The sequence below is a fragment of the Oncorhynchus mykiss genome, chromosome 9, assembly GCF_013265735.2.
Source record: "Oncorhynchus mykiss isolate Arlee chromosome 9, USDA_OmykA_1.1, whole genome shotgun sequence".
Classification (NCBI taxonomy): Eukaryota; Metazoa; Chordata; class Actinopteri; order Salmoniformes; family Salmonidae; genus Oncorhynchus; species Oncorhynchus mykiss.
The window spans coordinates 47103978-47248156 of NC_048573.1; the positions used below are offsets into that span (position 1 = coordinate 47103978).

Here is a 144179-nt window from a genome sequence, read left to right on the forward strand (position 1 = left end):
TTGTGATAGGCTAATGTTGTTTTCCCATTAATTGCATTATGGCATTTACATTGGCGCATATCCTACTGTCTTGTGCACATTGCTGCGCTTAGGTGAATACAGTTTAACATTTTAAACTAAAGTCTGATCTGTTTGGAATAGGCTATTTCTTTCACGACAAGCGGACTAATTGAATATATCAACTTTTCTACTCTGGGAGATAGTAACGTTAGACTGTAATAGGCTACTGATTTTGCTGTTCGTTACTCATCTAGTTGGCTGAGGAAAAGTAAAATGTCGACAATTCTAACATCTTCAAAGTGCTCATGATAATTTGCTAAGGACCGTTTAAATAAAGGTTATAAATGAAATATATTTTTTAAATCGTTCCAACCTCCACTTGCATGTTCTGTTAATATGAATTACCATAATCTAAATGTGATTTGTCATTCTGAGCACCGTGGGTGGACGTCCTAATCAGGTTATGCATCCAATGCACATGGGTCCGGTAAATGTTTCAAAATGTCCAGTAAATTAAAATGCTGATCAAATGTCGGGCGCCACATTTTCCAAATGGAAACCCTTTCATGCACACACCCTTTAAAACGGTCTTATAGATACACTGCAAAAAATATGAGATATTTATCAAGGAACGGTCTCTTTTGTCTGGTTAGAAAACCACGAGACAAATGTCTTGCTGCTAGGCTTTAGGTGGAATTTTAGCCATATTGCTCATACCTATCCAGTCCTTTCAGATCTATACAAGTGCCTAGGGGTTGTTAATGAATGTTCCAATGTTACCTTGATACACTCACTACCAGAAGGAAGGAGGGAATGAGTGGAGGGGGAGAGCAGAGGAAGGAGTCCACTCTCCTTCCTTTTTATAGAGGCAGTCTGAAGAAGCAGTGGAAGGAGAGGAGTAATGATATAGAGGCAGTCTGAAGAAGCAGAGGAAGGAGGAGAGGAGTAATGATATAGAGGCAGTCTGAAGAAGCAGAGGAAGGAGGAGAGGAGTAATGATAGAGGCAGTCTGAAGAAGCAGAGGAAGGAGGAGAGGAGTAATGATATAGAGGCAGTCTGAAGAAGCAGGGGAAGGAGGAGAGGAGTAATGATATAGAGGCAGTCTGAAGAAGCAGAGGAAGGATGAGAGGAGTAATGATATAGAGGCAGTCTGAAGAAGCAGAGGAAGGAGGAGAGGAGTAATGATATAGAGGCAGTTTGAAGAAGCAGAGGAAGGAGGAGAGGAGTAATGATATAGAGGCAGTTTGAAGAAGCAGAGGAAGGAGGAGAGGAGTAATGATAGAGGCAGTCTAAAGAAGCAGAGGAAGGAGGAGAGTAATGATATAGAGGCAGTCTGAAGCAGAGGAAGGATGAGAGGAGTAATGATAGAGGCAGTCTGAAAAAGCAGAGGCAGTCTGAAGAAGCAGAGGAAGGACGAGTAATGATAGAGGCAGTCTGAAGAAGCAGAGGAAAGAGGAGAGGAGTAATGATATAGAGGCAGTATGAAGAAGCAGAGGACGGAGGAGAGGAGTAATGATATAGAGGCAGTTTGAAGAAGCAGAGGAAGGAGGAGAGGAGTAATGATAGAGGCAGTGAAGAAGCAGAGGAAGGAGAAGAGTAATGATAGAGGCAGTCTGAAGAAGCAGAGGAAGGAGGAAAGGAGGAATGATATAGAGGCAGTCTGAAGAAGCAGAGGAAGGAGAAGAGGACTAATGATATAGAGGCACATTAAAGAAGCAGAGGAAGGAGGAAAAGAGTAATGATATAGAGGCAGTTTGAAGAAGCAGAGGAAGGAGGAGAGTAATGATAGAGGCAGTCTGAAGAAGCAGAGGAAGGATGAGAGGAGTAATGATATAGAGGCAGTTTGAAGAAGCAGAGGAAGGAGGAGAGGAGTAATGATATAGAGGCAGTCTGAAGAAGCAGAGGAAGGAGGAGTAATGATAGAGGCAGTCTGAAAAAGCAGAGGAAGGAGGAGTAATGATAGAGGCAGTCTGAAGAAGCAGAGGAAGGAGGAGTAATGATAGAGGCAGTCTGAAGAAGCAGAGGAAGGAGGAGAGGAGTAATGATAGAGGCAGTGAAGAAGCAGAGGAAGGAGGAGAGGAGCAATGATAGAGGCAGTTTGAAGAAGCAGAGGAAGGAGGAGAGGAGTAATGATATAGAGGCAGTTTGAAGAAGCAGAGGAAGGAGGAGAGGAGTAATGATAGAGGCAGTCTGAAGAAGCAGAGGAAGGAGGAGAGGAGTAATGATAGAGGCAGTCTGAAGAAGCAGAGGAAGGATGAGAGGAGTAATGATAGAGGCAGTCTGAAAAAGCAGAGGCAGTCTGAAGAAGCAGAGGAAGGACGAGTAATGATAGAGGCAGTCTGAAGAAGCAGAGGAAAGAGGAGAGGAGTAATGACATAGAGGCAGTTTGAAGAAGCAGAGGAAGGAGGAGAGGAGTAATGATATAGAGGCAGTCTGAAGAAGCAGAGGAAGGAGGAGTAATGATATAGAGGCAGTCTGAAGCAGAGGAAGGAGAAGAGTAATGATATAGAGGCAGTTTGAAGAAGCAGAGGAAGGAGGAGAGGAGTAATGATAGAGGCAGTGAAGAAGCAGAGGAAGGAGAAGAGTAATGATAGAGGCAGTTTGAAGAAGCAGAGGAAGGAGGAAAGGAGTAATGATATAGAGGCAGTCTGAAGAAGCAGAGGAAGGAGGAGTAATGATAGAGGCAGTCTGAAGAAGCAAAGGAAGGAGGAGAGGAGTAATGATATAGAGGCACATTAAAGAAGCAGAGGAAGGAGGAAAAGAGTAATGATATAGAGGCAGTTTGAAGAAGCAGAGGAAGGAGGAGAGTAATGATAGAGGCAGTCTGAAGAAGCAGAGGAAGGAGGAGTAATGATAGAGGCAGTCTGAAGAAGCAGAGGCAGTTTGAAGAAGCAGAGGAAGGAGGAGAGGAGTAATGATATAGAGGCAGTCTGAAGAAGCAGAGGAAGGAGGAGTAATGATAGAGGCAGTCTGAAAAAGCAGAGGAAGGAGGAGTAATGATAGAGGCAGTGAAGAAGCAGAGGAAGGAGGAGAGGAGCAATGATATAGAGGCAGTCTGAAGAAGCAGAGGAAGGAGGAGAGGAGTAATGATAGAGGCAGTGAAGAAGCAGAGGAAGGAGGAGAGGAGCAATGATATAGAGGCAGTCTGAAGAAGCAGAGGAAGGAGGAGAGGAGTAATGATAGAGGCAGTCTGAAGAAGCAGAGGAAGGAGGAGAGGAGTAATGATATAGAGGCAGTTTGAAGAAGCAGAGGAAGGAGGAGAGTAATGATAGAGGCAGTCTGAAGAAGCAGAGGAAGGAGGAGTAATGATAGAGGCAGTCTGAAGAAGCAGAGGCAGTTTGAAGAAGCAGAGGAAGGAGGAGAGGAGTAATGATATAGAGGCAGTCTGAAGAAGCAGAGGAAGGAGGAGTAATGATAGAGGCAGTCTGAAAAAGCAGAGGAAGGAGGAGTAATGATAGAGGCAGTGAAGAAGCAGAGGAAGGAGGAGAGGAGCAATGATATAGAGGCAGTCTGAAGAAGCAGAGGAAGGAGGAGAGGAGTAATGATAGAGGCAGTGAAGAAGCAGAGGAAGGAGGAGAGGAGCAATGATATAGAGGCAGTCTGAAGAAGCAGAGGAAGGAGGAGAGGAGTAATGATAGAGGCAGTCTGAAGAAGCAGAGGAAGGAGGAGAGGAGTAATGATATAGAGGCAGTCTGAAGAAGCAGAGGAAGGAGGAGAGGAGTAATGATAGAGAGAGTGAAGAAGCAGAGGAAGGAGGAGAGGAGTAATGATATAGAGGCAGTCTGAAGAAGCAGAGGAAGGAGGAGAGGAGTAATGATAGAGGCAGTCTGAAGAAGCAGAGGAAGGAGGAGAGGAGTAATGATAGAGGCAGTCTAAAGAAGCAGAGGAAGGAGGAGAGTAATGATATAGAGGCAGTCTGAAGCAGAGGAAGGATGAGAGGAGTAATGATAGAGGCAGTCTGAAAAAGCAGAGGCAGTCTGAAGAAGCAGAGGAAGGACGAGTAATGATAGAGGCAGTCTGAAGAAGCAGAGGAAAGAGGAGAGGAGTAATGATATAGAGGCAGTTTGAAGAAGCAGAGGACGGAGGAGAGGAGTAATGATATAGAGGCAGTTTGAAGAAGCAGAGGAAGGAGGAGAGGACTAATGATATAGAGGCAGTCTGAAGAAGCAGAGGAAGGAGGAGTAATGATAGAGGCAGTCTGAAGAAGCAGAGGAAGGAGGAGTAATGATAGAGGCAGTCTGAAGAAGCAGAGGAAAGAGGAGAGGAGTAATGATATAGAGGCAGTTTGAAGAAGCAGAGGACGGAGGAGAGGAGTAATGATATAGAGGCAGTTTGAAGAAGCAGAGGAAGGAGGAGAGGAGTAATGATATAGAGGCAGTCTGAAGAAGCAGAGGAAGGAGGAGTAATGATAGAGGCAGTCTGAAGAAGCAGAGGAAGGAGAAGAGTAATGATATAGAGGCAGTTTGAAGAAGCAGAGGAAGGAGGAGAGGAGTAATGATAGAGGCAGTGAAGAAGCCGAGGAAGGAGAAGAGTAATGATAGAGGCAGTCTGAAGAAGCAGAGGAAGGAGGAAAGGAGTAATGATATAGAGGCAGTCTGAAGAAGCAGAGGAAGGAGGAGTAATGATAGAGGCAGTCTGAAGAAGCAGAGGAAGGAGGAGTAATGATAGAGGCAGTCTGAAGAAGCAGAGGAAGGAGGAGAGGAGTAATGATATAGAGGCACATTAAAGAAGCAGAGGAAGGAGGAAAAGAGTAATGATATAGAGGCAGTTTGAAGAAGCAGAGGAAGGAGGAGAGTAATGATAGAGGCAGTCTGAAGAAGCAGAGGAAGGAGGAGTAATGATAGAGGCAGTCTGAAGAAGCAGAGGAAGGATGAGAGGAGTAATGATAGAGGCAGTCTAAAGAAGCAGAGGAAGGAGGAGAGTAATGATATAGAGGCAGTCTGAAGCAGAGGAAGGATGAGAGGAGTAATGATAGAGGCAGTCTGAAGAAGCAGAGGAAGGAGGAGAGTAATGATATAGAGGCAGTCTGAAGCAGAGGAAGGATGAGAGGAGTAATGATAGAGGCAGTCTAAAAAAGCAGAGGCAGTCTGAAGAAGCAGAGGAAGGAGGAGTAATGATAGAGGCAGTCTGAAGAAGCAGAGGAAAGAGGAGAGGAGTAATGATATAGAGGCAGTCTGAAGAAGCAGAGGACGGAGGAGAGGAGTAATGATATAGAGGCAGTTTGAAAAAGCAGAGGAAGGAGGAGTAATGATAGAGGCAGTCTGAAGAAGCAGAGGAAGGAGGAGAGGAGTAATGATATAGAGGCAGTTTGAAGAAGCAGAGAAAGGAGGAGAGGAGTAATGATATAGAGGCAGTCTGAAGAAGCAGAGGACGGAGGAGAGGAGTAATGATATACAGGCAGTTTGAAGAAGCAGAGGAAGGAGGAGAGGAGTAATGATATAGAGGCAGTCTGAAGAAGCAGAGGAAGGAGGAGTAATGATAGAGGCAGTGAAGAAGCAGAGGAAGGAGAAGAGTAATGATAGAGGCAGTCTGAAGAAGCAGAGGAAGGAGGAGAGGAGTAATGATAGAGGCAGTCTGAAAAAGCAGAGGAAGGAGGAGAGGAGTAATGATATAGAGGCAGTTTAAAGAAGCAGAGGAAGGAGGAGAGGAGTAATGATAGAGGCAGTGAAGAAGCAGAGGAAGGAGGAGAGGAGTAATAATAGAGGCAGTGAAGAAGCAGAGGAAGGAGGAGAGGAGTAATGATATAGAGGCAGTGAATAAGCAGAGGAAGGAGGAGAGGAGTAATGATAGAGGCAGTCTAAAGAAGCAGAGGAAGGAGAGTAATGATATAGAGGCAGTCTGAAGAAGCAGAGGAAGGAGGAGAGGAGTAATGATAGAGGCAGTCTGAAGCAGAGGAAGGATGAGAGGAGTAATGATATAGAGGCAGTTTGAAGAAGCAGAGGAAGGAGGAGAGGAGTAATGATATAGAGGCAGTCTGAAGAAGCAGAGGAAGGAGCAGTAATGATAGAGGCAGTCTGAAGAAGCAGAGGAAGGAGGAGAGGAGTAATGATATAGAGGCAGTTTGAAGAAGCAGAGGAAGGAGGAGAGGAGTAATGATATAGCGGCAGTCTGAAGAAGCAGAGGAAGGAGGAGTAATGATAGAGGCAGTCTGAAAAAGCAGAGGAAGGAGGAGTAATGATAGAGGCAGTCTGAAGAAGCAGAGGCAGTCTGAAGAAGCAGAGGAAGGAGGAGAGGAGTAATGATAGAGGCAGTGAAGAAGCAGAGGAAGGAGGAGAGGAGTAATGATATAGAGGCAGTCTGAAAAAGCAGAGGCAGTCTGAAGAAGCAGAGGAAGGAGGAGTAATGATAGAGGCAGTCTGAAGAAGCAGAGGCAGTCTGAAGAAGCAGAGGAAGGAGGAGAGGAGTAATGATAGAGGCAGTGAAGAAGCAGAGGAAGGAGGAGAGGAGTAATGATATAGAGGCATCTTGAAGAAGCAGAGGAAGGAGCAGTAATGATAGAGGCAGTCTGAAGAAGCAGAGGAAGGAGGAGTAATGATAGAGGCAGTCTGAAGAAGCAGAGGAAGGAGGAGTAATGATAGAGGCAGTCTGAAGAAGCAGAGGAAGGAGAAGAGTAATGATAGAGGCAGTCTGAAGAAGCAGAGGAAGGAGGAGAGGAGTAATGATATAGAGGCAGTTTGAAGAAGCAGAGGAAGGAGGAGAGGAGTAATGATAGAGAGTGAAGAAGCAGAGGAAGGAGGAGAGGAGTAATGATATAGAGGCAGTCTGAAGAAGCAGAGGAAGGAGGAGAGGAGTAATGATAGAGGCAGTCTAAAGAAGCAGAGGAAGGAGGAGAGTAATGATATAGAGGCAGTTTGAAGAAGCAGAGGAAGGAGGAGTAATGATAGAGGCAGTCTGAAGAAGCAGAGGAAAGAGGAGAGGAGTAATGATAGAGGCAATTTGAAGAAGCAGAGAAAGGAGGAGAGGAGTAATGATATAGAGGCAGTCTGAAGAAGCAGAGGACGGAGGAGGAGTAATGATATAGAGGCAGTTTGAAGAAGCAGAGGAAGGAGGAGAGGAGTAATGATAGAGGCAGTTTGAAGAAGCAGAGGAAGGAGGAGTAATGATAGAGGCAGTCTGAAGAAGCAGAGGAAGGAGGAGAGGAGTAATGATATAGAGGCAGTTTGAAGAAGCAGAGAAAGGAGGAGAGGAGTAATGATATAGAGGCAGTTTGAAGAAGCAGAGGAAGGAGGAGAGGAGTAATGATATAGAGGCAGTCTGAAGAAGCAGAGGAAGGAGGAGTAATGATAGAGGCAGTCTGAAAAAGCAGAGGAAGGAGGAGTAATGATAGAGGCAGTCTGAAGAAGCAGAGGCAGGAGGAGAGGAGTAATGATATAGAGGCAGTCTGAAGAAGCAGAGGACGGAGAGGAGTAATGATAGAGGCAGTTTGAAGAAGCAGAGGAAGGAGGAGAGGAGTAATGATAGAGGCAGTCTGAAGCAGAGGAAGGATGAGAGGAGTAATGATATAGAGGCAGTTTGAAGAAGCAGAGGAAGGAGGAGAGGAGTAATGATATAGAGGCAGTCTGAAGAAGCAGAGGAAGGAGCAGTAATGATAGAGGCAGTCTGAAAAAGCAGAGGAAGGAGGAGTAATGATAGAGGCATTCTGAAGAAGCAGAGGAAGGAGGAGTAATGATAGAGGCAGTCTGAAGAAGCAGAGGAAGGAGGAGAGGAGTAATGATATAGAGGCAGTTTGAAGAAGCAGAGAAAGGAGGAGAGGAGTAATGATATAGAGGCAGTTTGAAGAAGCAGAGGAAGGAGGAGAGGAGTAATGATATAGCGGCAGTCTGAAGAAGCAGAGGAAGGAGGAGTAATGATAGAGGCAGTCTGAAAAAGCAGAGGAAGGAGGAGTAATGATAGAGGCAGTCTGAAGAAGCAGAGGAAGGAGGAGTAATGATAGAGGCAGTCTGAAGAAGCAGAGGAAGGAGGAGAGGAGTAATGATAGAGGCAGTGAAGAAGCAGAGGAAGGAGGAGAGGAGTAATGATATAGAGGCAGTCTGAAAAAGCAGAGGCAGTCTGAAGAAGCAGAGGAAGGAGGAGAGGAGTAATGATAGAGGCAGTGAAGAAGCAGAGGAAGGAGGAGAGGAGTAATGATAGAGGCATCTTGAAGAAGCAGAGGAAGGAGCAGTAATGATAGAGGCAGTCTGAAAAAGCAGAGGAAGGAGGAGTAATGATAGAGGCAGTCTGAAGAAGCAGAGGAAGGAGGAGTAATGATAGAGGCAGTCTGAAGAAGCAGAGGAAGGAGAAGAGTAATGATAGAGGCAGTCTGAAGAAGCAGAGGAAGGAGGAGAGGAGTAATGATATAGAGGCAGTTTGAAGAAGCAGAGGAAGGAGGAGAGGAGTAATGATATAGAGGCAGTCTGAAGAAGCAGAGGAAGGAGGAGAGTAATGATATAGAGGCAGTTTGAAGAAGCAGAGGCAGTCTGAAGAAGCAGAGGAAGGAGGAGTAATGATAGAGGCAGTCTGAAGAAGCAGAGGAAGGAGGAGAGGAGTAATGATATAGAGGCAGTTTGAAGAAGCAGAGAAAGGAGGAGAGGAGTAATGATATAGAGGCAGTTTGAAGAAGCAGAGGAAGGAGGAGAGGAGTAATGATATAGAGGCAGTCTGAAGAAGCAGAGGAAGGAGGAGTAATGATAGAGGCAGTCTGAAAAAGCAGAGGAAGGAGGAGTAATGATAGAGGCAGTCTGAAGAAGCAGAGGCAGGAGGAGAGGAGTAATGATATAGAGGCAGTCTGAAGAAGCAGAGGACGGAGAGGAGTAATGATATAGAGGCAGTTTGAAGAAGCAGAGGAAGGAGGAGTAATGATAGAGGCAGTCTGAAGAAGCAGAGGCAGTCTGAAGAAGCAGAGGAAGGAGGAGAGGAGTAATGATAGAGGCAGTCTGAAGAAGCAGAGGAAGGAGGAGAGGAGTAATGATATAGAGGCAGTCTGAAGAAGCAGAGGACGGAGAGGAGTAATGATAGAGGCAGTCTGAAAAAGCAGAGGAAGGAGGAGTAATGATAGAGGCAGTCTGAAGAAGCAGAGGCAGTCTGAAGAAGCAGAGGAAGGAGGAGAGGAGTAATGATAGAGGCAGTCTGAAGAAGCAGAGGAAGGAGAGGAGTAATGATATAGAGGCAGTCTGAAAAAGCAGAGGAAGGAGGAGTAATGATAGAGGCAGTCTGAAGAAGCAGAGGCAGTCTGAAGAAGCAGAGGAAGGAGGAGTAATGATAGAGGCAGTCTGAAGAAGCAGTGGAAGGAGGAAAAGAGTAACGATATAGAGGCAGTCTGAAGAAGCAGAGGAAGGAGGAGAGTAACGATATAGAGGCAGTCTGAAGAAGCAGTGGAAGGAGGAAAAGAGTAACGATATAGAGGCAGTCTGAAGAAGCAGTGGAAGGAGGAAAAGAGTAACGATATAGAGGCAGTCTGAAGAAGCAGTGGAAGGAGGAAAAGAGTAACGATATAGAGGCAGTCTGAAGAAGCAGTGGAAGGAGGAAAAGAGTAACGATAGAGGCAGTCTGAAGAAGCAGTGGAAGGAGGAAAAGAGTAACGATATAGAGGCAGTCTGAAGAAGCAGTGGAAGGAGGAAAAGAGTAACGATATAGAGGCAGTCTGAAGAAGCAGTGGAAGGAGGAAAAGAGCAACGATATAGAGGCAGTCTGAAGAAGCAGTGGAAGGAGGAAAAGAGTAACGATATAGAGGCAGTCTGAAGAAGCAGTGGAAGGATGAGGGAAGGAAATGGAGTGATGGTGCAGAAAATGAGGATTAAGCGTGTGTGTGTGTGTGTTAGTTGGCAAGGAAACAGACAGTCTGTGTTCCTGCTTCACCACCTGGGCAGAGAAGACTGGCAAGACATCAGACATGGCCGTGCCTGCCTGGCACACTGCTGCCCTGGGGCTGGAACCCCTCCCCCATACCCAGCACAGCTCACCATAGGATAGCACAGCCCAGCTACAGTATAGTCAAGCCCTTTCTTCTAACAAATTACCTTTACTAAAGGCAACCCTAGTAAATGCACAGGAAACCCTAGTTCAAAACAGGATAACACAGGTGCTCATGTACTTGCACACGCACACACTTATTGGCTACAACCCACCACACTTGTTCATTCACAATCCTGTACACTGAAATTAACAATGCATACATGCATCAGTAGGGTATCTCACTAAGAAACAAACAAATAGGTCTAGGAATAATGTTTTATTTTCTACAATTGCATGGTCAGTTTGTAATGTGCAATTGCATTAAGAACATGTTTGTACTGTACACATTGATGGAGCAAACCAAAACAAGTTATAGTAGAAAGGAGTCCACAGGGAAAGTAGTAATGATTGAATGTACGGAAAGATGGGCTCCGAGCCAACACTCTTCTCTCCACCCCCAATCGTTGTGTGTGTGTGTGTGTGTGTGTGTGTGTGTGTGTGTGTGTGTGTGTGTGTGTGTGTGTGTCAGTGTGTCAGTCCTGGTCGGAGAGCTCCAGGTCTTCCACCAAGTCCTCGTCTCCCTCTGCCAACTCTTTCAGAGCAATGCTAGACAGCTGTTTGGGTGACTTCGAGGCTTTAGCCCCCTCTTCTTCTTCATCATCATCATCACCACCACCACCATCATCATCATCTATAGACAGGAGAAAGAAGAGCATGAAAGAGGGATTCATTTAAAAGGGGCACTCTGGGATTCAAACAATGCCAAAGTCTAAAAATCTGGGCCTATGTCCCAATCCCTGATTACCCCTTAAGTAGGAGTGATCACTGTCTGGAACACCAAGTTAGAATTATTTTTGTTTTTCATACTGATGTTATACGATAACTTAAAACATGTAGAAAACAAAATCACACCACAAGACAATATCAGGCAGCAATGTATGTAAATAGCTTGTTCTGAAATGTGATTGGGATTAGTTCTGCCCCTGCAGGTTCCCTTTAGATGGAGTGAACAATATGTTGGAAGCTCCCCTCAGTTCAATTGGAAGGCTAGGTGGCGCCATCACCATTTTGATTACACCCCATCAAATTCCTTACAGATCTGTCAACACAAGTGTTAGGAGGCTGGAGATCAATTCTGGACCAGGCCTGTACGTGTCCTCTAATACTCACACTAGTGTGCAGACCCAAACCAAACCGTACTCCGCTGACTTGCATGTTCCATTTTCACATGAGCCTTTCCGTCACAGTTCCAGAAACTACAGTGGATGTGTAACCAGGCCAGTCCAGTCCAGCTTGGTTCAGCTCAGTAGTGTGGAAAGCACATCTTTGTCCTGCTCTGTGAGAGAGAAGCCAGTCCACAAACCTGAAGCACCATCATGGTCTTCCCCCACCCCCTCATCGTCGCTCAGGTCAGACAGCTCTTGAAGAAGATCAGCATCATCGTCATCCTCCTCGTCAGAGCCTCCCTTTTTGTCTGGCAAGAAGAAAGAGAAATCCAATATCAAGTAACAGTTACTACTCCTCATTAGCTTTGACTTGGTTTTATTCAGATCGGGGTTTCCGTATGGAAAATGTGCTGCCGGATATTTGACCGACAACATTTCATTTACCGGACAGTATAGAAATTTACCGGATATGCACTGGGCGCATAACCTGATTAGGGGTTCCACCCACGGTGATCAGAATGACAGAAATCACATTTAGAATATGGTTATTCATATTAACAGAACATGCAAGTTGAGGATTCAATGATGTGCGGTCCTTCTTAACGAATTTGGCTGTGCACTTTGAACATGTTAGAATAACTGTCCACATTTACTTTTCCTCAGCCAACAAGACGAGTAACAAAACAGCAAAATCACTAGTCTTTGTCAATCTACTAGAAAAGTTTAGGCTACCTATTCTATTGGTCAGTTTGTCGAGAAAGAAATAGTCTATTCCAAACCGACTCTGGGACAGCTGTGGGACGATAAGATGAAAATTCATACAACCAGTACATGTAAAATAAAAACAAAAAATGCCATGAATCTGATGCAACAGATCAGAACGTTTAGCAATTCTTTTTTAAATAAACTATTATTTATTCACATTATAAGAGCAGAAATGAACGTAAGGTAGTAGACTACACACAAATGTTCGTTCCATAACGCAATTAGCGGGAAAACACCATTGCCAAACGGGCAATGCACAAGCGAACGGCTTCATGTGACAGATGAAAATATCAGTTTAGAAAGACCGAAGATCTAATAGGCTATTTTGAAGCAATGTAAGACATGCCTCATAATATGCATTAAAACATTCAGGTTTCAAACAATTAAGTAGGTTTTCAAAATGCATACTGCCTCCAGCTCATTACAATGTGGTGTGATGCGCTGATGAAGCCTGCCTTCCCCTGCCATTTGATGCCGCATTCAAAACATCTGGGAACTTGAAGGCCTTCCGGGTGGCTCAGCTGATCCAGGTTCGATCCCGGGCTGTGTCGCAGCCGGCCGTGACCGGGAGACCCATGAGGCGGCGTCCGGGTTAGGGGAGGGTTTGGCAGGTTGGGATGTCCTTGTCCCATCGCACTCTAGCGACGCCTATGGCGGACCGGGCGCATGCACGCAGACACAGTCGCCAGTTGGACGGTGATTCCTCCGACAAATTGGTGCGGCTGGCTTCTGGGTTAAGCGATAGGTGCGGCTTGGCAGGGTCGTGTTTCGGAGGACGTATGGCTCTCGACCTTAGCCTTTCCCAAGTTCCTACAGGAGTTGCAACGATGGGACAAGACTAACTACAAATTGGATATCAAGAAATTGGGGAGAAAAAGGGGCACTTACGACTTCAGTGCATTCAACTGAAAAAATAAATAAAAATAGCAGCGACTGGAGACGGTCATCCAATTCGGGAACTGTCTTTTTTCCCAGTTGTCTTGAAAGCACCACAAGATGCTGCAGCAGCTCTTGTGCTGTCTGTTCGACTCAAAGGATCAATATCTGTATGCTGTACGCCAGAGATCATCAACTAGATTCAGCCGCAGGCCAATTTTTTCTTGAGCAGATGGTTTGGGGGCCAGAACATAATTACAAATCATTTGTAGATGGAAAATTGACCTCAAGATGGCCAAACAGATAAGAGTATAATGTTTGCCTAAAACAATCATTTCAAACGCTGCTTACATTTGTAGACGATCTTGTTTCTCTCTATGTGTGGGAATAATTGGGAGCAGATTTCTTAAAATCACTTGGAGCTGATTTCCCAGTGTTCTAAGTCTATTATGTCAAACAATAAAATATATATATATATATATATATATATATATATATATATATATATATATATATATATATATTTAAATGTGCTCCTTGGGGGCAAAACTACCCGCCAGTTGGGGAACCCTGCTCTACGGGTGTGATAAATAAGATACATCATGAATATACTGTACATATGCGCCAATATAATTAAACAAAATTATGTAAATCAACCAATAAGTATGACCAGTCAAATGCATTTCCATTGACTGGCATTTCCATCCATGAATAGGCAAAAAAACAATTTTGCAACGGGAGGTAGTTTCACGAGCCAATGTTAACTAGTGTTAACACAATGACTGGAAGTTAATCGTATCTACTAGCATGCTGGCAGTTACCATAGACTTCCAGAAATTGCGCTCTAACGCTAGTTAGCAGCTTCCTTCAAACTACATAAAAAAATTGTATCCACAAGTTCAACTTAGTCTGCGGAAGTAGATAAAGGGCTTCAATGCCAAAATCCTGAAGTATCCTTTTAATTAAGAATCTCAGATTATGAGTCCTGATTCATTATCAGTTTTCATTTTGGATCATAATTAATACGTTTACATGAACAGAGGAGACCTGATCCTAGATCAGGCTCGCGTACTATGAGATGCTTTATGAATATGGGCCCAGAAATGTACACATGCAGGCAGGTAGGTAGCATCTAACCACCTTGGAATTGCCTATTACCTGCATGGTGATGGAGCTGAGAATGCATTACTCATGACAGTTTACCACAGCCAATTTCACACATCTTACACTCAGTTGCTGCCTAAATATATAAAATGGAGATAGCAGGCAGGCTTCACTTCAGACAGCTACAAATTCCTTCTGTAAAATAGGTGAGTCTGTCTTGTGTGTGTGTGTGACAGAGGCCACTGCAGAGTGGTCCCTTAGCTTTAAAGTAGGGTTTGATAAGATGTTGGTAGCCAGGAGGAGAGGCAGACACTTCAATTGCCACACTCCCAACACTTACTACTAAGAGCATATTGACCACACACACACCGATACACAGTGAGCTACCTAGAATGACCAATCAAAATGTATTTATTGGTATTTCCATCAATGAATAGGCAAAAAAAAATACTTTCTTCTCCTGGACAATTAGCCGGCGGAAATAGTATATCGGCTTTTCTGTTTATTTTTTTATTGTCCAAAAGCCAGCCAACCGACTGACCCACCCACCACCGGTCTGGGGTTGAGGTCGAAAATATACAGGTTAGGAAAAGTAATAATTCCACGCGAAAGCATTTGAAAATAAACAAAACTAAATTCATGGGACCTGCGCCATTGCTGATTCTACAGGATAAGGGTTGAAAATGTGACCAGCAGTTGGAAAATCAAGAAATAAAGCGGATGTAGATCATTTGAAAAATGTTTAAATGAATAGAATGACAGGAAAATAGTTACGCTATGTGTTTGTTGAGTAGTTAGCTGAACTTCACTACGATTGCAGTTATTTTTTTCACTTTGATGGCAAACTTTCCGTACTGCTAACATTCACTTCCAGTCATTTTCGCTTGCATTGCTGGTACAATGGTTTAGAATTCTTGGGATATTAGAATCCTAATCTTAACCTGTATATTTTTGACCTAGACTGGGGTTGTGAGGGACAGCAGGATCTACATGCCTGTCTGCCCCCAAATGACCTGAAGGACTTGACACCCCACAATAACAACTAGACACATTCATAGAAACCAGTCTTCTCCTCCTCTCACACTTTCCTCCTCTTCATCTCCACCACTGGGGAATCTCAGCTGACTCCAACCAACCACAGTTTGGTAAGCTGCCCAAAGGTTGGAAGGTTGTCAAGGGCTGGAGGGTGGGTTGGTTGGTTTGTGTGTGCGGAGGACATGCGGGGGCAGCCAGTTAAGCCCTGGGAGCTGGAGGGAAGCGGAGGGGGGAGTAGGGGGAGTACTGGGGAGCGGCCACCTCTGGCTGTTCCGGTGAGCTGGTTTGAATTAGGAACCCCCACCGGGATCCAAGCCTGTGCTTCCTGAGAGAGAGAGAGAGAGAGCGCGCAAGGGGACGTGCCGCCGGGGCGAGGTGGGCCCGCGGCTTGCCGGCAGCTGCCCGCCCATTTGCGGAAACTCTCCCTACAATGAGGACCAGATGAAAAGAAAATCCCCTACCGCCCCCTCACTCTCTCCTTCCGACCTCTAAGGTTGTCCAACTGTAAAGCTGTAAAAGAGGACTCCTGCCCTGCCCGTGTCCTGTGGATGACCCAGAGCAGAGGGCCAGACACACAGGGCTTAAAGGAAGACAGGAGTGACAGCTGCACTCAGCTGAGAGTGAGAAAGGGAGAGAGAAATCTAGAAGGATAGAGGAGAGAGAGAAATATAGGAGAAAGAAATATAGGAGAGAGAGATAAGTAAACTGCAACTAATTGGATAGAGCATGTCTTGCTGGGAGGGCAGCATGGCTACATTGAGGTCAGTTGTACATTCCCTCAGAATGAGCCATTGATTGGATCAGGATTCACGAACATCGACTTCAATACTGCTTACACTCAGAGTAGAGAAGTAACGTACTATCTCAAAAGAGCGAGCCCAAAAATTCACCCCGGAAGGGATGAGGAGCTGTATCCTTGCCATATAAGCGCTTAATTGTGTCCTACAGTGTGTGTGTGTTAGAGAGTGTGCTTCTGTGCTGTTGGCCAACAGTCTGTAGATCAGGGTTCCCTAACTGGTGGTTTTATGTGGTACCCAAGTTTTCTGAGCGATCAAAAAAAATGTAAACTTTTTTTTATTTTGTATTATTTATTGTTGGACATAAGACTGTAAAAAACCACCAGGAAATCAGCTCCAAGTTACTTGAATATAAAACAATCTGTTCCTAAGTATTCCCACACAAGATTGTATACAAATATAAGGATGGTTTGAAATGATTTGGTTTTAAGTCAAAATGTATATATGTTAGGGCTTATTGCGGTTAATTTGCAGTATAAACATTATTTGTAATTATGTTCCTGCACATGGACCATCCGCTCAATAAAAATAAAAATCCCATGGCTGAATCTAGTTGACGATGCCTGCTGTAGATGGACTCTGTGCAACTCAATGCAGCCTCCTAATGGCCAAGACATGCATAGGACCCTCAAGCATGCGCATCATCAGGTGAGAGACACTACTGGGAGTCTTTACTGGCCAACTCTAACAGGAAATGTAGTGAGACAATTTGGCAACAGGAAACCAAAATGAGTGTTTCTTACTGGACAGGTCCAAGTCATCCCTCTTGGTTTTGAAATGTTATCCTTCCAATTGGTATGTAATGAACAGGACCCAGCTGTGTATGTAAATGGGGTTACCTTTGACTTTGAGTCCTCCGTCGTCATCGGAGTCGCTGTCGGACTCAAAGAGATCCTTGAACTCCTTCTTGTCCACAGCCTTCTTCTCCTGAATTTTCCTGCGTTTGATCTCAGGGAGGTCCAAGTCTTCCATCTTAAATGAGAGAGGAAATGTCAATATGCAGCTCCACTGCAAAATGTAGTGACATGGAAAACTTATTGTCAAAAGAGGTGATTTGGGACCACATGACAATGAGACCATTGCTCAAGATCCAGATGATGCAGCAAAGTCGCTTACAAAACACTTTAAACATTTAGGCCATATTTACTTCCTAAAAACCACTGGAAACTGGGAACCGCCCCCATTGAAAACAAATAAAAAGGGTCAAATTCTTCAAAAATGTTTGCATACAACCTTGAACATTTCCACCAATTTCCCACTGATATCAATGCATTATCTTACTCAAACCTTCAAGTTACATGTATCGTTTGTAAAAAAAATAGGATGGGGACGTTTGTTGAATTTGGATGAAAGTCCTGAAAATACTTTTATCTTAAAACAGTTGGTATGTAGGTGTGTGTGTGTCTGATAGTTACCCTCTCCTTCCCAGAGATCTCCAGCTGGATCTCCTTCTCCCTTAGCTTCTTCCACTGGCTGAAGTACCTGGTGAGGGGCGTCCCCTCCTCCTCAGTCTGCTTCTCCCACTTCGCCTGCACACACACACACACACACACACACGTTACATAGCCACTCTGTATTTGTTGGGGCTGGGAATTGCTAGGGACCTCACGATACTTAGATGCCGATATGATGTATTGTGATTCGCACAATTCTATATGTATTGCGATCCGATATTGCAATTTGATATTCCATGCATATTGATCACTATAGGTCAGCTGCAGAGAGAGCATGAGAAAACACGGTTTGATCAGTCAGGGACATGCTTAAAACATGTTGACTCACTATTTAAAAAGATGTCAAACAAGCTATAGGATGAAAAATACAGGCTTTTAGGTGCAGGCACAGCAGACTAGCGCTAGCTAACACTACCTAGAAGAAACCCCACTCCTCACCCTTTTTTAATCGATACTTGGGAGTTCAAGTATCAATATAATAAGGGAAGACGGGTTTTGAGCTACTACTGACGAGACGGATCTCAGTTTATTCCTTTCCGAGGCGTATCGACATTGATTTCATCTAAAATGTCTGGGTATTGTGGTGTACTTTCACTTCAATTTATACTGAACAAAAATATAAAAACGTAACATGTAAAGTGTTGATCCCATGTTTCATGAAGTGAAATACAAGATCCCAGAAATGTTCTATATGCACAGAAAGCTTATTTCTCCCCAAATCTTTTTATTTTTTTATTTCACCTTTATTTAACCAGGTAGGCAAGTTGAGAACAAGTTCTCATTTACAACTGAGACCTGGCCAAGACAAAGCAAAGCAGTTCGACACATACTCCATGTGTAACTCGGTGTCGTTGTAATTATAAACATACAGTCAATAATACAGTAGAAACAAGTCTATATACGATGTGAGCAAATGAGGTGAGATAAGGGAGGTAAAGGCAAAAAAAAGGCCACGGTTGCAAAGTAAATACAATATAGCAAGTAAAACACTGGAATGGTAGATTTGCAGTGGAAGAATGTGCAAAGTAGAAATAAAAAATAATGGGGTGCAAAGGAGCAAAATAAATAAATACAGTAGGGAAAGAGTTAGTTGTTTGGGCTAAATTATAGGTGGAAATTGTTGTGCACAAATTTGTTAGTGAGCATTTCTCCTTTGGCAAGATAATCCATCCACCTGACAGGTGTGGCATATCAACAAGCTGATTAAACAGCATGATCATTACACAGGTGCAGCTTGTGCTGGTGACAATAAAAGGCCACTAAAACACAGTTGTGTCACAACACAATGCCACAGATGTCTCAAGTTTAAGGATTGTGCTGTTGGCAAGCCGACTACAGGAATGTCCATCAGAACTGATTCCAGAGAATTTAATGTTAATTTCCGATAAGCCGCCTCCAACGTCGTTTTAGAGAATTTGACCGGCCTCACAACCACATGTAACCACGCCCGCCCAGGACTTCCACATACGGCTTCTTCACCTGCAAGATCGTCTGAGACCAGCTGATGAAACTGTGGGTTTGCACAATCGAAGAATTCCTGCACAAACTGTCAGAAATTGCCTCAGGGAAGCTCGCCTGCGTGCTCGTCATCCTCACCAGGGTCTTGACCTAATTGCAGTTCGGCAAATGCCGAATGGCATGCTGGAGAAGTGTGCTCTTCATGGATGAATCCCAGTTTTAACTGTACCGGGCAGATGTCAGACAGCGTGTATGGCTCTGTGTGGGCGAGCGGTTTGCTGATGTCAACGTTAGGAACAGAGTGCCCCATGGTGGCAGTGGGGTTATAGTATGGGCAGGCATAAGCTAAGGACAATGAACACAATTGCATTTTATGTATGGAAATTTTAACGCATAGAGATACCGGGATGAGATCCCGAGGCCCATAGTCGTGCCATTCATCCGCCGCCATCACCTCATGTTTCAGCATGATAATGTACGGTCCAACAGCCTGATCAACTCTATGCGAAGGATGTGTCGTGCTGCATGAGGCAAATGGTGGTCAGAGCGACAGAGAGCGAGAAGAGAAGCTGAAAGAGGAGACTGGAGAATCTACGCCAGCCCTTCCCCTAAAGGTCTTTGCGGATGGTATTGATCAGGCCAAATAGGATTATCTGATCTCCAAATCCAATAGAGCGTATAGACCGCAGCTTCCTTCGTCGGTTAGCTAAACCTATTTACGACAATTTGCAGTGGCGGTTATTAGGCTGGGCCCCAGCTCAAAGAGGAGAGGACAGGACGTGAACAGAAAGACCCAGTGCTTTTGTAAACACTTCAAACCCAGACAAAACAATGCTATGGGATTAGGGTTGAGTATTTGGCACAGCTGTTCCCTCACACCTAGTCTACCTACTCTAGATGATGGCAAAAACCTTTCACTCAAAACTGTACAAAAAAAGAAAAAAGCAAAAAAAAGCATAGGCCTACCAAGAAAAAACGATCTTCAGGCTTCAGTTGAGGACCATTGAAATGTGATCTGTGTTTGGGTGTCTGGGGCCCACTGCAGCCGGAACAGGGGCTGGCCTCTACCCCGGCAAGCATGGGGACGGATGCCATGGCGAAAGGCTCCTCTGGGCTGGGAGCCGTGGCGACAGGCGCTGCCTCCGGTGCCACGCTGTCCGTCTCTCAGTCTCTGGCAGAGTGCGTACACATACACACACTTCTCCCAGGCTAAATTACACACAGCGACATCCCCTCTTTCATTTCACTCAAATCTTTAGCATGTGTGCAAGGCACACCAGCCAGGATCAGAGGCGCAACGCAGCCTGGGAAGGGTGTGTGCTTGGTGGGGCAAGGTGGAGTGCATACGGTGAGAGGAAAACTCACACAGGAATAGGCATTTCCGCCCCACACACACCTCCAATAATGTCCCCTCATTAAGTCTGTGAGGCTGGTTCAAACCTATAAAGGAGGGTCTAATGACCACAGCGCTGTCCTTTAACTAGCGTCACAGTGTTCACCTAGGGATGTCTTCTCCCGCATCCCTCCCTCTACCTCGGCTTCCTACTCAGGTTTCACTGCAGCAGCCGCTAAGTGTGTGTAGCCTAGGCTCTTATCTCCCCACTGTCTGTGTGTGTAAACGACACAGCCAGATGAGAGGCCAGGGGGTTAAGGGTCAGGGGGCACATGATGGTTAAACGCTCTAGGCTGGTGGAGACCTTCACAGGCACTTCCTACGGGAGCTCGCCCAGGATTGGCGTATGCATGTGTTTTTTTGGAAGGGGGTGTACAGGGGGTTAAGAGGAGGTGGGACTGCTCCAGGCAGCTCCCCAGCAGACCGGTGTGTGTGTGTAAAAAACAATAAGTTGGAATCCAACAACCAACGCAACTCAATAATCAACTGTTGATGAACCATCACATAATTGAAGAAGTTCAGCTTGCTGGCTGCTGAAAATCTAAATTTAATCATGAAACCTTATGTACGTACTGGGTGAATGTCTATATATTTGAGGAAGCAGAGGCACTGATGGGAAAGAGGTGTGTGTGTGTGTGTGCACGCCCGCGAGCACATTGAAGAGGTGAAATGAGGGCTCTGGAACAGCAGCCCAGAAGACCGGGCACAGACAGGCTCAGTTGCTCACGGGCAGGCACACACACACACAGTCAAACTCACCACGGCGGCCGCGTCGGCCACTCCAAAGGCGGCCCTCTGTCTCCGGGCTGTGATGTGGCCGCTGTTCTCCTGTACCTTCTCCAGCAGCTGGCGGATCTGCTTGCAGTAATTGGCCACTTTGCATTCCTTCAGGAACGCTTTCAGCTGTGGAGCAGCAGAGGAGGTAGAAAGGAGGGGGGGGAGAGTGAAAAGCGGTATATAATCACCTAGGCTGGTGCTTTTCTTTCCCCTCTGGACCGTCACTACTTTATGCCCAGCACGTGTGTTTGTTTGTGTGTGTGGCAACAGTAAAAACTGGAGTAGAAGAGGAAAAGTCATGCGTTGTTTGCTTTGTTGAGGGCAGACTATTGCTTCCTTGGTCTTTCGGCATAGCTTGTAGAGGAGCTCGCCTCCCACCCACCCACTGCTGGCTGTCTCTGACAGGAAGTGGGCTCAGTGGTTGGTCACAGGGCCGTAAAAACAACGGCAAGCCGGTGGAACCATTAAAGGTCAGCACAGACACACTTTACTCTTCAACCCCCTCTGTCTCGCCCTCTTTTTCCATCTGGCCTACTCACTATAAGACCAAGTCAAGTTTCTTGCCGCCTCATGTTTGCTGTAGAGAAAGGCTAGCAGCTAAGATTCTTTTTTATTTTTTTACTTGATAGTCAACAACACCTAAAAATGTTTGAGTTAGTATGTTGAATAGCTGACCATTTACCAAATGTGTAGAATAAAATGTCCACATACTGATGTCCGAAAATCTGAATCAGTCGCTGATCAGGAGAAGAAAATCAAAACGTGTTTTTGCTTCCAGGGCCAGTTGACTATCCCTGGCTTAGGGTATGGACATTATGCCATTGCATCAACTGGTGAAGTGGTTCTATTAGCTGACTAGGGGTGGAGAGAAGAGGAGAAGGAGCTGGTATTACCTGGATGATGGTGGGCAGGGCCAGCTCTGGGAAGCCGATGGAGCAGGCCTGAGAGTGGAAGTACTCCAGGATCAGGTCATACACCTGCTCTATCAGCCCATCCTGAAACAACACAAAAGTATACAAATCAGAAAAGAAAAACCGAAGGGACCACACACACAAATGTGATACTCATATTAACATTCAAGAGGCTTGTTGGGATAAAGGAGGGGAGTTGATCTGTGAGAAGACATGTGCAAACATCGAGCTAGATTACAGGGACACCTCAGCGCACTAACGCCACACCTCAGGTTAAGTCTCAAACACACACTTTACAGATCGCAGCTATTTATGTGAGTACAGCCGTCAGTACAGACTGGATTTACCTGACGGATCCGATTATCTCTAAGCGGTCACCTGCGGTCTGCCACCTGATGCTGCATTCCCCATGGCTCTGTGCTAACCCCAGTGGATACTCCACTGGCCACACACCCACACTTAACCCCCTAAACGATTTGGCATGGGTCCGCCAACACGGCAGCAATAACATGGAATGCTACAGAAGCAAAGCAAAAAAAGGATATGAGACCCATTTCAGTTCTATTATAGTACTAATTTCTGTACTGTAGGTCACATACAGCCTACTGTAGTCAGACACTCTACTTGGTCAGACAGGTGTTAATTTAGCCATATCTGGCAGTAGCAAGGGTGAGTCACCAGGCACCGACTTCACGGTAGAAGCAATTGGTGGAGCCGGTGGCATTGGTTGCCCCTGGCAACAGCACCGAAAGCCAGTCCTGACCAGCGGAGTGCAAGGGATAATCCCAGAGGGCCGTGTGGCAATCCTCTTGGCTTGGTCAGAGCCCCTTACGTCGGATTTTGCCCGCTGCCCTCAATCCCCTTATGCACACACGGTGGGTAACACTGTGTGTCAGGGAGGAGTGAAACCACATTAACTAGTAGGGCCTAGACATGGAGTTGATCGGCTGTTCTTGTTGCCACGCGTTAGAATGCCATCGTTATTCTATTACAGTGACACAGACAACAGGTTGAGTAGTGCGCCGTAATCTAATCTGGCATGTTTCCAAATACATTTGTTTTATTTGAGGGAGGGTGGAATTAAGGGGAATTGCATAATGGCCGTAATACTAAATAAATTCTTACTGATTAGGCAAGGTAGCCGTCAAGACAGCAAAGATGTGAAACTAAATGTGCTGATGCAGGACAACAAGACACACTTTCACAGCTCTCCTGCAGATTGATCTTTGGAGGACATGCTACTTTCAACCTGTAGACTTAGGCCCCTCCTACAATAGTCATCCTAAGCTAGTCACACATGTTCTCTAAACCCCCAAAATAGCTAGGGCTAAGAAATTTTCATGACCTCTCTGACCTCCAGCAATTCTTGTACTAAAGGTGCCAAGCCACACCATTGTAGGCGCTTCCACAATCTCGGCAACCATTGGAAAACAGGTGCATCGCCATTAAGCTTTCCAAAACCAGTCACAGAAATAACCCTGTTAAAGGAGAGGTGCACAGACAATACACATGTCTAATTAGTGGTAGCCTAACCGAAGTCTTCATTGAGATGATTAAAGTATCAAGACGTAAAGTGGCATGAGAAGATACTAAATTGACCACTAGGTGCTTGAGGACACAACTAGACTTACCTGTTAAAAACTAACAATACCATATAAATCTCGTAATAGAATTCAAAAGGTATTGACCCTATCACTTTCCGTACATGTTTGCCCATGGAAGAAGTGGTCAGAACGTTAATTTCTGTACCATTTCCCTACCATAAAGCATCCATGTCTTCATCACTGGAAAATATGTTGAATTTGACATCATTTAAAAGCGTAAAACAGTTGTCAATTCTTATTACCTGAAAAAGTTTTTTTTTAAATATAAAAATGTAATTTAAATGTAATGTAAAACTGTTCTTGAAAACAGAGTGGGTGTCATTTCAATCATAGACATAAAATTAATAGAAGTGACCCATGCATTCAGACCACTGAAATGTTGATGGTACACCATTTCAATTTAAATGTTTACTTTTAATTAGTACCACAAAGGGTCCACCCACCGCAAAACATCAATTTAAAATGGTCATGTCTGTTCTATTATCTATATTTCTATGATTTCAATAGGTTTCATATGGAGTCTTGACAGTATCATTTAAAACAGATATTCCCATTCAAGCCAACATTCTCTGATGTGTGGACCTTCAACCAACTTTGTGGTACCACGCTGAAATAGAAAATATATTATTCCCATTTATCAGCCAAAACATGACACCCACCCTGTATTCAAGAGCACCGATGTAGGGTACAACACAAAAGCCTTAGATGATGTAAAACAGGTTAAGCTACAACATACAGTGCATTCAGAAAGTATTCAGACCCCTTGACCTTTTCCACATTTTGCTACGTTACAGCCTTATTCTAAAATTGATTAAATTGTATTTTTTTCTCCCTCAATCTAAATGTTTTTTGTACATTTTTACTTGCGTAAATCTCACATTTAGGTAAGTATTCAGCTCCTTTACTCAGTACTTTGTTGAAGAACCTTTGGCAGCGATTACAGCCTCGAGTATTCTTGGGTATGACACTACAAAGCTTGGCACGCCTGAATTTGGGGAGTTTCTCCTCTTCTCTGCAGATCCTCTCAATCTCTGTCAGTTTGGATGTGGAGCTTCGCTGCACAGTTGCTTTCAGGTCCCTGGTACAGGTTTTCATCAAGGATCTCTCTGTGCTTTGCTCCGTTCATCTCTCCCTCGATCCTGACTAGTCTCCCAGTCCCTGCCGCTGAAAAACAATTCCACAGCAGGATGCTGCCACCACCATGCTTCTCCAAACGTGATGCTTGGCATTCAGGCCAAAGAGTTCAATCTTGGTTTGATCAGACCAGAGAACCTTGTTTCTCATGGTCAGAGTCCTTTAGGTGCCTTTTGGCAAACTCCAAGCAGGCTGTCATGTGCCTTTTACTGAAGAGTGGCTTCTGTCTGGCCACTCTACCATAAAGGCCTGATTGGTGACATGCTGCAGAGATGGTTGTCCTTCTGAAAGGTTCTCCCATCTCCACAGAGGAACCCTTGAGCTCTGTCAGAGTGACCATCGGGTTCTTGGTCACCTCCCTGACCAAGGCCCTTCTCCCCCGATTTCTCAGTTTGGCAGGGTGGCCAGCTCTAGGAAGAGTCTTGGTGGTTCCCAACTTCTTCCATTTAAGAATGATGAAGGCCACTGTTCTTGGGGACCTTCAATGCTGCAGAAAAATGTTGGTACCCTTACCCAGATCTGTGCCTCAACACAATCCTTTCTCGGAGCTCTACGGACAATTATTTTAACCTCATGGCTTGGTTTTTGCTCTGACATGCACTGTCAACTGTGGGACCTTACATAGACAGGTGTGCGTCTTTCCAAATCATGTCCAGTCAATTAAATTTACAACAGGTGGACTCCAATCAAGTTGTCGAAACATCTCAAGGATGATCAATGGAAATAGGATGCACCAGAGCTCAATTTTGAGACTTATAACAAAGAGTCTGAGTACTTAAGTAAATAAGGTATCTTTTTTTATTTTAATAAATGTGCAACAATTTCTAAAAAACTGTTTTTCGCTTTGTCATTATGGGGTATTGTGTGTAGATTCGAGGAAGAAAGATGTAATCCATTTCAGAGTAATGATGTAAAGTAACAAAATGTGGAGGGCAAGGGGTCTGAATACTTTCCGAATGCACTGTATTTGAAATTAATATTTTTTCATTTAAACGTTTTTAGATAATTGACATTCAAGGTTAACCTTTCGCGTGTAGGGGGCAGTATTTTTGTTTTTGGCTAAAAAACATACCCATTTGAAACTGCCTATTTCTCAGCCCAGAACCTAGAATATGCATATAATTAGATCAGTCAGATTAGGATAGAAAACTCTAAAGTTTCCAAAACGGTAAAAATATTGCCTGTGAGTATAACAGAACTGATATTGCAGGCGAAAACCTGAGGAAAATCCAATCAGAAAGTTCCTCTTATTTTGAAACCTCTCTGTTCCTATGCATGCCTATCCTCCATTTAAAGAGATATCAAACCATATTCATTTATCTATGGCTTCCCCAAGGTGTCAACAGTCTTTAGACATAGTTTCAGGCTTTTATTTTGAAAAATGAGCGTGAAAGATCACATTGCGTAAGTGGATAGGTGGGGGCTCTCAGAGTAAAGCGGCCATTGTTTCTCCCGGTGTTATTGAAAAACCTACACACCCGGTTGATATATTATCCAATATATATTTTAAAAACAACCTGAGGATTGATTATAAAAAAAATTGACATGTTTCTGTGGACATTCTGGATATTATTTGGAATTTTCGTCTGTGTTGTGGTGACCGCTCTTTCCTGTGGATTTCTGAATATAACGCGACAAACAAACAGAGGTATTTTGGGTATAAAAATAATATTTATGGAACAAGAAGATTATCAAAGCATTAAGACCTAGCTACTTAATGCTTAGTGTACATAATGTTTTGTTATGCTATTGATAAACTTACACAAACGCTTGGATTGCTTTCGCTGTAAAGCATCATTTCAAAATCTGAGACGACAGGTGGATTAACAAAAGGCTAAGCTGTGTTTTGCAATATTGCACTTGTGATTCCATGAATATGAATATTTTTTTGTCATATTATTTGACTGTGGCGCTATGCTATTCAGCGGTTGCTGACGGAAATGTTCCCGCTAACGGGATGGGTAGCGTCAAGAAGTTAAAAAATACCATTTATATAAATTCTCTAGAAATATTCAAATAGTTTGACAACGCTGTTAGTAACCTTTTAAAATGATAATCACAACCGATGATCTTTTCCAGTGATAAAGACCATGCATGTCTCATGGTATGGTGGGGTATGTAAAACGGGTCAACTTTTAGCACCTTAATCTCATGAATGTTTGGGCATTCAGGTCCAAAAAGTAACTTTCTGAGCAGTTGTAGAAATGAGTAAATATGTAAGGTTTTGTTCAAATCAAAAGAGGTGCTGTCAAAAAGTGATTGAATTCAAATGGATTTACCCAGTTCTAAGGCTACTCCTGCCGCAAATAATACATGCTAACTAAGCTAGCAGTACTCCCCCCAGTCTAAGTCTTCTCCTATGGCAGACAAGCCTAGTTAGCTGGCATGCTAAGCTAGCAGTACTCACCCTGTAGGCCTTCTCCTGCATGTTGGTGTTGCTGAGCTTCAGGATAACATCAAATTTGATGGGCTTCACACTCATCCGGCCAGGCTTCTTGTTGAAGTCCACCTGATGGATGATCTAAACAACAAGCAATGAACACAAAATTAGTGCGTTCAGAAATCATGCAACATTTGCAAAGACATGACACAGATTACACAACGTGAAAACAGAACAGCGACAGTGCCCTCAAACAAAGCCAGACCTCCACATCATTTGGTTATCATTCCATGGCTTGTCTCATGGAAAAATCACTCAGACTCCTGACAATAGACAGATATGGCCAAAGTAAAGCTTAAAAAGGCATAGTATGTAAGTGTATATTTGTGTTTTTACCTATATTTTGTACATCTCACTGTGCGTGTTTAGGTGCGATAGATAGGCCTAGCCCTGTATATCATCTTGTGTTTTTACGTATTGCTGTGTGTGTGAGGTCGTTGGTACCAGGCGAGTGGAGCGCTCTTGGCCCAGTCTGTCTGTACAAACATCGGATGTGGTGGCGGTCTGCGGGGGAGCCAGGGGGGAAGTGGGAAGGCATGGGTCAACCCTGATACAGAGGGAGCCACTGGAGCAGGAAGCACCAAATCATATATACCACCCCCCTTGGAGAGACGCACGCACACACACGCACGAGTATGTGTGGTGTGCATGGACGTGTGTGTGTGTGTGTGTGTGTGTGTGTGTGTGTAGTCTGTGTTATTGTATATGGTGTGTGCGCGCATCTTAGTGAGTGTTGACCTCCTGCAGTAAGCTTCAGCGGGGGGGTCACCATGATGGTCTGGAGTGCGTACACGTGTGTGTAGTCTGACCAGAGCGATAAAGACATGGCTGTGGTTTACGCTCTGCTCCTAAAGCGCTCTGCAGACCACATCGTTTCTGCCTATGGCGCAGCCGTCCACCCACAGCAGACACAAACACACACGGAGGAGCATAACGTGGTTGGGTCTGCTGCTCCAATTAAAACCGTAGCAGCGAGCACCTCAGCCTCGCTTTTCTCTAATGAGGGGAACAGTAAAAGAGAAGACAGGAAATGGAGTGTGTCACAAATAAACACTGTGTGCTGCTAGGGGGTCTTGGAGTGAGTGTGTGTGTGCTGGGGTGGGGGGGTGAACGGCTGCGCTATAGGCAGAAAGGATGTGGTCTGCAGAGAGCTTTAGGAGCAGAGCGTAAACCACAGCCATGTCTTCATCGCTCTGGTCAAACCGTCCACACAACACGGTGACCACTCCCACAAGGCCAAGCGGTCGCTTCCATACTGCCGTTCTCACGCTAGCTTACCACTAGTGGTGCACGAGTCCCGGATATTTTGACTCTTGCTCGACTCCCAAAACAAGCTGAAACGGATGCGCGCACACACAAACACACCACCTCATTATAAAAGACTACATTTGCATTCTAGAGGATTGACAAGAGCTTGACGCTGCCCATTTGCCTATAAAAAGCCTACTTTGTTTGAATGTAGAAGGAATATTTCCGCTGTGTGCAGCCTTGACGGATCCCATGGGATGATGCGGCACACTCCACGCTGATAAGCCTATTCTTTGCCATGTTATAGCCCTATTCGGACGGGTATTACTAGAGACGTTGGTTGTCAATATTATCCAGGCATGTGTTATTCCAGAGGATGAGTCACATAGGATTCGTTTTTCTAAAACGGTCTCCTGTAATTCCACATTTTTTCCAAATTGAATCGCCTCTTATGTAGGCCTCATAATAGGCCACACACTGATAACTTGTGCTTGCCTGCCAAATGTATAGGGCTCCCCATAATATTTAAATTGATGAAGTGCGATCACAATCATTATTTTAGAGATCCATCCATGGTAGAAGTCCTTCCTAATAACAATGCCCCACATCCTGCCGATTTGAGCTGCTGAACCGTACTTTGCACTTGGCTATTTATGGATGAGAAAGTAAACTTGCCATTTTTCTAAAAGTTCAGCAGTGTGCGTTTGGTCTTCGGTCTGTTGCTTGTAGAACTGCTCAGCCTACACTGACTACCTCTGCTTTAGTGAACTAGTGCGAGACATTGCGAAATACAGCATTGCAATAGCTTAGGTCTTTCGATTACCGATGCAAAGGTCTGACGGTCTGACGGATGGCCGACATGCCTTGCTGTGCCCCTCCAGCTCTTGCTAGCTGGCTCTTTCTTTGTTGAGAAAGATGCAAGAGTGTATCCTCGAAGTAGACTACGAAATTCCGTTTACTCCGTTGCAAAAATACTGAATCTTAGGAGTCGATTCCTAGTGGGATCGAAGCTTGACACAGAAATGGGAGTCAACGGGCAAGGAATCTATTATTTTGGAGTTGACTCCCCAGCATAGGAGGCTAACACCCACTGACTGACAGACAGCGGATTTTTGGATTCGATTCTAGAGATCAGGGGTTGGAACCTGTTCAGAGAACAGAACCAAAACCTTTTTCAAAGCTAGTTAGGAATACTATAGTTACCACATTTCACATTGGATTTATTAACTACAAAAAAAGATAAGACGTGTTTTTAATTCTGGTGTCACTCTGCACACACAAGCTTGTTAGCTAGCTAGCTTCTTTGGTCCAATGTTAAGTCAACTATGAAGTTCAAAAACATTCAAAGTTACTCCATAGAAGCAGCTCCTCTACTAGGTATAATTCTGTGGGCCTAATTCAGATAATGCATGTCATCACAAGATGCCCAACACGTCAAGCCAAGCCTCCTCCACCCGCTCTCGTGCCAGACACTTGTCTTGCCATCATGCATGTAAACAACTCACTGAGCTATAACAAGTGCTCTCACGGGGCTACTTAGCTGGCTAGATGGGGGTGGCGCAAAGGGAATTTGACCCAGTCCCTGACAAACGGACAACCTGAACATCACATAGCGTATCACTACTTTGTAAACGGCCAGGTTTGAGTTTGAGGAACACCTTTTGAGTTTGAGGAACACCTTTTGCAAAGAGCAAATATAACGCACCAGTTTTCACAGGCTTCACTAAAGGGCTGTAACGTTACCAGAGTTGAACCTTTGCAGCACGGCACTTGCTGGCCATGGCTTGCCATATAAAATCAGTCAGGGGCATTCAGTTACAGTTTGATTGAACGTTAAAATGGGCAAAACGAGTGACCAAAGCGTGGTATGATAGTCAGTGCCAGGTGCACCGGTTCCAGCATCTTAGAAACGGACGGTCTTCAGAAATGACAGTGTCTAGGGTTTACCGAGAAGGACGCGACAAAGAAAAACATCCAGTCAGCGGCAGTCCTGTGGGAGAAAACAGCTTGTTGATGAGAGGTCAAAGGAGAATGGCAAGAATCACGCAAGCTAACAGGCGGGCCCACAAACAGGCAAATAAGAGCACAGTCCACGTCGATCTCTGAGCATCGATCCTCGTCACGGATGGGCTATTGCAGCAGACGACCACACCGGGTTCCACTCCCATCAGCTAAAAACAAGAGGAAACGGCTCCAGTGGGCACGCAGTCACCAACACTGGACAACTGAGGAGTGGAAAAACATTGCCTGAAACATGACAGTGAGTTCAGTTCACTTGAGAGGCCTGGTCAGTCCCCAGACCTCAACCCTATAGAGCATCTTCGGGATGAGATGGAATGGGCTGTTCGCAGCGCGAACGTACCATTCAATTGCCGGCTAATGGAAACTCTGACAAACACGCACACCACACGCACCAAACTGAAAACGTTGACAGTTTGGGACCTGCCCTAATAACAAAGGTGTCTAACATTTGACATTTACATTGTAGTCATTTAGCAGACGCTCTTCTCCAGAGCGAGTTACAGCTACTACATTCATCTAAAGATAGCTAGGTGAGACAACCACGTATCACATAGTAAGTCCACTTTCCCTCAATAAAGAAGCTATCAGCAAAGTCTGCTAGTAGGAAGAGACTAGTGCAGGGGTTAAGGTTGATGTCACAAACCACTCACATTTACTTCCACCCCCTCATCTTTCAGAAACTACTTTGTGTTTAGCTGTTGAGACCTACAGACTGTTTTCCACTGACACCTTACAAAATATTACAATGGAAACCACATTGTGTTTCCATTGGGTCTGTCGCCCAATGCTGTCCTCTCACCGTATTGCTCACATCTATTTAACCTTTTCTGATCTAGGCCACACAAGTGCTTACAGCAGGGGTGGCCAACCCTCATCCTAGTGAGCTACTGAGAATGCCCCTTTGTAAGTTAACATACCGGACTCAGCTGATCAAGGTCCTGGTTAGCGATGAACTAGTTCAGGCCTCTCCAACCTTGCAGGGTAGCCTAGTGGTTAGAGCGTTGGACTAGTAACCGGAAGGTTGCAAGTTCAAACCCCCGAGCTCCCTGAACAGGCAGTTAACCCACTGTTCCTAGGCAGTCATTGAAATAAGAATTTGTTCTTAACTGACTTGCCTAGTTAAATAAAGAAAAAAGGGAAAAAAAATGTAGGTTTTCACTCCAACCCCAGGTGTAACTAACCCTGTTCAGCTCATCAACCAGCTGATTATTAGAATCAGGTGTGCTAGATTAGGGTTGGAGTGAAAACCTACAGGACAGTAGCTCTCCAGGAACAGGAGTGGAGAGCCCTGAACTAGTTGAGCTACAGTAGGGTGTGGAGCCAAATCCTGCAGGATCCCTGTTCACAAAGAGTCAAATAGCAGGATCTATGATCAGGTCTTGCTGTCTTATTCATTATCAAGTAAAAAAAAGAAGACCTAACTGATCCCAGATCAGAACACTTTGTAAATATTGGCCCATGAGGGTTTGCTCTGGGAGGAGATGAGCACCTCTGGCAGGGGGTAAGGGGTCTTACCTCCAGTAGGAAGGGCAGAACGGGCACAAAGGTGTGGGTGCTGCCAGAGAGGAGGGTGAGGGCTCGCACACAGTGGATCCTCAAAGGGTAGTAGCGGGAAGTGGGTACCAACCTGCACAGTAAGACAGATAGAGAGTCACAACAACGGTCAACACTACCACCTGCTGGTGAAAGTGTGAAGTTAAACTTTTTGGTGCAGTTTCACAGAGAGATTAAGCCTAGTTGTGGACCAAATCTCCCCCCCCTTCAATATATATTCTCCATTGAGCATGCTTTTTAGTCTAGGCTTAGTCTGTGTCCGTTGTTATGTTATGTGATTGTATTTCAATTAAAAGACGGATAACCAATAGAAAATCTGCAGACCATAGGCTGGTCATATCATGCTAACTAGACATTCTACCCTAACAGAGGGTATACATACTAAATCACGTGTCATTGTTGATCTATACAACAACTAGGTGAAAAACAGATGGTTTATGTTAAACTTTCAGAAAAGAGATGCAGTATTCTCCTTCCCCATAGATCTGTGTGATATCCTGGTTGTGTGTTCTACAGTAGCAGAGCCCATGAAACAGTATGATCCCAAGTTAAGCCCATAGGTCTGTGTGCGTGTACCCACTTGATGGTGCCCACTATGACCTGGCACAGTGGGTAGATGAGGGGCTGCAGGACGTCGCTGGGGTGCAGGGTGCTGAGCACACGACACCACAGGTACAGGCAGTGGACAAACTGCCAGTTATACACCGACTGGTATGTCTCCTGCAGGGACCAAAAACACACACACCTTAAAGTACATCACATTTAACATCAGCACTGATCTACATGCAATTGCTGGTTGTTTCTAAATGATTACTGGGATACAGTTAGATGAGCAATGGTCTTGACCGGGTATTCCCAAACTGGGGTTCCCCAGGGCTACATTGCTGTCGGGGGTACGCCAAATAAAAATGTGATTCAAATTATTTTTTAAATGCATTTTTTTATTCACATTTTCAAACGGGGCTATACATTTAGGTGAGTTTTTCCCCCCTCGCCTGAGTAGCCTCGTTTCACTGCCAAAAATACAATGAAACCATCTAGTGTTCAGCGAAATAACAACAATATCAAATACAGGTAGCCTAGTTAAATAATTAACATTCAATCACATTAACTGTCATGCTCTCGCAGTAAACCTTCCCTCTTGCGCAGACATTTAGAAACATGACAATATGAAAAATAAGCCACAGGAGTTTTTTGAGCGAGAATAAAGACTACTTTCGAGTAGTAAGACATGTATTAAAGCAACAGATACCATTAATAAGAAGGGGCTAGAAATGTTTTATATGGTGAGCTACAGAGTGACTAAGACAGGCAAGCCCCATACTACTGTAGAGGACTTAATTCTTCCTGCTGCCGCAGATGATACGGCTGGGACAATGCTGGGGGAAAAAGGCAAAAAAAAAACTATAGACAATGCCTTCTTCAAACAACACTGTTTCACAATGCATCACTGACATGGCAGGAGATGTTTTGAAACAATTACTGCTTCGCATACAAGCCAGTGCGTCACAGCTGGATGAGTCAACAGACATGGCAGGCCTGGCACAGCTCCGAGTATATGGCCGTTATATTTATGGGGGTCAATAAACCTCTTGGGTAGAGGGCAGTATTTTGAAGTTTGGATGACAAACATGCCCAAAGTAAACTGCCTGTTACTCAGGCCCAGAAGCTAGGATATGTAAAACACTCTTAAGTTTCTAAATCTGTTAAAATAATGTCTGAGTATAACAGAACTGATATGGCAGGCGAAAACCAGGGGACAATCCATCCAGGAAGTGGATTTTTTTTGCGATTGAATGTCTGTTATGGGTTAGGGCCCAGATTGCAGTTCCTATGGCTTCCACTAGATGTCAACAGTCTTAGACATGCTTTCAGGCTTGTATTTTGAAAAACGAGGAGTAAAAACACCTTTTGGTCAGAGGACAAAGGATGAATGCAGAGCTGCTTTGCAGACAACCTGAGGATTAATTATAAACATTGTTTGACATGTTTCAACAAACTTTACTGGTACTATTGGGATGTATTCGTCTGCATGTTTTGACCACCCCAGTGGATTACTGAACAAAACACGCCAAGAAAACTGAGGTTTTGGGACATAAAGAGGGACTTTATTGAACAAAACAAACATTTATTGTGTAACAGGGAGTCTTGTTAGTTCAACCATATGAAGATCAAAGAGAATAATTTTATCGCTATTTCTGACTTTTGTAACTCCTCTACTTGGCTGGAAAATGTTTGTATGCTTTTGTAAGCGGGGCACTGTCCTCGGATAATTGCATGGTATGCTCTAGCCGTAAAGCCTTTTTGAAATCTGACACAGCGGCTGGATTAACAAGAAGTTCATCTTTCAAACCGATGTTTAACACTTGTATAGTATATTTTATGAATGTTTAATATGAGTATTTCTGTATTTTCAATTTGGTGCTCTGCAATTTCACCAGATGTTGGCCATCCAGTGCCTGCCCATAAGAAGTTAAGGAAGACATCCTCTTCTGAAAACCAGGACAACATGAGAAAATATTTTTAAAGTACTGGATAGCTTTGTGACATGAAATGGACTTTGGTGGTCAAGATGTGTTGGTATCTGTACTGATGGCGCAAAAAGCCATGATAGGGGGACATAGTGGAGTGGTAACGCACGTGCAATCAGTTGCTCCCAGTACACTGCAACATCCACCGAGAGGCTCTTGCTGCCAAGGGAATGCATGACAGCTTGAAAGACGTATTGGACACTACAGTGAAAATGGTTAACTTTGTTAAAGCAAGGCCCCTGAACTCTCGTGTATTTTCTGCACTATACAAGCGACCATGTAAGACTTTTACAACATAAGGGCAAAGTATAGACACGTTTTTTGGAATTGTGAGACGAGCTTAAAGTTCTTTAATTTTCACTTGTCTGAGTCTGACCCCTTGCACGATGACGAGTTTCTCACACGACTGGCCTATCTGGGTGATGTTTTTTCCCGCCTTAATGATCTGAATCTAGGATTACAGGGACTCTCCGCAACTATATTCAACGTGTGGGGTGGGACAAATTTGAGGGTATGATTAATAAGAAGTTGGAGCTCTTTTCGGTCTGCATTAACCTCTTGAATCTAGGGGGCAGTATTTTCATTTTTGGAAAAATAACGTCCCCAAAGTAAACGGCTATTTTGTCAGGACAAGATGCTAGAATATGCATATAATTGACAGCTTAGGATAGAAAATACTAAAGTTGCCAAAACTGTAAAAATATTGTCTGTGAGTATAACAGAAATGATATTACAGGCGAAAGCCTGAGAAAAATCCAAACAGGAAGGGACTCTTATTTAGAAGGCTCTGCGTTCCTATGCGTCCCTATTGAGCAGTGAATGAGAAATCAACCAGATTCCTTTTTCTATGGCTTCCCTAATGTGTGTGTCACAATACATAGTTTCAGGCTTTTATTTTGAAAAATGAGCCTGAACGTCAACATTGCGTCAGTGGTCAGCTGAAGTCTCTCAGAGTGTTTTGTGCGTAAAGGACAAATGCGGCCATTGTTTCTCTCTATCCTACTAAGAAGCCACCAGTCCCAGTTGATATATTATTGAATAGATATTTGAAAAACACCTTGAGGATTGATTATAAACAACGATTGCCACGTTTGTCGATATTATGGCGCTAATTTGGAATATTTTTCGTTGTAGTGACCGCAATTTCCGGTCGATTTCTCAGCCAAACGTGAAGAACAAACGGAGCTATTTCGCCTACAAAAATAATATTTTTGGAAAAAAGGAACATTTGCTATCTAACTGGGAGTCTCGTGAGGGAAAACATCTGAAGCTCATCAAAGGTAAACAATTTAATTTGATTTCTGATTTGTGACCAGGTTGCCTGCTGCTAGCTAGTAATAATGCTATGCTAGGCTATCGATAAACCCCAAATACTTGTCTTGCTTTGGCTGTAAAGCATATTTAGAAAATCTGAGATGACAGGGTGATTAACAAAAGGCTAAGCTGTGTTTCAATATATGTGACAAACTCACACTCATTCTATTGTTTAATAAAAGTATCATAGTGTGTGTGTGTGTGTGTGGTAGGCTTACAGTGATGGCAAAAAACATTTGAGAGTGCGCTGGTATGCAGCTGGAGGTTGAATGTTTGAAGGGATACGGGACTAGAAAAAAAGTTTGGGAACCACTGAGATAGACCAATATTGAAACACTTAGCTCCGATGTTAGAATATCACAGGCCAGTATAAAAACCTTTATAGGTCACATTATTCCTTCTATTATCATCATCATCATTAGCAGTACTTCCTGGTGTCCTACAACATAATTGCCTTATCCTCATTTTCAACATCCAGGGCCCGAAATTCCCCAGGCATCTCAGAGTGCTGATCTAGGATCAGATTCGCCTTTTAAAACATTATAAAGGGGGCACGTGATGCTAGATCAGCCCTTCTACTTGGAGACACTTAGTGATTTCAGGTGCTAGTGTATGAATGGATGTGCGACTAACTGCTAACCTTCTTCTTCATGGTCATGGCGTTCCTCAGGTGGATGGCCAGCTGGCGGATGTAGATGAAGCCGTGCTGGTAGGAGGCCTGTGTGTCCAGCGAGTACATCTCCGTCAGCGTCCGCTGCATGAAGTTGATCATAGGCAAAACGGTGGGCGACGTGAACTTGCAATTCTGCACGTACGAGATGTACATTTGCTGAGGAAAGAAAATTAGGTTAAAGGGTGTCCGAGTTCAGTTAAAAATATATTTTTTTAAATGTTCATTTTGGGGAGTTCCAACAGTTGTGCAGGCAACTTTACACCTTTCACTTTGTACTGCTATGTGCCACCTTTCAGGAATTTTTATGTGCAGACACTTGCCACTAACTGGGAAGCGATATTTGTTTAGCACTTTTAATGCAGATGTGGAGACATACACCTTACTTACTCACTCCTGGCGGGTATTAACTACCGTGGGTCAAATGAATGAAGCATTTTTCACCCACGATGGTCTCACCTCCCCAGAGGATGGAACAGAGAGACATAGAGAACATACCTTGAGGATGGGGTTGAGGTTGGTGTCTTGCTTCTGTCTGCAGATCTTGTTGAGGGCCAGGAAAGCCAGCACGCGGCTCGTCTCCTCCCCGGTGCTCCACTGCTTGATCAGTTGCTAGGGGGAAAAAAGGTGAGAGGTGGACTGTGAGAGCTAGCGTTGGGAATGGAGGACCCAGGTCCCAATAGCAAGGCTACCAGTCCAGAGCATAGTGTCGCTGTCGGAAGTCTTGCATCGTTAAAAGCTTTTTAGGAAATGACAGACAGTCATATTTGACCATTTATGAAAATACAATTATGAAATGTCAGTGCTACTACTTTCAATGAACGTAATAAAAAAAACTATACGGGGACAAAATGGAGTTACACGGTTCTAACAGTGGTAATAGGCCATTTCCTAGGAAGGGATCCTCCAGTGCCGCACAACACTGTTTATATATTCAGCCGATATTAATGTGGTTTCTCTCTGCAGGGTTATCATCCTTTGAACTAAATCAAAACGGCTTAACATTACAAAAACATTATTTGCCTAATTCCCCCGATGATCATCATGCAGTTTGGTCAGCCTACATATAGGTGTTGCTGTGGTAACTGGAAGTCACCTTGAGCAGGTGGCGACACTGTTTGGGGTTACACAGGTAGTAGGGAACCAGCTGGTTGGCGTGCCTCAGAACTGCACTGATGACGGTGGCCTCTGTGAGACATGACAAGAGCTGTGAACGGAGGAGGAGAGTTAAAGTTCCATTTATTTGCTGTTGTAAGTAAATTAAATGGATCTTCGATAAGAGTAAAAATGGTAGAAACATTTTAAAAACACTAGGGTACATCCAACACAAATACTGTATGCAGGAAAAGGGAAAGGTAACAGTGACAATTCAGACAAGAGGGGAGAGGGAGGATGAAATAAATAGCGGGACAAACCTGAACGATCCCACTGAGATACATCCTGATGTCCACCTGGTACTTCTGCCACTTAGGACTGGAAGATGGAAGCACTGGCCTGAAGATGAGAAAATGAGAGAGGAAAGCCCGAAATGGATAAATGGATTAGAGGTTGACCGATTAATCGGAATGGACGATTAATTAGGGCCGATTTCAAGTTTTCATAATCGGAAATGGGTATTTTTGGGCGCCGATTTTGCGGTTTTTAAATATATACCTTTATTTAATTAGGCAAGTCCATTAAGAACACATTCTTACTTTCAACGACGGTGGGTTAACTGCCTTGTTCAGGGGCAGAACGACAGATTTTCACCGTGTCAGCTCGGGGGATCCAATCTTGCAAACTTAGTTAACTAGTCCAACGCTATAACCACCTGCCTCTCGTTGCACTCCACAAGGAGACTGACTGCCTGTTACGCGAATGCAGTAGAAGCCAAGGTAAGTTGCTAGCTAGCATTAAACTTATCTTATAAAAAACTATCAATCAATCATAATCACTAGTTAACTACACATGGTTGATGAGATTACTGGTTTATCTAGCGTGTCCTGCGTTGCATATAATCGATGCAACGCTGGGGGATGATTTAACAAAAGCGCATTTGCGCAAAAAGAACAATCGTTGGACGACTGTACTTAACCATAAACACCAATGCCTTTCTTAAAATCAATACTCAGAAGTATATATTTTTAAACCTGCATATTTAGCTAAAAGAAATCCAGGTTAGCAGGCAATATTAACCAGGTGAAATTGTGTCACTTTTCTTGAATTCATTGCACACAGAGTCAGGGTTTATGCAACAGTTTGGCCAGCCTGGCTCATTGCGAACTACTTTGCCAGAATTTTACGTAATTATGACGTAACATTGAACGGTTCTGTATTTAACTGAAATAATACATGTTTTGTTTTCGAAATGATTGTGTCCGGATTTAACCATATTAAATTACCAAAGGCTCGTATTTCTGTGTTACTATGTTATAATTAAGTCTATGATTTGTTAGAGCAGTCTGACTGAGCGATGGTAGGCAGCAGCAGGCTCGTAAGCATTCATTCAAACAGCACTTTTGTCCGTTTTGCCAGCAGCTCTTCGCAAGCACAGCGCTGTTTGACTTCAAGCCTATCAGCCAAATGGCTGGTGTAACCGATGTGAAATGGCTAGCTAGTTAGCGGGGTTCAACCGTCACTCGCGCTGAGACTTGGAGTAGTTATTCCCCTTGCTCTGCAAGGGCCGCGGCTTTTGTGGAGCGATGGGTAACGCTGCTTCAAGTGTGGCTGTTGTCGATGTGTGCCTGGTTCGAGCCCAGGTAGGGGCGAGGAGAGGGACGGAAGTTATACTGTTACACTGGCAATACTATAGTGCCTACAAGAACATCCAATAGTCAAAGGTATATGAAATACAAATGGTAGAGAGAAATAGTCCTATAATTCCTATAATAACTACAACCTAAAACCTCTTACCTTGGAATATTGAAGTCTCATGTTAAAAGGAACCACCAACATTCATATGTTTCATATGTTCTCAGCAAGGAACTCAAACATTAGCTTTTTTACAAGGTACATATAGTACTTCTACTCCAACACTTTGTTTTTGCATTATTTAAACCAAATTGAACATGTTTCTTTATTTATTTGAGGCTAAATGGATTTTTATTGATGTATTATATTAAGTTAAAATAAGTGTTCATTCAGTATTGTTGTAATTGTCATTATTACAAATAATTGTTAAAAAAAAATATATATATATATATATATTATTCTTTTTTTTTTAATAAATCGGCCGTTTAATCGGTATCAGCGTTGAAAAATCATAATCGGTCTACCTCTAAAATGGATACACCTAAAACAAATTAAATCACTTTGGCACAAATAATAAAATACATTGGCTCGTTGGTTAATCAGGTTAGCAATTTTTCTACTCAAAACTAAGCATCAGGGAAATGGTTAAAGCTTATGTAAAGAAGAAAGGTCTCCATTTATTACTTCTTCTGGTCTTTATCTGGCTTTAGGTTGAGCATCCTCTGCAGAGCCACGTACACGTCTCGGATACAGAACAGGACCAAGGCGTTGAACACTATTGGAAAACACACACACACCAAATTATATCATCGTCCTTGGGGCTAAAGTATGTTGACACTACTAAATACACACTCATGGAGGGTATGATCCCTACCTGAACTGTCGGCCACTTTGTATCGACACGGATCTCCCCCTTCTCCTTTGGTGGTCGCCACGGCAGCCTTGAAGGCCTGTGTGATCTCTCTGAAGAGGCGAGGTGTAGGCTCATCCTGAAGACAAAAGGATGGGAGGCAAGAAAATATACAAGAATGAAGGGCAAAAGCACTGGTATTGTGGTACAGTAGAAACAAAAGCCTCTTGACCTCATATAATAATATGTTTTTCCTTTCTAATTAATGCTGCCTGGTAGGCATAGTTTTTTAATCACGACACTCATGGGATGGTAGTTAACCCAGAGGTTTGAGAGGTGGAAGATGGGACAAAGCCCTATTCTATTTGCAGAGACAAAATATGCATAAAATGTTGGTTATTGAAAAGGGCCATTATGCAACCGGCATCCCGGCGTAGTCTGTTTATAATGACTACACCCAAAGTCTGGTAGAGGAAAAAGGTTGAGGTCTATGCTCGGTGGATAGTCTGTAGGTAAGTCTAACCTTGATTGCGGCTTGCCACTCGTCAACCATTTTCTCTGTGACTTTGATGGCCTCTGCGGTCTTCTTGGATTTCTTGGTGGACTCTCCTTGTTCCTCATCATCATCAGAACTGGCCTCCTACAGTCACACATAACCTTAAAGTTAACATTCTGAAAAATGTAAATGGCATTATAGAGACAAAGAAAACATGCTAAGGAATATAAATTAACGAATACATGTTGAGTGTAAAATCCGCATCCCCTCAAATTGGACAGTTACAAGTGTAAAATTAGATGTTCCTCTCTAATGCTGCTGGTTTAGTCAAGCATAGGCTACCCTTTTAGATCAGGAATCTCACTCTATAGTCACTCTATACATCATTTGATTTACGGTTTCAGATCATTAAACATTTGTCAAAATCAAAGCCCTGGTACCTCCAGTTGTTTGGGCAGCGTGTGGTACTTCCGCTCTTCCTCATCCTCGGAGCTGTCGGTGTCGTCAAAGTTGAGCAGGGTCTGGTCGTTCTTCTGCAAAAACTTATAGAACTCTGGATCTTTACTTTTTAGCCTTGATAGCGAGTCTTTGTGCTGAGAAGCCTTGCCTTTCTTTTTGTCATCACCCCTGCAAGACAGGACATACTCATTTATTAAATAACATTCGACCAGGTGACCTGGGAGGACATTTGTATTTTTAGGGTATACTAAAAGTATCTGGGGCAGACACTGACTGAAGAAGTGAGAGACACTTACTTGTCTTGAGCTGCGGATTGCCCTGCTTTCTTCTTCGATTTCTGTCCATTCCGGGTAGGAGTGTCATCCTCAGAATCAGTCTCACCTGCCGAGTCAAAGCCAGATATCAGGAACTCGTCCACACTGAGGTCCTCCAACTTCCTGCAACATAGAAACAATAAACAGCCAATTTAGCAAACATTAAGATATTTAAATTACAAAGTCAAATATCAGTTACTTAGCTATATTTAAACAAGCTAGCGAGTTTTATCAGATACGTTACAAGTCTCTCTGCAGTGACAATGATGGCGAGTAAAGTTAGTTTAGTTGGCTAAATTAGCTAGTTAGTTGGATCCGTTTAACAGTACATTTCAATAAACCATGCCAAAACAAACTTGAAAACTGAACAGGGGAAGTAACATGTTACTCACTCACTCACTCACTCACTCACTCACTCACTCACTCACTCACTCACTCAACTAACTTGGTTAGCGAGCATGCCAACCATTTCTAACCAAGCTAACTATTAGCAAAGGCTAACGATTATTTAAAGTGCGCTATCAACTCCACTTGTAACATTCCAAGGCAAATAAACAACGACACAAAACACTAGACATGTACAATATACAAAGAAACTCGCTACATTGTTATTTCATAGAAAAAATGTGTTCAGTACCCATATTTCACTGTGAGCAATTTACCTTTTGCTTTTCTGTTTTCCTGCCATGCTGGATCAAAAATGTGACTACCAATTATTTTCCCACAATGCAATGGTGTTAGGCTGAAGGGGCGTTCCAGATCTCCTTTTTTTTAATGTCGCGAGGCACACCAGCGTCAAAATTGCTCGAGACAGATAGTTTGATGACCATACACGCAAGATTAATTTACCTGTGACCTGAAGAGTTTGTGGAAAAGAAAGACAGTTCTGGTGGGCAGGAGATGCTGGTGCAAACACTGATCGTCACAGCGGAGCTCTGTGTGACTCCGATGAGTCTCGCACACATGTACAGGTGGCAAGGTGGACACGCTCCTGTTGAAAAGACAATGGCGCGATATGTAATTTTGGGATACAACATATGTGTGGTCTACCCTGAGTACAAGATCAAATGGTAACAGAGGTGGTTTGGTGACCACACTTGGGTTATTATTATACCTTGCATCAGTTGCCTGCTTTGACCTGGAGAGTTGTATTGACTGCTCCCCTAGTCGATACATTTATATTTCTTCAAGGTGGGCCGATTTAAGTACTGTCCCTTGTATGTGAATTTCAGTTTGGAGTCCCGTAGGTGAAATCTGGGCATGCCACGGTGACCATTTAATTGGGCCGATGTAAATTGTAAGTCGTCTTGTGTGGTGGAAACTGTCGTGGTGTCAGGAGGCTCGGATGTATTAATATTCAGGTATAGTTTAGCAGGTTTATGCGCTCCTCTGGCATGAGATCCGGGTTTGCAACCCACTGGTCGTTCACATTGTTTGTATCGTATGAATGTGGTTCTTGAAGCATTAAATGATTCCCCAGTCATTGTGAGATTGATAATCTGCGTATGGTGACAACAAAACGACCTCGAACGCCACCATTCTGACGCATGTAATGTGACGTTACAACTAAAATGTGTTAGCAAATCCAGTAGATTTTGCAGAGGTTGTTCATCAAAATATATTTTGTATTCAGTTTCTCAATCGTTATCATGAGCAATAGCACAACATGTATCAGTTTACTTTGTGTTTTTTTTTGTAAAAATATAAATACGGGTTTAAAATGCACATAGCTAACGTTAACTAGTTTCCCCTTTCAGGCTAAGTAACATTACTTTTCGGTGTCATTTGTGTGTGCAGCGGTATACTGTAACCTTCTAGATAAAACGCATTGTTTTGATGCGACATGGGATGTTGAAGTGATCATTAACAATTCAAGAATGATAAATTGAATCTCTTACATGCTGCACTTTTTGGACTACACCATAGTGTTGGGTTAGCGAGTAACTGCAAAAGGTTACAAATAGAAATACATTTGTGCTGTCCTTGCGACACAGACGACAGCTGGTGAGTCTTGATTGCAAGCTAACTATCTGAATCCCAACATCGCCATGTAATTTGTCAAGGCGGCCGGTGTCTGGCTAGCTAGGTAAGAAGATAGCTATTGCAACAATATCGATGCTAGTTATGCTTTAGCCACAGATGAAAGGAGAAACCTTTAGCTAGCCATCTGGAAGACTGTAGTCTAGTTTCTTTAATGTTAATCTCGTGGGAAACCAGACTCGTTTCTGTTGGAACGTGATCTTGACAAATCGGATCGGACGTCCTGATTGCGTCACTGGTCTATCGAAGTTCTTGTCTGTCTAGACCAGTGGTGTTCAAAGTTGGGGTCGCGGGGGAAGTGCAGTGGGGTCAGCGAAACAAAAAATAGTACATCTTATTTTATGGGACAATATACAAACGTTTTTGAGAAAGATGAATTCGAAAAATACAATTTTATTGAGTCATTTGTTTTGTTTTAATTTTGTTAAGAGCTAAGTGTAATGAATTGAATCAAGTCATATCAAATTGTATTTGTCACGTGCTTCGAATACAACAGGTGTGTGTAGACCTTACAGTGAAATGTTTACTTACAGGCTCCAACCAATAGTGCAAAAAGGTATTAGGTGAACAATAGGTAAGTAAATAAATAAAACAACAGTAAAAAGACAGTGGAAAGTAACAGTAGCGATGCTATATTCCGACACCGGTTAGTCAGGCTGATTGAGGTGCATGTAGAAATGATTAAAGTGACTATGCATATATGATGAACAGAGAGTTTCAGTAGCGTAATAGAGGGGTTGGTGAGACACTGCAGATAGCCCGGTAGTACATCTTGGTCGGCACTGGTTGGTCTGGCCAATTGAAATAGTATGTACATTTTTTTTTTTTTTTTTACCTTTATTTAGCTAGGCAAGTCAGTTAAGAACAAATTCTTATTTTCAATGACGGCCTAGGAACAGTTGAGGGCAGAACGACAGATTTGTATCTTGTCAGCTCTGGGATTCAAACTTGCAACCTTTCGGTTACAAGTCCAACGCTCTAACCACTAGGCTACCCTGCCGCCCCAATGAATGTAAAGTTAAAGTGACTATGCATATATGATAAACAGAGAGTTGCAGCAGCGTAAAAGGGGTTGGGGGGCCACAATGCAAATAGTCCGGGGTAGCCATTTGATTACCTGTTCAGGAGTCTTATTGCTTGGGGGTAAAAACTGTTGAGAAGCCTTTTGGTCCTAGACTTGGCACTCTGGTACCACTTGCCATGCGGTAGTAGAGAGAACAGTCTGTGGCAATTTTTAGGGCCTTCCTCTGACACCGCCTGGTGTAGAGGTCCTGGATGGTAGGCACCTTAGCCCCAGTGATGTACTGGGCCGTACGCACAACCCTCTGTAGTGCCTTGTGGTCAGAGGCCGAGTAATTGCCGTACCAGGCAGTGATGCAACCGGTCAGGATGGTTATTAGATGGTTGGAAAGGTTTATGGTTATTAGATTTGGGGTAGGGTGGGGTCGCAATAAATTCTTGCTGAAAAAATGCTGTATACAGAAATTCTTCCGGAAAAGACTGGGTCCCCACTGAAAAAGTTTCAATACCACTGGACTTGATAGAGGAGGATCATTTGCTGGAGGTTATGTTTTGTGATAATGTTATGTGCCTTCTTGAGTGGCCAGAAGGTCCACAGTAGCCTCCCAGTGAGCAAAATATATTAAAAAGACTTCTAAAAGTCGTCTTTTATAGACGTTTCAAGTTGTATTAGTCATACACATGGTATACTCAACCAACAAATTGCTTACTTGCAGGTTCCTTCTCAACAATCCAACAACAATTATAAATAATAAAAGATAAGAATACGGACATAAAATGGCTCAGTAGAATAGAATAAACATTTTAGTATAATACAGGAAGGCACAATTTATAGTCCAATATTTACATGTGTTTTGGGGATATGTATTTTCCAGATGTTGAAAATGTGTATTTTACAGACGTTGAAATTTCATATTTTGTTGGTCATTGTTTCTATGGCCAAATTTCAACCGTACATACATTCACTTATCTCTACATGTCAATGAAGAAAGCATTATATCACATTAAAACAATTCCAATAAAATAGGAAAATGCAGCAAAGTGAAGATTGCAGTATGGACTATTTATTATTGCTTGTTTTAGAACTGGCAGTGACCATGTTCAAAGTTTTCAGACCAACAGGGGGAAAAAATACTTTTATAACATTCTCAGTAACTGTTACAGAAATGTTTTTCTTGCTATGACTGTGATCTGTGGTTGTTTATCTACCTTAGTTGAATACACTGACTGTAATTCACTCTGGATAAGAGCATCTGCTGTAAATGTAAATGAACTCTTGCAAAGCCAGCTGGATATTATTCTAATGAGCTCCATCACCCAAACAAGACCACATTTGGTTGGACCGGACCAAATCTGAACCAATCATAGAAGTCTATTTCACAAGTTTGAACTGCACAGTAGAGTTTAGTTCAGTACAGTACATAACAGTTTATTTTGGTAGAGTACAGAACAGTACAGTAGGGTATTGTACAATACTCATACTGTACTCATCTGTATTGTACTGAGCTATACTGTACTCTTCTGTATTGAACTATACTTTGCTCTACTGTACTGTACCCTGCTGTGCTCTACTGCAAGGTTTCCTAAACTTGGTATTGGGGCCCACTCTGGGTGCACATTTTGTTTTTTGCCCTAGCACTACACAGCTGATTCAATTAACCAACTAATCATCAAGCTTTGATTATTTGAAAAAGCTGTGTAATGCTAGGGCAAAAACTGCTCCACTGTACTTTGCTGTCCAAACATAGACGTTTATGTTTGGGACAAATCCGAGTTCAGAACGGACCAAATCGGAACCAATCATAGACGTCTACGTTTGGGCCAAATCGAGGCCGGAAAACGTCTGTAGACGTTAAAATCAAGGCACGGGTGGACAGACCAAATCGCAAGGTCCATGGACGTTGGCGTCGGACGGTGCTCACTGGGCTGCAGCCGCACTGTCGATTTAAGGTGGTCTAGATAGCAACTTGGACATACCGGTAGTTATAATTTATGAACGTCACAAACGCGTTTTACAATTACACAGCCAACAAACATTTCCTGCCTAAATTTCGTTTTATCCACGCGGCAAGATAGTATCTAAGCATCACTGCTGCAGGTCCACCTTAACATTTGATGTCACTCATTGCTCATGCAGTTTGCATTTACGTACGTCAACAACATGATTGAATAGAGGCTTTCTTCCTGTCGTATGCTTTACTCATATGGACCGAGACAGGCAGTAGAGTTTATCAATTTGGATGCATCTCGTGTTGTTTTCACGTTCCCCATCATTTCAGTGAAGAGGGGCGACAAAACCGCAACGTTTATCACCGGTAATTGGCTTTTTTTCTCTCCATTTTCTTTCTGATGATACTGTCATTCGAAGTAGATGGTGTGGGAGTTGGGGGGCAGTACCACATCTTTAGGAATATAAATGAATAGAAACAAGCTCAAGTATGAAGGTGTGATGACAGCATGCATGTTGTTAAACGAACAAAGATGGTGACGGTCACAACGGGGAAATGGCCTGCATAAATTGAAGCCGTATGTCTAGCAGCCATCCAGAATGCTGAATGAGTCCGAAAAAGGAAATGTGTATGTGGAATAGCTTTGTGTGGCATGGCCGCGGATAATGCAGTCGGTGTGTCTTTTACTGCAGTGACCAAATGCATTCTCATGTGTGGTGGCAATCTTGTATGCGTTAAAAATACAATGGTATTGAATGCCGTGGCGGACGAGATGTTTTATTTATTTATAAACAGCCTTATTTATATTACACCATATTCACCCAGCTCAATGAAACATCGATAGGGTTAGGTGGATTTTCCCTATGCCCATCATGAAGTTGCTACAACCTAGCCTATGAATGAAAGTTTACAACGTACGCAAGGTTCATAGGTCGAGAGAAATTTGAGTAATCAAGGTGGCAGACACATTCGCTAACGCCTTGCACGCTATTGACTGCATCTAACTGATATAGGGTGTAATCATTAGTCCAACAGTCAGGTATGTTCAGCCCGTTTCGTTCCGTTTAACAAACGTTTAACAGAATCGGCGGAATGAAGACATCCTTGATCACACGCAAACAGTTCACTTCATAGCGGCTACAAACAGTGCTTTCGGAAAGTATTCAGACCCCTTGACTTTGAGTAAAAAAAACGATTCAATTCATTTTAACAATCTACACACAATACCCCAAAGCAAAAACAGGTTTTTAGAATTTTAAAAACGTATTTTAAAAAACGGAAATATTACATTTACATAAGTATTCAGACCCTTTACTCAGTACTTTGTTGAAGCAGTTTTGGCAATGATTACTGTCTCGTGTCAGATTGGGTGCTACGCTGCAAGCTTGGCACACCTGTATTTGGGGAGTTTCTCCCATTCTTCTCTGCAGACCCTCGCAAGTGCTGTCAGGTTGGATGGGTAGCTTCGCTGCACAGCTATATTCACGTCTCTCCAAAGCTGTTCAATCGGGTTCAAGTCCGGGCTTTGGCTGGGCCACTCAAGGACATTGACTTGTCCCCGAAGCCACTCCTGCATTGTCTTGGCTGTGTGTTTAGGATCATTGTCCTTTTGGAAGGTGAACCTTCACCCCAGACTGTGGTCCTGAACATTCTGGAGCAGGATTTCATCAATGATCTCGCCGTACTTTGCTCCTTTCATCTTTCCCTCGATCCTGACTAGTCTCTCAGTCCCTGCAGCTGAAAAATAACCCCACTGCATGATGCTGCCACCACCATGCTTCACCATAGGGATGGTGCCAGGCTTCCTCCATATGTGACGCTTGGCTTCAGGCCAAAGACTTCAATCTTGGTTTGATCAAACCTGAGGTGCCTTTTACTGAGGAGTGGCTTCCGTCTGGCCACTCTACCACAAAGGCCTGATTAGTGGAGTGCTGCAGAGATGGTTGTCCTTATGGAAGTTTCTTCCATCTCCACAGAGGAGCTATGTCAGAGTGAACATCAGGTTCTCGGTCACCTCCCTGACCAAGGCCCTTCCCCGGTTGCTCTGTTTGGCTGGGCGGCCAGCTCTAGGGTGAGTCTTGGAATTAATTTGGTACCGCCATTTAAGTATGATGGAGGACACTATATTCTTGGACCTTCAGTGCTGCAGAAATATTTTGGTACACTTCCCCAGACCTGTGTGTCAACACGATCCTGTCTCTGAGCTCTACGGACAATTCCTTTGACTTCATGGCTTGGTTTTTGTTCTGAGATGCATGATCAACTGTGAGACCTTTATATAGACAGGTGCGTGCCATTTCAAATCATGTCCAATCAATAGAATTTACCACAGGTGGACTCCAATCAATTTGTAGAAACATCAAGGATAATCAATGGAAACAGGATGCACCTGAGCTCAATTGAGTCTCATAGCAAAGGGTTTGAATACTTATGTAAATAAGGTATCATTTTTTATATACATTAGCAAGAATCTCTGAACCTGTTTTCACGTTGTCATTATGGGGTATTGTGTGTAGATTAAGGACATTTATCTAATACATTTTAGAATAAGGCTGTAAAGTAACAAAATGTGGAAATTGGGAGGGGGTCTGAATACTGTGGCGGTTTCAGCGGCATGATCTTTGCAGGGCAGGGTTTACACATAAACACATACCACCAGTCCACGTGAAGAGTTAACACGGTTTATTTTATCAGGTACCAGCAGAGTTCGTGATATACAAAACTCAAACAAGCAAAGTAAATACATCGTCACCAGTCCTCCAATCTTGGTCTTTGGGGGTTCACTCCGTGTTGAAATCATCAGTTACTTTATTCCGGTAAACCACCTTCTCCACTGTATGCTCAGTCTCTCCAATAGCCTCCTGTTCCTTCACCAGCTGGGGTCAAATAAAAAAAAAAAGGGCAAGAAAGCAAACCTAGGACGTGTTTAAGTAGAGGCCCTGATTGGTTTCACCTGTCTGCAGTTTAGTCTCTAAATACAACTGGAGACAGGTGTGGCTGTTCTGCTGCAGTCCGGAAGTTTCACCTGAGCTGTCCATGGTCCTGCCTCTGGGGAATACTTGCCATTGCTGTCTATGGTCCTGGTAGCCAGAAAACACGGAAACCTCGCAGGCACATACCGTCCATCCACAACACAACCCCTGAAACCGCTACAATAGACTCCGAATGCGTTACAGGATGATCTCTTTGATTGTTGTATAATTTCTTCTTGCGGCTACGTTCTCTTCTCCCTCACCTTCTCCCTTTTTCTTGTGGAATTCAGTGCACAACACATCAGCAATCTGTGACCATGCGAAAAAACCTTTCCAAGCCAAACCTTCATATCATAACTGCTAACCTCTACACACAGCCTAAATCGTTGTCATCATATTATAACGCCATAGTCAACATAGCTACTAGATCTAAAGTGTTAGTAAACCTGCTACAATCATGCAGTACTGTATACAGTCAGCAAATAGTTTAGCAGTTGCACTGGCAGGCTTCGGTGGCAATAAATTAATAAAACCAAAATCTTACCTTGACTTGGAAGACTTCAAGTGTTGGATAGCTATAGGCAGCTAGCTAACATTGCATCCCTCTCTGTTTGAGTAGGCTAAACTAGCTAGCTGTATTCACGAGCTAAGTAAGTGAAAGTGGAAATATGAAATATAACTAGTTCTCTCTTTCTTGCTACCACATTTTATGCAGTGCTAGCTAGCTATAGCTTATGCTTTCAGTACTAGATTAATTTTAGAATCCTTTGATTGGGGGGGAGACGTCAGTTCATGCTGCAAGAGCTCAAGTTGGGTTGGAGGATGTTGTCATAATTACTGTGTAAGTCTATGGAAGGGGGTGAGAACTACAAGCCTTCTAGGTTTTGTGCTGAAGTCAATGCACCCAGAGGAGGATGGAAGCTAGCTGTCCTTCGGCTACAACATGGTGCTACCCTACAGACTGATGTTTGGTGACATGAATATATTTAGTATAGTGTTATCTAAAAAGGAACATAAAAAAATTATTCAGAGCGGGACAGTCCTCCCCCAAGGAGCCTCTGCTGCTTAAATGTCATTTTAAGGTTTGCAAAGTACCAATGTGCAAAATAGCCTGATGCCAGCTATTTGCCCTGGGCATTAGAACATGGTGTGTGTGTGTGTGTGTGTGTGTGTGTGTGTGAGACAGAAGCCCTATGCAGCAGTGGTGACATTTGACATGCTTCTCCGTCTATGGTTAAACAATTAATTTGTTAAAGGATATTTTTGTGCACTGCACAGTTAAAACTAATGCATCCTACACTGATATATTTAGTACAACGTCTCCATAGAGTCTATGGAATCTATAGCACACATAGACAGTGGATTCTTAAAGGCCCTAGGTTATCAGGCATGAAGATCCAAAGTGTCATGACGTTGGCCTGGGGGTAGGTTTATGACAGTCATAAATACCTCTTCCCCCTTTTTCCTCTCTCTACCCTACTGATGTGACATTTGAAAACCCCTTGGTTAACGTAGAGATTCTGGGAACATCAGAAGGTGGGGGGAATTGAACTATATTCTGGTAATCTGACCAATTGAACATATGCGGTGGTACTTAATGAATATGATGTCAGTTTGGTTGTCATCTGAGACATTCTTATTAATGACAGGATGACATAAACTCTACAGTGGAAAGTCTGCACATTGTAGTTATCGGAGTCACATGGAATTGTTGTTCAATTTAAATGTTTGAATATAAAATTATTGGTGAAGAGATTAAATGTAATTTTAGCTTCCAAATGAGAGATTTGGGTTTTCATAAGGTTAGAGCTCTGCTTAATCAGTGGCTGCCCCTGTGAAGAGACATGGGTTATAAAACTTTTCAAACACGCCCTCCCTTCCTATATAAAGCCTTGACGAAAATGTAACCTCCTGTTCCGAGGATGTGAGGATGACGGTCCGATGTCAGAATGGTTCAGATAATAACTACAGAACGAAGCCAACCTCGGCGTGAGCTTTGGTTGCGAATGGTATGAACTTTGAACTCTTATTCACTACAAAAGTGATACCTCCTAGCCGTTGAGTTAGCAACAGCAGCTGCAAACGTAGGCTAGGAAAGAACAGACAGAGTAACCCGTCTACCATACAACAATGTTACTACAACATATCCAATTTACCACCAGAGACATTCTTCAAAGGACTCGGTTGGGCAACACAGCCTTCCATTTACCACCAACCTACCGAAGCGCAGCTCAGAGTAAATATTTATTGCATTTTCCTTTTCCAAATGGGTGGTATGCATAAGATACTTACTGTATTTACGATAGCACAGCTTCGCCCTTTGTTCCTCAGTTTTCCCGCTCTTTCACTCAAACCCAGACCCTTTTTCTTTTGTGTAACCAGCTGTCATATCTGTTCCGTCCACCAGGGACATTTTCCTTTATGACATAATTTGTAATCAAGGTATAATTCATTCTGTGTATATGTAATTCTGTGTGATTTAGTTAGGTATTTAGTAAATAAATAATTAAACCCAATTTTGTATTATTGATTCAACTTGTTAGCCAGGATTCGTGAAGACAACTCAACGTGCTGTTGAGTTGTGTACCCAGTAAGTCCCTCAGGTTCTCTGGCACTGGCCTTTTAGTTACCTTTAGTTACTATGCCCCCTGCGTCTGGAATAGCTTGCCAGAGCACCTGATGGGGGCCGAAACTGTGGACATATTTCAAAGAGATCTTAAAACACACCTTTTTAGCTTGGCTTTTCATTAGGGTGCTTTTTTTGAGTCTTAAAATTTGTATTGTTATTCTTTTGTTTTTATCCTGTTATGTTTATTCTGTAGTAAATACACTACTTGGTCAAAAGTATGTGGACCCCCGTTTCTGGTTGGTAGGTGATCAAATACTTATGTAATGCAAATGAATTACTTAAAAATCATACAATGTGATTTTTTTATTTTTTTTGTTTTAGATTCCGTCTCTCACAGTTGAGGTGTACCTATGATAAAAAATTACAGACCTCTACATGCTTTGCAAGTAGGAAAAACTGCAAAATCAGCAGTGTATCAAATACTTGTTCTCCGCACTATACTTTCTTTTTTTTTTAACACCAGGAAATCAGCTCCAAGTGATTTTAATTTGGGACATCTGTTCCCAATTATTTCCATGCATAATAGAGAGACACGTGATCATATACTAATAAAAGCAAGGTTTGAAATTATTATGTTTTAGTCAAATATTATCTCAGTTTGGGCTTCTTGTAGTCAACTTGCAGTCTACAAATTATTTGTAATTATGTTCCGATCATCCACTCAATAAAAAAATCTTAGTCTAGTTGATGATCCCTGTTCTACGGCTTATCATGAGGTATTCTAACTTGGGTGAGCAGTACCTCGAGATTGACTTAATTTTAGAGATTGCGCACCAGCTGTTGTTAACAAAGAGACACACCTCCCCCAGGGAGCCGTTCTGTCCTGCTGGTGCATAGAAAAAAAACTAGATGTATATTATCCATGTCCTTGTTCAGCCACAACTCTGAGAAATATAGGATAATACAGTTCTCCAGTAATGATTTATTTTGCCAATAGAATGGAAGGAAAAGGTGGGTTATTTACTCGCCAACGTAGTTTTGTCAGGGTGCCTGCAAGTCGGCCTCTCTAACACAGTATCTTCCTTTCCCGAGTCTCAGGGATTAGGGCCTTGTCTGGGGTGAGCAGATTATCCTGCACTGCCGACTTGTTGAAGTAGAAATCATCATCCAAATCGAGGTTAGTGATCGCTGTTCTGATGTCCAGAAGCTCTTTTCGGGCCTGGGGAAAAGATGGCGGAAACCTCATGTACAAAAAAAGTTCAGATCAGCGCAAAAATACTCACAAAATAGCAGAATTGATCAGGAGCCTGTAAAACGGCAGCTATCCATTGCAGCGCCATTGTCATCTATAGAGATTTACCATACAAATAAATTATTATGTTGTTACATCGGTAAAAACAAAGTCAAATTGATTGTATAATTGGTTAATTAATGCATACAATGCTGTCTCTGAAGAATTTTGCCTCGAAGAAAATGTAATATAATGATACAGAAGATGCCAAACAATTGAACAGAGCAGTAGTTGAGTTCATCTGTCTGCATCAAGTGCCATTCTGTGACTTTGGCTAATATGCCTTTTTTGTTTATGCCGCCGTGGTGTCGTTTTGGTATAGAGTATTGTGACACTAAACCTGGTCTATGACACAATCAGTAAGTAGCCTATTAGATAAAATAATAATAATTCAGCCAGGGGGTAATTGTATCAAATCGGGGTCAATTGAATTGCGTTGTATTTGTATGGAATAAACCAAAATGGCTCTTGTGTGTCACAGTCGCCCAGAGTGAGGCCCAAGCAGGAGCCGGCTGCTGCTGACCACGGCACCATGATGGAGGGGGGCATGCAGCTGCTGAACCGTGACGGCCACAGCATCTCGCACAACTCCAAGCGCCACTACCACGACTCGTTTGTGTCCATGAACAGGATGCGCCAGCGTGGCCTGCTCTGCGACATCGTGCTGCACGTCTCCAACAAGGAGATCAAGGCGCACAAGGTGGTGCTGGCCTCCTGCAGTCCCTACTTCCATGCCATGTTTACAAGTAAGTATCCCTCCGCGGAGTTCGCTCTCCCTGCTACTGAGACTGCTCTTCCGTTCCTCCACGGCTTCACAAGTGTTCATCCCTCGTGTTAGTCACCCTCTTTTAGCCACCGTCTTACTCTCTTTACCCTAGCTGTCTCTCTTCCACGCCTCATTACACTATTGAAGCTTGCACGATTCTCCATTGCTACGGAATATAAACAAATTGGATGTGTTTTAATTATTAGAACCATGAACAAAGTGGTGTGTGACATGTTTTTGGCGATTCTTGGTTGATGCTTAAATGAATTGTGCTTTGAACTGTGCTACATTTCGCTCAATGTGTGAGTGGCATCTCACCTTGTGAGCAACACCTCATTTGTTTGCTCTTACTTCCTCACCAGTGACCACTTCCTTCCTCCTCCCTGTTTGTGTGCGTTCTCTTTCCTGTTGGGGTCATAGGTCACCAGGTGAGGTGTGTGTCCAAGTTTTCCTCCTCCATCCTGCAGCTCAGACTAGAGCTTTGTGAGGGTATGTCCCTGGAGAGAGAGGCGTTAAGACTTCCCACTAGGCTTCTTTTCAACTGACCATGCTTTAAACCTAGGCCTATACAAATCTGCTGATATAGCTCACAAATCTAATCAATATAAACAAAACGCTGGTGTGCCTGTGCGTGCGTGATGGCTCTTTTTGATCTTATGGCACAATTGAACTCCCTTCCATGCTGCTGTGATCATGCTTCTTCACCAGCGTTTGGCTTAGTGCAAGCGCTGCATAGATCCAGGGATCAGAATTACACAAATATTGTCTGACAGTCAAAACAATTGATCACACAGACGTCTACAAATGAGTGCTATGCAGTGACTTCCCTATAAGAATGTGTGTCTTATGGGAGATAGAAGTGCTCTATGTGAGATATACTGTATGTGATAATTAGAGTATACCATGTTAAACACACACACCACACTCTCTCTTTTCTTTTCAGTTAAATGTACGTAGAGATGAGTGTTGTATTGGATTGTCCGCACAGACACAGGCACATGTATTGCAGACTTTATTAAGTGGAAAACTCTGTCTGCCTCTGGTCATACAGATGAGATGTCGGAGAGTCGTCAGACCCACGTGACCCTGCATGACATTGACCCCCAGGCGTTGGAACAGCTGGTTCAGTATGCCTACACGGCAGAAATCGTGGTGGGGGAGGGCAACGTGCAGGTAGGGAGAAAAGTGTCTAAAATAACACCCTATTCCCTATAGAGTGCACTACTTATGTGCATTGCATAGTACTCTGGTGAAAAGTAGTATGTAGGGAAGACCGCCATTTGTGACACAGCCCTAATGTACCGTCATTATTCTAAATGGTAGTCTTGAACACTTTTTCTTGAAGCGTATCTTTTTCTCTGACCGCTGGTACCTAGCGAAGAGTTAGCGTCAGAGTTACTCAGAAGTTTGTGGAAGGCACAAAATCTGTCAGGGTTTAAGATGTATTTGACTCTTGTTGTAATATCTCTGTCTTCTTAGCTCTGAAATAATTTTGCGCTAAATAATTGCCCTTTAAAACCTTTTAAAGTATTCCACAATAAGATACTGATATTTATAGTGCATTCAGATTCATACTCCTTGACTTTTTCCAGATTTTGTTACAGCATTATTCTAAAATTGATTAAATTGTTTTTTTTCCCCACTCATTCATCTACACACAATAAATGGCAAATCAAATACAGGGTTTTAAAAATGTTTGCTAATTTATTAAAAATAAAAAAACTGAAATATCACATTTCTATATGTATTCAGACCCTTTACTCAGTACTTTATTGAAGCACCTCTGGCAGCGATTACAGCCTCGAGTCTTCTTGGGTATGACGCTACAAGCTTGGCACGCCTGTATTTGGGGAGTTTCTCCCATTCTTCTCTGCAGATCCTCTCAAGCTCTGTCAGGTTGGATGGGGAGCTTCGCTGCACAGGTATTTTCAGGTCTCTCCAGAGATGTTTGATTAGGTTCAAGTCTTGGCTCTGGCTGGGCCACTCAAGGACATTGACACTTGTCCCGAAGCCACTCCTGCGTTGTCTTGGCTGTGTGTTTAGGGTTGTTGTCCTGTTGGAAGATGAACCTTCACCCCAGTCTGAGGTCCTTAGCGCTCTGGAGCAGGTTTTCATCAAGGATCTCTCTGTACTTTGCTCTGTTCATCTTTCCCTCGATCCAGTCCCTGCTGCTGAAAAACATCCCTATAGCATGATGCTGCCACCACCATACTTCACTATAGGGATGGTGCCTGGTTTCATCCAGACCTGACGCTTGGCATTTTGGCCAAAGAGTTCAATCTTGGTTTCATCAGACCAGAGAATCTTGTTTCTCATGGTCTGAGAGTCCTTTAGGTGCCTTTTGGCAAACTCCAAGCGGGCTGTCATGTGCCTTTTACTGAGGAGCGGCTTCCGTCTGGCCACTCTACCATAAAGGCCTGATTGGTGGCGTGCAGCAAAGATGGTTGTCCTTCGGGAATGTTCTCCCATCTAGACAGAGGAACTCTGGAGCCCTTCTCCCCTTATTGCTCCGTTTGGCCCGGGCGGACAGCTCTAGGAAGAGTCTTGGTGGTTCCAAACTTCTTCCATGGAGGCCACTGTGTTCTTGGGGACCTTCAATACTGCAGAAATGTTTGTGTACCATTCCCTAGATCTATGCGTCAACACAGTCCTGTCTCTGAGCTTAACGGACAATTCCTTGAACCTCATGGCTTGGTTTTTGCTCTGACATGCACTGTCAACTGTGGGACCTTGTATAGACAGGTGTGTGCCTTTCCAAATCATGTCCAATCAATTGAAAATACCACAGGTGGACTCCAATGAAGCTGTAGAAACATCTCAAGGATGATCAATGAAAACAGGATGCACAAGGAGCTCAATTTCATGTCTCATAGCAAAGGGTCTGAGGCTTTTGTTTTCTATTTTCAATACATTAGCAAACATTTCTAAAAACTTGTTTTCGCTTTGGCATATTGGGATATTGTGTTTACATCGATGAGGATTTTTTTTATTCAATCCATTTTAGAACTAAGACTGTAACGTAACAAAATGTGTAAAAGGTCAAAGTGTCTGACTACTTCCCGAATGCACTGTACATGACTTTGTAAAAGTATTTATGTTCCTTTTATACCCTTTTTATACCCTTTTATATATACAGTTGAAGTCGGAAGTTTACATGCACTTAGGTTGGAGTCATTAAAACTTGTTTTTCAACCACTCCACAAATTTCTTGTTAACAAACAAGTTCGGACATCTACCTGGTGCATGACACAAGTAATTTTTCCAACAATTGTTTAGAGACAGATCATTACACTTATAATTGACTGTATCACAATTCCAGTGGTTCAAAAGTTTACATGTACTAAGTTGACTGTGCCTTTAAACAGCTTGGAAAATTCTAGAACATGATGTCATGGCTTTAGAAGCTTCTGATAGGCTAACTGACATAATTTGTGTCAATTGGAGGTGTACCTGTGGATGTATTACAAGGTCTACCTTCAAACTCAGTTCTTCTTTGCTTGACATCATGGTAAAATCAAAAGAAATCAGCCAAGACCTCAACATTTTTTGTAGACCTCCACAAGTCTGATTCATACTTGGGAGCAATTTCCAAATGTCTGAAGGTACCACGTTCATCTGTACAAACAATAGTACGCAAGTATAGACACCATGGGACCCCGCAGTAAAATAGATGGCATCATGAGACCGGAAACTGATGTGGATATATTGAAGCAACATTTAAAGACATCAGTCAGGAAGTTAAAGCTTGGTCACAAATGGGTCTTCAAAATGGATAATGACCCCAAGCATACTTCCAAAGTTATGGCAAAAAGGCTTAAGGACAACAAAGTCAAGGTATTGAAGTGGCCATCACAAAGCCCTGACCTCAATCCTATAGAAAATTTGTGGGCAGAAATGAAAAAGCGTGTGCGATTAAGGAGGCCACTAAATCTGACTCAGTTACACCAGCTCTGTCAGGAGGAATGGGCCAATATTCACTCAACTTGTGGAAGGCAACCTGAAATGTTTGACCCAAGTTAAACCATTTTAAGGCAATGCTGCCAAATATTAATTAAGTATATGTAAACTTCTGACCCACTGGGAATACGGTGAAAGAAATAAAAGCTGAAATAAAAAATTCTCTCTACTATTATTCTGACATTTCACATTCTGAAAATAAAGTGGTGATCCTAACTGACCTAAGCTGGGGATTTTTTCCTAGGATTAAAGGTCAAGAATTGTGAAACACCTTAGCCAAATAGATTTAAACTCAGTTTATGTAAACTTCCGACTTCAACTGTAGTACCGTCAAATCCCATCCCATCTGTCACATCCTTTCCCATCACACCATAAACCTACCCTGTACTGTACATTCCTATACCATTCCTCACATCCTATCCCATATAATTCTGCCACATTCTACATATTGTTTTATATAACTCATTTGCTTCCAGACATTGCTTCCAGCGGCCAGCCTGCTGCAGCTCAACGGGGTGAGGGACGCCTGCTGTAAGTTCCTCCTCAGCCAGCTGGACCCTTCCAACTGCCTGGGCATCCGCAGCTTTGCCGACACGCACTCCTGCAGCGACCTGCTCAAGTCGGCGCACAAGTACGTCCTGCAGCACTTTGTGGAGGTGTCCAAGACTGAGGAGTTCATGCTGCTGCCGCTAAAGCAGGTAGGGGCCAGAAAGAGTCCTGAAATAGCATGTTATATGCTTTTCCGCACAGAACGACTTGATGTTGCATTTGGTGGCAGCGTTGGGATCTCCTTTAGCTAATGAGTTGCATTGGAATTGTTGAAAGCTATCAGGGCACTTTTGGTGCACTTTGACTTGCGCACTGATGTTGGGAGTCTGCAAGCTGTAGAAACACTGGGAAAATAGCTCTGGTGAGTGCTGTCCACTTCTCTGGTAGTTAGTATTTCAAATGGTAAATTGAAAGACACACTGAGATAGGTTAGCTTAGCATTAGTCTCCGACTCTCCCTCTCTGACACTCTCTCTCACCCCTTTTCCGGCAAAAAGAGGAGGACATCTGGTCGTGTTCTAACCTTTCCTCAACCCCCTCAAGGGCCTTCAAAGAGCAAGCAGCAAAGACAAGTGCGTAGTTCCCTTTCAACACTCACTAGACAGAAATCCTCAGCTCCTTGTCAATCAATGTCTCTTGTAGTTTAACTCATCGTGATCTCCGCCTCCCTGACCCGGACTAGTTTTATGTCACGTCAACTCAGTGTCTGGACTTGTCCAATGACAGCCTTGTTGGGGGTCATACCCTCGAAATGGTAATCAGGCAGAGAACTTCCAAAGATGGGCGCATTCCAGGCCGACTACATTGCAGACGTTGCTCGCTACCAATGGTTGCTAGTCATCGACTGCGCAGTCGTGCATCTCATTGCTATATCATGCGATGTGGTTAGCTAGTTAGGCATTGTGAGATCTGGCATGCGTCTGCAATGTAGTCAGCCTGGAACACAGCCATGGTGTATGTGTTGTTACAAGATGCCAGGAGACCATTAGAAGTGAATGGGACAGTTAGCAACCTAGCATCATGTGGAGAGAAGAGAACGCTCCATGGATCCTTTGGGAAGATTTGAGGTGTTGAAGTCAATAGTCTGTGTTAGGGTCTGAGTTGGTCTTAGAGGCATACCTAGGTGTGTTTATTAGTGAAAATAAGTTTAGAGAGATGGTGTCAGACATGACAGGTTAGGCCAGGGATCATCAACAAAGATTCAGCCATGGGCCGTTTAAGTTAATAAATAATAATAATAAAAATGTAAAAAAAATGTAGACTGCAAATCGATTGCAAGAAGCCCAGATACTGTGTAACATTTAACTAAAATGTTATCTTTTCAAACCTTGTTTACATTTGTATACAATCATATACAGTGAGCACCAAAAGTATTGGGGCAGTGACACATTTATTTGTTTGTTTTGGCTCTGTACTCCAGCACCTTTTGGATTTTAAATGATACAATGACTATGAGGTTAAAGACTGTCAGCTTTAATTTGAGGGCATTTTCATCCATTTTCATCCCACAAATGCTAACCTCCCCTGTTATTGTAATGGTGAGAGGTTAGCATGTCTTGGGGGTTTGATATGAAATGCTAACCTCCCCTGTTATTGTAATAGTGAGAGGTTAGCAAGTCTTGGAGTTATGATATTTGTGCGTCTAACTTTCTCACTCATATTTATTCGCGATTCATTCAGGACTATCCGTAATCATGGTAGCATCCTCATTAGTAGAAGTGTTTAGAAACATATTATGTTCTTGTTTTAAGTGACTCCAAAAGGAATGTGTTTATTGTTTGAATGGTAAATAATGTTATTTACCATTCATTTCTATAAGGCACAAAATAATCTGAAATGCAACAAAAAGGAACAGCAAATGCAGCCAACAAGTTTTTAGAGTCACAAGCTTGATGTAATCCTTGCGTGCTGGGAATATGGGACCAAATACTCAACTTTTGACTACTTTAATATACATAATTGAATTTGTCCCAGTACTTTTGGTCCCCTAAAATAGGGGAGGGAGACAATTTACAAAAAGTGCTGTCATTTCTAAACGGTTCACCTGATTTGGATGAAAGTCATTGTATCCTTTCAAGTCCTGGAGTACAGAGCCAAAAGGACGACAACCCGTTTCACTGTCACAATACTTCTGGAGCTCACTGTATCTCTCTCTATTATGCGTAACTATACTTTGGAACAGATTCCCAAAATTCAAATCTCTTGGAGTTGATTTGCTTGTGTTTTTAGAGTATTTTATGTCCAACAATGTTTTTTCTTTTGAATTATTATTCTAATATTTTTTGCTCAGAAAACTTGGGGGGACAAATAGTCACCTGGGCCACCAGTTGGGGAACACAAGGTTAGGATATGTGACAGCTGTGACAGCACCAGCTGTTAGGCGGGGGCTATAAAATATTTTTCTCCCTGACCAGAACACCACACTATCCTCTTTCATTCACTTGCCTTGAGTGAGCTGATCAGAACTCTACACTACACTCTTTCATTCCCTACCATCTTAATGTTACTCACCTGTCTCTCTTGGGAGTGCACCAAGAGACGACAACCCCTCACAGCTTATGCTTGGGAAATGAATGACCTGAACTTAACAAAATCAAACCGTTTTGATAGGGTAGCCACTAACTACGAGAGCGACGACGTCACATTTTACCTCCTCACCTCAAACAAACCAATCCCGATACGAATAGGGTGGATCCCCTCCATGAGTGTGAACACAGCACGTCTCTCCCAGATTGTCAAGTCTCAGAACTGCGCCATTGTGACATTTTATGGGGCACAGTCCATTAGCCAAGAGTAAAATGGCTATGGGACGTCTGAAACAGAGCTGCGGGGTAGCCAGCTGTGGTGCTTCTCTCTCGTTCCCCTCTCTCTCTCTCTCTCTCACGCTCTCGATCTCTTTAGTTTCATTGCCTTTCTCTCTTTTCGTTCTCTTTTTATTCCTCTCTGCAGCTGTCGTGTGCCCGTCACCGAGCTCTGCAAGCAGGGTAGGATTTATTAACCAACTGCTCTGAGCATCTTTGAGCTCACAGAGCTGTGAAACTCGTGATTTCCTCCTTTTAGACGAGAGGACTGGCAACTGTTCTGACTGGATCTCCTGGTCATATTCTACTACACATTGTCATCATGACTGATGTACACAGACATTTGTTGTGTAGCTACTGTCTTTTGCTATTTCTCTCACACACTTGTGACAGGTATACTTCACATGTCAGACAGACACGCATGCACACACACACACACACACACACACACACACACACACACACACACACACACACACACACTGTGTCAGTATATGCTACAGTAGCCTATGTGTTATGTTGAGGGGGATACAGGGCAATAATGCTACTAGAGGAACGGAGGCTGTTCATTTTGTGCTATGCTGTACTGTGCTTGACTGTTCTGTGGGGATTGTAGTTCCTGTGGATTAGCTGATGCTCTTCCTCTGAGGCTGCTGCTATTCGACTGATCTCAGCAGCAGCTGGCCACTACGGCCGAGCCCCAGTCTAGGAACAGTGCTAGCCTCTGTGCAATACACACGCACTGAAGCGTACACCCGCGCACTTCATAGTCACGATCTAATATAGCAGGACACACCCTTACCCATAGCTACAGTTATATGGGTACAGAAACGTTATGAACTCCTACTGTAGGCTAGATACACCACCACATTGTCTCTCGCTGTGGTGCTGGGATTATGATTCATAGCCATTTTCATCATGACAATTTGCACATATACATGCACATATTTACCTCGGCTCATTCTAAAAATAGCTGGGAGTGAAATTGACCTTTTTTCAAGTAATTCCGAAATGAACATGCCAAGGTAAATGTGAATGAATTAATGTTTTATTTTTGTGTCATGCAAACTGTTGTGGCCCACATGTGATGAGTGTGTCCCTCTCTCTCTCTCCCCCTCTTTCTGTTAAGGTATTAGACCTGATCTCCAGTGACAACCTGAACGTACCGTCAGAAGAGGAGGTATACCGGGCTGTGCTGAGCTGGGTCAAACACGACATAGATGGGCGCAGGCAGCACGTACCCTGGGTAAGATTTAGACGTGCAGCTGTGTGGTTAAGTTGGTGAATCCTGGTGCTTACAACGTCAGGATTGTGGGTGTCCATTCCTGCTGAGGCCACCGTACCAAGATGTATACGCGCACTACTACAAGTCGCTTTGGATAAAAGCGTCTGCCCCCCCCCCCCCTTCCCCTTCCCACTCTAGCTGATGAAGTGCGTGCGTCTGCCCCTGCTGCGGAGGGATTTCCTCATGAGCAACGTGGACACGGAGCTGCTGGTGCGCCACCACTCTGAGTGCAAGGACCTGCTCATCGAGGCCCTCAAGTACCATCTTATGCCCGAGCAGAGGGGTGTGCTGAGTAACAGCCGTACCCGGCCGCGCCGCTGCGAGGGCGCCAGCCCCGTGCTCTTCGCCGTCGGTCAGTGTGCCCCCGAGGTTACCCACCAGGGTACATACACTCACTCACTCACTCACTCACTCACACACACACACACAGTGCCTTCAGAAAGTATTCATACACGTTGACGTAGTCCACATTTTTTGTTACAGCTGGAATTCATAATAGATTAAATATATTTTTTCTCACAAATTGAAAACATGTTTTTAGAAATTTTTGCAAATGTATTAAATTAATGACAGAAATATCTAATTTACATAAGTATTCACACCCCTGAGTCAATACATGTTAGAATCACCTTTGGCAGCGATGACAGCTGTGAGTCTTTCTAGGTAAGTCTTTAAGAGCTTTGCACACCTGGATTGTACAATATTTGCCCATTTATTATTTTTAATTCTTCAAGGTCTGTCAAGTTGGTTGTTGATCATTGCTAGGCAGCCATTTAAGTCAAAACTAACTAGGCCACTCCGGAGCATTCAATGTCATCTTGGTAAGCAACTCCAGTGAATATTTATGTGTTTTAAGTTATTGTCCTTTTGGAAGGTGAATTAATCTCCCAGTGTCTGGTGGAAAGTAGATTGAACCAGGCTTTCCTCAAGGATATTGCCTTTGTTTTGCTTTAATCTTTTTTTTTTTATCCCAAAAATCTCACTACTGTTGATAAGCATTCCCATAACATGTTGCAGCCACCACCATTTTTTAAAATATAAATAGTGGTACTCAGTGATGTGTTGTGTTGAATTTGCCCCAAACATAATGTTTTGTATTCAGAACATAAAGTTAATTTCTTTGTCACATTTTTTGAAGTTTTACTTTAGTGCTTTATTGCAAACCGGATGCATGTTTTGGAATATTTGTATTCTGTACAGGCTTCCTTCTTTTCTCTCTGTTATGTATTGTGGAGTAATTACAATGTTTTCCTATCACAGCCATTAAACTGTAACTGTTCTAGTCATCATTTGCCTCATGGTGACATCCCTGAGCAGTTTCCTTCCTCTCTGGCAACTTAGTTAGGAAGGGCACCTGTATCTTTGTAGTGACTGAATTTATTGATACACAATCCAAAGTGTAATTAATAACTGCACCATGTTCAAAGGGATATTCAATGTCTGCTTTTTTTAAAATCTACCTATACGTGCCCTTATTTGTGAACCATTGGAAAACCTCCCTGATCTTTGTGGTTGAATCTGTTTGAAATTCACTGCTCGACTGAGGAACCACTGTATGTGTGGGGTACAGATATGAGGTAGTCATTTCCAAATTCATGTTAAACACTATTATTGCACACAGAGTGAGTCCATGCAACTCATTATGTGACTTGCTAAGAAATTTTTTACTCCTGAACTTATTTAGGCTTGCCATAACAAAGGGGTTGAATATTGATTGACTCAAGACATTTAAGCTTTTCATTTTTTATACATTTCAAAACATGTGTAAAAACATAATTACACCTTGACATTATGGGGTATTGTGTGTAGGCCAGTGACATAATGGGGTATTGTGTGTATGCCAGTGACATTATGGGGTATTGTGTGTAGATCAGTGACATTATGTGGTATTGTGTGTAGGCCAGTGACATAATGGGGTATTGTGTGTAGGCCAGTGACATTATGGGGTATTGTGTGTAGATCAGTGACATTATGTGGTATTGTGTGTAGGCCAGTGACATTATGGGCTATTGTGTGTAGGCCAGTGACATTTTGGGCTATTGTGTGTAGATCAGTGACATTATGGGGTATTGTGTGTAGATCAGTGACATTATGGGGTATTGTGTGTAGATCAGTGACATTATGGGGTATTGTGTGTAAATCAGTAACATTATTGGGTATTGTGTGTAGATCAGTGACACATTCTCAATGTAATACAATATTCAAGCTGTAACGCAACAATGTCGAAAAAGTCAAGAGGTGTGAATACCTTCTGAAGGCACCATACATACATACATACATATTATACAAGCCCAACAAATTCACATTCTTTAATTTCTGAATCTGTAGAGTGCCATTAGGAAACAGGGATCCTGAATTTGGCCCTTGGTTAAAAGCTAACTTGTTCACAGATACATAAAACATTACATTTTCAAACATTACATTTGAAATAGATTGGATGCAGCAATTATTCTAAAGAAGTTTGGCGCTTACCATGTCTAGAAATATTAGTGTATTTTTTTAGGGCATTGAACCTGTAAAAAGACAAATGTTGACACTACATGTCCAAAAGTATGTGGACACCTGCTCGTCAAACATTGCATGCAACAGAGGACAGACAGTTTTTGCACGGCTACACGCTTCAGCACTCGGCGGGCCTGTTCTATGAGCTTGTGTGGCCTACCACTTCACGGCTGAGCCGTTGTTGTTTCTAGACATTTCCAATTCACAATAACATCAATTACAGTTTACCGGGGCAGCTCTAGCACGGCAGAAATTTGACAAACTGACTTGCTGGAAAGGTAGCATCCTATGACGGTGCCACATGAAAAGTCACTGAGCTCTTCAGTAAGGCCATTCTACTACCAATGGAGATTGCATGGCTGTTTGCTTGATTTTATACACCTGTCCGCAACGGGTGTGGCTGAAATAGCCGAATCCATTAATTTGAAGGGGTGTCCATATACTTTTTTTAAATATATAGTGTATTTAAATGGCCGCTTCAAATATTTAGATGACGTTGTTTTTGTCTTGTGTTTTGCCCAGGTGGCGGCAGTCTGTTTGCTATCCACGGTGACTGCGAGGCCTACGACACGCGGACTGACCGATGGCACATGGTGGCATCCATGTCCACTCGGCGGGCACGTGTGGGCGTGGCGGCCATTGGCAACAAGCTGTACGCTGTGGGAGGGTAATAAATGACCTCATCAGACCATTCTTTTACCTCTATATGGTTTGGATTCGGGTATGATAAAAGCCATAACTAATGTCGTGCTAGCTAGCACAACATTAGTTATGGCTTCGATATGAAACCATCCGATATGGCTTCGATATGGAACCATCCGATATGGCTTCGATATGAAACCATCCGATATGGCTTCGATATGGAACCATCCGATATGGCTTCGATATGAAACCATCCGATATGGCTTCGATATGGAACCATCCGATATGGCTTCGATATGAAACCATCCGATATGGCTTCGATATGAAACCATCCGATATGGCTTCGATATGAAACCATCCGATATGGCTTCGATATGAAACCATCCGATATGGCTTCGATATGAAACCATCCGATATGGCTTCGATATGAAACCATCCGATATGGCTTCGATATGAAACCATCCGATATGGCTTCGATATGAAACCATCCGATATGGCTTCGATATGGAACCATCGGATATGGCTTCGATATGAAACCATCCGATATGGAACCATCCGATATGGCTTCGATATGGAACCATCCGCAACACTGGAAGAGTACACTCGTGTTAATTATGCTAGATAGCTCGGTTAAGTTTACGTTAACACTTTACATGACTCCCAGTGTCATAACACGTTATGCCATGGTCATAACCATGTCATATGGTCATAACACTGTCATGACCCATGTATTTCTACCTGTTGTGACATATATTGTGTTATTTTATGGCAGATTATGGACACCTACATAAGTGTCAAAACCCACATTTCTTTCAAATTCATTTTTTCCTGCCAAGAAGTTTGTTTTCGTTTATAAGTTTGTCTCTTAAATCCTTTGTTTTTGTTGTATTGAATTCTTTACGGTCATGTTTTTTTTCATCGTATTTTAAATAACTTGTAGAGAATACACTTTATGACACTGTCAAGAAGCATTATGACATCATAATCATATAAGCCAGATAGGCCAATCACGTACATGCCCTTATGTCAGTCATCAGTCAAAAAGAAGGTGTCTTGTTCTTCTGAAATCTGCTTGTGCATTCATCCCAGTTGTCTGCAACAGAGCATTGGGGTGGGTGATTGTCTGACATCAATATGTGTGCAATCACAATGATAATTTAACATGGTCAATTTACTTTAAAAAATATATATAACATATGTTGTGTCAACAGTATGTTTATGGTGTAATGGAATGTTTTGCCTTGTGTGTTAGGTTTTGTGGGCTTTGACATTTCTGTAAGTGTCATAACCAGCCATAAAATAATGCAATATATGTCACAACAGGTCTACATATGTGTCATGACAGTGTTATGACCATATTATAACAGGTCAAGTTGGTTGTTGAACATTGCTAGGCAGCCATTTTAAGTCAAAACTGTAACTAGGCCATTCCGGAGCATTCAATGTTATCTTGGTAAGCAACTCCAGTGTATATGTATGTGTTTTAGGTTATTGTCCTGCTGGAAGGTGAATTAATCTCCCAGTGTCTGGTGGAAAGTAGATTGAACCAGGCTTTCCTCAAGGATATTGCCTTTTCTTAGCTTTATTCTTTTTATTTTTATCCCAAAAATCTCACTACTGAAGATAAGCATTCCCATAACATGATGCAGCCACCACTATACCTTAAAGTATAGATAGTGGTACTCAGTGATGTGTTGTTAGATTTTCCCCAAATATAATATAACGCTTTGTATTCAGGATATAAAGTTAATTTCTTTGCCACATTTTTTGCAGTTTTACTTTAGTGCCTTATTGCAAACAGGATGCATGTTTTGGAGTATATGTGTCAGCTGTTATGACCATGACCCAACATTTTATGACGCTGGGTGTTAAGTAAAGTGTTATCAAGTTTGCAATCTGTCTGAAAGAGAAACTAGGATTATGGAAGATACAGTATATTGTAATCCAATTTCTTATTCAAGCAAACATGTTGAATGATTGGCATTGGGTATAATAAGATAAACCGTTAACTGTGGTAGGAGGAAACTGTTGGAAGACTAATATTAGCGGTCCCCTCAAGTGTAATTATTCAAATTCCGACTTTTGAAGCCAAGGCACGTCTTCTCTACCCGGGAGGGAAACAAAACAGATTCCTTTGTAAATCAAGAGAAAGATGGAACAAAATAGTATCTGATGCACTACTCTCATTGTCTGCAATGGCAACGTTTTATCCAGGTGCTACTGATGGAAATTAGCTAGATGAGAAACTCCTGCACATCTACCCTGTCAAATAGATAAACAGATAATACATTAAAGAAACCCTCCTTTTGAGATGAGATTAAAGGAAGAAACCTAAAGCGGAACTAGGCCCCTTATTCACAAAGGGTCTCAGACTAGGAGTGCTGATCTAGGATCAGCCCCCCTCCATCTTATTCTATATGATGAAAAAGCTAAACTGATCCTCGATCAGCACTTCTATTCTGATACCTTTTGTGAATATGTGCCCAGACCCTAGCGACAGAGCCCATCCTCTTATGGTTAGGCCAATCATAAGAGGATGGGCAACTTTGATGGGGGTGGTGCCACCAAAAAACAGAACTCATCATGAGGGGCCACAGTGGCTCGTGGGTCTGTATATAACATCCATATACCCTGCCCCCACCTTGCGAGCAAAACATTTTAGTGGCCCAACTCGTGACAGTGAAGAGAAAGCTATTTAGCCATTTCAGAACTCATTTCATGCAATTCTACTCAATTTGCCAGGGGGCGGAGAGAAAATGTGCAGTTTTACAGCTAATTTCCTGCAATTCTACACATTTTGCCAAAGGGTGGAGCAAATGTTAGCAGTTTTTAATATGATGACTGATAATCAATGGTGGTTATTCGACCATGCTTACTAGTTTAAGTTTAGATAGCTAGACTAACTCTAAAACATGTTTTGCTGACATGGGCTAATTGAGTGACTGCTGATGCACAGCCAATTTTCAAAAGGGCACCTTGTGTATTCTATTATTCTAACTCTCAACAGTAAGTTGAGAGTCTGACTGATCCACGGGCCACCAGTGTCCCACACCTGGCTTCGATACACTTCTCTTTTTGATATACTCTGGTCTCCCTCAGGTATGACGGCACCTCAGATTTGGCCACAGTGGAGTCCTACGACCCTGTCACCAACTCCTGGCAGCCTGAGGTTTCAATGGGGACGCGACGGAGCTGTTTGGGCGTGGCAGTGTTGCACGGCCTCCTGTACGCCGCCGGTGGTTACGACGGAGCTTCCTGTCTCAACAGGTACATACAAAATATATAGATAATTATGAGCCATGTGTTCAAAATGCTGGACTACTTTTGAGCTTTGTCACAACAGATTCTGACCGTCACGGATGCAAATACTGAGATGACATTTGTATATAATGAATGCCCCCCTCCACCCCAACAGTGCAGAGCGGTACGACCCTCTCACCAGTACCTGGACCTCCATCGCTGCCATGAGCACCCGAAGGAGATACGTTCGTGTGGCCACTCTAGGTGAGCAAGTGTTGTCCACCTCTTGTGTGATTATGTAATCTATTGAGAAAGGATATACTTACTGTATGTTAGCCTAGAGCAGGGATGGGCAACTGGTGTGCCGTCCCTCTTTTGTAGGGCCGCTGATCATTTTTTGGGGGGGAACTCAGTCGGGGTCTCAATTTACTGTTGGCAGTTAGAATAATCAAATCAAAATCAAATCAAACTTTATTTGCCATATGCGCCGAATATAACAAGTGTAGACTTGTGAAATGCTTACTTGCAAGCCCTTAACCAACAGTGCAGTTCAAGAAGAAAATATTTACCAAGTAGGCTAAAATAAGTGTGCATGGGTACAGGCTAGTTGAGGTAATCTGTACATGTAGGTGCGGGCAAAGTGACTATGCATAGGTAACAAACAAACAGCGAGTAGCAGCAGTGTACAAGAGGGGGGGGTCAATGTAAATTGTCCGGTGGCGATTTTTATGAATTGTTCAGCAGTCTAATTGTTGGTGGTAGAAGCTGTTGAGGAGCCTTTTGGTGCGAGACTTGGCGCTCCGTTACTGCTTGCCGTGCACTAGCAGAGAAAACAGTCTGTAACTTGGGTGACTGGAGTGTCTGACAATTTTATGTGCTTTCCTCTGACACAGCCAATTATATAGGTCCTGGATGGCAGGAAGCTTGGCCCCAGTGATGTACTGGGCCGTTCGCACTACCCTCTGTAGCGCCTTACGGTAAGTTGCCGAGCAGTTGCCATACCAGGCGGTGATGCAACCGGTCAGGATGCTCTCGTTGGGGCAGCTGTAGAACCTTTTGAGGATCTGGGGGCCCATGCCAAATCTTTTCAGTCTCCTGAGGGGGAAAAGGTTTTGTTGTGCCCTCTTCACAACTGTCTTGGTATGTTTGAACCATGATAGTTCGTTGGTTATGTGGACACCAAGGAACTTGAACCTCTCGACCCACCCCACTACAGCCCCGTCGATGTTAATGGGGCCTGTTCGGCGCACCTTCTCCTGTAGTCCACAATCAGCTCCTTTGTCTTGCTCACATTGAGGGAGAGGTTGTTGTCCTGGAACCACACTGCCAGTTCTCTGACCACCTCCCTATAAGCCGTCTCATCGTTGCCGGTGACACTGTTGTGTCGTCAGCAAACCTAATGATGGTGTTGTAGTCGTGTTTGGCCATGCAGTCGTGGGTGAACAGGGAATACAGGAGGGGACTAAGTACACACCCCTGAGGAGCCCCAGTGTTAAGGATCAGCGTGGCAGACGTATTGTTGCCTACTCTTACCACCTGGGGGTGGCCCGTCAGGAAATCCAGTTGCAGAGGGAGGTGTTTAGTCCAAGTGTCCTTAGCTTCGTGATGAGCTTTGAGGGCACTATGGTGTTGAACACTGAGCTGTAGTCGATGAACAGCATTCTCACATCAGTGTTCCATTTGTTCAGGTGGGAGAGGGCAGTGTGGAGTGCGATTAAGATCATCTGTGGATTTGATGGGGTGGTATGCAAATTGGAGTTGGTCTAGGGTGTCCGGGAGGATGCTGTTGATGTGAGCCATGACCAGCCTTTCAAAGCACTTCATGGCTACCGAAGTGAGTCCCACAGGGCTGTAATCATTTAGGCAGGTTACCTTGGCACAGGGACTTTGGGGGTCTGCTTGAAACGTAGGTATTACAGACTCGGTCAGAGAGAGGTTAAAATTGTCAGTAAAGACACTTGACAGTTGGTCCGCGCATGCTTTGAGTACACGTCCTGGTAATCCGTCTGGCCCAGTGGCTTTGTGAATGTTGACCAGTTTAACCTTTCTGGTGCAGGCGTTCTGCTAGCGACCCATCTCGACAACATCCGGTGAAATTGCAGAGCGCCAAATTCAAAAAAGGTCATAATAAACATTCATAAAATATACAACTGTTATGCTTAAAGATTAATTTGTTAATCCAGCCGCTTTGTCAGATTTCAAAAAGGCTTTACGGCGAAAGCATACCATGCGATTATCTGAGGACAGCCCTGCTTACAAAAGCATACAAACATTTTACATCCAAGTAAAGGAATTACAAAATTCAGATATAGCGATAAAATTTATCACCTACCTTTGAAGATGTTCATATGGTTGCAGTCACAAGAGTCCCAGCTACATAATAAATGTTTGTTTTGTTCGATAAAGTCCTTCTTTATATCCCAAAACTCTGTTTTGTTGGCGTGTTTTGTTCAGTAATCCACTGGCTCAAAGGCGGTCAAAACATGCAGACAAATACATCCTTATAGTTTCGGTAAAGTCCGTCAACATGTCAAACGATGTTTGTATTTAATCCTCAGGTTGTCAATTGTCTAAATAATCGCTAATATTTAAACTGGACAATAGCGTATACAATAGAAAGGAAAAACAACGAAGGACGCGCACCCGGTCACGGGCACAAACCAGCTCTGCATTCTTCCTCAGTCCACTGACAGAAAGGTCTCATTCTTCTTCATTTTTCAGAAAACAAGCCTGAAACAATGTCTTAAGACTGTTGCCATCTAGTGGAAGCCAAAGGAACTGCAATCTGGGTCCTAACCCATTAGATACTCTATAGGCATTCAATTGAAAATACCCACATCAAAAGAATCCCACTTCCTGGATGGATTTTCCTCAGGTTTTCGCCTGCCATATCAGTTCTGTTATACTCTCAGACATTATTTAAACAGGTTTGGAAACTTGAGAGTGATTTCTATCCAACTCTACCAATTATATGCATATCCTAGCTTCTGGGCCTTAGTAACAGGCAGTTTACTTTGGGCATGCTTCTCATCCAGACGTCGAAATACTGCCCCCAAGCCATAAGAAGTTAAAGGTTTTGTTCACATCGGCTACCGAGAGCGTTATCACACAGTCATCCAGAACAGCTGGTGCTCTCATGCATGCTTCGGTGTTGCTTGCCTCGAAGCGAGCATAAAAGGCTCCTCTGCTAGGCTCGCTTCACTGGGCAGCTCGCGTCTGGGTTTCCCTTTGTAGTCCGTAATAGTTTTCAAGCCCTGCCACATCCGACGAGCGTCAGAGCCGATGTAGTAGGATTCAATCTTAATCGTGTATTGACGCTTTGCTTGTTTGATGGTTTGTCTGAGGGCATAGCAGGATGTCTTATAAGCGTCCAGATTAGTCTCCCGCTCCTTGAAAGTGGCAGCTCTAGCCTTTAGCTCGATGCGGCTGTTGCCTGTAATCCATGGCTTCTGGTTGGGATATGTACGTACAGTCACTGTGGGGACGACGTCATCGATGCACTTATTGATGAAGCCAATGACTGAGTTGGTGTATTCCTCAATGCCATTGGCTGAATCCCGGAACACATTCCAGTCTGTGCTAGCAAAACAGTCCTGTAGTGTAGCATCCGCATCATCTGACCACTTCCGTATTGAGCGAGTCACTGGTATTTCCTGCTTTAGTTTTTGTAAGCTGGAATCGGGTGGATAGAATTGTGGTCAGATTTGCCAAATGGAGGGCGGGGGAGAGCTTTGTATGCATCTCTGTGTGTGTAGTAAAGGTGGTCTAGGATTTCTTCCCCCTTGTTGCACATGTGACATGCTGGTAAAAATTTGGTAAAACTGATTTAAGTTTGCCTGCATTAAAGTCCCCGGCCACTAGGAGCGCCACTTTTGGGTGAGCATTTTCTTTTTTGCTTATAGCCTTATAGAGTTGTTTGAGAGCGGTCTGGTGGTAAATAGACGGCTACAAATAATACAGATGAAAACTCTTTTGGTAGATAGTGTGGGCGACACTTATCATAAGGTTCTCTACCTCAGACGAGCAATACCTTGAGACTTCTTTAATATTAGACATCAATGGAATATACATGGTGCAATTTTAAAAGTTGCTTGTGCATCAGCAGTTCTTGTGTTATGTCAATAACTGACAGTCATTCAATTAGCCCATTTCGGCGAACATTTTTAGCTGGCTATCTAAACTTTCTGCTTAACTTGTAGTAATCATGGTCGAATTACTGACCGAGGGGCCCCCCCATTGATCAAAAGATGTCATGTTAAAAACTGCAAACATTTTTCTCTGCCCCATGGCAAAATGAATAGAATTGCAGGAAATTATCTCTTAAACTTCTCTTTGCTGTATAGAGGGGACCGCTAAAATGTTTTGCTCACGAAGTGGGGATGGCCCCCAAACTAAATTTCGCTTAGGGGCCCCAAAAGGCTAGGGCCGGGTCTGACTGCATGTGTGGGTATGGATGTGGGTACGCAGACCCACGAGCCACTGCGGCCCCTCATGATGAGGTCAAATTTTTTGTGGCCCCCACCCCCATCAAATATGGCCATCCCTGGCCTACTACTCGCTTCCTAGTAAATATGGGCCACATCAAACATATTTTATATTTGCGAGCTGATATGTAGAGTTTTGAGCTTATTGTCACAGCACTCTCTCACTCTTTGGCGCTCTTTTTCGCTCCCTCCCTCACTCCCTCCCTCTTTCATCCCCCCCCTCTCTCTAGATGGCAGTCTGTATGCAGTAGGAGGATATGACAGCTCCTCACACCTAGCAACAGTGGAAAAATATGAACCACAGGTAATAAACAAACAAACAGATAGATCTCTATCAATATGCACATTAAGACATTGGGCCAGTTTCCTGGACCCAGATTAAGCCTATAGAAGAATCTCAACTAGGCATGATTTTCAGTAGCCTGGTGGAACGAATTTGATCACTGCGTTCACCATTCAGTTAAGTAGAATGGTGAACATAGTGATCAGGCTTGTTCCACCAGGCTATATTTAAAGTCCATGAGTAGGCTTAATCTGGTTAAAACCGGACCATGAAGCTGAACTTCTGCCCAGATCAAAAAGGAGAAGCTAAGTTTTGAGTTCAACCTCAACCAGCACTGATAAGTTGCTCAAAACTGACCAACAACCCTCTGATTGGTTGGAACAGAGTAACGCGTGGACAGCCATCGCCAATATGCTGAGTCGACGCAGCAGTGCCGGGGTGGCCGTGCTGGAGGGCATGCTCTATGTCGCCGGGGGCAACGATGGCACCAGCTGCCTAAACTCGGTGGAGCGATTCAATCCCAAGACCAACGCCTGGGAGGGTGTGGCGCCCATGAACATCCGCAGGTAGGCACCGCCAGACGCGTCACAATTACTACCAATCACCTGTAGCTATAACTAACTGCATAGTCAATGCATGCATAGAGCCTTCTCGCTCCTCATAAATGGCTGGTTTCAGGTTTTCATTCCTTCATTCCAGCCCTTGCTCAGCAAATTATCTGAGTTTCTGGAGGAACCGGCATACACAATGGGCCTCAGAGACCAGGACTTGATGATTCAAATTAAATTAGTTTCTCACTCACACACAAACATGCACACAATGGGAGATTTGAGCAGGGAACCTGACAACAGTGGATGCTCCCGGCCCCAAAAATAAACCATTGCTGTAATCAGTAGTATGGCTCATATTTATCTAGAGCCTGATCTGGTCTCAGCAGAGTCATATTCAATAGGAACCAAATGGAAGCAAAGGAGGGACCTACCTTAGTTTGTACAGAAGAAACATATTTTTTTGCTTTCCGTTACAAAACATTTTGTTGCGTTGTGCACTAATGAATATGCCCCAGGCCTCCATTTACACTGCAGTGAGCTTTAGCAACAGGCTAGTCAGGGAAGTCGTTTTGGTTTTCTTTTCTGCCTAGTAGTTAATTGATCAGTTAATGTTAATGAATGGCCACCAACTGGGTTAAAATACTATCTGAGTTCATTTGAAACACTGTGCTTGATTGAGCTTGCCTGTTGCATAGGAACCAATAGGGAAAAAGCAGGTTGCCATCCAATCACCTCTGACCACAGAACAATTCTACATGTTGGATCACTGTTTGTCGACACCCAGCAGGTGATCGCTAACACACCCGCTGCTTTTAGCTGTTAGTCTTTGTGGTGTGCCTGATCTACTACTGAGTCTGCACGTTGTCCTGTCCTCCCGCAGGAGTACCCACGACCTGGTGGCTATGGACGGCTGGCTGTACGCGGTGGGCGGCAACGATGGCAGCTCCAGCCTCAACTCCATTGAGAAGTACAACCCGCGCAGCAACAAGTGGGTGGCGGCCTCCTGCATGTTCACGCGGCGCAGCAGTGTGGGGGTGGCCGTCCTAGAGCTGCTCAACTTCCCGCCGCCTTCGTCGCCCACACTCTCTGTGTCCTCCACCAGCCTTTGACACGGGGCTAAGCTCTGGCTGACCTCAGCCTCAACCTCGGCCTTGGTTGCCACCGCACAGCCAGGCCCCAGCAAGAGACGCAACTGCTCTGTGTGAAGAGGAGGGAGTGAGAGGATGCATATACTTGAATCAGGTAGCGAGAGGGAGAGTGGAGAAAATGGCTTGAGAGAGAGTGGGAGGGGTACAGTTTGAGAGAGAGTGGAGAGAAGGGCTTGAGAGAGAGTGGGAGGGGTACAGTTTGAGGGAGAGTGGAGAGAAGGGCTTGAGAGAGAGTGGGAGGGGTACAGTTTGAGGGAGAGTGGAGAGAAGGGATTGAGAGACTGGGAGGGGTACAGTTTGAGGGAGAAGAGGTGATGGGATGAGCGAGTGAGGAAGAGTGAAAGATGGAGAGAGAAACGCACAGAGGGGGCTGCTGGATCTGGTCTCTTTCCCTGAAGTCTCACTGTATTACCGTAAAGATACCAGCTTCTAGTCTATTGAAGAACACAGGAGAGTTTTCCTCAGATAAAGAGGTTGGGAAAAAAACACCATTTGCAATCCAATACCGTCTCTGAACCGATTTTAACTTAGGAATGTAGCTATTGACTGGTTCTGCCATGCATGTTTACTGACATTGTGTCCTGGCAGGCAGGAATAAAAATGAGTAGTGCAGCTGTATGTGTCACACTAGGTGGCATTAACGGGCAATGTTGTTTACCGTCCTACCCTACGGACGAGCCTTGTGTAATAGAGTGTTGCCCCTAGACATTTTCCAGCATTTCCCCTTAAATGGTTAAGGTTAGTATTGAGGAGGGGAAGCTGATCCTAGATCTGTACCTAAGGAAAACTTCAACCAACCAGCTGGAGAAGAAGAAAAAAAAGAATGTAGCTATTGATTCGAGATCTATCGTTACTCTAAACTGTAAATTAGTTTAATTTCTTTAAAAAATATATAAGAACAGATAATATGATGTTGAATTATTTATTAAATGTAAAAAAAATATATATATATAGCTAATATATTCCGACAATTTCAAAGATGCTTTGTGAAAAGCAAATGGACCACTGCTACGACTCGTATTATTTTCATTTTGTTGTGTTAACGTCGTGCATATCATTGATGGAAGTGTGTCCGAGAGGATGTCAAAAGTGGGAAGTTGTTCAGTTTGAGCGTTGAGTATATCAGAGTGAAGGATTGATAAGGATTTTTTTAAACTGATGAAGATATCAGGGCCCGTATTCATAAAGTGTCTCAGGGTAGGAATGCTGATCTAGGTTCCCCCTTATTCAGAATGATTTAAAAGGATAAACTGATCCTAGATCAGCATTCCTACTCTGAGACACTTTTTGAAGACGGGCAGAGGTCAACTGAAATATCTTTTATTATTTATAAAGGACAACAGTTAAAAGAAAGAGGTTTATTTTGTTCATGCAGTGTTTATTCTTTTGCCGGTTGGTACCTTGACTGAAAATGTTAAATATTTTTCAAAAGTAGCCTTGTCACTGCCACATGTATTTCACAACTGATGTCATTAGTAGTTATGGCAACTGATGTCCAATATGGTTGTATGGAAGGCTATGGTATGCAAGCTTGCTTGTCCGCTAGCTAATTAGAAGACCCCAATCCATTGTATAGATCATTATCATTCATAAACACATAGTGGTATCACGATCATGACAGCTTTGGAATGGCTAAAGAGCAGAAGGTTCAAGTAATGTGTAGGCAAATTAACACAACACTAATCTTAATACTTAAGACTAGCTGCGGCAATGTCAATGTGGAAACATTTATGGTGCTTTCATTTTGTGTTACTTACTCATCATTTTGTACTTTCCCTCATCATACCTCTTCCTGTATTGTTGAAAAGGATCCAAAGTTACCACAGCAATGTTTACGTAGTAAACGTGTGACAACATGTAGTATAACTCTAAGCTCTAACGATACTCTGGAAAACGTCTATCAGATAATACCATTCTTTGGAAGTTCCACAAAATGGCACACATCAAAGCAAAGGCTGATTGGCTAAGGAAATGAAGCTGTTTCTACATACTCAATACTGATACTTTACCTGAGGTTAAAGAGCTGTGTCAGCCACAACATGTCCTAATTTTAGTTTTTGACTCGTCACAGTTAGCTAGGTTCAATAAATAGGCTATGTAGAGCAGTGTGATCAAATGTAAAACTTCTGAGAAGTTATTTATTTTCCTTTTTTCAAAGGATTTTGTTGATCTGGTTTTGTTTTTACCGAACCCCATCTCTCTCCCCCCCCCCCCCCCCCCCCCCCCCCACCCCAGTAATGGTGAAGTGTTTTGTCCCCAAATCGCAAAAGTGGTTGCAGTGATGTCTTCTGTGACGTCATGGTCAGGTTGTATACAGATTGTTTTAAGAGGTCTTTTTAGCGACCAGAAAAAAACTTATTGGTTGTAATCTGGTATCTAACCAGGCGTCTCTACAACCAGAAAACCTATTTACAACCAGAAAATGACGTCATTATAACATTCCATGCCATGCCAAATTTTACACGGTGGGTTCGTGTGAGCTCAAAATGTACCATGAGTGAAATCTCCACACAAGAACTTGGCCTCCATGTAGTTGAATCAAATGTAACGAAGGAATTGCCTAAATTCTCGGATTGAATGCATTGTCAATGTGACTGTAGCTTTTTTAGTTAACACATTATAGTTCAATGTGACCTGCATCGTTTATTTATATGTTATATTTATCGAGAAAATGTATGGAGAAACGTTGCACTATTGTGAAATGGAGCAATACACTGTGTAGAAAATAAATAAAGATGCTTTCAGGTGTGAGAACCCAGGTTGTTTTTTGGAGTGAGAAATTGTTTGAAATATGTATTTTCAACATCTTTCCCCCCAAAAGACTACTTTTCAACATCTTTTCAACATTTTGTGTTCATAGGTTAAGTTCAGTTGAAGGTTGCGTTGCTAACAGCGTGTGTGTATGTTTGTGTGTGTTGCTATGCCCACTACGGTATCGTTTAGTATCGTCCCAGTATGCTCTCCTTTCACACTGATCTGAGTGGACAGCTGAGCACTCTCACTTTACCCCTCATGACCTCAGTCACATAGTATGCACACCTGTGGCTGCTTTTGCGTGTGCACACAGAGTACACTCACACAAACCTCTACACACACACACTCTCAACATCTACTCAATACACTAACACAGACATTGCAGTGGATATTAACGATAAAGCTTACTGTTAGCCATGAGAAAAACTGGTACACTGCAACGTGTCAGAATTCTGTTGTTAATGAGGTTTCTGCTGTAAAGAGTCAAATGGAAGCCTATTCATGTCTCTTGGGGGCATATAGAGTGGACAGTTTTTAAAGGGTGGGTTAAATGATGTGTCTGCAGTCTGTACAAGTCAATTGCCCTGTAGCCCTCTGTCCCCTGTGGTCCTGTGGGTGTTAATGAGTTTACAGCCTGGCGCACACTCGCAGGCACCGCTATGTAGCCAGTCACACAGTGGAGCAGAGACCGAGACCGTCCCCTACCCACCTTTTACCCAGCCCCCTGTCACTGTCACCCACATTCAAATGTCAATCAATCAAATGTATTTATAAAGCCCTTTTTACATCAGCAGATGTCACAAAGCGCTATAGAGAAACCCAGCCTAAAACCCCAAACAATACAGATGTAGATGCACAGTGGCTAGGAAAAACTCCCTAGAAAGGCAGGAACCTACAAAGAAACCTAGAGGAAACCGGCTCTGAGGGGTGGCCAGTCCTCTTCTGCCTGTGCCGGGTGGAGATAAGAGTACATGGCCATTTAAGGCCATCTTGTTCTTCAATATATTAAAACGTTCATAGATGACCAGCAGGGTCAAATAATAATCAGTGGTTGTAGAGGGTGCAACAGGTCAGTACCTCAGGAGTAAATGTCAGTTGGTATTTCATGGATGAGCATTTAGGGGTTGAGACAGCCGGTGTGGTAAAGGGAGTCGAAAAACCGCAATTCCGGCACAAGGTAGCACGTTCGGTGAACAGGTCAGGGTTCCCTAGCCACAGGCAGAACAGTTGAAACTGGAGCAGCAGCACAACCGGCACATAGACTATTGCAGCATAGAGACTGAGACGGGTGGGTCAGGGGACACTGTGGCCCCATCCGACAATACGCCAGGACAGGGCCAACCAGGCAGGATATAATCCCACTCACTTTGCCAAAGCACAGCCCCCACACCACTAGAGGGATATCAACAAACAACCAACTTACTACCCTGAGACAAGGCTAAGTATAGCCCACAAAGATCTCCTCCACAGAAACAAGCCCGAGGGGGCGCAAAACCAGACAGGAAGATCACGTCTGTGACTCAACCCACTCAAGTGACGCACCCCTCCTAGGGACGACATGGAAGAGCACTAGTAAGCCAGTGACTCAGCCTCCATAATAGGGTCAGAGGCAGAGAATCCCAGTGGAGCCTGCCAGGCAGAGACAGCAAGGGTGGTTTGTCGCTCCAGTGCCTTGCCGTTCACCTTCGCACTCCTACACTCAATCATAGGACCTACTGAAGAGATGAGTCTTCAGTAATGACTTAAAGGATGAGACCGAGTCTGCGTCTCTCACATGGATAGGCAGACCTTTCCATAAAAATTGAGCTCTATAGGAGAAAGCCCTGCCTCCAGCTGTTTGCTTAGAAATTCTAGGGACAGTAAGGAGGCCTGCATCTTGTAACCATAGGGTACGTGTAGGTATGTACGGCAGAACCAAATCAGAGCGATCGGTAGGAGAAAGCCCATATAATGCTTTGTAGGTTAGCAGTAAACCTTGAAATCAGCCCTAGCCTTAATATGAAACCAATGTAGAGAGGCTAGCACTGGAGTAATATGATAAAATGTTGGGATTCTAGTCTGGATTCTAGCAGCCGTGTTTAGCACTAACTGAAGTTTATTTAGTACTTTATCCGGATAGCCGGAGAGTAGAGCATGACAGTAGTCTAATCTAGAGGTGACAAAGGCATGGAATCGTTTTTTTGCAATGTTATGAAGATAGAAAAAAGCTGTCCTTGAAATATTCTTGTTCGTCAAAAGAGAGATCGGGGTCCAGAGTAACGCCGAGGTTCTTCACAGTTTTATTTGAGACGACTGTCAACCATCCAGATTAATTGTCAGATCCAACAGCAGATCTCTTTGTTTCTTGGGACCTATAACTAGCATCTCTGTTTTGGCCGACTTTAAAAGTAAAACATTTGCCGTCATCCACTTCCTTATGTCTGAAACACAGGCTTCCAGGGTAGCCAATTTTGGGGTTTCATCGAAATGTACAGCTGTGTGTCATCCACATAGCAGTGAAAGTTGACATTGTGTTTCCAAATGACTTCGCCAAGAGGTAGAATTTGTAGTGAAAACAAAAGTGTTCCTAAAACAACCTTGAGCAACACCGAAACATACAATTGATTTAGAGGACAAACTATCCACAGAGACTACATTATATCTTTCTAACAGATCTAAACCAGGCAAGAACGTGTCTGTGTCGACCAGTTAGAGTTTCTACTCTCTCCAAAATAATGTGGTGATTGCTTTGGGTCAAAAGCAGCACTAAGGTCTAGGAGCACGAGCACAGATGCAGAGCCTTGGTCTGACGCCATTAAAACAACATTTACCACCTTAGTGAGTGCAGTCTTAGTGCTATGATGGGGTCTAAAACCAGACTGAAGTAAATATTGGTTGTTTGATGTGCAGGTCAGTCAAGTTCGTCCACACTGATCGACAAACCATTTCTGAATGGACCTCGCTTTGTTCATGGGGGCATTGTCATGCTGAAACAAGAAAGGGCCTTCCCAAACTGTTGCCACAAAGTCGGAAGCACAGAATCATCTAGAATGTCATTGTATGCATAAGCGTTAAGATTTCCCTTCCCTGGAACTAATGGGCCTAGCCCGAACCATGAAAAATAGTGCCAAACCCAGACTCGTCCATCGGATGCTGGATGTTGTAATTCATCACAAGCTTTATACCACTCCAGCTGAAGCTTGGCATTGCGCATGGTGATCTTAGGCTTGTGTCCGGCTGTTCGGCCATGGAAACCCATTTCATGAAGCTCCTAACGAACAGTTATTGTGCTGACGTTGCTTCCAGAGGCAGTTTGGAACTTGGTAGTGAGTGTTGCAACCGAGGACAGATGATTTTTACACGCTATGCACTTCAGCACTCGGCGGTCCAATTTTATGAGCTTGTGTGGCCTACCACTTCGTGGCTGAGCAGTTGTGGCTCTTAGACATTTTCATTTCACAATAACAGCACTTACAATTGGCCGGGGCAGCTCTATCAGGACAGATATTTGACGAACAGACCTGTTGGAAAGTTGGCATTCTATGACGGTGCCACGTTGAATGTCACTGAGCACTTCAGTAAGGCCATTCTACTGCCAATGTTTGTCTATGGAGATGGCTGTGTGCTCAATTTTATACACCTGTCAGCAACATGTGGCTGAAATAGCTGAATCCACTCATTTGAAGGGGGGGTCCACATACACTATATACGAAAGTATGTTGAATAAGTAAAGAGTCATCAATCTCCGAAAACCGATGTGGGAACAGGATTGTGTGATCTCGCTATCCGTAGCCGATGTAAGACCTTTAAACAGGTTAACATTCACAAGGCCGCAGGGCCAGACAGATTACCAGGACGCGTACTCAGAGCATGCGCTGACCAGCTGCCAATTGTCTTCACTGACATTGTTTTGTCTTTAACCTCTCCCTGACCCAGGTTGTAATACATACATACATACATACATACATACATGATTCAAGCAGACCACCACAGTTCCTGTGCCCAAAAGGTAATCTGTCTAAATTAATATTGCCTTCTAGCACTCACGTCTGTAGCCATGAAATGCTTTGAAAGGCTGGTCATGGCTCACATAAACACAATCATCCCAGATACCCTGGACCCTCTCCAATTCGCATACCGCCCCAACAGATCCACAGATGACACAATCTCTATTGTACTGCCCTCTCCCACCTGGACAAGAGGAACACCTACATGAGAATGCTGTTCATTGACTATAGCTCAGCGTTCAACACAAAAGTGCCCTCAAAGCTCATCACTAAGCTAAGGACCGTGGGACTAAACACCTCCCTCTACAACTGGATCCTGGACTTCCTGATGGACTGCCCCCAGGTGGTAAGGGTAGGTAACAACACATCCACCACACTGATTCTTAACACAGGGGCCCCTCAGGGGTGCGTGCTCAGTCCCTCCTGTACTCCCTGTTCACTTATGACTGCACGACCTGGCACAACTCCAACACCATCATTAAGTTTGCCGATGACACAACAGTGGTAGGCCTGATCACCAACAACGACGAGACAGCATATAGGGAGGAGGTAAGAGACCTGGCCGTGTGGTGCCAAGACAACAACCTCTCCCTCAACGTGATCAAGACCAAGGAGATCATTATGGACTACCTGCTCCCCATTCTCATCAACGGGGAGCAGGTTGAGAGCTTCAAGTTCCTTGGTGTCCACATCACCAACAAACTAACAAATCCCATGGAAACTCGATAGAGACCGAAATGATGGCTGAGAGAACTTTCCCAAACTGTTAGTAATGTGCATTTTGTGAAAGATTAGTTCTTTCTTAATAGTTTGCGATTTGTGCCTATCACCCTCACGGCAGTCATTTAAGCTATGCATTCTGCCAAGAGTCATTCACAATCTAGTCCGGTTGCGGCTACAACTAGACCTCGTTTCAAATGTATCAAGAAATAATTGTATTTCTATGCCTAGCAATCAACAAATGTACATTGTTTAAAGCAAACGTTTACATGTCTCAGTCACAAATGACAGGTCCAATAAGACCCCTATTGTGAATGAGATGTGAACAAGAGATTTGTGGAATCATGACTCTTTCTAGTTTAAGTTAGTAATTCGCCGGTGTAGGGTCCTGCATACTCTGGGCATTACTGACTCAAATGAACAAAATGAGTCGAATTATTCTTTCTTTTGACTGAACGTGTCGAAATGATCTGAGTCAGTAAAAAGAGTCAGTAAAACTTCCCATCCATCACCACAAACGGTTTATTTTCCCAAGTAGCCGCTTCCGCTACTTTCTTCAAGGATAGGCATGTGTGACTGGAGCCTTGAGTGTAGGTAAGTCACCATTTTGTGTGCAGTTGCAGACGAGCATGCAAATACATTTTTCCATGACACCATATGATAGACTCATCTTTCACACATACACACTGCACAGTCAAGACATCACTTCTGATTATGCTAAATACCCGCCAGGTTGGTGGCATCTTACTTGGAGAGGAAAGGGGAAAAGGGGATACCTAGTCAGTTGTCCAACAATGTATTCTGAATCAGAGAGGTGCGGGGGGCTGCCTTAATCGACATCCGCGTCTTTGGCGCCTGGGGAACAGTGGGTTAACTGCCTTGCTCAGGCAGAACGACAGATTTTTACCTTGTCAGCTCGGGGATTCGATCCAGTTACTGCCCAACGCTCTAACCACTAGATGGGCCCGTGGTAATGGCTGGAGCGGAATTAGTAGAATAGTATCAAATACATCAGACACATGGTTTCCATATGTTTGATGCCATTCCATTTTCTCTGTTCCAGCCATCATTATGAGCCGTCCTCCCCTCAGCAGCCTCCTGTGACACCAACTCCCCTTTCTCTTGTCTGCTCCAGGCGTTGTAATGTCTGGCAACACTTTTACAACCCACACTATCTCTGTGACATACACTATATATACAAAAGTATGTGGACACCCCTTCAATTTAGTGGATTTGGCTATTTCAGCCACACCCGTTGCTGACAGGTGTATAAAATTGAGCACACAGCCATGTTATCTCCATAGACAAAGATTGGCAGTGGAATGGCCTTACTGAAGAGCTCAGTGACTTTCAAAATGGCACCGTCATAGGATGCCACCTTTCCAACAGGTCAGTTCCTCAAATTTCGACCCTGCTTCGAACCCAGCTGCCTCAGTTAACTGTTATTGTGAAGTGGTAGGCCACACAAGCTCACAGAACGGGACCGCTGAGTGTTGAAGCGTATCGCAACACTCGCTACCGAGTTCCAAATTGCCTCTGGAAGCAACGTCAGCACAAGAACTGTTCGTTGGGCACTTCATGAAATGGGTTTCCATGGCCAAACAGCCGCAAGCTTAAGATCACCATGTGCAATACCAAGCGTCGGCTGGAGTGGTGTAAAGCTCACCGCCATTGGACTCTGGAGCAGTGGAAATGCGTTCTCTGGAGTGAAGAATCATGCTTCACCATCTGGCAGTCCGACGGATGAATCTGGGTTTGGCAGATGCCAGAAGAATGCTTCCTGCCCAAATGCATAGTGCCAACTGTAACGTTTGGTGGAGGAGAAATAATGGTCTGGGTCTGTTTTCATGTTTCGGGCTAGGTCCCTCAGATCCAGTGAAAGGAAATCTTAATGCTACAGAATACAATGACATTCTAGACGATTCTGTGCTTCCGACATTGTAGCAACAGTTTGGGGCATGACAATTTCAGCACAAAGTAAGGTCCATACCAGAAATGGTTGTTCAAGATCTGTGTGGAAGAACTTGACTGGCCGCAGTCAACCCCATCGAACACCTTTGGAATGAATTAGAACACAGACTGCGAGCCAGGTCTAATCGCCCGACATTAGTGCCCAACCTCACTAATGCTCTTGTGACTGAATGGAAGCAAGTCCCTGCAACAATGTTCCAACATCTAGTGGAAAGCCTTCCCAGAAGAGTGGAGGCTGTTCTAACAGCTAAGGGAGGACCAACTCCATATTAATGCCAATGATTTTGGAAGGAGATGTTCCACGAGCAGGTGTCCGCAAACTTTTGTTCGCTGCTTAGTATCTATGCATGGTCACTTTACCACTACCTACATGTACAAATTACATCGACTAACCTGTACCCCTGCACATTGACTCGGTACCGGTACCCCCTTCATATAGCCTCGTTAATGTTATTTTACTGTGTTACTTTTTATTTAAAATATTTGTTTATTTAGTCATATATTTTCTTAACTTTATTTCTTGAACTGCATTGTTGGTTAAGGGCTTGTAAGTAAGCATTTCATGGTGAGGTTGACACCTGTTATAATAATGCTTGTCTCTATCAAATAACAGCTTAACACTCCACCTTCCCTCTTGATTAAATTACTCTGCTTGAGCAACACACAACTTTGTTATGGTAAATGCGGCTTTTCATACAAGCTTTAGATTGCTCTCTTAAAGACTGGAGCTTCTCCCATTGAGTTGAACTAGTATGATGACTGTTTAGTGCCTTGGGTGGATTGGTTTGCACATTATGGTTCAGCAGCTTGGGATGAACTGTCAGTTTATTGGAAATGTGTCTATTTCATATAATGTGGCCAGGACATTCAAAGTCCAGTCATAGACAGAAACTGGAATTAAAGCTGAGGGATGTGCCACAGGCAATCATTAGTTTGTGACTCATTCTTTGACCAGAAACAAGCACTGTCTATCAAGACAAATCTCTGGTTTTGGTTTCATTTTGAATGGAAATTTTAGTTTTTTAGGTGTGCCCTCTCTACTCATAATAACCTTTAATGATGCTTTTAAGAAATTGTGAAAACACTTGCAGCGCTCCTAATCCTAAAGTAACTAGGCCTAGGTCATAATTAGTCAATAAGGTAGGAGGAGGTGTAGTATATGGCCAATATACCACGGCTAAGGGCTGTTGTTAAGTACGACGCAATGCCGAGTGCCTTATAGCTATTATAAACTGGTTACCAACGTAATTGGATCAGTAAAAATAAACGTTTTGTCATACCCATGGTATACGGTTAAATAAGCCACAGCTTTCAGTCAATCAGCATTCAGGACTCGAACCACCCAGTTTATAATAAGTCTTAAAAAATGAGATATTGGCCTATCCGCATGGTGTATTGATTTAGTTAAATGTTTCCTCTGTTGCTCCTGATGACAATGAAACACCAAGAGAGGGATTCATCTGACAGTGTTTTTAAAATTAAATATTAGCAGTGTTACCATAACACTATAAAATATAATTTTTGGCATTAACACTTATTATCCGTCATCAAACAGGAGCTTGTGTATATCAACTGGCCTACCTGCTGAAACTGTAGATTAATTTAAATATGGAACTCTTTCATATGCAAACAAGTATCAGTCGATGATTAACACTAGAAGCACTGAAGTAATCATTTTGACGGCATATTAATTTAAAATTGAAATAGGCCTATCTCTGCCATTATTAAAGTCATGCCCCACCTCCGTCCTTGACCTTTCCTAAATAAGTATATTTAACACACAAATTATGTTAACATTTTAATATCACAAAATTCCTGCCCTTCATTCACCGCTAGTCATTCACCACCAGCCTGTGCAGCCCAACTACACCTAAACTCTATCAAAACTAATTTCACACATATAAAAACAGAGTTAGCCTAAAGACAAGATTAAATTGACAATAGTCTGATGGGTGACAATATTATCAATTGTCAAATTGTAGCCTAAAAGAAGAGATGCATGGGTAGCTTGGAATTGACACACAGGCAAGGAAATGGAGCGCCAAAAAGAGACTTTTTCAAATCCTCCGACAGTCACATGTAGGTATGACTTTGTCTATATAGTATGAAAAAAAGCTAATTCTGAGGTTTCCAAACACTTACCTTTGCCAAATAACTTTAACATTTTGAGAGATGAGCTCTATTTCCAAATATGACTATTAATATAATACAACTAAATATATGCTATTTTGTTATTTTGAATACATGTTCTTAGTTCCATAATATTTCTTAAAACCTGCCATAACGAAAATGTATTTCTCTTGTGATGGATTTAACACTTGAATTGTGGTGTTTTTTGTTTGTTCTTAGAGAGAGCCTACATTAACATAAATTAATATACGATTGTGTTCTTAATTGTTCTTCTTTTCTATTCTAATGTTACCCAAGACCTTCGTAAACACAACCAAATTATTATTTTTGCGACGGCATATTAAATGTACTTATTAGACGGTTAGAATGTTGCAGTCAAAAATGATGGATGACTGAAAACGGGATGGCTCAAGGCCGGACTTTTCTAGTGTTAAACAGCGTACACACATTTTTAGAGACACATAGGTAAGAATACAGCAATGACATAACATTCTGGTCTGCTATACATAAAATGTAATGTTATAGACAAATTTCAGTTCATTTTGGGTTTAAAGTGATATTACTGAAAAAATATGTTTTATACACGATGTGGGAAAAAAATGTATTCCCTTTTTTTGTAAGCTGTTGATTTATATAGAACAACTACAAGAGACTGACCTCTGTTTTAATATCACATCCTTTGTCGTCACTCTGAAGTAATAACGTTGTGCTCAATGTATATGGGGAAATAATAAATACTTCTTTGGGCAACAGGCTCAGACATGTCCCAGTCTGAAAGGTTACTCCTCTCCCCTCTGATTGACACCACTGTCAACCACCACCAATTCAGAGTGACCTGTCTTTTAATGATAGTATTTAAACATTGAAATTAGGCCCATTTGGCTGGTGGAACGAGAAAAAGGACACACTTCGCTCTGCCCCCATTTCTTTGTTGTGGAATGGCTTTAACAGAGGGATCCCACGCAGGGTGTGAAATATACACACGTGCGCACACACACACACACACTCCCTGACAACTCAAAGCCCCGCCCCCTGCGCGCACACACTCTCACTGACACATACCCACACTGGTCTGCCTATACAACCCTCGCCCTTCCCTCTTCTCCCTCAGTATCCGCCTGACTTCAGTAAGCACACTGCCTCCACACCGTCTGCTTTGGGTTACACAGTCACCATCACAGAGGAACATAATACAGGACATCTATAGAGGAGCGGACAGCCCCGACAACAGTAGAGCAGCATGGGGAGCAGCATGTCATGTGTTCCCCAACACAACTTCAGGTTCTCCAGCAAGAGTTTCATACGCAGGAACAGGTAAGGAAGGGCAAATCCTCACAACACATGCAGAGTCTTAATGTCATACATGTCTGGCTCGTGTGTTGTGGTATTGGAGATGGAGGGAATTCCTGGTATTTTTCACAGTGTTTGAGGTGTACGGTTTAAACGGAGGTTGGGAGGTTTATGGGATCAGAGACAGGATCACGTAGGGGGTACACGAGAGCACATGAGCAGTGGTATATTTCCAACTGTGTGATACAGTTACTGTTTTCCTCTTATTTGCCTCTCCCTGTTAGACTGTAGTTTTGTTTCTTGTCAGATAATCTGGTTCCCTTCCCATCAGTATCTGACCCAAATTAGAATTGAATAAAAGACAATGGTTAGGATAGAATATAATATAATGGATAGGATAGAATAGAATGGTTAGGACAGAATATAATAGAATGGTTAGGATATGATATAATGGTTAGGATAGAATAGAATAGAATGGTTAGGATAGAATATATTAGAATGGCTAGGATATAATAGAATGGTTAGGATAAAATAGAATGGTTAGGATATAATATAATGGTTAGGATAGAATAGAATAGAATGGTTAGGATATAATATAATAGAATGGCTAGGATATAATATAATGGTTAGGATAGAATAGAATGGTTAGGATAGAATAGAATGGTTAGGATAGAATATAATGGTTAGGATAGAATATAATCACTGCCGGGACATAAACTGACAATGTCCTAATCATGAAATAATTATTTTGGATTGTTTCGAAGTTGATTAGTATTGCTGTAAGCTTATGCTACTTTAATGTACTATCAGAGTCATGAAATTAATCAACTTTACTTATAGCCACTGAGCAAAGCAAGGGCATTGATGGTACAACTGTTATGAATTGCTACTTTACCACATGGTTCACCATTCTGGAGGCAGCCTCTATCTGTAGTATCCTTAGGGTTCTGCCAAGTAGATTTATGTTCAAATAAAAACAGAGGTTTAGTGTTGTCCAAAGTGCACCTAACCGTTGCCTCTTTAAAAGCATGCACACACTTGAAAGCGCACACTCACACACACAGGTGAATTGATTGTTCACTTGGAACAATAAATTCCGTGTTCTCACATACTCTGTGTCCTGCTCTCTCTCAATTCATTTCAATTCAAGGGGCTTTATTGGCATGGGAAACATACAGTCGAAGTCTGAAGTTTACATACACTTAGGTTGGAGTCATTAAAACTCGTTTTTCAATCACTCCACAAATTTCTTGTTAACAAACTATAGTTTTGGCAAGTCGGTTAGGACATCCACTTTGTGCATGACACAAGTCATTTTTCCAACAATTCTTTAAAGAAAGATTATTTCACTTATAACTCACTGTATCACAATTCCAGTGGGTCAGAAGTTTAACACTAAGTTGACTGTGCCTTTAATTAAACAGCTTGGAAAATTCCAGAACATGATGTCATGGCTTTAGAAGCTTCTGATAGGCTAATTTACTTCATTTGAGTCCATTGGCAGTATACCTGTGGATGTATTTCAAGGCCTACCTTCAATCTCAGTGCCTCACTGCTTGACCTCATGGGAAAATAAAAAAAATCAGCCAAGACCTCAAAAATAATTGTCTGTACAAACAATAGTACACAAGTATAAACACCATGACACCACACAGCCGTCATACCGCTCAGGAAGGAGACGCGTTCTGTCTCCTAGAGATTAACATACTTTGGTGCGAAAAGTGCAAATCAATCACAGAACAACAGCAAAGGACCTTGTGAAGATGCTGGTGGAAACAGGTACAAAAGTATCTATATCCACAGTAAAATGAGTCCTATATCGACATAACTTGAAAGGCCACTCTGCAAGGAAGAAGCCACTGCTCCAAAACCGCCATAAAAAAGCCAGCCTACGGTTTGCAACTGCACATGGGGACAAAGATTGGACTTTTTGGAGAAATGTCCTCTGGTCTGATGAAACAAAAATTGAACTGTTTGGCCATAATGACCGTTGTTATGTTTGGAGGAAAAAGGGGGATGCTTGCAAGCCGAAGAACACCATCCCAACCATGAAGCACGGGGGTGGCAGCATCATGTTGTGGGGGTGCTTTGCTGCAGGAGGGACTGGTGCACTTCACAAAATAGATGGCAACATGAGACCGAAAAAGTATGTGGATATATTGAAGCAACATCTCAAGACATCAGTCAGGAAGTTAAAGCTTGGTCTCAAATGGGTCTTCCAAATGGACAATGACCCCAAGCATACTTCCAAAGTTGTGGCAAAATGGCTTAAGGGCAACAAGGTCAAGGCATTTGAGTGGCCATCACAAAGCCCTGACCTCAATCCCATAGAAAATCTGTGGGCAGAACTGAAAAAGGGTGTGCGAGCAAGGAGGCCTGCAAACTCAGTTTGACTCAGTTGCACCAGTTCTGTCAGGAGGAATGGGTCAAAATTCACCCAACATATTGTGGGAAGCTTGTGGAAGGCTACCCGAAGCAGTTCACTGAAGTTAAACAATTTAAAGGCCATGCTACCAAATACTAATTGAGTGTAAGTAAACTTCTGACCCACTGGGAATGTGATGAAAGAAATGAAAGCTGAAATAAATGGTTATCCTAACTGACTTAAGACAGAGAATTCCTACTAGGATTAAATGTCAGGAATTGTGAAAAAGTAAGTTTAAATGTATTTAGCTAAGGTGTAAACTTCCAACTTCAACTGTATATGTTGAAAAGGGTGGGGCTTAAGCTGCATCCCTGTCTCACCCCACGGCCCTGTGGGAAGAAATGTGTGTTATTTTGTCTATTTTAACCGCACACTTGTTGCTTGTGTATATGGATTTTATAATGTCGTATGTTTTTCCCCCAACACCACTTTCCATCAATTTGTATAGCAGACCCTTATGCCAAATTGAGTCGAAGGCTTTTTTGAAATTAACAAAGCATGAGAAGACTTTTTCTTTGTTTTAGTTTATTTGTTTGTCAAATATGGTGTGCTGGGTGAATACTTGGTCTGTCGTACGATAATTTGGTAAAAAGCCAATTTGACATTTGCTCAGTACATTGTTTTTACTGAGGAAATGTATGAGTCTGCTTTTAATGATAATGCAGAGGATTTTCCCAAGGTTGCTGTTGACGCATATCCCACGGCAGTTATTGGGGTTGAATTGTGGATTGGGGTGATCAGTCCTTGGTTCCAAATATTGGGGAAGATGCCAGAGCTAAGGATGATTTTGAAGAGTTTTAGTTTCGCCAATTGGAATTTGTTGTCTGTATATTTGATCATTTCATTGAGGATTCCATCAACACCACAGGCCTTTTTGGGTTGGAGGGCTTTTATTTTGTCCTGTAGTTCATTCAAGGTAATTGGAGAATCTGGTGGGTTCTGGTAGTCTTTAATTGTTGATTCTAAGATTTGTATTTGATCATGTATATGTTTTTGCTGTTTGTTCTTTGTTAAAGAGCCTAAAAGATTTGGAGAAGTGGTTTAAAGTTTCTTCGGTTTCTTATTTGAGATTGCTGAGAGGTCAGATATACTGTTAATATTTGCTACTGCTAAGTTTACACCTTCACTATTACAGTGGAACATTTTGTACAGGAAGTTGTCTAAAAGGGGTTGAATTTGTTGTTGCCTAATTGTTTTTTGGTAGTTTTCCAAACTGCATTCCTTCCAGCTATAGCATTTCTTAATATTACTCTGTTCCTTTGGCTTTGATGCCTCATGATTGAGTATTGCTTTGTTCAAGTAGACTGTGATTTTGCTGTGGTCTAATAGGGGTGTCAGCGGGCTGACTGTGAACGCTCTGAGAGACTCTGGGTTGAGGTCAGTGATAAAGTAGTCTACTGTACTACTGCCAAGAGATGAGCTATAGGTAGGTGTACCTACCATAGGAGTCCCCTCAAAGCCTACCATTGACTATGTACATACCCAGCATATGACAGAGCTGCAGGAGTTTTTGTTGGTTATGTTATCATAGTTGTGCCTAGACGGGCATATGGGGGAGGGAATGCTGTCACCTCCAGACAGGTGTTTGTCCCCCTGTGTGCTGAGGGTGTCAGGTTCTTGTCCGGTTCTGGCATTTAGGTCGCTACAGACTAGTACATGTCATTAAAGTATGGTGACTCTAGTGGGGGGGATATAGGTAGCACACAGGAGGACATTTTTCTCTGTTAAGATTATTTCCTCTTGAATTTCTAGCCAAATGTAAAATGTTCCCGTTTTGATTAATTTAATAGAGTGAGTTAATTCTGCTCTATACCAAATTAGCATACCCCCTTAGTCCCTTCCCTGTTTTACACCTGGTAGTTTGGTGGATGGGACTACCAGCTCTCTGTAACCTAGAGGGCAAGCAGTGGGTCCGTCTCCTCTATACCAGGTTTCTTGTAGGATGACAATGTCTCACATTCTCTCTCTGTGTAGTGAAAGGGCCAGGTTCAGCTCAGTTATTCCCTGTAGAGCAAGATAATGTGACTGCCAATCTAGTGACACAGAAAATACTAGGTTCGCAGATACCAGTCTTAGTCAACGAGTTTACATTCCTGGATTGCATTAGACAGTCAGTGTTCACATTATATTGTTCTGCTCAGAATTCAAAGAACAAGAACCTGGAATGTAGTGATCACTTTATTGATGATTGATTCATGCTTGTCAGTCTTATTTGTCAGTCATCACATTCTGATCCGAACTTGTTACCACCAGCTCAGATGAAGTCTTTGTTTCATGCTAATGTCATTTAGATGGGCCACAGGGAGATAGAGAGAGAAACTCGAGGGAGATTGTAAAAGTTGACTCACTCTGTTATCAATGCACCGGAAATGTTTTGTTATGAAGTGGTGACACTAAAGATAACAGACGGGGTTCAGGCTTGACAAAGGAGGATATTGAAGTCTTTATTTCTTTATTCATGCACTGCCTATCTGAGACATAAGCCCTGAATGTTTTGCTCATTTAAATGGGTGATATTGAAGGGAACTGACCAAAGGGGTTTCCTGGTCAAATGTGTCTAGATTTACAACGTGAAACCAGGCACTCACTTTACACTCTCAAACTGAAAAGGGAACTCTTCAGAAAGGAACACATTCATCTTGAACTCATTGTTTTCATCCGCCATTGAGAAGCCAGCTGGTAGCACAGCAAACAAAAAGGCTAGCTAGGCTACCTGCGTGGGAAACATGGGAGAGTCAGTTGTAACAGAAGTTTCTTTTCCCCCTTCCCTCCCGGAGCAGCAGCCGCTTGTTCCGTAAGAGGTATCCCCAGGAAGGACAGGAGAAGTCCAACAGCATCATCAATATTCTCTGCACTGTCACTCCGAGGAAGGTATGGAACGCTGGAAAACTCTCTCCCTCCCTCTTCCCCGTCCGTCTCTCTCACTATCCATCTTCCATTTTCTCTCTCTAAACCATGATAAATGACAGACACATTTCATGAACACACACAAATATTTTATGACAAATATTTTTCTCTCATTTCAACCATACACACTTACTATGTTGATACATGTATGTATAATCTTGGGACAACTGAATAACCTTTTTTTCTGAAAATTAACAATCAAACTTCTTTATCCCCAATTTAAGTTAGTTTTGTTTTACAAGTCAGTTAAGAACAAATTCTTATTTTCAATGACAGCCTAGGAACACTGTGTTAACTGTCTTGTTCAGGGGCAGAACGACAGATTTTTACCTTGTCAGCTCGGGGATTCGATCTCGCAACCTTTCGGTAACTAGTCCAACGCTCTAACCACTAGGCTACCTGCCGCCCCAGGTTTGTTGTGCACAATGGGCTAATATTAACTAATGTGATTGGTTGCTTGCAGGAGATGACCCATAAGGATCTGCAGAAGATCGAGAACATTAAGTGGGAGCCTCCGTTCCCTTACGACCCAGCCAGTGGCTGGAAGAAAAGCAGCATCAATGTCAAAAATTATGGCAGGATGGTCCACAGCTCTAAAGTCCACTTCCGCTTTCTCCACTGCCAGGTGAGAAACTACACACACACACACACACGCACACGCACACACACACACACACACACACACACAGAGAGAGAGAGATGCGAGCACACACACATGCACACACACACAGAGAGGCGAGCACACGCACACGTCCTCTGACGGAACTGTAACCCCTCAAGTCACTTCAGATAACTGACTAACTAAATGATGAAACAACAATAAAGCACAATAAACATATACCTCCACACAGTCATTGTGGTTAATGAGGTCTTTAAACAAGCCTCAACCCCACAGTGAAACAGTGTGTTAGTCACCCCCGACGAGAGGCAAACCAAACAAACAGGTGGAGGGGACAGGATGTAGTCCTAGCTCTGCGGGTTTGTGAAACGGCTAGCTAATGCTTAGCTAACGTTGACGTGGTGACCGAGGGGGATGAATAAAACGAGGGTAGGGGACCGCAGACCGTGTCAGCATAGGGGACCGCAGGCCGCGTTTCAACACGCTGGGCACTGAAGGAATTGGGAAACAACTCCCTGAGACAACCTCAGGGCTGATCTAAGAACAGGTATACAGAAAAATACCAGCGCCCAACCGTGGGAATCGCTATCTGTCACAGATACAATCACACTGTCAAAGAGAGTGAGAGAGCGAGAGAGAGACAAAAAAGGAGTGTTGTAATGGAGTGTCATAGGGGAAAGAACACATTGTTTGGTAACTCAATACAACGCAGAGAGTAACTTGAGGAGGAAATATTGCTTCACTGTTTTTGAACCTGAAAAGAATACAGGGCTAGTCTTGGCAAATGGCAGGAAGTGATTGTAAATCACAAGTGGCTCTTTGAGAAATCCCATAAATCCTCAGAATACCACAAGTCCTCATAATACCACACGTCCTCCTAATACAACAAGTCCTCATAATACCACACGTCCTCCTAATACAACAAGTCCTCATAATACCACACGTCCTCCTAATACAACAAGTCCTCATAATACCACACGTCCTCCTAATACAACAAGTCCTCATAATACCACACGTCCTCCTAATACAACAAGTCCTCATAATACCACACGTCCTCCTAATACAACAAGTCCTCATAATACCACACGTCCTCCTAATATAACAAGTCCTCATAATACCACACGTCCTCCTAATACAACAAGTCCTCATAATACCACACGTCCTCCTAATACAACAAGTCCTCATAATACCACACGTCCTCCTAATACAACAAGTCCTCATAATACCACACATCCTCCTAATACAACAAGTCCTCATAATACCACACGTCCTCCTAATACAACAAGTCCTTATGATCAAAATCTAGCACAACACTTCCTACAGATGTAAAATTACTCACAGTCAGCTAAATTAGTGCACTTTACAGGGAATCGGGTGCTTTGTTTGACGTTCATCATGTCATGTCATCTCCAAATCAGTATTTGGTAACACTGCGTCATATTGCCAATCCTTTAGTCTTTCTCTGATATTCTATGTTTCCCCTAATGACCACCATAATAGACAGATAGAGGCATATCACTTCCTGGCACACACACACACGCACGCACGCACGCACGCACGCACGCACACACACACACACACACACACACACACACACACACACACACACACACACACACAGACACAGACAGACACACTCAGTCTCTTGCACTCTCTCCTCAGGATGTGCATGATTGCTACCTGGACCTCTTCCAGACACACCTTCATTTTGTCTCCAACAACACCACTGGACTCACCTACCAGGTGAGGCTTTCCAACTGTTCTTCAAAGTCTGCCGTTATGTTATTTATGGAGATAGATTGTACTCAACATGTTGTAAATTAATGAGTAATGATTCACAAATTGATCACAAATGACAAATGGAGAGGAAATGTTTCCTATGACACAGTAGTCTCAGTGCACTGATTGTAAAATAGCTCGGTATTATAAGAGCATCTGCTAAATGACTCAGATGTAATGTCGTTTTCAATCTCGTGTCCCCGTCTAAGTGAATATAACCGATACACGTGTCCCTTGCGAACGGTTTTTGTATTGGTAAACATGGTGTGTATGACTGTCTCCTTAACCTGTCTAGTAAAGTATGACAGTCATCAAGCAGTGTCTATATCGTGTTTGTCTATAGCGTGTTTGTCTATATCGTGTTTGTCTATATCGTGTTTGTCTATATCGTGTTTGTCTATATCGTGTTTGTCTATATCGTGTTTGTCTATATCGTGTTTGTCTATAGCGTGTTTGTCTATATCGTGTTTGTCTATATCGTGTTTGTCTATAGCGTGTTTGTCTATATCATGTTTGTCTATATCGTGTTTGTCTATATCGTGTTTGTCTATAGCGTGTTTGTCTATATCGTGTTTGTCTATATCGTGTTTGTCTATATCGTGTTTGTACTAGACTCAGTGACAGGGTGGGAGGCTGCTGGAGCATTACTGGATATTAGACATTATGACAACAAATGTAAGGCCTCAGACAATCATACATGCAACCTGGCTGGCTTTAGTTTCACACCAATTAATAGTGATATTTGCCTAAGTAGAAATTCCAAAACTGAAACGGAAAAACGAGCACATTTGACCATTGATGGTCATAAGATCCCCAAAAAATCAGAAGCTATTTTGAATACATTTTCTTGGTCCTAGAGTCATGAAATGTTCAGAGTCCATAAAGGGGAGTGACTGCTTTCAATGAATGTAAAACTATAACATTTGTCAACAATTTAGTTATGAGGTATTATCCATGCTTGAAAAACAGTGAAACCCATCCTTTTTTAAAAGTATATTTCTATGGTCATGACAATGAAACTGTATGGTTCAAGGGAATGATTGAATGACTAAGATTTGACTTGTGTTTTGTGCGTGCAGGGGACTCTTCCTCTGAAAGAGCTCACCATCTGCAACCTGCAGCAGAACTGTAACCACAGCCAACTCCAGGAATTTGCCTTCCAGATCAACGGTTAGTTGGCCTTTTACTTGAAAGGGAAAAACAAATTGACTCCTTGTGGTAGAAGTGGCATTCATAAATAGCAGAGCATGGAGCGCTGAGATGTTGAAATCACTTGCTTCATGTTTTCTATTGACTATAGCCAATCTGTGTTGAGTTGGCATTGGACCGCCGTGATTTTATAGTTGATTCACAGGCTAACCTCAACCCTCTCTGTAACTCAGCTGTGTGGTAGGCGACGTTCTATTCTCACCGACTGAAACAAAGAAAATCTAGTTCAGGAATTTGTAAAAGCTACTTTGCATTAAGTAGTGACTAAATGCCCCTCTTCTTTCAACCAATTTCAAAGCTACTTGAGATGTGTGCGAAATAACTTGACTGTCACATATCTTGTATTGCTGTCAAAAACTCAAAACGAAGCGCAATGGTTCTCAAGTTTTGTTTCTTTCTCAGCAAAGACAGGCAGAGCCCATATTCACGTTCACAATCCCAAACTGCAACCACCCACTATTTTCAAATGGTGGCGTTTCCTATATTCCGGTGACTCAAAAGTGCTGTGACCTATTTCACCTCCACACAACCCCAAGACTAACTAGAGTCGCCTCTCTCAGCCCTCAGTCAGGGGGCCAAGCCGCTCTTGAAGGCCCCTCTTGTTGTGCGACAGGTGCTCCTGAACTCGCTCAGCTGTCAAGGCAGAAAGGCCAGCGCCCGCTCTAAAGCCCTATCAAGACATTTAATCTATTGCACATTCCAGGGGCATCCTACTTAATGCCTGCTAGTTTTGCCCCTTAGAATCTGGGCTCACATCCACAAACTGTCTCAGAGTAGGAGTGCTGAACTATGATCAGTTTTACCTTATAGATATGAATGAATAAGATGATATGGACAGATCCTAGATCAGCACTCCTACTCTGAGAGGCTTTGTGGATATGGGCGCTGATCTCTAAATGTTCCTGGACTTCATTATCAACTTGACTGCATCTTTGATAGTGATAGGAAGTAGTTGCAAAATTAATTTGAGCATGGCTGATGGATTTGTGCCTTAGCCAGCTTCTCTGTCGTCCATTCTATGGCATGGCAATTATTGTCAGAGGGGTCTGTTAAAGCACAGACAAACCTGGCAACCGGGCTAGAATTGGAATGTATTTAGGATTTAAATGTGTTTGATGAGGGGATCTTGGGCATTTCTCTGCACTCAAGATGACACACATTGTGAATAAAAGTCATTGACACGTAAAGTCAGCTCAAGTCACAGAGAATTCTTTATCATTCACATCCTGTTTTTGAAACGTAAGAGATCTCCACTGTCAAACGTTTTCTTCGCTACCCATGGCCAAAACATACGTCACATTCATGTATATTTCCCGGAGAAAACTGATTTAATAAACTGTTGTATTTCAGATGTTCTCTCTGTTCTGAGAGCCTTTATTTACCTGCAGGGAGGCTGTAGTAGACTTCACTGGAAACACACGTAGAATAACATGACAAAACTCTGAGTGAAGTGAGATGTTGTGCGCAGTGATAACCCTGAGTAAAAATCTTCCTCATTGCTACATTGCTGAATCAGCTTCACTGTAAACTGACCAGCAGTTGACTTAGCATGACATACTAGGAACATGTAAGGTCCCGAAAACTGACCTAAAAAATCCTGGAAAGTTAATTGAAATTATAAGTTTGTGTCATGTTGCGCCACATTTTTTCATAACATTTTTGTAATTCCATTCTGATAGAGATGTATATGAAATGAGGATGAGACAGATGACAGGGTAATCACAGCCAGGAAAAGAGTAGTGGATGAATGGACTCAGTCCAGAGTCGACAGCGCTACCGCTAGTCCAGACTCTCACACGCCAGTTAAGGTGGACAGGTCAGATCAATAGGCCTCGGCTCCTGAAATATTTCACAACCCGACAAGCCTTGGTTGGGTTTGAACTTTGGCTGTACTCACGTGAACCATGCGAAAATGCCTCCTTCAAGGGAGTGTGATGATCAAGGTCTAAAATGAAGGCTGGAACAAGGAAAAAGAAAATCGACTAACGAGAGCAGCATGGCCGCCGTTTAGAGAAGCAGCCAGCTGGCAAGGCAAGCATTCCGGACAATGACAAAGGGGCTGGAATGATAGGCTGTTATCTCTAGTATGTGTAGTAGGGCTGATAAAGGGAGATTCCTGCTCTATTCACTGCAGGTCCTGTAGGCTACATTCCTGTTGGGAAGGAAGGCAGTCCAGAGGGAGGTGCCTTGCTTCCCCACTAGGTGAGCTGTTATGAGGCCAAAGAGAGCAGGGCCCATATGTAGCAAGCGTTTCAGAGTAGAAGGGCTGATTTAGGATCGATTTGGCCTTTTAGATCACAACGGATAAGATGACATGGACTTGGGGACCTGATTCTAGATCAGCAGTCCTGCTCTGAGACACTATGAATACCGGCCGAGGTTGCAAGCTCTCTCCTGTAGTAGTTTACATGTAAGTTATACCTAATTCACACATGATTTACTGTATGTTTCCTGGAAAAACATTTTTGGGGTATTGCTTGTATGACCTCCTTTCAAACAGTCCTCTTTTTACCACATTCTTGCCGGCGTAAGCCTTTTATATATCCTGTGCGCATGCCGGCACTGTTGACGAGTGGGAGTAAGGGTGTGCCGATGTGGATGGGCCTATTTGAAAAAATCCATTAAATATACACCATTACGAAGTTTGAAATGATCCGATAATAATTTGTTTATAATTTGTCCATAAGAGACATTAAGACTAATACAATTTATTATCAAAAGAAAAGCATATTTTGCTTTTTAATTACGTTACTGGTCTGTGCAGCCTATAGGCTACATCGCTATGCAGTGGTGTAAAGTACTTAAGTAAAAATACTTTAATTTTTTGGGGGGGGGTATCTGTACTCTACTTTACTATTTATATTATTGACAACTTCTACTTTTACCCCACTACATTCCTAAAGAAAATAATGTACGTTTTATTCGATAGTTTTCCTGACACCCAAAAGTACTCGTTACATTTTGAATGCTTAGCAGGACAGGAAAATGGCTCTGATCTGGCGGACTCACTTAACCCAAATGCTGTGTTTGTAAATTATGTCTGAGTGTTGGAGTGTGCCCCTGGCTATCCGTAAGTAAAAATCATGCCGTCTGGTTTGCTTAACATGAGGATTTTTTGATACTTAAGTATCTTTTAGCAATTACATTTACTTTTGATATTTAAGTATATTTAAAACCAAATAATTTTACTTGAGGTATTTCTATTAAGATATCTTTACTTTTACTCAACTATGACAATTGGGTACTTTTTCCACCACTGTGGTTGTGCCACGCAAATTAAATCAATAGTTTATTATTTTGTTCATTAAACAGACAAGACATTCTTGCATAATTGCGCATGGGCTCATCTGGAAAAGAGAGGTTATGTGTAGCTCAAGAAATTCATTCATATTAACCCATCGTTCAGTGGCTAAATATTATTCCTAATACTGCAGTAAATAAATCACCAGCCAATGTGATCACACCATCGTGTGCTCTCTCCTTTCAAACTACCCAGTTATTTTGACAGATAAACTACAAATGGCTAGTAGTTAGATATGTATGCATATTAACCCATCATTTATTAACTAAATATCAGTGGCCTTTAAATATTTACCTGTCAAAGTCAAGAAAAAATATGAAATGGCAGTGTGCGTTCCCCCAAGCCAAATGCCAAGGCATTTCTGTGACAATAGACATGAATAGCTCAAGGACAGAACTACATACATTTAAATGGACAGAATAAATGCATTAAAATAATTTCTGTGAAGCTGTGTCTGTAAAAAGTTGGCGGCATGCTAAAGTTGGTGTGTTTTTGTCTTAGTTTGAAAGGGATATCAGGCTACAGGGTATCTTCTGAGGAAGTTTGACAGAACGTGTAATTAACATGACGGAAAGCTCTACCTCTACAGTATTTTCACAATACTTTCTTTGTGAAATAGTGGTAAAACCAAAAGTCTGATTTACTAGCGACGACAAGCTTCCAGTTGCATAATGTACAACCTTCTATTTGTAAATGGATAGGGTAGGGCTTTAGCAGGAAGCGCTGGTGGCCATCTCCTCTCTGACCTTATGACCTTTGACCTCTGCAGGTGTCAGCCTGAACCCCATCATCGTCTATTGCTCCAACCAGGAGGAGATGGACATGTGGTTCGGCCTGCTCAAAGAACACATCGAGATCAACGGGGGCACCCCCATCGCACCTATCGAGACCTACACCAGGGTTAAGGTAAGGAAATAATGCTAATGTTTCATTGATATGGCAGTGCAGATGACAGAAATGGAGGCCAGTTAAAGAGACCAGTTAAGGAGGCACAAGTAGGAGCTACACCCTGGGTTGATCCTGAGGGTAAAACAGCAATCAATCAACAGGATGTGTTGAGTCATGTAGGTCACGGCTGTCTCTTCCTGAGTGCATGATCCATTCCCAGGGAGCGGTCATGACTGTGGCCACACCACAACCACATCACTAGACTCACATCTGCACTGGGTCAAAGTATGGTTACACCAACAGGTGTGGAAAAGGCTGATCATACACATTCAATAGTGGACGAAATATAGGGCATCTACACAAGCAGGTTTGACCAACGGTATAACCCAATGCATATGTTCTGAAAAGCAGAGAAAAAAAGCATTCATGCAACATTCTTCCTGTATCACTTCCAATAGTGACAGCTAGTGTAGGAACAATTGTTGTTTCGTTATACAGTATTCTCGCCCAGGAAGTATGATTGCGTCACTATCAGAGAATGAAAAGCCCCATCATTATAGCAATAATAGCTCATACTGTGGAGAAGTTCTGTGTGTGTTTAATGTTTATTTCTTGTAACTGGTTGGGTGAGGTAGATTATTTCCATGCCTCGCTAATGTAAACATGTCTACCTGTTTCCTGCAGAATGTAAAGGAGAACACGGAGGGGAGAGAGGAGCTGAGGAACTCAATCAGTAAAGACCCCATCTATGAGTGGGAGGGTTCTCAGCGTGAGAGTCTGGGGCCCATCACTTTCGTGACCAAAGTCAGTCTGCAGCACCTCCCCTGCCAGGTACAACACCCACCTCCGCTCACCTTTCTTTGGCTTATGATGTGCCTATGGTGCATTGTAACCTGACACTGAAACATTATAACCTAACAGTGAAACATTATAATCTGACAGTGGAACATTATAATCTGACAGTGAAACATTATAATCTGACAGTGGAACATTATAATCTGACAGTGAAACATTATAATCTGACACTGAAACATTACAATCTGACAGTGAAACATTATAACCTTTGATATTAGAACATGACTGATTATTGATTGTAGAGACACTTTTTGATATTCAAATATCACTCAAACGAAGAAGCCTGTATATACAGTCCGCATTGCTCATAAATAGATTAGACACATTTTAAGAAAGATGAATAAGAGAGTGTATTCATGGTCTTGACTGTTGCTATCTTGTTTTGTGAAACCAGACAATTTATGGAACTGTCCATTAGACAGTTATGACTCCAACCTGTTATCAGGCAGATAGCGGGGATCTGAGAATGAGGAGTAAACGTAACATTATCAATCAACAACATCTACCTTAGAGCCCACTGACTCTCTCTCTCTCTCACACACACACACACACACACACACACCCACACACACACACAATTACTCTTTCGCAACTTCACCATGGCCTCACCACAACGTAAGGAGTGAGCATTGTTGTCTGCTGGGACTCTAAACCTTGAGGGAGTGTATGGGCAGAACACTGGTCTACTACAGTTACCACAACACTTACTCCCTAGGTCTCTTACACTCCTACAAGACGTGACGTTACTCTGCTAACCGAGCGAGAAAGTAACCAAGGAAATACATGATGCTGACTAGGCTTAATCCTATAAAACAGCAACGCTCATGTAGCCGGCGGGTGAATCGGCCAATTAACGTTTGATGGGAACTGGCGGTAGGTAGCCTGATGGAATTCTTACGAAGGGAGATTGAAGGGCTTGTAAACTGGGTGTGTGAGAGGCAGTTGCTTAGCTCACGCAGCAACTTGACTCACCTCACAGCTGGAATGTCAGCTGTCTGCCAGACACGCCCTCGGCAGGGTGGAGAAACACGCTCACGGGCATACACACACACACACACACACACACACACACACACACACACACGGTCAGGGAGATAACAGCCTACTTGCACTTAGCTACTACACTGAAAAAAAATATAAACGCAACATGTAAAGTGTTGGTGCCATGTTTCATTATCTGAAATAAAATATCCCAGAAATGTTCCATACGGTACGCACAAAAAGCTTATTTCTCTCAAATGTTCTGTACACATTTGTTTATATCCCTCTTAGTGAGCATTTCTCCTTTGTCAAGATCAGATCAAATCAAATTTGATTTGTCACATGCGTCGAATACAACAGGTTTAGACCTTACTATGAAATGCTTACTTACAAGCCCTTAACCAAGAACACGGTTTTAAGAAAAATAAGAGTTAAGAAAAATATTTACACAATAAACTAAAGTAAAAAATTAACAATGCCGAGGCTATATACAGGGGGTACCTGTACCGAGTCAATGTGCAGGGATAGAGGTTAGTCAAGGTAATTGAGGTAATATGTACATGTAGGTAGAGGTAAAGTGACTATGCAAAGATAATAGATAATAAACAGTGAGTAGCAGCAGCGTAAAAAAAAGTGTGTGGGGGTCAATGCAAATAGTCTGGGTAGCCATTTGATTAGCTGTTCAGCAGTCTTATGGGGTAGCAGGCTTTGGGGGTAGAAACTGTTAAGAAGCCTTTTGGACCTAGACTTGACGCTCTGGTACCGCTTGCCGTGTGGCAAACGGTACAAGAGAGAACAGTCTATAACTAGGATGGCTGGAGTCTTTGGCAATTTTTAAGACCTGTTGCCGCCTGGTACAGAGGTCCTGGATGTCATCAAGCTTGGCCCCAGTGATGTACTGGGTCATATGCACTACCCTCCGTAGAGCCTTGCAGTCGAAGGCCGAGCAGTTGCCCTATCAGGCGGTGATACAACCAGTCAGGATGTTCTCGATAGTGCAGCTGTAGAACAACTGAAAAGGTGTGGCATATCAAGAAGCTGATGATTATCAAGCTGATTAAACAGCATGATTATTACACATTACACAGAGGAGTATTTCTGTCTGTAATAAAGCCCTTTTGTGGGGAAAAACTCATTCTGATTGGCTGGGCCTGGCTCTCCAGTGGCTGGGCCTGGCTTCCAAGTGAGTGGGCATATGCCCTCCAAGGCCCACCCATGGCTGCACCCCTGCCCATTCATATTTCAATTGACTGATTTCCTTATGTACTGTAAGTCAGTAAAATATTTGAAATTGTTGCATGTTGCGTTTATATTTTTTGTTGAGTAGATTTCAATGTAAGGGCCTTCTATATTTGACACAGAAAGCCCAGTAGAACTATGTAACTGATTGCATCTGATGTGAAAACACATGGCACTTCAATTAGTCAATCTTACACTGAGCGCAAGATAAAATGTCTATATCCTGTCAATGTAATTAATTAGCTAATGCAGTGAGAGTTGATTGTTTCTATTGTGTCCAATACAGGAGCAGAGTGACAGACTACTGGTGATGTACCCAGCCACTCTGATCATCCTATCAGAAGAGAGCCACGGACTTTTCTACAAGGTACCTTTCATTCGTCCCATTGAAGCATACAGATGTAGGATCTTAATTTGAGCCATTTTTCTACAGCAGGAAAATAATCCTGCCGCAACAGGAAATGTGAATTATTATGTGGATTATAATTAATGGCCATTTTTTGTAGGGTTTGATATATTTTCTGTTAGGGCAAATCAAGTCTGATGTTTTAAATGGAAATGACAAACTAGAAGCCTTTTAAAACCTCAAATACACTACAAGTTTCCACTTCCTGCTGTGCAGAAATATTCTCAGCAACAAAAGAGTGATGCAATTAAGATAATACATCTGTAGATGTAGACTCTTAGCTAGCCTGGTCCCAGATCTGTTTGTGCTATCAAATCAAATCCTTGTCATGCCAAAAAGTGGCAAGGAATTGGCATGATAGCACAAACAGACTGGCATTCAGGCTAACTCTTATGTACATTATGTACTATACATAATGTACTCACCCCAAGAGGTCATATACAGTAAGTGACTCATATCCTTGATTATGCTCGAGGGCCTTATTTGTCATCTTCCCTCTGATCTGTCTTTGAATCAGAAGTGTGTGAAATGGTATGTATAACGGTGTGTGTGTGTGTACGATTGCAGGGGAAACTTCCACTTAACATGGTCACTGTGACCACACCCTGCCAGGACGTCAAGCCCAACACCTTCATGATTGAAGGTAAATTGACCACGATGTCACACTTATTGTGCAAGCCTCCCCTCAAATACAACATATGTATATGACACAGGTCTGTTGTGACGTATAGATTTTAATGAAGGCGGGTGTTTTGTCGTCATTTCCAAATGTCAGATAACAAGAAACGTTTTTATGCCCAAATATTGATATAATCACCATCATATCGAAGTAAACGTGGAGTCACACGATGACATGCTGTGTGGTCCTCCTACTACGAAAGGCATGCAGTTTATTAGGCTACAAAGGAAATCAATTACGATGAATTTATCAGGGTGGTGAAAGTGCAAGGTGATGAGCTTGATGCTCCTTTCCAATAAATATTAAGGGTCTTATTCTGGTGACGTGATGATCAACATCTTCTGTTTGACGAATACAAATAATCTCGCTCTTTGGTCCATACTAATCTCATCATGTAGGCTATATGTGCGCTCTAGCCAATGCGGTTCTAGCTAACAGCGCGACATGTCAATCAATACCAGAGTGGGCACACTTGCTATATCTCAAAAATGTTTGTGAGAAAACCATCAGTAGAGTTGAAAATGCGATGGGAACCCAATTCATTTGTATCTTTTATTCGGTACGTATGAATTTAACCACAAAATTTATTTTGTCCCCAATTGAATGCAAATCTAGCTAATGTCACTGAACATTGCCTCATGCACATTCAATGAGTGACCTTACCCATTGTTTTGCCCTGCTGTCACAGGCAAGATGATAAACCCTATTGTGGTGTCCTGTTTGGATAAGAGGGAGTTCTATGACTGGATCCAGCACTTCAAAGCCTTCGATGTCCCTGTGGTCAGCCCCCCACCTCCTGTTTATGACATCATCTACACCCCCACAGCGAAAAAGGCGAGACATTAGATTAGGACAACAAGGCCCTTCTGGGTTTTAAATGTGTCCATTCCCTTGTTGTCAGTTCTTAACATGCAGTGTTGTATTTTTCACACTAGGCTCCAGAGGTTGATAGGTGGAGTTGGAACAGCCGGAGCCAGAGCCGGAGTGAGTCTCTGAGGCTGGGGCAGTCTGCTGGGAGTGAGTCTCTGAGGCTGGGGCAGTCTGCTGGGAGTGAGTCTCTGAGGCTGGGGCAGTCTGCTGGGAGTGAGTCTCTGAGGCTGGGGCAGTCTGCTGGGAGTGAGTCTCTGAGGTTGGGGCAGTCCGCTGGGAGTGATTCTCTGAGGCTGGGGAAGTCCCACAGTGGACGGGGGTCTGGTTCCGGGTCCCAGCACCTCCAGTTCCCCCCTAGACACGCGGACAACCCTCTGTCCCCAGGCTACACAGAACCCCTATGTGTAAGTTTGCACTTGAATACTTTCTACCAGGCCTGGATCAAATACATACGCCAGACACATTCAAATTACAAAATAAGCTAAATTAAGCACTTGTCAAAGTATTTGAAATGTTTTTGAGCCAGTTCTGCTTCCTACAAAGAAATTAGGGTGAAATGGAATGTGTGCTACTTCCATGTGAACTAGGCCACTCAAAGCGAATTTATTTACCTTTACACTACAGATGTTGGGCGTTGTAAGGCTCTGCCTTGTGGTGGTAATTTTTATGTAGCCGGTATATATAGGATCTGATATCCATATCATTAAAGCGCTTGTTTGTTTTGGTGGAGTTGAGCTCAGCATTTTCCAAATGTGAATTATTAACAAAGGTTTAGACTGTGCCTCTCCTGGTACAACACAAGCCAATGCTGAAGTTCTTAAACCTCTCGAAAACGAGATATTTTGTTGTGTTTTCCTCCTCTGAAATAACACCATTAAGATAACTTTGACCATGAGAAATGAGGGGCACTTACACGCTGCCTCAGCAATCAATAGGTTAACTGATAACGGAGAGTGTTTCAGATTCAGCAGAAGTTGCGTACGCTATCAAGACCTTGAGTTGACTTCCTGAAGAGAGAATGACCCTACAGACTGGTCACTCATCCAATTAGCTTATACTGGGGAAGGTGTTGTGCCCACAAGACATGTTGTTCTTGGTGTGTGTGTGTAGAGTTTAGTTTAGAAACATTTATTTGAGTGTCACTCCACAATGATACATCACTTCGATTTTTTTTACCACATTGTGGACAGACCCCTCAAATTGAGTTGAGACACTAAAAGCAATAGAGTCAAACATGGTACAGAAGTCATCTATTAATACATTGCATCATTTATACACATACAGTATGTGCATAAACAAAAAACAAAGTACAGTCGATAAAAGGACATTTAGGTCATTATAAAGAAACGTCTCCATTGGAGGATAAGGTGGCAGGCTTTGACGCAGGCATTTACATTATTGTTACCTGATAAAATTTCACATAATGAATTATTTTCATTTAGACTGTTAACATTTTCATTTTGGCTGGAGAGCTGAAGAAAAAGATCATTCCTAATGTTGTTGTACAGTAAGGGAAAAAAGTATTTGATCCTGATTTTGTACGTTTGCCCACTGACAAAGAAATTATCAGTCTATAATTTTAATGGTAGGATTATTTGAACAGTGAGAGACAGAATAACAACAACAAAAATCCAGAAAAACGCATGTCAAAAATGTTATAAATTGAGTTGCATTTTAATGAGGGAAATACGTTTTTGACCCCCTCTCAATCAGAAAGATTTCTGGCTCCCAGGTGTCTTTTATACAGGTAACGAGCTGAGATTAGGAGCACACTCTTAAAGGGAGTGCTCCTAATCTCAGTTTGTTACCTGTATAAAAGACACCTGTCCACAGAAGCAATAAATCAATCAGATTCCAAACTCTACACCATGGCCAAGACCAAAGAGCTCTCCAAGGATGTCAGGGACAAGATTGTAGACCTACACAAGGCTGGAATGGGCTCCAAGACCATCACCAAGAAGCTTGGTGAGAAGGTGACAACAGTTGGTGCGATTTTTCCCAAATGGAAGAAACACAAAATAATTGTCAATCTCCCTCAGCCTGGGGCTCCATGCAAGATCTCACCTCGTGGAGTTGCAATGATCATGAGAACGGTGAGGAATCAGCCCAGAACTACACGGGAGGATCTTGTCAATGATCTCAAGGCAGCTGGGACCATAGTCACTAAGAAAACAATTGGTAACACACTACGCTGTGAAGGACTGAAATCCTGCAGCGCCCGCAAGGTCCCCCTGCTCAAGAAAGCACATATACATGCCCGTCTGAAGTTTGCCAATGTAGATCTGAATGATTCAGCGGACAACTGGGTGAAAGTGTTGTGGTCAGATGGGACCAAAATGGAGCTCTTTGGCATCAACTCAACTCGCAGTGTTTGGAGGAGGAGGAATGCTGCCTATGACCCCAAGAACACCATCCCCACCGTCAAACATGGAGGTGGAAACATTATGCTTTGGGTGTGTTTTTCTGCTAAGGGGACAGGACAACTTCACCGAATCAAAGGGTCAATGGATGGGGCCATGTACCGTCAAATCTTGGGTGAGAACCTCCTTCCCTCAGCCAGGGCATTGAAAATGGGTCGTGGATGGGTATTCCAGCAGGACAATGACCCAAAATAAACGGCCAAGTCAACAAAGGAGTGGCTCAAGAAGAAGCTTATTTAGGTCCTGGAGTGGCCTAGCCAGTCTCCAGACCTTAATCCCATAGAAAATCAGTGGAGGGAGCTGAATCCCTCCTGAGATGTGTGCAAACCTGGTGGCTAACTACAAGAAACTTCTGACCTCTGATCGCCAACAAAGGTTTTGCCACCAAGTAGTAAGTCATGTTTTACAGAGGGGTCAAATACTTATTTCCCTCATTAAAATGCAAATCAATTTATAACATTTTTGACATGGGTTTTTCTGAATTGTTTTGCTTTTATACTGTCTCTCACTGTTCAAATAAACCTACCATTAAAATGATAGACTGATCATTTCTTTGTCAGCGGGCAAACATACAAAATCAGCAGGGGATCAAATACTTTTTTCCCTCACTATATAACACACAGTAAATCAAGGCATGAGCTTTAGTTTCAATGTAACCATCATTACAAAAACGACATGTTTATCTACAACCTGTTCTCAGAGAATTTCTTATTATTCTGTATGTGAATCTGATACACTCCATATAGTATGATATGTTATGTTTCATATGTTATGTATTAATTTGTGGATGTCCATCACATGATATGTTACGAATTACAATTCATATTATATTTTACGAATTTCAGAAAACATACAATATGTTATGAATTTGCTAAATGTATGATATGTTACGAATTCTAGCTAGGTAGCAAGGTGGCTAACTTTAGCTAGCTGGCTAACATTAGCTAGGCAATGGAATTAGGGTTAAGTTTAGAAGTTATGTTAAAGGGTTAGGTTTAGGGAAAGAGTTAGCTAAAATGGTTGTGGTTAGAGGGAGAGTTAGCTAACATGCTAAGTAGTTGCAAAGTAGCTCAAATGTAGTAAGTACTTGAAATGTTGCAAATTAGTTAAAATGCTAACGTTTTCCATGATGGAATTCGAACTCTCAACCTTTAGGTTGCTAGACATTCGCTAACATGCTAAGTAGTTGCAAAGTAGCTAAAAAGTAGTAAGTACTTGAAAAGTTGCTAATTAGCTAAAATGCTAAAGTTGTCCGTGATGAGATTCGAAACCTTTGGGTTGCTAGACATTCACGTTATACTCCCACCCATCCACCCTGACCAACGACCCTGCTTTAGTTTTGCCTTAAGTAACCATCTGTCCTATGTAACCATGCCCAACTTAACATATCATACCAATTTGGGTTTCCAGGAGTTACATTTACTATGTTACGTCAAGTCTATTAGACGAGGCTGGGGAGTGTTTTTGTATCTACCAGTCTCAATAGAATGAGGGGCCACTCCACATCTACATTTTGCAAAAGAGCTTCGATTTTTGCTTGGTTAAAACTTTCCGTATATAGGGTTCAGTCCCAAAAGTGCGTTTAAAAAGGCAGTAGTTGCGCTGTTTGTTACTTTCAGGTTTATTTATCAGTTGGTACCACTTTAGTTCATTGCTCTCTAAAAGTGCTGATTCAAAAGCATTACGGTCATTTCTAGAATACACTCCATCTGTATCAGTGAGCTTAGTCATATGGATGGACTGTGTGTGTGTGTGGCCTACTCCAAGCTACTGAACTGCACCTCCGCAGTACCAATTAAGATGATTGAAACCTTCAACTTTCCTTGCTTAGATTTTGGCAACAGATAACATAAGCTAAACTTATTCAAATAAAGCAGGAATCCAACCTAAGTTTTCAGGGCGGGTAGGAACAAAAGCATCAGGTTTGCCAGATTCCAAGTTTCTTTGAATAGCACACTTTGGGCCGGTTTCCCGGATCTCTATTAAGCCTAAACCTTGACTCAAAAGTTTGCTCAATGGAAAAGTATTGAGGATTGAGTAGTAGAATCAGTGTTCATTCACATCACCCTAGCTTGTTGCAATGTCACCGAGCATACTTGACCTTTGCCCCCTGTCTCTGTGTGTCCTTACAGTACATCTCCAGTCGGCCCTGCTCTACTGAGACAGCTCGGCTGGGCAGCCGCAGTAACAGCGTTTCGTCCCACGCCGCCAGGTCCGAGCGTGACCCCCGACCTTTGTCACAGCGCTGCTCCTACCTCCCCCATGAGGGGCCGGTGGTGCTGTCCCCGGTGTACAACACCCCCTACTCAGGCCTGCACCGTGACCGCGCCAGTACCCCGCAATGCCTGGAGAAAGCCACCCTTGTCAAGGTACTAACTTCAGCCTGGCGGCTAACTTGATTTTGGAATATTCCCTCTGGGATTTATCTTTGCATTTGGCATTTTAGTCATTTAGCAGACACGCTTATCCAGAGCAATTTACAAAAGCAATTAGGATTAAGTGCCTTGCTTAAGAGCACATGGACAGATTTTTCACCTAGTCGGTACATCATGGGTACTAGAACTAAAATGGACTAGTACCACAAAGCAACAGGTCTGTGAGTTAAAGTAAATGGTAGTACCTCTTCAGCTTAATTCAGACAATGTGGCTTCATGTAGATATTACATCATAAGTGCTGGACATGAAACAACTTACCTTCCGCCGTCAGGGGGTTCCAATTAAAGAGACTAAAGACAGATTAGTGTAGCAGGCTAGTGGCATACACTCCCCATACACACACATACAGATGTGACGCTAGTAGACTACACCCCCACTACCTCCGTAACCTTCCGCCATTTTGGGGTTCCAATTAAAGAGTCTAAAGACAGATTAGTGTAGCAGGCTAGTGGCATACACTCCCCACACCACACACATACAGATGTGATCCTAGTAGACTACACCCCCACTACCTCACGCCTTTTCCTTTCGCCCCTCTGTAGAGCATGTGTGAGATTAGACCCATCTCTCCGCTTGGTAACTCTACTCCAAAATCCCAACGCTAAGTGCGGCTTAAATTATTAGCTTCTGCTAGCCTAGGAGCGTGAGAGAGCGAGAAAAGACAATGGCCATTCACCCACTGTGCCGCAAGGAACAGATGACTGAGGCTCGGAAGAATAATGGTAACCCCTGGAAATCCCTGTGTGATTAGTCCAACAGCTGGAGCACCCCTCAGACGTCCCCGAAGTACGCATCGCTCTCCACCCCTCAGCGCCACTCAGACATGTGTGCCCCCCGGCAGCCCCTGTCGCCCCTGTACGATGAGCCCTGCACCCCTGACACCTACGCCCAGGAGGAGAGCTGGCCCAGGCAGCAGCCAACGGTAAGCCAACCACGATACTGGATCCATGTGTCTCAGTTTACACCACAACCGCACTCCCCGCCAACTCTCACACACATACTGTACACGCACATATCACATATGCACACATGAACTGTACAACAAAAGTACACACATACACACAATCAGGTTGTGTGTACCTGACTGTGTACATGTGCATATAGACGCAGGCACATGCATGCACGCATACAGGAAGCGTTTGACCAGGGGGTGACTGACGCAGGCAATGGACAGAGGCTAAGGGCTGCATGTTGCTGATGACTAATTGATTATTTCTGATGCATAATAAAGTGGACTGCTGAGAGATTAAATTCCTTGTCACTAGCAACGTCCTGTCCATATACATTACCTGTATTTTAGAGAAATATGATTTAATCGATTTAATTGAAGTTTTCTGTCTAGATTTGTCTAGATTTTAGACACCATATTGACACATGGGGGTGCTTAAGGTTCTCGCCAGTGGCTTTATATGCAAGACTGTCATTGGACAGGGACTTCAATTCCAATTACCACGACTACAAATTTGACCTGCTGGCTTTTTAACGCTTGCACCCTCTGATTCTCAGCAACAAAGTTGGCGAGGACCACCACAGAAGCAGCAGGACCCTCATCTCCTACCCTCCTCCTTCCAGCTGTGCACCCCTCCCCTGGGCAAGCGTTGCAGGAGGAGCCTGGTGCTCTGCCAAGGCCAGGGGCTGGAGATGGAGGGCCCTCGGGGGCCAGCAGACCAGAGAACTGAAGCTGTCCCCAGACTAAGGCTGCTGCCTGCACCCAAAGCAGTGCAAGAGCAGGTGGGACACTCAATGGCTCATATTCACAAAGCATGAATGGTGATGCTTTATCAGAACTCAATGCTTTATTGTTACGGGTCAATACGTCTTACAGATGTAGGATCTTAATTTGATCACTCTTTTGTTGATGAAATGCAAACTTGTAGTGTATTCAAGGTTTAAAAATGCTTCTGAAGTTTGTCATTTCCACTTTAAAATGTCTTTGCCCTAACGAAAAATATATCAATATATCAAAAAAAATTCCAGTAATTAAACCAACATAATAATTAACATGTTTTCCTGCTGTAGCAAACTGGCTCAAATTAAGCGCTTGAGCCGACATCTGCAGCCTTTACCTTGAATGCAGTCTCCGCAAACGCAGGAGCATTGCCTTTTAAAGGCGCATTGTTGACAGTGCTGTAAGACTTGAATCCTGGCCATAGTTAACGCATTATGGCTCAATCATATTTCTTTCGAATACTTTTGAATAATCTCCATTTGTACTCTATAATAATCATCTCTAAAGTACTATTTGTTGTTCTTGTACATGTGAAACAATTTTCTATCCTCATCTTTTGACAGCGGCTCTTCCCATCGATGGCTGCTATGAACACCCCCCAGATGCCGTATGGTTACTCACCAGGTAAGAATGTCAAGCATGCTCTTGTAAACTAACACGCTGCACATCACAATGCAACAACATCGGTTACCTTTAAACCTGCTACGTTCTTAGCATTTCTGTCATGCACACCATTTCAAACCCGTCTAAAACATTGTCACGTCTTCATTCACCCACTACAATCCCACTAAAAGCAAAGCCTGCCTTAGTTGGTAATCTACTTCAAAAACCTCAACGACACAGAGGTCTGTTCATAGGGGGACTGGAGAAAAAGGGCACATGTGCACATGCAGTATTGTATAATATACCATATAAAACATTGGAATATTGGACTGGGTGTGTCACTGTCAACATGCAGTTTGACAAAAAAGTGCAGGAAATGCGCAGATGTGCCAATGAAATGGAGCTTAGGCCAGCTTTAAATACCATGTGTTCAGGTGTCTCATGGGGGGAAAGCCCAGTGTAACAGAACACTGTTCCAGACAGGGTTACTGCTAGCCATGACTGACAGCTCACAACTAGGCTAGCACCGCTCGCTCTAGCTCATATCTATGTCTCCTTTTATCTCATATAAAAACAGGATGGGATTTAAAGAGGTTATCTCGGTATCTCCAAATATAAACCCACTGTAAAATTGGCTATAACTCAGGGCATTATCAGGTGATCACCTCAAGTTGTATGTCTTTGCACAATTCCGAGGACAAAACAGAGGACAAACCGTGGGTGCTGTTAGGTATGCAACAGGACGGGTTTTACAGTACAGTAACACTGTGTGTGGCTGTTCACACACACCATGAGAGAGTGACAGTATACATTGGACCTGATCCAAAACTAGTTGCCCAATCTGGGCCAGGTCTTGTATTCTTCTTCTTCTGCTCTTTGAAAACTAAAAGCCTGGGAATCGTGTCTCTCTCGCCCCCACAGATCACAACTCATACCTTGAACCATCCGAGCCAGATGACCAGGAAATGGACTATGACAACATTTGGGAGTACGACTGCAATACCGAGAGAATTCAACCCATGTCTGGAATTTGGCCACACCGGACGGGATTAGACATTGGGGCCAGAGGCCTTGGTGCCATGGCAAACAACCAGCAGAGATGGTTATAAAAACAATGGGCCGACACTCGTCTGGACGTGCGCAAACAACAGATCCCTATCAGAGAGCCATTCAGTAACCCAAGCTCACTACTGCATATCATGGTTGTGCCCCAAATGGCACCCTATTCCCGACATAGTGTGCTCTGTTTCAAGGTAGCCCACTATATAGGGAATAGGGTGTGAATAATGTATTTGTTAGTTGGTCAAAAGAATGCTTTAAGTGGCCATGAGATAAGAGGAACTTCTTAGTATTAATGCTGCACTACTGTGTACTGTATGTAAATGCAGATAAACATGATTCAGCAAAAACACTTTCCCACACAACAGCATAAAAAGGTAGGAAACTGAGCCTACCTCTTAACGTAGCATTGATGAAAGTGCAAAATGTACATAGTTTCTATCCCTGAGTGCTTGAACATGTTATTTTTTTTACCACTGTCATTACACTGCATTTGGCTTCATTTGAATTGAGTTTTTTTGTATTATTTATGGGCATTTTCTTTTAACACCGTCCTGTTTAAATGGTTTTATTTTGTGTAAACGTTTTGATTCATATGTTATATCATTATTATCATTTTTTGCATCATAGACAACGTGTCTTTGGTTGTAAGCTGTAAAAAGCATTCCAGCAAGCTTAATAATAGCAACACATCAGTATAATTTATTTAATGTTCCGAAATAACAAGGCAAACATTGATGGCTTGAATGGACTTTCTCCATTGTGTTACTGCTTCAAAATGTTGCTTGTCTTTGTGGCTTGTTTCTCATACTTTTAGGTGTTTATTTAAGTTTTTAATATAAACTAGTATTGATATTATTTGCATTATTATACTGTGATTATTTTGATGGATGTTTAGTAGTAATTATGACCTAAAACATACTAAGACATGATATAAATAGGTAAAACTTTTACACATTTCCTGCATAAGCATGAATAAACTATTTATAAATATATATACACATATATATATAAATATAAATAGTGTAAGCATGACAAGTAATTAGCATTTAACATTTATTATAATTTACAAAACATTTCTAACATTTCTAAACATGAATATGCATTTATAATGGATGGAGGGCATTATGAAGTGTTACCTGACAGTTCATCTCTACTGGACAAATCATGTAAACGTTAATAGTACTGAACTATTACGCAAGACTTTAGCTCTCAGTTAACCGAGATTACCGGACAGTAGAGTCCTACTGTACAATAGACAAGCTCCTTTGAACTAATAGAAGTTGATAAATCAGATAGTATAGGTAAGATTAACTTCAAATCGAATATCAAATGTACTGAGAGGAATGCAGTACAGTCATTTGAAGGAATGTGTATTATTCAGTCAAAACAAACACATTTTACTAGTCAACTGTTTTTAATTTTGAAAAAAATATAGAACTTTGGTCAAATGAGCACATGCCAGTAGGTAGACTGGTGTTATTTCACCCCGGATCAGAATCTGTGATGCTCCTCTCATTCTCTCTCATGGCACAACCTCACTCTCTGCTGGTGTAAGACAGTCATCTCTACAATTATATTGGAACCCCATGTCTGTGGAGTGCCTGTCTGATGCAAATGGCCCAGTAGGAGTTAAATGTGATGTTATGTGTGTTGTTAGGATTGCACATTTTAAGAGCAAAAAACTACTTTATAGTGGTTTATAATCTGGCAGCATTGACAGTATTGTGGAGGTAGTTTATACACGGTACTATAGCGCCCTCTAGTGTATAAAATCTGACAGAACACAGGAAACCGCTGTCAACTCTGAAATGCCATATATTTGAAACGTAATACATCCACAGTTCACAGAACAAACCATACAATGACAGAAAGTCATCTAATAGAGGCCATCAAATAAAACAGCCTTAATTATGTATAAACAACAAAAAAAATGGCACGTATTTGTAGTCCCCTAAGTAAATCTGGTTACTGGCTCAGAGCTCTAACCGCTAGGCTACCTGTCACCCCATATAATACACCGTTGTTTTGTACTGGGGTATGCGATGATTTCACATAGTAAAATACTTTGAAGTTGATTGAATAATCAAACATAGCTATATTTTTATATCCATTCTGTACCTTTACTTTACTAATATTTGTCATTCAATTCCAAAACATACACACTATATTCATGTCCTCATCCTAACACATTGACAGTGTATATCTCTTAGAACACTTTCCACTGGCATCTTATGTCTCTTCTCTACATTTTGGTACCTTCATTATGAAATCTCAATATATCTGTCTCTTTTTGTACGCTCATAAATATCATACATCTCTTACCCAAGGATATTGTCATCTAAACCCTTGTTATAGGTTATATTTATCCAAATGACATTAACGGACCTCAAACACACTCTTAAAAAATGGCATAGAGGATTATTATCATACACACTATCTTGACCATTTCAGTGGATTGGACATGTTTTTTTTATTGCTAAATTGATGTTCATAAGTTATAGTGCAAACATTTCAGGCACAGCAAAACATAGCTTTAGCCCTCTATTTAAAAAAAAAAATCAATATTTTTACAAGAGGAAACCACAGATTTCACTTGCAGTCAAAGGATGGTCCATGCTATATGGTATCCTTGGGTCGTCCCTACCCCATTGAAGTAGAGATGTCAAATGGTTAATGGGTTAGGGTACGACGTCCCAAGGAACCCTGATAGGACTGAACGTCAAAGCACCCAAGATGAATTCAGTTTCCATGGGAGTAAGGGGTAAACTTAGGAAGGACGTAGCTGCGCATGGTGACTGTCCCTGTATCAGATGGAGGGTGTTTGATGTTATGGCTTCTCTCCAGATGCCTCTTCCCTGCCTCTTCTCCGCAGGTATCGGATGGCAGACAGCGCACTTATGTTGGCCAGGAGAACTGTGCAATGTTCCGTGGGAAAAAAATATCACATGAGCCAATAGCATGACTGCGTCATTCTTGACTGAACAACTAATGACATTTTCTTCTTATTGAATTGAATGTTTGAGACATGTTGTATAATAATGTAATCATATAATATAATAATAATCATATAATATATATATAAACTCATAAGAACAAATAGATTGTGGGGAAAAAAAGGTATTAGATCTAGTCTAATACTAGACTAGAATATAATAATATTCTTCAAAATATAACATTGGCTTTAAAGGTCAACTGCCCCTTAAAACCAACTTCTCTTGTTTAAAACGGCATGTGGCATCAAAATTAGTAAGTAAGTAATAGTTCATTTAAACCTTTATTTAACTAGGCAAGTCAGTTACGAATACATTCTTATTTGCAATGACGGCCTACCAGAAGGCAAAAGGCCTCCTACTGGAGCAGGGATAAAAAATATAAAAAAAATAGGACAAAACACACACCACGACAAGAGAGACAACACAACACTACATAAAGAGAAACCTAAGACAACAACATAGCAGGGCAGCAACACATGAAAACACAGCATGGTAGCAACACAGCACGACAACAACATGGTAGCAACACAACATGGCAGCAGCACAACATGGTGGCAGCAGCACAACATGGTAGCAGCAGAAAACATGGTACAAACATTATTGGGCACAGTCAACAGCAAAAAGGGCAAGAGGGTAGGGACAACAATATATCACGCAAAGCAGCCACAACTGTCAGTAAGAGTGTCCATGGTTGAGTCTATGGAATAAAGAGATGGAGATAAAATGTTCCAGTTTGAGTGTTTTTTGCAGCTCGTTCCAGTCGCTAGCTGCAGTGAACTGAAAAGAGGAGCGACCCAAGGATGTGTGTGCTTTGGGGACCTTTAAGAGAATGTGACTGGCAGAGCGGGTGTTGTATGTGGAGGATGAGGGCTGCAGTAGGTATCTTAGGCTCTCCAGAGGGTAGTGCGGTCTGCACAACGCATCACCGGGGGCAAACTACCTGCCCTACAGGACACCTACAGCACCCGATGTCACAGGGAAGACCACAACCACCCGAGCACCTGCTTGTTCACACCACTACCATCCAGAAGGCGAGGTCAGTACAGGTGCATCAAAGCTGGGACCGAGAGACTGAAAAACAGCTTCTATCTCAAGGCCATCAGACTGTTAAACAGCCATCACTAACATAGAGAGGCTGCTGCCAACATACAGACTCAAATCTCTGGCCACTTAAATAAATGGACTTAATAAAGGTATCACTAGTCACTTTACATAACGGCACTTTAATAATGTTTACATATCCTACATTACTCATCTCATATGTATATACTGTATTCTATACCATCTACTGCATCTTGCCTATGCCGCACGGCCATCACTCATCCATATATTTATATGTACATATTATTTTTCATCCCTTTACATTTGAGTGTATAAGGTAGTTGTTATGAATTTGTCAGTTTATTTGTTAGATATTACCGCATAGTTGGAACTAGAAGCACAAGCATTTCGCTACACTCGCATGAACATCTGCTGACCATGTGTATGTGACCAATAACATTTGATTTGATTTTGATTTGAGATAGGGGGGAGTGAGACCTACTACGCGTCTCACAAAGACACAACGGTTGGAACCAAAAATCTCAAATTTGGACTCATCAGACTAAAGCACAGATTTCCACGGGTCTAATGTCCATTGCTTGTGTTTCTTGGCCCAAGCAAGTCTCTTCTTATTGGTGTCCTTTAGTAGTGGTTTCTTTGCAGCAATTCGACCATGAAGGCCTGATTCACGCAGTCTCCTCTGAACAGTTGATGTTGAGATGTGTCTGTTACTCTGTGAAGCATTTATTTGGGCAGCAATTTCTGAGGATGGTAAGTCTAATGAACTTATCCTCTGCAGCAGAGGTAACTCTGGGTCTTCCTTTCCTGTGGCGGTCCTCATGAGAGCCAGTTTCATCATAGCGCTTGATGGTTTTTGCGACTGCCTTGAAGGAACTTTCAAAGTTCTTGAAATGTTCCGTATTGACTGACCTTCATGTCTTAAAGTAATGATAGATTGTTGTTTCTCTTTGCTTATTTGAGCTGTTCTTGCCATAATTTGGACTTGGTCTTTTACGAAATGCAGTTCAAGAAATAGAGTTTAGCAAATATTTACTAAATAAACTAAAGTGAAAAAAAGGTAACACGAAAATTACATAACAATAACGAGGCTATATAACAGGGGGTACCAGTACTGAGTCAATGTGAGGTGGTACAGGTTAGTTGAGGTAATTTGCAGTGACTATGTGACTATGCATAGATGCATAGATAAATAAACAGCGAGTACCAGCAGTGTAAAAAAAAGGTGGGGTCAATGTAAATTGTCTGGGTGGCCATTTGATTATTTGGTCAGCAATCGTATGGATTAGGGGTAGAAGCTGTTAAGGAGTCTTTTGGTCCTAGACCTGGCGCTCCGGTACCGCTTGCCGTGCGATGTCAGAGCAAAAATCAAGCCATGAGGTCGAAGGAAATGTCTGTAGAGCTGTAGAGATGAGATTGTGTTGGGGCACAGATCTGGGGAAGGGTACCAAAACATTTCTGCAGTATTGAAGGTCCCCAAGAACACAGCGGCCTCTATAATTCTTAAATGGAAGAAGTTTGGAACCACCAAGACTCTTCCTAGAGCTTCCCACCCGGCCAAACTGAGCAATCAGGGGAGAATGGCCTTGGTCAGGGAGATGGCCAATAACCCAATGGTCACTATGAAAGAGCTCCAGAGTTCCTCTGTGGAGATGGGAGAACCTTCCAGAAGGACAACCATCTCTGCAGCACTCCACCAATCAGGCCTTTATGGTAGAGAGGCCAGACGGAAGCAACTCCTTAGTAAAAGGCAATTGACAGCCCACTTGGTGTTTGTCAAAAGGCACCTAAAACTTTCAGATCATGAGAAAGAAGATTCTCTGGTCTGATGAAACCAAGATTGAACCAAAGATGAACTCTTTGGCCTGAATGCCAAGTCTGGAGGAAACCTGCCACCATCCCTACGGGGAAGCATGCTGATGGCAGCATCATACTGCGGGGATGTTTTTCAGCGGCAGGGACTGGTAGACTTCAACAAAGTAGTGGGTAAAGGGTCTGAATACTTATGTAAATGTGATATTTCAGTTTATTTTTAATACATTTTCCAAAATAAAATAAAAACAGTTTTTGCTTTGTCATGATGGGGTATTGTGTGTAGATCATCACTGATCATCCCTAAAGCCAACACCTCATTTGGCCGCCTTTCGTTTCAGTACTCTGCTGCCTGTGACTGGAACGAACTGCAAAAATCGCTGAAGTTGGAGACTTTTATCTCCCTCACCAACTTCAAACATCAGCTATCTGAGCAGCTAACCGATCGCTGCAGCTGTACATAGTCTATTGGTAAATAGCTCACCCATTTTCACCTACCTCATTCCCATACTGTTTTTATTTATTTACTTTTCTGCTCTTTTGCACACCAATATCTCCTGTACATGACCATCTGATCATTTATCACTCCAGTGTTAATCTGCAAAATTGTAATTATTCGCCTACCTCCTCATGCCTTTTGCACACAATGTATATAGACTCCCCCTTTTTTTTCTATTGTGTTATTGACTTGTTAATTGTTTACTCCATGTGTAACTCTGTGTTGTCTGTTCACACTGCTATGCTTTATCTTGGCCAGGTTGCAGTTGCAAATGAGAACTTGTTCTCAACTAGCCTACCTGGTTAAATAAAGGTGAAATAAAAAAATTTAATAAAAAAGATTGAAAAAAAACAATTTAATCAATTTAAGAATAAGGCTGTAACGTAACAAAAATGTGGGAAAAGTCAAGGGGTCTGAAAACCATGCTTGTTTCCAACAGTTTCTACCAATTGCAAAGACATCTGAAGTCATCGGTGGTCACAGAAAGACCGATAAACATCTTGATTTTGTGTGATCTTCTATGTATAAAGCGACACGGCAGGGAAAAAATAAAGAAATCATCTAACGAAGCACGTAGCTGCTCTATGACACGTAGCTGCTCTAATAACAAGCATTTTCAAGTGCAACTTTAGTAACAATGGTTTTGGGAAACATCTCGGAGATTTCACCATGCTCAGACAAAGGTTCTAACGATGGACTTAGCCTTAAGGTGCTATTGGGAAACCAGGCCAAGGTCTATAGAATGTACATACCAGCCTTCCACGCATCTCCAGCTTGTGGGTTAGCGGACTTCAACACCCAGGAGGCGAATGCGATGCAGACTAAACACATGTCTGACTGCCTGAGCGGTACAAGGGAGGCATCTAATCCTAGAAAGGACACAGTATGTGGCTGTTTAAATAGTCAAACACAATGTATCACATTCAAGATTGAACATTCTCTACTGTTCCGTACTGTGCTGGCTTGGATATTTTCTTTTCACACCGTCCTCTCCAGCACGTTTCCAGCAACTATCGTGGATGTGTAATGAGGCCAGCGCAGTACAAGTTGGCTTGGCTCAGTAGATTGAAAAATATATTTGACTTATACAAGTATAATAGAATAGATGGCAAATACCTATGCAATGGTAAAGATGACACACAGGTGAAACGGTTTGTGTGAGTACTTTGGAGTACTTTGTGTGCTCTTTGGCTACAAAACTAAAATATAAGATCAATGGGGACGTGGCATTGCTCAGCTGTCTTGGGAGTACAATTGTCCCCATGGAGCACAGAGGAAATGGGCTTACTGTGGTAATGCACGTTCACGCAGGGAATATGTCCAGGAGGAGATCATTGATCTCAAATCCCATACCTGCTGCAGACAGACTAGGCCTCATTACATTAGGCAGGAAATGTCCTGTTCTTTCACACTGTGCCCTGATCAGGTTCTAGCCATAGCGATACCTGGACTAATTCCAAACAATCTAAAGTCTGACACTGGGACAGCTCTGTGGCAAACAGGTATTTCTGTGCACCTTAAAGGGATGTTCTACTAAAGAAAAATGTCCAATTTGGCTGTTGTTGACTCCAAGACAGTTTTTGGATATGTGTTTTGCTAACTTCCCTTTAAGGAAAATCTATGGGTGAATCATTGTTGATCACCATGTTAAACACATTGTGCTATGTGTGTATATTGTGCTATTGTGTATATGTGGGGTCAAGGTCACTGTTCCGTCTTAGAGCTGCTTACTGGATGGAATGGTGCTCCTTTGGCCACCATGGTGGGCCTATTTATACTTACCATTTGACGGCAAACATGTGAATAACGCTTGGCACTAGGCAACTTGAGATGACACGGACAGTGATTGAAGAAGAGTTATCACGTGCAACCATTCCTCTGGCACTTGGCGTAGCACTACTACGTGCGTCTAGTCAATGTTCATTGACAGCTGGATTGAGGGAGCACGATCACAATAGTTAGTGATCGATTATGACTAAGGTCTTCATCTAACATGTGATTGTCATCAACTATTAGATTGCACTACCTCTTGCCAGCTTGCAAAATTTGGCATGGTAAATGACTTGTCTGGTTGATGAGACGTCAGCTAACCAGATTACAACCAGATAAAAAAAAAAACATCCTTTTACAACCAGTATACAACTTGGCCATGATGTCAAGAAATGTATCAGTTTTCCCAGCTGGGTTAGATACATAAAAAAAAGTAAAATACTTGAAGACTCCAAGTGCTGAATGTGCATAGTAATGTGTGTGTGTAATAGAGAAAATGGCCTTACTGGGATTAGCAACAGCCATCTGCAGATCCGGATATCTCCTCTTCTGTTCGGCCAGCTGTCTGAAGATCCTGCCTTCTAGGTTGTACAGCAGTTGATCAGGAAAAGGCTGGTCTTGGATGCCCAGCGTGTGGATAGGTCTAATGCTTCTGCAGAATGTACTCTTGATCTCATCCACAGGAACCAGCGACCAGGAGTCAGATCTCTGACTTCGGCTGGTGGAGCCAGTGAGGCGGACCTTCCGTAGGGAGAAATAGTTTTTCCAGAAGAAGTTCTCACTTAGACCCTCGTCTGTGAAAAAGTCCTCATATATGTCCGGAGCCACTATTACACCTTGGGTCTCATTTGGCTTATGGCTCAACCGCGTGATCACCCGGATCGGACTTCTGACTTGGTTATCTTCCTCATCCGAGTCTGCAGACGAGTCACTGGAGAAGAAATGATCGTAGGCCTCCGGGAACTGAAGATTCTTGTTGGCCGAATGCTGTGGGATGGGCAACAGATGGATGGGCAACAGCTCATCCTTGTTATGGATTGATGCCTCCCTGACTGGGTAGAAGAAGCTTCCTGCATCAAACTCGGAGTAGAAATGCTCATAATCAGGGACTGAATCACTGTTGACATAGTAGGCGGCCATATTGTTTGTTTCCGATGGACTGGCCTCCGATTTATTTCCTCCAAAGATGTACTGGATGATCTCAGAGAAAGAGATCTGATTGCTTTCTGTTGACACATCCTCCGAAAAAGATGCTGAAGGCAAAGAATTCATGCTACTGTGCTGCCTCACTAAATGTCCATCACTGCAGGACTCCATTTCTGGTTCTCTTTCCTCTGATATGACAGCTGGTAAGGCCTGACCTTTCAACACCTGGCAAAGTGGTTCAACTTCCAGAGCTAGTAGGTTCTGCACGCTGACGTTTTTGCAAATTTTTCTTACGTACTGTGGGGCACTGCCTGAAAATATTGGTCGGGGGATGTAACTTGCGGAACTTAGCATTGCAACATTTTCTGGGTATACACCAGCCCCAACGCTAACTGAGTCTGGCTCGCTTTCCCATAAGATACCAATAGAGTTGGATGATTCATTTCTCGTGGTTGGATCAGTGCTTGGATTATCAGCATTTGGATTTTGTGAGAATTTTTGGTCAAAATCAGAAATGGTGGAAATGTCGCCACTGGAGCGGTGAGGTTTGGAGTCGTCCAAGTGAGTGAAGTAGCCTGAGTCTACGGCATCAGAGCTGTCGGCTGCCTCAGCCTCTGGTGGCTGGGGGAGAACACTGGACTGGTGGGCATTGCTGACCATACGTAGTCGCAAAATGTCATTAATGGTCAGCTTCTCCATCTCATTCCAAAAAGTGGAGATGGCATACACAGGACGTGTTTCGTCGGGTGCTTTTTCAATCCCCTCGCACTCTGCTGTTTTGGCTGTGCTAACAGTGTCCTCTGTGTTGCCCTCTATATCAACTTTGAGTTCTGGAGTATCTTGAGACGTATCCTGACTGTCATGTTCAGACATTTCCCTTGTTGCTTTGCCTACAGAAAGTTCTGCTTCTTGACCATTGAATCTGGTTTGAATATCAGGTGTATCAGAGCTTTCAAATAACGTCATTGGCAAGTCTATGTCAGTGTTACCTTTATCTGGCAGTGCTGTCATATATGTTTTGTTAGACTGAAACCCAACAATTTGGTTACCTTCCATTTGTAATTCAGGGGATTTCGAAAGTGAAATATTTGATTGAGTTAATGGGACATTCTCTGGAGTACACGAATCAGGGTCTTTTTCAGTGACATTATAACTTATGTAAGTATTATTTATTTCATCTGCCTGATTAGAGTTCATAGCACTCTTTGGAATAACAGAGTAACAAGAGACAGTAAAAAGAGGTATTGCTAATACAGGATTAACTGTCTGGTTTCCATATGTTGTTTGACTGATTACGTCATCTGATTTTGAACAGCTGGGCTCATTGAAACTATTGATTTGGCCAAGTAATGGTGTCTTGGTAGGTTTTAGTGTTGTGTTAGTGCTGACCACTTCTGATGGCATACTCTTATCAAGAGTTGGGATGAGTACATTTTTTAATTCTTGGTGCATCTTGAGGACTATGTTTTCATGAGCAGGCAGCTGCAATGTGTTTGAAACAACACCACTGCTGCCTTTAGAGATGAGTAAGTTGTTCTTTCTGTGTGCGGTGTTATGTTCTGTTGATTCTGATTCTGTATTGAGAATCTCAGATGAGGCGTCCCTGTTTTGAGTCTTTCCATTCACTTCGTGCAGTTGCAGAGGCCCAGACTCCCTTTGATATTTTGTGATGTTATCTGGGCCAAACGTTGCTTCCTCTGTGACCGGAGATGACTCACTAGAAGCACAGGTGGACATCGAGACTGGCAATCCAGGACATTCTTTAGATTCTGTTGATGGCTGTAATTGTAATGTGCTGCTTGGCTGTAAATTTGCTGCCACATTACCGTCATAATTAGGTGTTGACAAACCGCTGTCAACAGCTCGACCTGGTGGGGATGTTGATCTATCAGTGCATTCACTGTTTACAGGTAAACTAGATTTGGCTTGTTTGCAGTTCGCCTCCATACCAAGAGGCTCAGCTTTTACTGGCCTCAACTCATTCTTCTCAGTTAGTGTTTGACTTTGACAGTCTCTTAGAAGGGGAGTTGGTAAATTGAGGCTCACTTCATCATGCTCCACTGCAGTTGGGCCAGGTGTCACATTGTATCTGGCTCTCCCTTGGAGTATTTCTGAGTGTGTAGGTGGACAATGAAAACTCTGAGTTTGGTGAGCTGAGGATTTGATATGCTCACAGCCAGCCTCATTCATGCAAATTGCAGTGTAATCTCTTGATAGTCTTACATGAGCATCCATTTCTATTCCCTGTGCACATCTCTCCGCCTCAGAGTCACTATGATTGGCAAAGAACTGCCTCTTGTACCCTTGGCCACCGTCCACAATACCGACCGTTTTTTTTCTCCTTCTCTTCTTTTTAATGGTGAATGTTGGAGACTGATCTGGGCTCCTTACGCTCTGCTGTTCTGGGTCTTTCTTTGGTGATGTGACAGCAAGGTATTTGCCTTCTGTTGATTTATTGTGTGGCATCACTTCAAGGTTTTTAGATGAATCGCTATCAGGGTTAAGGCACGAATCAGAGGTTTTCTTAAGAAGTGGTTTATCTAACATGATATCCCCATGACTCTCATCACCCACACTTTCGCATACAGCTAACTCTGAGTTCAGCACTTTCCCAGAGGCAGGTGTCTTTAATGAGTCGGCTGTCATTTCCAATGTTGCTTTGAGTAAGTCACAGGATTGACCCTCCCTTTCCAGCCTCCCTGCTTCATTTGCTGGCACCAACATCCAATCCTTCTCTCTGATGTCCAACTCTACATTGGGATTGGTGGATTTGTCTGTCTTGCCCTCAGAGGCATCATTGACTGGGAGCTCAGGAGCCACCTTGGAGTCAGGCCTATCTGTTGTGTTGGCATTGTCTGGCTCTGTGGTTTCCATGCCAGTTGCTGCCTCACTGCTGGCAGACAGGGAGTTGAACTCTGGGTTGTTTATTGGCAAAGCGTCGTCATTGGCTCGTGGCCCATCACCACACACCTCCCCCTGAACCACCTTGCTGCTTTTCCCCACTGTTGCTTGGCTGTGCTCAATAAACTGTTCAGCCTCTGGGAGACTTTTAAGCCTCTCAAAGAACCTATTGATAGACTCCAGGTGCACATCCTCATCCTCGCTGCACGACAGGACATTCTCCAAGCTACCGACACCATTCTTGTTGAGGTAATGCTCCACGGGAGAACCCTCGGAATCCCGGGGGCCGTCCATGGGGCAGACAGCCTCCCAAGCATCTGACTTGAGGTCAGCTCGCAGACCCTTGTCTAAGAAAGTGGACCCTCCCGCATCATCAACGTCACTCAAGCTGTAGTCACTAATGCTAGAGTCCAATCCAGCCAGCGCGGGGGGGTGGAGGTCACACTCCTCGCACTCCTGGAAGAAGGAGTCCCAGTCACCCTCGGAGACGTGCACACTGTGTTCATAGTCATCCATTGTGAGGAAGGGTTACAAAACAGTTTCACCACTACCTGTGAAATAAATCAACACTGTGCTTTAAATGTCACTGCGAACATGGTGCGACACCTGAGAAGATAAAGATACTCGTGTCTCAAACTAGTTCAACAAAAAAGTCGGATTCTTAACAGTTCTACTGCAACGAATGACAGATAACTTCAACTCTTCAAAATCTTTGTTTGCTATCAGTTTAGGCTACATGATGTCTCAACCAAGAATTGGCTACGTTTGCCAAGTGCATTGCGAAAACTTGTTTGAGGAGAGCAACTAAGACTTGCCTTGCAAAAAGCATTCATAGATAATGTCTGCTAATGCATGATGATATGCTTTGTGTGGGCTATGAGCCCCCACTTCATGTGCAATTTCTTCTGTCTAGGTGGGGAGATTTAATCATTAACTAAAATAAAAAGCTAGTTGTCATGAAATTCATGTATGTCACAGATTCACTAACTCCAACAGTACTTGAAATGACCTTAACATTGAAATGACCTTAACTATTAAAGGACTCCCCCCACACATCTGTATCAGAAAGTGTATTGTCCATGTGTGCAGCCATAAGGTCCTACCTGTTAAGCCTCCTGCTGCTGTGCCACTCCTATATAGAGTGTTATGCTCCGGTGTCCCAGCAGTGGCATGCTGTTTCTCTACGTGTCCTCTGGTCGGCTGTCCATATGTTGTGAGAGTGCAATGTGTCAGGCCCTATGATCCGTTATAAATAGAGAGGTGCTTCGGTGCCTCTTATCACGTAATACACGCAATGCTCCAGTCTGGCGCTCGCCATCACTCCCAACAGAGGTATAACGTTTCAGCACCGTAAATAGACGCCACACTCACAAAGTGATCACAAGATCTTGAATGTCCATGTGATGTTAATGTAGTTTACCCACTTTGTCACACCTTCTTCATGCCAGTTAGACAAAAAGTGGTCTTTCGTATAAGTTTATATTTTGGGGGTTCCTTGCTTCCTTGTAGTAGTGAATTAGACAGATTCATTCTAACATTGGTTGTATGGAACAGCCAGGGCATAACACAACTGTAACTGGTGTTTCTGCAGTAAAGTCTTGCGAGGCAGCTAATGCTCCTGACAATGGCCACACTCCCACGGAAGAGGGTCATTTGTGGCAGTCAGTCAGCTGATACATCGCTGGTATGATGTCACTGGGTGACAGAGGATCTGAATCTTCCCCTTAGACACACTGGACACTGTGGACAGTCAGAGTGAATGCCAGAAAAGGTTGGAGTGCTGGAGCGGCCATGGAAAAAAATGGATGCCAGTTTATGTGAGAGTCGTCTGACACAGGCCATCTTGCAGCCAGAATCTAGCTATCTGATCCCTTCATGCAGGGCCAGCTCTAGCCTTTTGGGGGCCCTAAGCGAGATTTGGTTAGGTAGCCTCCCCACCAAGAGGAGAAAAAAAATGGTGTCCCCTCTTGACAGTGGAGAGAACAAAACTATTTTAAAGTACATTTCCTGCATTTCTACACATTTTGCCGTGGAGCATAGAGAAAATGTTGCAGTTTTAGAGCAAGTTTTCTGCAGTTCTATATATTTTGCCATTCGGAGGCGACCGTTGGGTCCTAAGCAACTGCTTATGTAGCTTATGCCTGGAGCCGGCTCTGCCTCCATGTGGGAGACAGAATAATTCTACAATTATTTCATCTGGATACAAAAAGTGAGTGTGTGCAAAGTGCAATAAAGTGCTAAATAAAAACTTTGCCATGTAACCTTTTGTATTCTTTCAAGCATGGCAGTAGATTAGGATGTATTTCATTTTTTTTGGGCTCCTTTTTATGGTTTGAGTGCGATCAACAGCTGAACTCTACAATAAATCAGACAAGTCAAAGAAGTGATCCTGAGGGTGATATCGACCATCCATATCTTCACAACAATCTATGGTTCTTATTCTGTTATTTTACGTGACTTAACTTTTGCATATACATTGTTTAAACTGTGAGGACTGCCATTCAGATGCCCCAGGATTAAACTGAGGTGGGTTTAAGACTTTGTTTACAGCTATCAGAATGATTTAATGAGAACAATGGGATTATGGGGCCATCCCTGCTCTAAAAATGTAATTGACTTAGATATCAAGATAGCATATAATTTATGACCTCATTATCAACACTTAATCTGGGCATAATAGACTGCTGATGTGTCTTGATTGCAATGGAATGGAATGACAAGGACATTGACTTTAGAAAAGGTTTAGATACAGAAAGCAAACAAGGCGCTTTCAAATTGTTCACCATATTGTCAGAAGAGTAGCCTACATTTGGAAACGCTTTCATCCACAGGGTTGGCTCACACAAACACCAGTTGGATTCCAGTCTTGGAGGAGAGACGGTTGTTAAGCATTCCGAACTTGCTTCTAAAAACATTCAGGATTTGCATCTACACTCCACATTCACAAACTCTATGACTATCCACGGCCACCACGGCCATTATGCGCCCTGATTTTCACCACTAAGGCTAATTATGGGAAAACAGCCCACCTAATTAACAAACTGCAGGCTGGGCCGTGTGCCCAAAAAAGCCCTATCAATGCATCTGGTTTCATAAAGAGACAAACCAGGGCCTGTGTGTGACTACTGCACCTGGGGCAAGAGCAGTGGGCTGTTTTGACGTGGGTGGGATTCTGTTGCCATTGACAGGATTAGGCCCTCATGAAGTCAGTTTTGGGGATTAAGATCAGAATCTGTTTGGACTACTTAACAGTAGCTAAAGCCCGGTTGGTTTGTGCTAATTGTTTCACCGTGTCACCTCCGGCAATTCAGCATATATTAAACAAAGCCTTGTAAACAGAGCCATTCAGAGGGCAGACATAGCGACATGATGTTGTTTATACAGAGAGGGTTTGTATGGATATGTCGCACTGGCTTGCATGCCTTGGTTGGTGGCACCTCAAGTACCTCACAGGTGGCACAGTCAGTAACATTTTCTATTATGACCAAGAGGGGGGAGCACTGTATTCTGTCTGGAGCATACTATGACAGAACAGTTGACAAAAGAGGCTGTTTTAGAGGCTTGGTGGTTGTTTTGACAATTTGACGTTACAAATGCCTCACAGGGTGTTTGAGGGCTATGTTGTTAGGGGATTAAGTTTGTTCAAGTTGAGCTTGACAACACAGTGAGCAAGACAGCACAGTCCCATTTAAACCACTAAAGCAGTGGTTTTAGCTGCATGGCACAAGTAATAAGGTTAATGTAAAAATGTGTGGTTGGTAATTTCAATGAATATACCCATTCAATTCTTGAGGAATATAATGGAAAAAATGCTTTTTGAGTGCAGCTCCTCCTGGTTTTCGTTGTCATTTGATACTTTGTTAACAAGACACGTAGGCATAGGCTATGGCTTCATATGTTTTGCTATCATGTCAATCTCAGTGTCAATTAACATGCAGTTAAAATGACAGATTGCGCCTTAACATGATCATTTAATTAGATGTACGGTTGAGTGCCTTTCTCTTCCTACTGTCTTGAACTCAACTCATGTCAATATATTTTTTTTAATCTTTTCCGACTGTCGGTAGCCTATCTAGCCTAGCATACAGTCTTTTTGGATTTGTCATATTACCCTCGACACCCGAAGAAAAATAGTCTACACATAAACCTATCGACTGTTTTCAATTCTTCCCCTCTCATCTTGGTTGTAGCTTGATGTAGGCCTAAGATTAGCCCACAGTTTATCCTACCTCAGCGCGAGAGAGCGCCTTGCCAAAGGCACAGTTGGGACTGTGGGACAGTGATTACCGCATGCAGACAATCGTAGGATATGAAGGTGAGGTGTCAGTAGTGCGACCCCGCGTGTTGGATCAACCTGCAAACAATGGTCGTGTTCCCCTGCTCAGACATTGCATGCATCAACCGAAGGTTGAATGCCACGCCATCATCTGTACCTCCAAGCACCAAATTGCTATAACATATGATGTGGTTAGCTAATACGTAAAATACCTATCCAGGCGTTGTAAGATCTGGCATGTGTCAGCAACGTCTGAGCAGAGTAACACGACCAAGACATTATTGTCCTTAACTCAAAAGCAGCTGAAAACGTCTAGGTATCAGTGCACTCAGCATTTTGGAATGATCATGTCCTAATAACAGACCCCCTTTGACAAAAATAATGGTTACTCAACTTAAGTTTCAAGGAGATCTGTGTTTGATTTACGATAGCCGAAATACCACTAATTTAAGGTACAGTTTAAGGACCCCTGAAATGAATAATTGTCTATACAAATAGTTGAATTGGTTTGGCACATAGACTTCGATATCAAATGGGCTGCGATTGCGAATAGGCTACACAAATTGGTTTTGCTGAATTGGCCATATAAAAGTTGGAACCTTATTTGATATTCAATTAACAACATGGATCCAATTTTGCCCTAGAGAATAACCGACAGGCTAGGCTACATCAATCTCAACCTATTCATTTTAGACTACTATGTGGAATGGGCCTGGATAGGCCTACCATCTAAAGTAAAGTAGGCTACAATACAGTAGACTACAAAACAGCCAAAAACAGGCAGTGGCAGGAAGCCCTTTCAATGCATTGAGTGAACACAAGATGGAAATGAAGAGCCTTCAAATCTTAATGGATTCACAGAGATACAGAGTTTGAGGAGCAATCCTGGGTGGGCGCAGTTGCTTGGAATCGAGGTAGGCTACAACATGCAATGGTCCTGTTATGATTTGTGATCAAGTTTGGCTGAAAAACAAAATCAGGGTTGTGAATTTAACGTCAGAATGCACATGTTCAACATTTCAACCAATATTGATCATAATAGAATTCGGAAAATATTACATTTCATTTTGGGAAATTGGTGTTGAGTGTTTTTTCATTTGCAATTTACGCAACATAGTGAACGTAAATCTGGGACACTCAAATTAGTATTATATTGTATGTAACGATTGGCATGGTTGCATAAGACAAAGAGTTAGTCCTAACTCAAACGGAAAAAAACCAGTCACTTTCTCTTTTGGAGAGCGGGGATAGAGTGCCGTCTGAAACAATATTGTGCCCCTATTCGGACTTTTGACTATAGTTCGGCAGTCTCTGTCGCTCTTTTGGCATGTTGCGGGTGAAGCACACCTGTTTCACGCAGCGCGCCAGAGCTGGTGTGTATTAATTCGGCAGATTCTGTTGCAAAACGTTTCTTAAACGGAAGCAAATGGAATGAAACAGGGAGGGACATACCTGAATTAGTCCAATAGAAACTCTAGTTTTGCTGTTTGCTTCCGTTTGGTTCTTAAACGGCAAACGCTTTCCGTTATGAATACACCCCAGTTCTTACACTGTCAGGCGAAATGGAAATAAAGGTTGTCTCTCTACCATACCCACAACGGACGCACAACCATGGCCTCGGATTCGCAGGTGGAGGACTTCGGTGAATGTCGCCAAAACGAACAAGGAAGTCTGCTGCTGTGTTGGGAGCGGTTGTAAAGAAACCAATCCGTACATCAAACAAAGTTCTTAACCGTGCCAGCCCGCTCTTAGTTTCTATTCAGTTCGACTCGGCATAAATTCGGCATCTGAACTGTGTGTTACTTAAGGCACAAAAAAAAAAACACACACAGAAAGGGTGGTGAGTTGGTCGGGTGTGTGGGCATATAATGCGAATGTCAAGCAACGCAAAGGTTGTGTGTTTGAATCTCATCACGGACAACTTTGCCACTACTTCACATGTTAGCTAACCCTTCCCCTAACCCTATAACCTAGCTCCTAACCCCAAACTTAAAGGTCCCGAAAAGTTGAAATCACATTTTCACAAGATTGAATGATATTTGGATGAAACCAGTTCAATTGACTTTAGCTGGTACATTGATTAAGTTTCAACATAAAGTTACTGGTTCCCACCCCCTCTGTGTCAAAGATTTGGATTCAGGAGTCAGGCAATATCAATATCATTAGGGAGAACATTCAATGGGTCTTGCTAGGAAGCTAATACTGAAGGCGGATGCTGTACCATCATTAACAGGGGATCTTGCAAGTGCTGGCCATAATATAAGTATCAGAGTTTGACAAGTCTGACACATTAGCCAACATTTTTTTTTTTTGGGGGGGGGGGATCAGGGAGCGTTAGTTAATGCAACTGTGGCTGTTTTGACTATATATTTTCTGTATCACACTTGATAGTCATATGTTTGTTGTTCTTCCATCTCTAAACCCCCTACATGTTTTCCACAAGGGGTCCTGGTGGCGCAGTGGTCAGAAGCACTGCACCGCAGCCTGGGGTTTGATTTTTGGTTACATGGTTACATGTACATGACCTGGTTACATGTACATTAAACAACACAGCAGCCTGTGGTGTATTTGAAACTTTATTATTCAGAATAACCAATCATATTAATTCCTCAGAGGGTTATGGCTTGAATGAACAAATAGTAATTGGGTTACTGCGCTCCAAAGAGTGTGATTGGCTAATGAGAGGCAAGGTGGTCACCTGGAAAGGCAGTAGGGTTAGTAGGGCTGAAGCAGCAAATAAGTGGTGGCTAGCTGTGTTACCTGTGTGAATGTGAAATAAACTTACTCAATTGTTTTACAAATTAGCAAAGTCTCGGAGTCATCAGTAAAGAACCCAGCATCTAAGATGCAACAACTGGCGACAAGGATGGGAGGTAAAATCCTGTTTGCTGACGACCAACCGAGAGAGCTAGCTGCGTGGCTAGTTGGAATCTGCGTGAGCACGTGTGGGCCAACGAGAGCCATGGAATTGTTCAGTAGTGAGATCGGTTTGTGCTTTGAAAAAAGCTAATGAGAGTTTCAGCACGTGAGAAACGGTTTTCACTGTTTTTGGAGGCCAACTAGAAGCGGTGTTTCTATCGGTCGCTGGTTCAAAGACTTTAACACTGCTGAAAGACTTGGTAGCGCCAAAGAAGCCTGCTGAGGCAAGCTTTGAGAAGCTAATGAAAGCTCTGAGAGACTTTTATGCACCAAAATGGAACGTGCTCAGTGAGAGGTATATTTTTCATAGTAGGAAACAATTATCAGGAGAGACATTGGCTGAATGTATCGCATCACTGATGGGATTGGCAGCTACATGTGAGTTTGGGGCTGGACTAGAAGAGCAGCTAAGGGACCAGCTAGTGTATGGTGTTTCCTGCAAGGAGCTACGTGGCAAACTACTAAGAGTCACACATGGTAAGAACTTGACATGGGCTAAAGTGTTGTACATTGTCACAAATTTTGAGTCTACAGCCCGGAGCATGCATCAATTCCAGCAGATGCCGTCGCAGCCGAGAAAAGATCATCTGAACAGGAAACTGGCGGGACATCGTCAGGTGCCAACAGGGATCCAGGGGATGTCGGACCAGAAAGGGGGAATATCGAAGCCCTGTTCCGCTGCCTGGGAACAGCACACTTTCAAAGCAACGCTCTCAAACAGCTCACCCTAATCCAGTGAAGGGGACACGTTTCTTTACTACAGATCAAGATGAGGTTTCAGAACTGCTACTGCCGGCAGGGACCAGCACAGCCGAAAATAACCAGTGACTTGGGACCTTTTACTGTGTGTAATGATCATGGGTATGTGAAACTGTTCACCTGGTCACCATTGTTTATCAATTGAAATGGATGATGGACATCCACAAATTAATACATATAGTACCATACGAAATGTAACATATCACACTTACATTTACTATGTTACAACTACTCCTGAGTCCAGGTTGCCTGATGAGACAGCAGCTATATGCCTGAGGTGTTGGGTGACCCTGGGTGTCACTGGCTGACTGGGATCTGTCTCTTCCCCCTCGGGACGCTGCTGTCATGACTATCTCCCTCATGACCAAGCATTACCCTCTGGGCCCTGGGCTAATTGTTAGAGAAAAACAGCAAAGTCAGCTCTCTATACCTGCTTTTACAGCTGGGATGTTGTGACACATCTGGCTACTCTGAGATAGAATTATGAATAAATTAATGTTTTAAAAAGCAGCTTGATTCATGGAAATCAGTGACTTGCATTGTTGAGATGAAGGTGATTAAGACATGGTAATCAATTTGATTTCCTCTGTTAATGAAGATAATAAGGTCAAATGTCCCACTCATTCATAACAGTACCAATGTATTGTATATCATCTGTACTGCTTTTGATAAGCTCGGCCTGGAGAAAACAGCTCATTTCAGGAGAGTTTTAAGATGTCTTACCCCATTTCTACACAATATATACTGAACAAAAATATAAACGCAACATGTAAAGTGATGGTCCCATGTTTCATGAGCTGAAATATAAGATCCCAGAAATTGTGTAACCACGCCAGCCCAGGACCACTACATCCGGCCTCTTCACCTGTGGGATAGTCTGAGACCAGCCACTCGAACAGTTGATGAAACTGATTAGTTTTTCTGTCTGTAATAAAGCCCTTTTTTGGGGAAATACAAAATCTGAAATGGCTCCCCAGTGGGTGGGCCTATACCCTGCCAGGCCCACCCATGGCTGTGCCCCTGCCCAGTCATGTGAAATCCATAGATTAGGGCCTAATTAATTAATTTAATTTGACTGATTTCCTTATATGAACTGTAACTCAGTAAAATTGTTGAAATTGTTGCATGTTGTGTTTACATTTTTGCTCAGTATAGTTGATCATTCAGGCCACCTGTAATAGGCGATCATAGTGTTTGCCAGAGGATTAATTTAGATTGAGTGTGGAGAATGATTAGATGAACACTAAACAATGTCCTTGTTTAGATCTATGGAGGTTTGCAGCAACAGCCGACAATGATTCATTGGATTCAGAGAGCAAGCAAGAACATCCTCCCAAACCTCGTCTACTTATCATTTGTGGGCTGTCTCCTGTTTGCTCTGGGTTAAACATACTGGGAGCCATGGGAAGACCCATTCTCCGATGGTGGACTGTTTGGGTTAATAAGTTATCTGATGACAAAGGGTCGACTAGCCCGCCACCTCCAGCCGAGTGATGGCCTTCCTTCCTTGAGCTTGGGTCGGCGGGGTTATCAGCAACAGGGAACAATAGCAAGTGGCACGGTCAGGCAAAGGGGTGCAGTACTGTCAGTCACTTCCTGCATACCTACACAGGCTGACCAACTTGGTCTCAGGGCAATTCTTATTATTCTGCATGTAAATTTGTGACAATCAATTTAGGATTAACAAAAATCAAAAAACAATAGAATTGGCAGCACCTCCTACTGGAGAATTGATCTACAGCTATTATTTTGGTCTCCCAACCAGGATTTGAACTTAGCCCAGCTTAGCTTTTATGTTTGTTACTAACTATTAGCAATGTGCTATTGTGAGAATTATTGTTGAGACATCTCCACTTCAAAACTATATAGATTCACTTTTGCTATCGAAGTTATTCCAAAGGGTAGGTTTAACAGAGACATTGAAATGTGACCATACTTTATCACTCATGTGAAAATGGCACATTTTTGTAGAAAGAAAATATAAAGTTGATGAAAATACCCTTCCTTGGGCTAGAAACTCGTTGCAGGTTTTTGAAAATCACCGTTTTGAAAACTTTTAATCATACCCTGTGATGTCACAGGGAAGAATCCCGCCCCACGGATCACAGAAAAGCAATGTGTTTCATAAGGCTCTCTCACAAACTAATGTAACAATCCATTCAACCTTAAAATGAGTAACACATCCATGGCCACATTGAGGTTACTGTAACTATAAATGTCTTCTGTAATCATAGAAACCATGCATGTTCAAGATGGCATGCATAGGTCGTCGCAGGTCTGTGGAGATCTTCACAATTGCTGTAATAATCAAAGCAATATCTTGAATGGCATTGACCACTAGCACTATGTACTTTTAATGTAATCTCAACTGCAGTCCAGGTCATTTGGTTCCAGTGCTGCAGTGCTATTTTTTTAGGTGAGGTTGAGCTCACTTTTTTTTTATGACGTCATCATTACCTCAATCAATTTCTACCGACAGATGTAGCCAGTTAAATAGCTTATCATTATAGAATATGCATAAAATGAATCATCCGATTGCAAAGTCTGCCTATGCCCACACACAAATTGACTAAAGAACAAATGTTTTTAATACCCTCAAAAACCAAGTTAGGCCATCACTGTCAATTGTGAATGATAATTCACGTTTTACCAGGGAAATGTCCAAACTGCATCTACATGCCAATCATTTGATTGAGCTCAATCAGTTTCATGGGAATATGCATTTATATATTCTTGAATAACTGTTTTGTGAGCAAATTAGAGCAGTTGGTATTAACTACTAGTCTCTTGTATTTTGTTTCAATAAAGCATATATCCTGCCTGTCACGACTTCCACCGAAGTTGTTCCCTCTCCTTGTTCGGGCGGCGTTCGGCGGTCGACGTCACCGGCTTTCTAGTCACCACCGATCCATGTTTCATTTTCGTTTTGTTTTGTCTTCATTGTATACACCTGGTTTCCATTCCATAATCAATGTTCCTTATTTAACCCTCTGGCTTCCCCTTTTGTTTTGTGCGTGATTGTCGTTGTCAAGTGGTTTCTTTTGTGTGCTCTGGATATTTATGTTTATCCTTGTTGGAACATTGCTTATTTTGAGTAAAGCTCTGATTTTACTCATACCTGTGTCCTGCGCCTGACTCCGCCTTAACCATTCACCTAGAACGTTGACACTGCCTAATGGCACACTTGAGTTTTGATGCATGATCATTTATTTGTTGACTATTCAGCTTCCCATCCTAAAGTGTCATTAGAAATTAGGTGTTTTTGGTGTAACAGCAACGTTATGAGCCTATGCTATCATATTCGGTTCTGTTATGTAAATGCAATATATCAGGTAGGTGGGGTTCCCGGGAAACCAGGGTGACCAGGGAGGCAATGCTGCTAACAGCCAGGTTACTGTGGGTCTGGGAGGTTACCGTTGTGGTAGTCTGTCTAACAGGCAACCCTCAGAATTGCTCCAGCAATGTGTTCAATGCTCAGTAATGGCTTTGCGCCAAGGTCTGGAACACTTCCATAAGACCATGAATCAATCAACTCCTCATGCCTTCCGATGGTGGCGCTTTGGGAGGCAAAGGTGTTGCGGAGCTGGTCCGAGTCTGCTGGGTCAGTCATGTCCAGTTCGTAATATCATGTTTTTAGAGAAGACCCAGATGCAGACATTGTCAAAGTATCACAAGTTTATTACTAGAACAGGGGCAGGCATAATGACAGGTCAAGAGCAGGCAGAGGTCAGTAATCCAGATCAGAGTCAAAAGGTACAGAACGGCAGACAGGCTCAGGGTCAGGGCAGGCAGAAAGGTCAAAACCGGGAAAACTAGAAAACAGGAACTATAGAAAAAACAGGAGCAAGGGGAAAACCGGTGGTATGCTTGAAGTACAAAACGAACTAGCAACAGACAAACTGAGAACAGAGGTATAAATACACTGTGGATAATAGGGAAGATGGGCGACGCCTGGAGGGGGGTGGAGACAAGCACAAAGACAGGTGAAATAGATCAGGGTGTGACACTGTCAACTCATATAATGTATTTGTATAGATTTAATGTGCTATCTAATCAATTGACCAAGTAGTGAACATAAATCATTACTACATAGAGTTGAAGGAAATTAGTTTTAAAACTATAAAATCAAGCTTTTTTGGTGTGGTTTATTCATGAATCTCAATAAACAATAACCTAAATGCATTATTACCTCCAACTTGGCCCAATTCGTATTTCCAATTGCCCACCCTGACATACCAAACTAGAATAGGCCCTATGTCTCAACCAATATCCAATGTAGGCTAAATATTCAAAACAGGGCTACAGCAACTTCCAGAGAGGGTCAGGCTCCTTGGGCTTTGCGGTGGCCACTCTGGTTTGGATGACCTCAGCAAAACAGTGTCGCCGTAACCAAGTGGTCACATATCGTTCTCGGTTCCACTGAGGCGTCCGTGGAGTTTTATGAACATCATGGTGAATTTAGATTTTTTTTTTCAACGTTCTGATTGGCCAAAGTGGTCAAGCCTCCGACGAGCCACCACAGTTCACACTCGTAACCTACAGTTCTTCATCTCACCACCGCCAGAGAGAAGACAGGGAAGAAACCACCGTTTACTTAATTCTAGGCTGCTGGACTCTGGGTTCGCGCCCAGGCTCTGTCTCAGCCGGCCGCGACCGGGAGGTCCGTGGGGCGACGCACAATTGGCCTTGTCGTCCAGGTTAGGGAAGGTTTGGCCGGTAGGGATATCCTTGTCTCATCGCGCACCAGCGACTCCTGTGGCGGGCCGTGCGCAGTGCGCGCTAACCAAGGTAGCCAGGTGCATGGTGTTTAGAAGCAGTGCGGCTCGGTTGGGTTGTGTTTCGGAGGACGAATGGCTTTCGACCTTCGTCTCTCCCAAGCCCGTACGGGAGTTGTAGCGATGAGACAAGATAGTAATTACTAACAATTGGATACCAGGGAGAAAAGGGGGTAAAATTAAAAATAATACATTTCCAGAAATAGTTTTACCAGCTCGGTGTATTTTTATCATTTTTAAAAAGTGAAGGTGCGCTACACCCATGTTGGGCTATTATATGACGCAGTGATAACAAATTAATTTGTTATATGAACAAAATATCTGACATTATATTCCTGAACTTAGCTGTGCTTTTAAATGGGTGAAAGTTTCATGATATACATTGTAAATGTACAAACTTTTGGCTGTCCGTTTGAGTGGGTAAATATAGGTTGTAACCTCATTGATCAACATCTCAACCAAATATTACATAATTATCCATGTTGAAAGGAAGTTGTGTGCCCATTGGGATATGTCTTTCTCTGAGAACAGGTTGCTTGTTGTGCCTTAATAATAAAGGAGAATTATGGGAAGATTTTACCGTAGTTGGCGATTAGGGGAACTAACGGCAAAGTTTATGATAATTTATGTAAAATTAGCTACGTGCTTTTTCAAAAGAGCCACTGTCTGAAAATCTGCTCTAGAAAGAGAAAACAAATGTGAGTATGAGTGCAGGAAAGACAGGTAAGTGTTTAGTTAAACATTTTGTATAGTATAAAACATTTTTATATACTGCTCACCCTTCTATTGTAGTATTTTTGTTTGGATATAAATAACCGCTCATCATACTGCCCAATGTATGAACAGTGGCAAAATAATACTCTTTCAGTGAACCAGCTGAGTGTAGCCTAGATATGTATAAGCATACATGACAACATCAGGGCTTAAGCAACTGAACATTTAGGCATGAGGGTGTGCGAAACTGCCTGTCTGGCAAAGCTCTGAGACATTACCATTACAGGGAGTTTTCAGAGAGTCTATTTTATGGCTTTGCTCCACATTTGCTAAAAAGAATGACGTATGGGCTGGAGCTCTGTTAGGACCAGCCCCTCAATCTGTCTACATCTAGTAGGCTACAATGCAGAGCCCGGTATCCCGATAGCAATGCACCTTAGACTTAAGAGTGTTTTAACAATGCATATTTCCTAGTGTACAATGGCCAAAGATGTAACATGCGTTTCCCAAAACACCACAAAGTGAGAACTTTCGCTAAGTGCGTTGTTGAGGCATGAGTCAATACTGACAGGATCAAAAGAAAGGCAGTGCTGCTCTCGGATCAGCTTTCTCCAATACCGACGAGGGATCAGCTTTCTCCAATACCGACGAGGGATCAGCTTTCTCCAATACCGACGAGGGATCAGCTTTCTCCAATGCCGACGAGGGATCAGCTTTCTCCAATGCCGACGAAGGATCAGCGCCTAGAAAGATATTATCACCTATGGCTGCAAATATTAAGGGGGCTTATTCTAATTCTTACCCTATAATAATGCAGTGAATCATTGTGCACATGTTACACATCATGAAACATATTGAACAAAAATATAGACGCAACATGCAGTCATTTCAAAGATTTTACTGAGTTACAGTTCATATAAGGAAATAAGCCAATTGAAATGAATTCATTAGGCCCTAATCAGTTGATTTCACATGACTGTGAATATAGACATGCATCTGTTAGTTACAGACACCTTAAAAAAAATGGGGCTCACACTGGGCCTCAGGATCTCGTCATGGTATCTCTGTGCATTGAAATTGCCATTTATAAAATGCAATTGTGTTCATTGTCCGTAGCTTATGCTTGCCCATACCATAATCCCACCGCCAACATGGGGCATTCTGTTCACAACGTTGACATCAGCAAACCGCTCACCCACACGACGCCCACACACATACAAGTGGTCTGCGGTTGTGAGGCCGGTTGGACATACTGCCAAATTCTCAAAAACAACATTGGTAGAGAAATTAACATTACATTATCTAGAAACAGCTCTGACATTCCTTCAGTCAGCAAGCCAATTGCACGCTCCCTCAAATCTTGAGACATCTGTGGCATTGTGTCGTGTGATAAAACTGCACATTTTAGAGTGGCCTTTTATTGTCCTCAGCACAAAGTGCACCTGTGTAATGATCATGCTGTTTAATCAGCTTCTTGATATGCCACACCTATTGGGTGGATGAATTATCTTTACTCAGAAGAAATGCTCACAAACAGGGATGTAAACAAATTTGTGCACAACATTTTGAGAAATAAGCTTTTTGTGCGTACAGTATGGAACATTTCTGTGATCTTTTATTTCAAGCTCATGAAACATGGGACCAACACTTTACATGTTGCGTTTATATTTTTGTTCAGTGTATACTGTGGCAAAAATGACAGACAGTAGCCTAAAATGATCAAAATAGAACTTAGTTGAATGAACATGAAAGTAATTTCTATATAATTGAATGATATAGGCCTATGCTGTAGGCTATTTATCTCTTAAGGCAGTCATAATTTAAAGCATAGTTTTACTCTTCATATATTTGTAACAATTGCAGAAACATTGACGACTTTGTTTTTGTCGTCAACTTTGTTGTGATGTTATGGGATGTCACAGAGAGGTGAACATATTGATTCTGTTTAGCAGAGAACTTCCATGTTTAATGTGACTTGGAAGGGCAGAAAAGCATCTAACAACGTACTTAGCTTTTCTACGAGTGGTCTGAGGCAGTCGGTAAATAACAAGCGTTTTCAAGTGCACTTTAGTAATGATGGTTTTGGGAAACAGCTCGGAGATTTAACGATGCTCCTAAAAAGGTTCTAACGAGGAACTTATCCTTAAGATGCTTTTGGGAAACCAGCCCCAGAACAGTACAGCAGACCTGGGTTCAAATATAATTTGTTTTCTTTCACATACTTAAGCTGTGCTTGATTGAGTCTGCTTGGCGGGATGGAAGTGTAAACCTCGCCCATCTGGCCCTCCAGGCGGACTCAAGCAAACCCTCAAAGTAATAAAATATATATTTATATATATATTTTGAACCCAGGTGTGCTGCACAGTACAGTACAGTACAGCACAGTGCACTACACACCCAACCCAGTGTCTGTCTGGGTAGCTCTCATGAGTCAACCGACCTGTGTCACTCTCTCTCTGCCTTCTGTCTCTGAGTCACAGTCTGGTGGTGGTGAGAGTGAGTGAGTGAGTGCTTTGCTGCCCTGAGCGGGGATCTCCCTGGGGTAACCCCCCCTACCATCCCCGCTCCAGAACTCAGACTCCAACCAAAGAGGGCCGTCAAATCACAGATCAGGTTTTACTGCCTCTCCGTTTACTGGGAGGGGATTGGTAGATTAGGCGTTGAGACCTATTTGACCCCGCCTCATGATTGTTTACTTATTGTTGATTTGGCCTCAAAATAGCTTATCAGTAGCTAGCGACAGGACCTCCACACTAGTAAACATTACCTCACTGATGATGCTTGATTTAGGCCCAGTTGATTGATGCAGGTGTGTGTTCCCCATCATCAGTCAATGTTGGGACGCTAGGCTGAATGGCGCATGCTTTGCACTAACCCTTCAGACGCTTTACACTCTTTTTCTATTGAGCTCCATAAGACCCTGGTCCGATCAAGTGGTCATGAAAGGCAGCTAATTTAACACAGGCCAGCCAGTCAATTCTTTCTTTTTTCCCAATTGAAAGTGTGGGAGGAATTTGCATCAAGGCAGCCACCATTCACAGGACAATAAAGGTGGGTCCCTGACAAGTGGTCCAGCTCAAGCCCCAGGTCTAGCAGAGAGCACTCTCCAGGGAAAGAGACTCTTCACTGGATTGATGGTAAGCGGAGGGCTCTGGTAACAAGACGCAGGGTGAAGCTTATTTTGCTTGGGTGTTGCCATAACAGAAAGGGTCATAAGTAGTAGCGGCCCGATGTGTTCGCCTGCTTAATAATTGGCCGTGACAAAGGGAAGTGATCAGAGGTCAGCCACTGACTTGAGCTCCCAAACCTTTTCAGAGCAAGTATTAGCAGTGACAGAAAGGGGAGTTTAGAAAATGACCGCTTTATGTTCTGTAGGGCTCCGACCGTACATAGAGAAACTATCCAAAATAGCAAGCTATTAAACATTAGACTAAATCTGTGGGGTACTGTGCAAGCATGCTCACAAGGGGCACACTGTATTAGCTAATACACCTCTCAGCTGAGACATGGAGAATACATTTTCCCATAACCCAGCAAAGCCTTTGATGTGATATTTACACTCCCAGTCACCACAAGGGTAAAGAAGACAGGCAAAGAGTAAGAAACACCTGCCAAACAACAGCTCCCAGCCCCAGGGCTCCAAGGCAGAATTGGTTACGATGATGTCATGGAAATCCCACGGTGCACTGAAACTTCTCACCTATTCTTCTGTGATTGTCAGGCAGCACTGGGCTGTAACACACGAGTGAAAGCCGGAGGAACGCCTAGCCGCTGCACAAGCTCAGTCAGAACACTCCTCGCCTGTACAGTCTCTCATAATGATCTGGGTTTCTTCCCCCACTGACGCACAGCCAACGATGATGTATGTCATGAAACCATTTATTTCATATTTTTTTAATATTTCACGGAAGATCGGATCTAATGTGTTGCGAAAAATCTTTTGCGAGGGTTCTTTCCCACACAACAGCTCATTGTTATGTTATTATCTTGGTTGGTTCGAACCCTAAACAACCTCTTTACTCTGACAAAGCTTGGAATGTGACCTCTTATAGGTGGACAGTGGGCACATAGGCTGAAGAGTGAGACAAAGATCGGGGTGGGGGGTGGCAACAAAGACCATATACTTGAACAAGTGTCCTTCACAGTTTTAATCAAACTTGTTGGGAGAAAAACCTGACCTCATTGCAGCCTGGGAAAATGCCAGCGCTCCCTGAGAA

The 144179-nt window shown here is 42.9% G+C and overlaps 4 protein-coding genes and 1 long non-coding RNA gene across 14 annotated transcripts; 3 read left to right on the top strand and 2 right to left on the bottom strand.

Annotated features, from left to right (window-relative positions):
• The first annotated feature begins 4373 nt into the window (after positions 1–4373).
• On the top strand, positions 4374–7329 carry LOC118966184. Its single transcript, XR_005053450.1, has 3 exons — positions 4374–4618; positions 7005–7277; positions 7313–7329. It is a non-coding gene; the product is annotated as an uncharacterized LOC118966184 (long non-coding RNA).
• Positions 7330–10192: 2863 nt separating this feature from the next.
• On the bottom strand, positions 10193–41808 carry noc2l (NOC2-like nucleolar associated transcriptional repressor). Of its 4 annotated transcripts, none has more exons than XM_036988171.1 (20): positions 41695–41808; positions 41015–41155; positions 40700–40886; positions 40287–40403; positions 39788–39902; positions 39598–39688; positions 37599–37677; positions 37280–37390; positions 36682–36795; positions 36154–36342; positions 32249–32388; positions 31630–31741; positions 26812–26925; positions 21649–21750; positions 20738–20881; positions 17089–17202; positions 16513–16645; positions 11294–11404; positions 10457–10618; positions 10193–10412 (listed from the first exon to the last, which is right to left on the bottom strand). In XM_036988171.1, exons 1-19 carry the CDS (start codon positions 41718–41720, stop codon positions 10464–10466), a joined length of 2295 nt encoding a protein of 764 aa, XP_036844066.1. In that variant the 5' UTR covers positions 41721–41808; the 3' UTR covers positions 10193–10412; positions 10457–10463. The 4 variants fall into 4 exon arrangements, with proteins under 4 accessions (XP_036844066.1, XP_036844064.1, XP_036844063.1 ...); XM_036988169.1 differs by having other exon boundaries at positions 10193–10410; positions 10465–10621; XM_036988168.1 differs by having other exon boundaries at positions 10457–10621.
• Positions 41809–45968: 4160 nt separating this feature from the next.
• On the top strand, positions 45969–77831 carry klhl17 (kelch-like family member 17). 6 transcript variants are annotated; one of them, XM_036988172.1, is made up of 14 exons: positions 45969–46407; positions 52681–52759; positions 53355–53619; positions 54060–54128; positions 54691–54812; positions 58073–58294; positions 62075–62191; positions 62369–62612; positions 65255–65399; positions 68474–68641; positions 68790–68878; positions 73329–73402; positions 73766–73947; positions 74813–77831. In XM_036988172.1, the coding sequence occupies exons 3-14, from the start codon at positions 53406–53408 to the stop codon at positions 75039–75041; spliced, it is 1875 nt and encodes a 624-aa protein (XP_036844067.1). In that variant the 5' UTR covers positions 45969–46407; positions 52681–52759; positions 53355–53405; the 3' UTR covers positions 75042–77831. The 6 variants fall into 6 exon arrangements, with proteins under 6 accessions (XP_036844067.1, XP_036844069.1, XP_036844068.1 ...); XM_036988174.1 differs by having other exon boundaries at positions 62369–62582; XM_036988173.1 differs by lacking the exon at positions 52681–52759.
• A 9926-nt stretch (positions 77832–87757) lies between these two features.
• LOC110532236 (pleckstrin homology domain-containing family N member 1) lies at positions 87758–115197 on the top strand. 2 transcript variants are annotated; one of them, XM_036988179.1, is made up of 17 exons: positions 87758–87955; positions 93137–93227; positions 93727–93888; positions 95545–95625; positions 96741–96831; positions 100941–101077; positions 101744–101890; positions 104421–104501; positions 105108–105183; positions 105908–106053; positions 106155–106216; positions 106250–106493; positions 110642–110878; positions 111697–111867; positions 112452–112676; positions 113238–113298; positions 114199–115197. In XM_036988179.1, the coding sequence occupies exons 1-17, from the start codon at positions 87882–87884 to the stop codon at positions 114384–114386; spliced, it is 2274 nt and encodes a 757-aa protein (XP_036844074.1). In that variant the 5' UTR covers positions 87758–87881; the 3' UTR covers positions 114387–115197. The 2 variants fall into 2 exon arrangements, with proteins under 2 accessions (XP_036844074.1, XP_021471632.2); XM_021615957.2 differs by having other exon boundaries at positions 106155–106493.
• A 939-nt stretch (positions 115198–116136) lies between these two features.
• Positions 116137–127751, bottom strand: perm1 (PPARGC1 and ESRR induced regulator, muscle 1). The gene is made up of 4 exons (XM_021615958.2): positions 127623–127751; positions 122979–127070; positions 121455–121571; positions 116137–117252 (listed from the first exon to the last, which is right to left on the bottom strand). The coding sequence occupies exons 2-4, from the start codon at positions 127033–127035 to the stop codon at positions 117167–117169; spliced, it is 4260 nt and encodes a 1419-aa protein (XP_021471633.2). The 5' UTR covers positions 127036–127070; positions 127623–127751; the 3' UTR covers positions 116137–117166.
• Between the last annotated feature and the right edge of the window lie 16428 nt (positions 127752–144179).

Bases quoted from the DNA above. Each gene is read 5' to 3' on its own strand.
- noc2l (XM_036988169.1), bottom strand. From the start codon at position 41,720: ATGGCAGGAAAACAGAAAAGCAAAAG. The intron at 41,156-41,694 runs GTAAATTGCTCA...TCTATGTTGCAG, and splicing joins GGAAAACAGAAAAGCAAAAG to GAAGTTGGAGGACCTCAGTG. The intron at 31,742-32,248 runs GTGGGTACACGC...CTTACTGTGCAG, and splicing joins GTCATAGTGGGCACCATCAA to GTTGGTACCCACTTCCCGCT.
- klhl17 (XM_036988172.1), top strand. From the start codon at position 53,406: ATGATGGAGGGGGGCATGCAGCTGCTGAACCGTGACGGCCACAGCATC. The intron at 62,613-65,254 runs GTACATACACTC...TGTTTTGCCCAG, and splicing joins CCCCGAGGTTACCCACCAGG to GTGGCGGCAGTCTGTTTGCT. The intron at 68,642-68,789 runs GTACATACAAAA...CCACCCCAACAG, and splicing joins GGAGCTTCCTGTCTCAACAG to TGCAGAGCGGTACGACCCTC.
- LOC110532236 (XM_021615957.2), top strand. From the start codon at position 87,882: ATGGGGAGCAGCATGTCATGTGTTCCCCAACACAACTTCAGGTTCTCC. The intron at 101,078-101,743 runs GTAAGGAAATAA...TGTTTCCTGCAG, and splicing joins AGACCTACACCAGGGTTAAG to AATGTAAAGGAGAACACGGA. The intron at 110,879-111,696 runs GTACTAACTTCA...CTGTGTGATTAG, and splicing joins AGAAAGCCACCCTTGTCAAG to TCCAACAGCTGGAGCACCCC.
- perm1 (XM_021615958.2), bottom strand. From the start codon at position 127,035: ATGGATGACTATGAACACAGTGTGCACGTCTCCGAGGGTGACTGGGAC. The intron at 121,572-122,978 runs GTAAGGCCATTT...TGTCCTTTCTAG, and splicing joins GATGGCTGTTGCTAATCCCA to GATTAGATGCCTCCCTTGTA. The intron at 117,253-121,454 runs GTATGTACATTC...AACATTGCACAG, and splicing joins TGGAGATGCGTGGAAGGCTG to TTCTCCTGGCCAACATAAGT.